We start from the raw sequence: 108,520 nt of genomic DNA on the forward strand, positions 1-108,520 counted from the left end.
GTGGGTACCAGTTATCCAAGAGGTTAACTAGTATCGTACTGTGGTTTGGGTTCCCATTTCTTGGATGCCTTTTGATGGTAATGATTTTATTCTGTGTCGATTGGCCTCTTCTATACCTACAGGAGTCACTTGCCATTTTTAAGCTTGAGGAAGTCATTTTTTAAAAATATTTTTAATTTGTGCTTCCAATTAAGATTTGAAGAAACAACTTCAATGACTGAGAAAAGATGAAAAAAAATTTTAAATGATTAATCCATGCCATCTGTCATTTTACATCCCAGAGCTGCCCATCTGGGATTAGGAGCCGGCTTTGAAAGTTCCACCCTAACTTTCCATCAGTTCCTCTCCATAGGAATAAACCTCCAAGTTCCACACTGCTCTACAACCATCAAAGATAACCCCTCCCAACCCCGCATCCCCCATTAGCATTCTGTCTAAGCTCCACCCCCACAGTTACTGGGCAACAGACAAGTGTACCTCCTCACTCTTTTGCTCTCTCTTGCCCCTTTGTCCCTTCTTTCCCAATTCCCCTCCCCCACTTCTCTCCAGGTGCTCATGGCCCGCCTCTACTCTCTCCTCTATTCCTTCTCTTCTCTTCTCTTTCTTCTCTTCTCTTCTTCTCTTCTCTTCTCCTTCTCTCTCCTCCCTCCCCTCCTCCTCCTCCTCCTTCTTTTCTCTCTCTCTCTCTCTCTCTCTCTCTCTCTCTCTCTCTCTCTCTCTCTCCTCTCTCTCTCCTTTCTCTCTTCCTCTTCCCCCCTCTCTTTTTCTTTTCCTCTCTCTCTTTTCCTCTCTTTCTTTGCCCCACTACCCTCTTAGCTCCCCTCCCCATGCCCTGAATAAACTCTATACTATACAGTCATGTGGCTGGTCCCTCAGGAGGAAGGGGTGTCTCAGCATAGGCCTGCTGAGGCAGTGCCTTTCTCTAGACCTCCACAGAACATATGCCCCCTCTCCTTATCCTTTTATAACACAACATCCCACATACACACATACCCCATATTCCTGATAAGGCATTTTGCCAGCTAAATCGCTATGCTTGGCAATGTATCAACCAATTAGAAATTCAGGATATTTTCCTGGAAAGAAAGATGTCTGTGGAAGAGCAGTTTCTATTCCAGGGCCCCTCCCTGCTTTGCAGGCTGCAGTTTGTACTGATATAAGATGCCCACTAAAGAAGGAGAGACTGCAGACCATGACTGGAAGTCTTGGGTAAGGTTACCCTGGCCAGGAAGTAACTTTTGACTGCAAGCTGTCCCCCTCTTTCATTCTCTGCTAATAAAAAGAACTTACAGGTGAAAAGGAAAGGATTTATGAGAAACTCTGTTGAAATGGGCTTCCATTCCCACCCCACCCTCCTTCCTTATGGTCCTCTGCTTTTTCACAGCCATTGAGACCAGCCCACCTGCTTTGATTCCTTGGTTAATGATACGTGTGGGCTTATTCAAGTCTCAGAATAACATCTATCTGAGAAATTCAAGAAACAATAAAAAAGAAATGTCTAAACTGATGTTGGGTCATGCTCTGGGCTGAGTCCTTCTCTGTGTCCAGAGGCAGCCATTCAGTCTTGTCTCCTGGCCCTGCCTTTGTCTTTCCTGTATAAAACACTGCCTTTAGTTACTGTCAAAGGAGAGAACAGGTAGAGAATAAGAGATCAGATTCAGACCTGTTTTAATGGCACATTGCAGGCAGACACTTGTCAAGGTCAAGGAGAGAGCTGCTATAGATCTTGACTAACTGAGGGCAGCGTGTGATGAACCCCAGGATCTTGAAGTCAGACACATCAGCTTCTGAACAACCTTGTTTGTCTGTGTCTTTCCATACCCCAGTTATTAATGATTGTGTAGCATAAGCTGAAACAGATAACTGGAATCCAGAGATTTCCTCCCCAGGAGGACCAGCGGTAGAAATTCCTCCTCTATGAAAACCTGTGTGGATCTCCTAGTTGCCTGTAACAAAGTTCTCCACAAAGAGCTTAAGCACAAAACCTTACTGCTCCAAACTTTTGGAAGGCAGAAGCCTCTGGTCATGTTTTGTCAGCCCTGTTCCCTCTGTAGGCTCTAGAAAGGGTGTTCTAGGCTCCACTCCCGGATCCTAATATGAATTTGCAAATTCCATACCTCATCCTTTACGGGACATTCTCTCAGATGTGACGGTTTGTCCCCGAGTCTTTGGCAGCCGTCTCCTGATAAGCCGATCATGTTGGACTGTCCCAGTGACCTCATTTTAACTTGGTCACCTCTGCAAAGATCCTTTCTCCCTATGGTGTCACCTGCTAAGGCACTGAGGTTGAGGCTGCAGAGAATGGTTTTTAGTTGTTTCGGTGGAGGAAGAGCAGGGTTGTTCAAACATATCTTGACACTCATTTTAGCCATAGAATTTTGGTCTGGATTCTGACAGGCAGCTCCAGGATTTTCATGAGTCTCTCGGGACTTTTAATCTCTCACCAAAAGATAAAGTACAGGGCACATGAAGCTCAGAGTGTCCCCTTCCTCTAAAATCTCTCAGTTTAAAATTGTTCTTTCTTTTCTTTTTTTTTTTTTTCTTTTTCGGAGCTGAGGACCGAACCCAGGGCCTTGCGCTTTCTAGGCAAGCGCTCTACCACTGAGCTAAATCCCCAACCCCCTAAAATTGTTCTTTTCATTCATCAAAATGCCCCAGTTTCCTGTTAGGGGTTCCCCCAATAACGGATTGTACACATGACAGACACTTGAGAGCTGAGGTGACATGACAGCCAGAGAAGTGCTTGCCTTAAAGGAATAAAGACCAGAGAGTTCAATACCCAGAGCACACATCAGAGGCAGGGTGCGCTAGTATGTGACTATGTAGTGCAGGGGCGGCAGAGACAGGCAGATTGTTGGGGCTCACTCATCAGTCAGCCTAGCTAAATGAACCCCAAAGCCAGGAAGAAACCCTCTTCCCTCCAAAAGATGGACGATTCTTGAAGAATGGCAGCTGAGATTACCCCCAGCTTCTATACATATATACACGTCACAACACACACGCACACACGCACGCACGCACGCACGCACCACGAGTGCGCACAAAAAGAAAAAGACACATAAAATAAGAAACATAGTGCTTGTCCCCAAAGTCCCAAGACGAGGATCAAGAAACTTTAAGATCGACAGCTGCCACCTAGGTTACGACGACGTTGTAAAGGCGGATAGCACCCATTAAACCTCCTTCTGTACCACCCTGCCTCTCAGTGCCTCCCTGTGCTAAATACAGCTTCCACTCCCCCATCTTGTGCTAGACTCCTCAGCCCGTTCCATCTCAGCACTGGTCCCCGAGCAGTTGCCTCCTCTCTTTAACGCACCAGGAGAGCCACTCATGCAGAACTGCAAATGTTGTCCTTGGTGATAAAATTATCCTGTGCAGGCTGGGAAAGCCATCCCACGCAGCGGGCAGCCCTCCACTGACAATGTGGCCCCCGGAAAATACCCAGCATCCCGGCTCAGAACGGTGATTAGCGCAAGTGTGTATTTTGATTCTCTCTCTGCACACAGACACTTTAACTCTGGTGAGTGGTGAGGACGGCCAGCTTTGCATTCTTCACTGCATGGCACTGTCATCTAGGAAGAAGCTTGTGGGCGGGATGGCGTGAGGGTCCCCCTGCTGGGAACATATTTCCTGATTTCTTTTTCCTTTTTTGTACCAAACTCCCTGCTCATTGTGGGAAAATGTACGACTGTAGAAATGGATAAAAAAAAGGCAGGGAGAAAAAAAATATCAGCCACAATCTTACTATAAAGAGGCAATTATGGTGACATCCTGACACCTTTTGCTTCTAGACTTTTTCTAAGCTGTTACCTAGCATAGTTTGGATCATATTGAATGTGTTATTTTGAGTTCCATTTTTATTTTGCACTTAATATGCTCACAGCATTCCTCTGAGGCTAGTCACTAATCAACTTCCTAACGGATAAAATTTGGGAGACTTATGACCTGTGAATAAAACACAGCCTTCCCTCTTGGAGTTAGTCCTTACACAGATGTGAGGCTTCCTCAGATCCAGGAGGATGGTGGGAGGTAGTTGGGGGTCTTGGGCGATATCATATTATTTCCTTCATATTTCAAATCTCCCTGTTCTTTAAAGGAAAATAGGTCAAGGAACTTCTTTATGCTCGAGTGAGAAATTTAGAAATCTGTGATCCCAGTCCAATAACAAATGTGGAAAATGTTCCCAGTAAGGGTGTTACCGATGCTTTCAGATTCTCAGCGAACCAGGGCATTGTGAGAACTGAAGATAAATGGCTCAGTACTGTCCAAGGGCCCTGCAGTCATATGGAAAAAGAGAGACCAGGGCAGGAAAGCCCACTCAGGGTAGAGACCAAAAGTGTCAACTCTGTGGCCCAGGTGCTGTCCATTGCCGATACCAGAAACTTTAGACCCTGGAGACTTTGCACTGACCTCACATACATACCCATTTTAAAGATGAGTCAACCGAGGCAGTGAGATTTTAAGTAGCGAGGCTAAGACCCTAACTTTAGGAAGGGGCTATGCTAGCCAATAAAAGCTTGAGAGGTTTTGAAACATGCCTAGGTTGCCTCTAAAGGACACCTGCTTCCCCAAGAAAGCTGTTAGTTTCATATTGGCAGGCTTCTCCAACAATAAAGAAAAATTAAAAAAACAAAAACAACTACCCTTGAGGCATGTCTAGTCTCATGGATAATGGGGTAAATCATGATTAAAGATTGAGGTACCGGGCTCCCTGTCTCATCAGCATGTTTACATGAGTTTCTGGTGAAGCCAGCTCTAGGCATTGTCTCAGTTTCCATTAATTTAAAAGGACTACCTTGTCAAAGGTCAGGGACCTCCTCCCCCACCCACCAAGGCCAACCAACGCTAAATTATCAGTCAATGTTGGCGACTCTACAAACCTGCTTTCGGCCTCAGAGTAGGTTAGGTTCCTAGGAGCTGCATGAAATGCCCATTCAGAGGCTTTGCTTCACGAACCTCCATGATGATTTCTATCCCCCTCTGTCTATGTTAGCCTGTATTCCCGCCTGCATTCTGTCACAGGCACTGACGCTGCCCAACAGTGTGTCCCCATAAAACCATGCATGAACTCCCTCAGACTTTGCCTCACCGGTCTTAACTAAAACCATTGGTCGCTTAGAAACTAATAAAAGAGCTATAGGCATGTATCTTGCCTGGACAATTCCTCCAACCAGCATCTTCCCTCAGGGCTCAATGCCGGAGAGGAACATTTTGTCTGTGAGAGAGAAGAGAGGGGCTTTGGGGTGCTGAGAAAGAACAGGGTTCAATGGGACGGTGAACATGATGCCTCTGGCAGCCATTGTAGATCCAGGGATGAACTCCTAGAGGTGCCCCCACCCATCAGGACTAGAAAGAAAGAACCTAGGAACCAAGGAAATAGCCTTCTCAACCCTCACTGCCTGTCCTTTGTTGACAGACATTCCCTCATTCACTGCCATAATCCTGACTATTGCTTCGGGGCACAGCTCAGGCATAAACATCTTTAAAAATTCCCTCAGGGATCTAAGGTCCAGCCAGGACTGAGAAACAGTTCTCTCCGGAGACCAGCAGGCAGCGAACACACCAACAGTCCCCTGAAATCTACTCCACAAGGTTGCTCTGACTCCCGAGTGATCAGATTCTGACCTTACGGGCAAAGAGCACTTTCTGGACAGAGCTCATTGGGGGAGATCTGTCTCCTGGTCTGGAGAGCCAAATGACCCTCTAGACCAGTGGTTCTCAACCTTCCTAAAGCTGCAGCCCTTTAGTACATTTCTTCATGTTAAGGTGACCGCCCCATCAATAAAATTATTTTTGCTGCTACTTCATAACTGTTTTGTTATTGTTGTGGATGATAATGTAAATATCTGTGGGTTTTTCCACATTCTTAGGTGACTCCTGTGAAAAAGGTCATTCAACTCACCCTGAAAGGGTTGTGACCCACAGGCTGAGAACTGCTGCTCCAATAGGATCTGTGTCCTCAGAGGGCCTGCATACACATATAGTAATCTAAGTAGCTAAGTAGCCAGAAGCAAGATGCCCACAGGGATTCTTAAGGCAGGAACTTCTGGGATGCTGGTTACACCTGTGGATTCTCTGATCTCAAGCCAAATGTGACCAGAATCTCTGGGATGTGATCTGGGACTCCACATCCCCACACGACTTTGAGACCTGCTGCTCAGAACTCACCGCCTGGCACCTTTTCCCCTAAGCGCTGTTACCTGTGTCTCAGAAAAAGAAAAAAAGCAACATCCCTTGTCCTGTTTCCATCTTTCCTAGTGCACACTGCATTTCCCAATTCCAATGCATAGCCAAGGACCAGGAGTTGCTCGTTCCTGCATGGATGTATCAACTTGTCCATGAACATCCAAGGCTGAGAACACTCTTCAGCTAATTTCTTTTACTTCATTTTTTCCCCCTCTGCTAGCTGGCATGGTAAACATATCTCATGAATTGTTCCAAATATTTTTTTTGTCATTGTGTAATGGAATTGACAGTTTTGTATAATAAAAGGTTAACATAATGAGCTGAAAAAGAAATGAATAAAGCTTGATTGCTCTGCTCGGAGGCAGTGTTTGCAACTGAGCACACTGTGCTTATCTTCAGGCTTGGCCCATTGTCTAATGATTGTCTTCTTGGGATGTTCAAATGGCTCTAACGGTGACAAAAATAGATATTAATAAGCTTGTATGCATGCACCCAATCATGTTCCCTGATCAAGTAGATACAAATATTCCTCTGAACACTGTAAAAAACAGCAAGCGTGTGTGAGTGTGGTTAAGGCTTTCACGTGGGGCGTGTTCGTGTCTTCTTCATACCCAGTTGTACATGCCACCTACAACTTCTTCTTTAATTACTTGGTGTTGACATGAGCACTCACAGTAATGAAATTATTTTCATTATCTTTTACAGTAAATGTCAGCAGGAAGCAGCCCCAGAAAGAGTCCCAGGTGAAGTGATCCCTGCACTGCCTCAGCCTTTAGCATCCTCTGCTTCCTTCTTTAAAATCTAATCATCTGCTATCGTATCAAGTAGTCCTCTTGTCACCCCTAAATCAGGTAGAGATTGAGACAGCTTCACCCCAACAGCCCTTTCTTTCTGCACGCCCCCCCCCCCAATGACCACAGAATTCCCTTGTGCTAGTTTTCTTGTTGAACACCTTAGGAACACAGAAAAGCCCAAGGGTCCATGAGAAGTTACACCAGCCCACTCTGGCTGTCCAAGATGATTTTGTTAAGGGCCCTGTGATGGTTAATATTAGTTATCATTTTGATGCTATCATGGATCTGAGTGACAACTCCAAGAACATATCCTCATGGGTGCTAAGCCATGGCAAGCTCCCAAGCACTCCACACCAGTCTAGATACACTCCTCTCTAGGCCTCATCTCCCTACTTCTTCAGCATAAGCAGGACTTACGTTCCATTAGAGCCCCTGCACCATAGTCACTGTACCAACAGTTCTCCAACAGTATCTAGGTCATGACCTCTTTTGGGGGTTGAATGACCCTTTTGCAGGCGTTGCATATTAGATATCCTGTGGAGCAGATACATACATTGCTATTGATAACACTAGCAAAATTACAGTTGTGAAGAAGCAATGAGGATGATTTTATGGTTGGGGGTAACCACAACATGAGCTAGCAGCATTAGGACGGTGCAGTAGGCCATTGGGCACTTGGTCATTTGCCAACTAGTCTGTGAACTACTTGCAAGGAATAGATAATATATCTTCCATATCTCAGACTCCTAGCAGGTCCATGACCTACAGTAGGTACACAATAAATCTATGTGGAATGAACTGCACTATACCAAAAGCAGAGGGGTGGTCACTTTCCCTTCAGTTAATCCATTACCATAGCTCCCCATCAGCAACTGAGCTCATTTTTCCCTGGCTAGATTCTTCTTTCTCTGTAGATAGAGCAACACATGGTAACACCAGAGGCGAATATATTGCCAGGCTCTCAATTTGCCCAGGAACTTCTTAACATATTCTGCCTTAGTTATTCTCAAAGCCAGTGAAAATGCACCCCCCCCTTTTTCATGCAAGACTTTCCTACTCTGGTCATTGTGAGGTTCTACTTACCGGCCCTGGGTCTCCACTTACACCCTTCCCATAAGTGATCTTGCTTTCCACCTGAAGAGTACGAGTTTCTGTCCTTAGTTCTCCTTCTATCCTCTGATACTAAATCTCTTACATAGAGCAGACATCAAAGTTAGAATGAGCTGGACTCCACTTTACCCACTTTGGGTTTTAGCAGTCCTATCACATGAGGATATAGGCTAAGAATTAACAAACTTGTCCCAACCCCCACAGATACGTGTTAAGGTCAGGACAGACTGACTTGAAAACTTGAGGACTTATAACTTCCTGCATCACTTCCAGACTCTACTCTGTGAACCCCAACTTCATTTGCTTAGGTGAAATAATTGTTGCAGCCCAAGATAAATGAATGGTCGACCTCACCAACTCTCGAATGGGACCACTTGATTTAGGAACTGCACTTCCTGCCACTTAGATTTATTGTGTACCTACTGTAGGCCATGGATCAGCTAGGAGTTTGAGATATGGAAGATATATTATCCATGCCTTGCAAGTAGCTCACAGACTAGTTGGGAAATGATCAAGTGCTTAATGGCCTACGTGGGAGAGCAAAGGATTGCATGGTGAGGAAAGAGAGAGGAGGCTGGAGAAAAATCCACAGAGGGTAGGATCCCCTAGCCTTTGATGTATGGGTGGACTTAAATCATGATTGACTAGTTACGGGAGTGTGATCCTGAGTACATGATTTAACCTTTAAAGTGTGTGTGTGTGTGTGTGTGTGTGTGTGTGTGTGTGTGTGTGTGTGTGTGTGGTGTGTATGCGAGTGTGTGTATACATGTGTGTAGCCTCTCTTGTAAGGTTGAGAGGATTAAACGCTATATGCCATAGGGAATACTTAATCAAGACTCCTACATAAAATACCATGAAGAAGTAATAACAGGAGTAGCAATTGCTAATATTTACTGAATTCTTGCTCCTCATAGGTAGTAAGAAGAGATGTAATGTTTGAACAATGCTTTGAAAGGTGATTCAGGGCTAGACTGGGCAGGGGAGATGTGACACATTTTCTACAGAGGGGCAATATAAAGTCACATGAACATGGACATACAAGACTTTTCTTGGGCTTGTCAAGGCCTCTCCGATGGTGGGGAATGAACCATGGATCAGGGAGCATGGGGGATGGAGGAGATGAGACTGAAGAAGTGGTCCTGGCTCTATGAGCATTTGAAGCATCCTCTGGACGTTGTAGTTCGCTTCTCTACTGTCTAGTGCCTCATCTTCCCTCCCTTGGCAAACCAGCACAAGCACTACTTATGATGTTGAAACACCCCAGGCGGGGCTGGGAGATGGTTCGGTGAGTAAGGCAGATGCCACACAGGCAGATGTACAGGTGTTAAGATTCCTCAGTTAGGATTACCCAAATAAATGCAAATATCAGATAATTACTTACCAGGATTTCTGGAGGGAGCTGGTGGGCTGGATAGCCATATTGGAACTCTAGGTTCAACTTAGAAACCCCGCCTCAATGAGTAAAGTGGAGGTTATTGGTGTAGAGCTCCAATATCAACTTCAGGATTCCACATAGATGGACACATGTATGCGTGCACCTGCAATATGAATATAGCATGTGGGTATTCCACACATACAGAGCTACATACAAAAAACTTCAAGGATAAAAAAATGGCACTTGTGCAGTGCTAGAAGGGTATGGTTTGCTTTTTAAAGAATATTTTAGCAATAGAAACTAAAATCTTGGGCTGGTGAGAGTGGCTCAGCTGGTAAAAGCACTTGCTGCCTCAGAGTGTCATGGTGGGAAAGGGGAACAAACACCTAAAGGGTTTCTCTGACCTCTAAACATGCACCGTGATATGTATACATACGCACACACATGAGTGCATGCATAACCACATACACACACAAATATAATTTTAATGAAAAATCAAAATCATTTACTGCTCATAACTCTAAAGCTAGTGCTCTCACTTTTAGGAGTTTAGCATAAGACATCTATCAACACCATTTAGGAAGATTTATGCAAGCAGATTTGTAGTAGATAAAATACAGAAGTGATTTAAATGTTCAGAAATGCAAGATGAGTTCCTGTCACCAAACATGAGTCAGGAAGCTTGAAGCATGGAAAATCCAATGCTTGAAGATGAGTTTTGGGAAATGAAGAGATAGGTTTTATGGAGGATGTTAGCAAGGAGGCGGATCTATCTCAAGTGCCACCTTGCCCATCATTAGAAACATAGGTGCATTTATATGAAGGCCAGTCGAAGGCTCACATGTAGAAATCAGCATTTCCCAGGACTGGAGTCAATGTGCCACTTACCAGAATTGAGGGCAGAACAGTCACCTTTTCAAATGACATTTTAAAATTAAAAGTAATTAAAATGTAATATATAATTATATAACTATAATATGCAATTATAATGTTATAATAAATTAAATCTTACCATATTCTCCCTTACTTTTCCTTCTCTCCTATGTAACTCTCCCTTATGCTTTCTAAAGTTTTCATCATTTTTCCTTTCAACTGTGTGGGTATATATGTATATATATATATGTATATATATGTATATTTGCACATACATGTATATACTCTATATGTACATATGTGTATACTATATATGTGCATGTGTATCTCCTTGTAATTTCTCAAGTTAACATACGCTTTTCCTTTATATATATATATGTATATATATATGATTACATAGGAATATATGTGAATACATAGGTATATATGTGTATATATACATACATGTACATATATGTGTACATATATATATAAATCACTTCTGCTACAAGGTAAGGGGAGATGATACATCCCTTAGTCATGGACTACCACAGTCTCTGACTTTTAAATTCAGCTGAAAGCAGGTACAGCCTGACTCTTTCTTTATATGTCTCCTCTCTCACAAAGCAATATTCAAGCACTGAAGTACCACTTAGTCATTAGGAGTGGTGGCTCTGAAGATTATATGACACCATGAAAACATGTTCCTGATTGAGTTTTAAGTGGGAAGGACAGGATATAACACAATACTATGATCTGAAGTTTGTTTGAAATATCAAGGAAAGGATGTATGTGAGAGACCCCAAAAAAGAATGATAATACCAAGAGAAAGTTTCAGTTGGAAGCTTTAGAGTCCTAACACACACACACACACACACACACACACACACACACACACACACACCCCACAAAAACCACCACCTCAACCTCCACCACCACCACAATAGGCATACCATTACAGGAAAGATTATGTGGAAGAAAGTTCCAGAGCCATTTGAAAGAGTGAGGCTAGAGACAATGAGTGGGTCAGAGATCTGCACCCTGGGCAAGCAAGGCTTTCTCTCATACCCCAAAGGGGACAGAGCATGCTCTGTGGAGACCCAGAAGACACTCCAGGACTCCAGAAACATGGAAGAGATCTTTACAGAGAGAAAGCCTCAAACCAGTACAACATGGTGACTACTGAGTTGACCTGTTTCAAGTGTACCTACAGCCTGGAATGTTGGAAATTTCTCAATTCTATATGGATACACCACATAGAAAGAAAGACACAAAAGAAATTAAGAGTTGTCACATTGGTTTTAAACCACTCTGGATCCTTCTGTCCCTGTCGCTTCTGCCCCTTCAGCCATTTGTACACACTCTCATTTCTCCTCCATTGAATATGCAAGTGGGTATCTTGGTTGTTGATCCTGCCCTGCAAGGTGTAGTAAGAAATGAGTGGAACAGATCTGGGCCTGACTCTGGTCTGGGAATGCTATCCATAGCAGCAAGGCAGGCAGGCTGCACACTGTCTCCTCACACTTTTCTGCACTAGCAAACATCCTTTTTAGCCTTTGTTATTTCCACCCACATGAAATTTGATAAAAGGTCTTGTTAGCTATGTGGCAAGTATTCTGTAGACCTGTTTGCTGTGCCAAATGGTGCTCTTTGTCATATTTTTACACACATAGTTTTAATCCCTTAAATCAACAATGTTGTTTTGTTAAAAAGGAAAACAGAATGGGGCTTATCGGAACCAACCAGACTAAGTGCATTTTACCTTGGGGTGCCCTGAAGGATCAGTAGGAGAAGGGGAAGTACCCAGGGAACTTCTCGGAATCCATTGTAATATATATATATATATATTTTTAAAAGCAGTGTCTCTTTGTTTTGTAGCTTTGGCTGTCCTGGAACTAGCTGTATAGACCAGGCTGGTCTCGAACTCACAGAGATCCACCTACCTCTGCCCTTCCTAGCCCTGGGATTAAAAGTGTACTTTGCTTGGGTTGGGGATTTAGCTCAGTGGTAGAGCACTTGCCTAGCAAGCGCAAGGCCCTGGGTTCGGTCCCCAGCTCCGGGGGGGGGGGGTGTACTTTGCCATGCCCTCTTTCCATAGTATTGTTTCTAAACCTGTCTTCTGGCTTCTTGGGATTCATTTGGAGAAAAGTCACCAAGTGGGCCCAGGATTTTTGCTTTCTTGCTTCCCTGCTTCGTCAAAGCACACTCCACTCTGCCCATCTGTCTGCCAGCTCTCCTGCATCTTCTACTCAACAGTGAGGCCACTCAAAGAGCCTTCCCTGTTTGGGGCCCTCACTGAAGGTGCTAATGGCCATCACAGCACTCACAAATCATGTGGCTGCCCCATGGCTGTCAGTTATGTATGGCTTTCTCATTAAAATAGTTGAAGTACCTATCCGTAGGCTGTGCTGCCACCAGGGCCCATGATGATGTCCAGGTTCTTACTGCCTTTGAGAGCCACATCTGGGTCTAAGGCCCTACTGCACCCAAGGTCTATGTTGATATCCATGGTCCATATTGCCATCAAAGACCATGTGGCGGTCTATGCAGTCACCTGAAATCACGTCCATATGTTGCTGCTTTGTTAGGATCCATATTGATGTGGGTGACTTGAGCTGTCACCTGAGGCCATGTTGATGTCTATGGTCCAGGCAACCACCTAAGGGCCTTGTCTACCCTCCCCTCCCACCTCTGCAGTGGGGGTGGGGAGCTGTGTTTGTGGTCTGTTCTGTTGCCAGAAACCGTGTGGAGGCCCACAATCCATGCTCACACTGACTGGGAAGAGCAAAAAACTGTTTGCTGTGATTTTGATGACTATAATCACACAGTTGAGAGGGAGGGACATGGAAGTCTACAGTGACAACCACTCCACCCACCTCCATTCCACCTCCAAAAAGTAGCAGCCCAGACAAGAAGCTACTGAAAAGAACTCTTAGAAAGTGTGTCAGAGATGGTGAAGTTTGAGTCTCCACAGTTAATGGCTTCTGGCAGAGGTGTGGTAGAAAAAAGACTTAGTTCTGTTTAAGGGGCAGGCCACTGAGGGTTTGACCACACTCCAGGGAGTTTATAGATAACATAGGATAGATTTTGTTTTTTGTTGTTGTTGCTGTTTTGTTTTTTTTTACTTCTTTTGGGGGGTGGAGTGAACATGGAAGGAGTGGGAAGGATTTGTGACCGGGGTACATGATGTGAAACTCCCAGAGAGTCAATAAAAGTGTTTTGTGGAAAAGGGAGCAGGGAGTCAAAGTACCAAGGTCTACAATTACGTGTCCTGAGACCAGTACAGAGGGGAGCATAGAAACCCGTGGTCTGTAAAGGCACAATAAAGGAACACAGTGGAAAAGTCCAACACAGGGTTAAAGGTTGAACATAAGGAGAAGTCAGGAGAGGGAGCTAGAAATGGTTATTCCTCTTACACTTGAGCTTAGGCATGTGGAGAGCTGGCTGGACACTGGGTCATTTCCATGGTTAAGGAGGCTTTCAGGAAAGCAGTTTTTCCTTGGGAAGTAGGGCTGACCCAGGAATCATAGCCTGGGCTAAGTACAGGGTATAGCCCCTAAGTCCAGTATGTCTCTGTTTTTCTTCAGGCTCCAAATACTAGAAAAGACTTCCCTCTGTTCCTTCTACAGGTCACTGAGAAAGTGAAGTCACACCTTAGGCAAGCCACTGCCGGAAGAGTGGTGTTGCCAATCTGAGGGAAACATAGCTTCTTCATCCAGGATCTAGGGAGATAGCCCCCAGAAGTCCAGGCTCGGCTACCACAGGAGCTGTGTGTCTGTCATACACAGATTATGACCGTGGTAGAAGGTGCTTCTAGAGCCTTCATATACAGCTGCCACCATACAGGAAGGGGGTGGCTATTGTGCCTCCCATTTGGGGGCCAACTGGCTGCAATTCACAACAGGTATGCAGTAAGAAGCTTACCACATTCTTTCTGAGCAGGAAGTCCAGTTAAGATTTTATGGTAAATGTCATCTGCTTTATAGTTCCAGAATAGAATTCACTGGAAGCACGGATCCCTGAGAGTTGGCTGCTAGGGAGCATACAGGAAAGGGGAGGGAGAATGCAGAAGGCCAAGGAGACAGACCAGCAAAGAGTCCCTTCATCTTGGCCATTCTCTGTTCTTACATTCTGACTCTCAGCAAAAGGGACTTATCGTCTGGCATCAAACACTCCATTGGGAGACATTTCCCTTTGAACTCAGTCATCCAGTGAATACTGTAGGGACAAGGACTCTTCCTTTCAGGAGTAAAAATATTTCATGAGATGAGAGACGACAAAGCCATCATCAGTAAGCCAAAAAAAAAAAAAAATCAAACAAACAAAAAATTATTTTCCTAGAGTCACTATCTTAATATAGGATCATGTGGGTGGAGCTTTCTAAAACATTTTCTCTCTACTGTTTTTTTTTCTGATATTGATGGTTTTTAACTGTTTCTGAATACATATTCAGTCAGTAAAATTATTTGGGGCGTGCACCACAAACATGCCTATTTGTGCATATTTATTTATAGTTATAGAAAGTGTGCTGTTTGTTGTGTTTATAGTGAAAATTCTAATAGAGTGTGTCCCAATAAACAGGCAAGATTTATTTCGTTGATTGGTAAACTAAGGCTTAAAGGAAGGGACGTACCTAGATCTGATAGTCAGAACTTAGAGAGGTGGTTTAAAGCTCACTGTAAGTCAAGCCATGACCAACCTTCCAGCTCACCTATTCACTACCCTGTCTGCCATGGTGGTCTGAGTTATACCTCTCAAGAGGTCACATTCTTCCTTCCATGTTCCAATCCCCTTTCTTCCCATTCCCATGTTTGCAAACAGACGTTCCTGTTCATTTCTGGTGAGCTCTACATTTGTCCTTCCTTGCCCATTTTTCCCCCATTACCTCCTATAACCCAGGCTGAACTGCAGTATTGGGGTTTTGCAACCAGGAGGCATGAGCTTCACAGGCCCCATCCATTTCCCCACACTCCATTAAGCAGAGTTGATGCAGAGTCCATTTGCGGGGCTCACCATGCCCAGGGGTTAATGTATTCTGAAATTTATTTGTAAAAAGAAAATGTGTTCTTCAGCGGAAGGAACATGAGCTGTGACTTGCTCAGAGTGACCACTGCTGGCAGGGAAGACAAGGTACTTGAGCTCCCAGGATGAGGATGAAGGAGAGCTGCTTCCCTGGTTTTGTAAAATCACCAAGTCCCAGAAACAAAGTGAAGGTGAAGCCAGGCAGATTTGTGAAACCAGTGAGAATCCAGGGAAGCAAGCAAGAAGTCAGTAGGTGTGTCAGAAGTGAGATGGGGTCAGGAGGGGATGGAGTCCAGGGGGCTGATAGTCTGGGAGATCTCCCTGTTGAAAGCCAATCACCACCCTCAGTCAAGGTTGGAAATACTGTTTAACTAAGGCGGGGCTGCAGCGACAGCTGCGCTCATATAAGGAAGTAGATGAGAGGAAGAAGCAGGCAGAACCTTGTATTTATTCCCTCCAAAGGAGCAACACTCTCCCCCCAGCCGTCCCTTCTACCTCTCTCCGGCCCTCAAGACTGCTTGGCCTGGTGCAGCTGCCTCATCGAAGTAGGCTTCCTGCAGGGACACTGCCCCAGGGTGCTACCTGCAGAGGACACAGGTGAGGCATGAGCTGCCGTCTCTCAGGCTCTGGACCTAGGGAATCCTCCCACCATCTGTGAACCTATGTGCTTCCCAGAAACCTTCCTCCTGATGCTGGTTCTGTGTGCTGAGGCAGGGCTATGATGCAGGACACAGGGGCTCTGAAAAACCAGGCCTTTCCTATGCTCCAAGTCCAAGGAGATAGATGCTTAGAAGATTGGGGGTTGGGGGAGGATATGGTCAGAATACATTGTATTAAAAAATCCATGTTCAACTTTTAGAAACTATTAGAGACAAACACGAGGTGAGTTTTGTAGAGAAGCTTATCACAATTTTGCCATGGGTCTTGGTCACTTAGTCACCTTTGCTTTCTATTCATACAGAGTTACAACCTCGAGGTCATTGTTGACCATGAGAACATTCAGATGGCAGGAATCATGACTTCTCCTCTTCCTCCTCCTTCTTTAATTTTTCTTTTGTGCCTACGCAGGTATAAATGTATCTGTGCTTGTGTGTGTGTGTGTGTGTGTGTGTGTGTGTGTGTGTGTGTGTGTGTGTGTGTGTGTGTTCTCATGCATACAGAGGCCAGAGACCAACTTTGGGTGCTACATCAGGAGCTACCTACTTTGTTTTGTGAATCAGCATCTCTGGGCTCAATGCTTCTGCTAAAACAACAGCCAGGGAGTCCCAGGGACCTGCCTGTCTCTGCCTCTTTATAGTCTTTGCTGGGATGCGTGGATGCCATCATGCCTAACTTTGTACATACGTGTCAAGGTTCAAAGTTGGTTCCTCATGCTTTTGTGGCAAGCACTGTCCTGACTGCCTAGCCCAGTAATCAGGACTTCTGTTTCCACTGATGCATAGCTCTGGCAGTGTAAGTATTCAGTATGTATTCACTAAAGGAAACCATGGAGCCCAGACACTGCTCTCTAATAATCTGGTGTAATAGCCACAAGGACAAAGTTGAGAACGATCTGAGCTCAACACAAAAGGCAGGTCACTACCACTGCCAAGCTTCACTGGGAGCCTCCAGAACCTCCTGCAGTCATAGTCACATAAGTACCTCTGAGGCTGCTGAAGTTATCCTGTCTTTGAGATGTGATGCTGTTGTCAGGGAGACACTTCCAGCTGCTTAGGTCAACCTCAAACTTCCCAGATTAGAACAAAGTCAGATTTCCCTTTATGCTTAGAATGAGGTCACAGATGACAGGTAGACCTCTGTTTACCCCTAGAGACATTGACTGTATGTTTAGTCAGCATCTCTCTTGAATTTTCCTACTGTGTACTCCGACCCCATTGCTTCCTAGGAGGAGGGGAGGCACAATAACTATACGAAGCCGTGTTTATTACTATGTGAAGTGATGGGGTACAGTAACTGCTACTTGTATAATGGGCAAGTATTATAAGTAGTGTGAGTTCATTAGTCCCGATTTGTAGACAGAGAAGGTGACTGTTAAGCTCCTACTAAATGCAAATGACAGATCTAGAGTTCTGTCACATCTTGTCTTGTGCCCTGGTGCCTTGATTGTGTTTAGTGACCCTCTTAAACAAACACCATAGAAGAGAAGGTGCTTCTGGGAAGTGCACAGTGGAACGGCCTCCTCGCTGGCACTGAGGGCAAACTTTGTGTCCTTTACTATCTCATCCGTTGGAAGTGTTCCCGTTTCCTCTTCACGTGGATGAGGTAACCTTCCTACCACCTTCCTTTCAAGATTGAAAGTTTAGGCGAGGTTGTAAGTACAAAGGACTTAGCAGTGTTCAGGTTGTGCTTATTGCTCAAGAAAACCGAGTCCTTCGGTGGTGGTATTTCTACCTTGGCCTCCCTGTTAAGTGGTTACGGACAAAAATTATGTCTTACGGTACTAACTTATCAGGAGCTACCATCCCAGGGCAGCAAGAGGGAAGGCAATAGGAAGTAACAAGAGATTGATGGGAAACAAAAGAAAGTCACTCATCTGACCTCTCTTGACGGAGAGACAAGGCCAGACAGATCACTGTGCATCCTGTCTTTCCTTGTATAAAGACAACAGAAGAAGGAACGAATATTTTGCCTCCCACAGTTTCCTTGGTCAGATGAACTCACTCTCCTGCCTACCTGGCCGTGTTATCTCATTCCCTGCCCTTCACTGAGAAACCTATATCTAATCTTTGAAGGTCGGCACCTCATCTGGGGTCTGAAGCAATTGGCAGGGGTAGAAAAGGCAACCAAAAGGCTGAGTATCTTAGTTTTTGGTTGTGTTGTTGTGAGAGACTACTCTAACCAAAGCAGCTTAAGGCGGGAAAGAAATTATTTCAGACCATAGTTCAATGTTATGGCCCTTCATTTTGAAAGAAGTCATAGCAGCAGGAACTTGAGGTCACACTTCACATTATGTCTGCAGTTGGAAGATGGGAACAACGAATACGTACAAGTGTGCTAGTACTCAGCTAACGTTTTCAACTCTCATACCTTCCAGGATCCTCTGCCTGGGGAATAGTTTCACCCACAGTAGGTGTGTCTTCTTACTTGAATTAAGATAGTCCAGAGAACCTCCCATAGACATACCCATAAACCCATCTCCCAGGAGGCTATAACCTTTGTCAACAATACAGTTTGACAACAACCATTCACACTCAGCATGGAGGCACATGTCTGAAATGAGTCTTTCAGAGTCTGAGGCTCCCCTGAGCTAGATAAGATCTGTCTTCAAACAAAACAAAATAAAAGAGAGAGAGAGAGAGAGAGAGAGAGAGAGAGAGAGAGAGAATACGATTTCAGAAAGATGGGTGCGGCTAAAAGAACCCAAGACAAATGTAAGTTTAAAAAAAAAGGACTAAATGATCATTTTAGTATTTTACTAATTATCAAATTAGGCTTCTGTTGGCATGATTTTGGCAGGTGTATTTCCTAAGAGTCACTTCTTCACCTCTGAGAGAACCACGAGGGCTTCAGATAGGCTGGTTTAGACCACGTCCTGAGTGTTTGGAAGAAGTCAGCTGATAGGCATATCAAAGCTCTGAAACTTCCCAGAGAAGGGCATACACCAAGCCACTACCAGACAGAAGATAACCTGGGGCCATAAGGAGCCCAGAGTACAGTATGGCTTCCCTGCCATGCCCATGACTCTGCCTACCCTAACTCACCCCATATATGCACACCCTTTTTGAGACATACTCTTGTGTACCTCAGGCTGGCCTTAGACTCTTGAGAGTTATATAAAGATGGTCTTGGTGCTCCTACAAATCCTGAAATTACAGAAAGGGATTACAGAAAGCACCACCCTACTAGTTTACCTAGGATTTTGTTCATGGTAAGCAAGTATCTTGGCAATGGAGCTACATGCCCGCCCCTATTTCTGCCTCTTGAATAGGGTTGCCTAAAACACAGTACATAGAGAGAAAACCAGCAATCAAATAACAATAATAAACAAGAAAGAGAGAGACCAAGACACCCAAAAGATAGATGAAACTAAAAGACCCTAAGACAAAACAGCACTTGACTTCTGAGCTGGGATTCTTCAGGATAATGGGTGGATTTATACATTTATACATGCTGCCTACAGCCCTTCTCTTATTTGGAAGGTCATGACTCAAATCTGCATACAAAGGCTATGAAAAGGCCAGAAGAAAGACCACTTCCTCTATTGAATTCCCACAGAAAACCCTGCTTTCAACCCTGGTGTCTATGGGCAAACCTGAATCTTCTGCCTTGATCCCTGAATTCTCAAGGAACTTTACTATGTTCTATTTTTTCTTTTGCATGGCTTTCTTTTTTTTGCATAAAAATTCTGTGACACAATGAGAAACCGAGAAGTAGGTGGAAAGGTCATCAACCTGCAAAGCGGAATCTCCCAGTAAACACCGGGAAAGTTCAGTGGGTCCTGGTTCCTCATCTCCACGATGAAGACAGTTCAATATGGGATGTGTGCTGGGCCCTCCAACCTCTGGAGCTGTGATACATTCAAAAGCAGTTGTGAGCCAACTCATCCAGCTCCCGCACTGACCCAGAAACAGTCTGCCTTCATTTGTTCAAATCTATATTTATTGCTTATATCCAGTCATGGGTCCAATTTTTTAAAGAGTCAGTATAGAATACAAAGTAAGTTTGTCCCCACTGCCTCACATCTGGTGGGGTCATGCATGAGAAGAATATTGTGCAATGTTACAAATGTCTGACAACCAGCTGAAGGGTGGCATTAAGGCCATGGAAATCCCCAACATTCTTGAAATACTTTTGGTGCCATCTCTTGGGGAAGTAGTTGAGAGCTTCCTGAATCAACTGATCCCTGATGTTCTGGTGGACTGCAGGGCATATGGACTATCTCAGGGCCCTGTTCTAGTACCAGTGTCGCCCTTGGGCCTGTGCATAAAACCCATTTGCCCACGTAGTGAGGTTGCTTTCCACAAATGGGCACAGGGCCCCAGGCCTCGGTTGTTCTGAAAGGTGGTATAGGCAACAGAAAAGTCCTAACAGCATCCTGTACCTCTTCTCAAGGAGAGGAGTTAATGCTTATCTATCCTCTTAGGCCTGTCCTGTCCATACCTGCCCCACATGTCCTTACCAGCAGGCTTCTAAACCATTTCTTTCCATTACTGGTTTTCCTCTGCACCCACCGTCCTTCTCACAAGTGATCTAGCTCCACTTGGAAATCTAAGGCCTGGGGAGTGTGAATGGATGGAGAAAGGCACATGGGCTGCCTTAGAGGCTTCACCACCCTTCCAAGCTTGCCTGTCTCTGCCTCCCCTCCCTCATTACCAAAGTGTGTTCTCTTTCATAGTGCTCTTTGACATACTTAATAAAGAAGTTTTGTTTTCTGAAGACTTCAGTCCTCCCATTGGTCCACACCCTATCCCTGAGTCCAGAGGTGTGACCTTACCTACTTGGAAATGTGGCTTAGAACCTGGGACCATCACTAGGTGTCCCAGATTGCTTCCAGGAAAGGAGAATGGTCCCCTTGATCAAAATTCCCCTTGGCTGTTGATACTATTCTTCCTCTTTATGTTGGAAAGGGCCAGATAGGGTCAGAGTTAGGCCCGGCTTCCAGTCCAGGGCTCTACCATACATTTGTGAGTTTAACACTGGCCTCAAATGCTCCAAATAGCCAGGCCACAAGGTGGTATGTCAGGCCAACTGAGAAGAGGCCCACACCTTCTGACTCCACTGACTTTTCTCCCCCCCCCCTCGTTGAAGCCAGAGGCAGAGATAGAGGGGTGGAGAGTAGCCTTCGAGAACTCCATCTAGGGGTGGATCACAGCAAATGCATCTGTTTTCTGGATGCATACTTGAATGCTTGCTGTGGAGATGGGGCAGTCCTGGTATTGTACAGCTTCAGTACTATAGGCTGATACAGGAAAATGCCCAGCCCAGGCTGATACAGGAGAACGCCCAGCCCAGGCAGATCCTGCCCTTCCTGCATCTTGTCCCTGTATGCCTTAGGTCTCTTCTCCATAGTCCCAGTTCCCACTGAGTGGCTGTCTCTGGCTTCCTTTCTGTCTCTGGACTCTTTCTGTCTGGATCTCTTTTTCTCCGTGTGCCCTCCCAGCCTTTGTCTGATTCTCTCATCTATTCTCTCTCTGTTTCATGTCAATAGAAGACTAAGAAGAAAGGCCAATGGGTGATCTTTTAAGAATAAGTGAATTATATAAATATGACCTTAACTTCTATTAATTTTTTTTTAAAAGAACGGGAAGGGAAGAAAGATTCTAAATCTAGTGTTGTCTGATTTGGTCTTTGAGAAGTGATGGGAGGGCTAGATCCTTCCTATGGAACTTTGTTCAAAAACAGAAGCTCATTATGACCTGGTATTTTAGCTTAGTACATGCTCAGCTCCAACTTCCTAAGTCTTCCTGATGTGCTAAAGAGGAAAATTTGAATAAGTTAAGTTTTCCTCATAGATGAAAAAAACCTATCCCCAGAAGTCTAGGAATGTGGCAAATCCTATACAGTTTCTCTGGAGTGCATCCAGCTGTAGAATCCAGAAGGAAGCCTACCTTGTTGGTAGAATAAAGCTAATAATCTGCCCAAGAGCTTTCTAGGTGTCTTTCCTAACAGAGTGACACCCATCAAAGATCCTTGGATAGAGAAAAGATACCAAGACAAACTGTCTTCCTTGTGGGTATTGGGATACAAACTTACTTAAACAGAATAACAAGGAACTCAGCCATCCTCCTCTGGAAATTTTTAGGGTCCATACCTATTCTTAGCATCGGAAATCAGACCATATATTTAAAGGGGCTAATGAAACTTAGAAAAGAAAGTCCAATTTTCTTAATCTTCCAAAGGGAGAAACTGAGTCTAGAGGAGGCAACGTTGTGTCTGAGATGAGAGAGGATACATAGATCCTTTCCATTCTCTCTGTCACTGGCGTTTCCTCACATGTTCCTATCAGTTAAGCTCTATGAATGCTCTGAGGCTGGGAGGCTGGGAGGCTGGGAGGCTGGGAGGCTGGGAGGCTCAGAGGCTGGAAACTGGGAGAATGGGAGGCCGTGAGGCTGTAAGGTTCAGAGGTTGAGAGGCTGTGAGGGGGATGGGAGGATGGGAAGATGGAAAGATGGCTGGATGGAGGCTGGGTTCGCGTGCCGGAACAGTGGGAAAAAGGAAGGTGTGACCGCATGTCTGCTGACCCACAGAAGCAATCTTCTGCACTCTGCTCTCATGCCAAGTTGTCAGTCTCCTTGGCAGCCTGCACTGAAGCTAAGCCCCATCACTGGCAGACGCTAGATAGTTCTATTCTGAGCGCTCACTTCCCTGGCACCTGCTGCAGAGCCGAGACGCTTCACTGCTTCTAAATCCGAGCCTGGTTTCTCGCATGTCCCCCACTCCCATGGCCAGTTGGTGGATTAGAGATTACCTCAGAGAATGGAAGACACTTGTGTACTCCAATCCCTTTCAGCCCTGACTCAGGGCATAGTACATAGGTTACTTGCAGGCCAGATTTCCAGCCTTGAAGCCAGGAGCTAGCACAGAAGCCCACACGTGTTGCCCAGCTCCTCAAGCTTGACTTTGAGCCTTGGTTTCCTTTTATGCAAATGGAACCCGCTACAAGCTTGACTGGATCTGTTATAAACTAACAGATAAGGTCATGGGTAGACCTGAAGGGGATTACCTTCATCACATTAATTGATGTGGAAAGTCCCATTTAAACTTCGAATGGCATTATTCCCTAACAGGGGAAGCCTACACTATATAAAATGGAGAAAGAGAACTGAGCACATGCATGTACCCCTCTATTCCCAATGACAGGTGTGATGTAACTCGCTCCAAGTCCCCTCCTGTCTTGAATCCCCACGTGATAGGCTATACCTTGAACTATGAACTAAAACAGTTCCTATCTCCCTAAAGTTGCTTTTGATAAAGTATTTACACAACAACAGGAAAAGAAACTACCAGAATCTTCCTCTTACATCTGCCTTTCTCCACCCATGGCTTTTAGGGTATGAAGGACTCGTATCTTCCTGAGGTATCTGAGGCATGAACAGAACTCAGGTCAACCCTCACCCAGAAGTTTAGCTCCATCTTCAAGGCCTGCCATCAATGTTCACTCTCACACTGGCACCAAGTCCCTCAAGCTCTCCTGAGAGAATAAATCTATGTGCCAAGGTCTCTTTCTTCCCATATCGCTCTCCCTTGCTTCTTCTCTGTCCACTTCCTGTTCCTTCCATTTTCTCTTTCTTCCTTCTTCCCCTCCTTCCCCTCTCCTGTCTTTCTCTGCCCCTAATCGCACACTCTCCTTGGCTCTATCTCACTGGTCTCTCTCTCTCTCTCTCTCTCTCTCTCTCTCTCTCTCTCTCTCTCTCTCTCTCTCTCTCTCCTCTCTCTCTCCTCTCTCTCTCCTCTCTCTCTTCCTCTTGTTCCCCTCCCTCTTTTCTCTTCCCAAAGCTCTGAGGTATGTCAAGGTGCCATATAGCTAAAAGTGGTTTGCTCCGGGTGTTTTTCCACCAGAGAGCAGTTAAGTGCCTTATTTTCTCCACTCTGGTGACTAAATTATTCTCCATGTGTTAAACAGTGTAATTAAACACACACACATGAGAGTGAGCCGGCTCCTTCCTCCACCCTTCCTTGTTCCTTGTCAGCAGAGAGAGTGTCAGCCCCAGCCTTCAAGCTCTGTTAGTTTTAATTTGAGTTGTGGAATTAGTAATGGGTTTTGCTGTAACACTGTTGTGGGAAATAGATCGCTCCTCGTGCAGGGTTTGGGCACCATTTCAAATGAGGATTTGTTAAGGGGAAAGCCGTCCTTTGTCGTGTTCTGCTACATTACATCAGATTTATTTCCATTGTTCGGAAAAACACCAACCAGGAGAGGGCTATGAGCATCACTCTTGGGCAAGCAACAATTGAACATGGCTTCCTGTTCCTTAGCTGACTTGGGAAAAAAATGCAAAGAGCTCACCCTTTGTGGCTAGAATAGTTCAAGTACTTCCTGTAAACAGCACTAGAACAGCCCAGGCACCTGTCACTGGGAGGCCTGAGGGAACTGCTTTCCAGAGCCTGCCATTGGCAGAAAATGACTGAGTGGGTTGGTGGTAGAAAAAAAAATTGGAAGCTGGAGAAACATAATTGAATGGAGAGAGCCCAGCAGGGCAAAGTTGAGAGAGAACTGCGGGAGGCAACGATTCATCTGCATCCTTCCGAAGCCATCCTCCTCTGTCTGATGAGTCCCATGAAAATTCTGTCATGTTCTTCCTTGTTCTGTGGCATTTCGCACCATTAGCAGTCTTTTCCTTGGTGCTGTCCAATAAGGCAGCCACTAGTTGCACGTCGATGGGTACGGTTAAATGCAATCTAAATGTAAATGACACGAAATGGAATCAAATTAAAAGTTAGTCACTTGCCTTATAGCAAGAGTTCAAGGGCCACATGTGACTAGTGATTCCTGTGTTGTGTGTGAAGGCGCATTAGTCAGGATTCTCTGGGGTAACAAAACCAAGAGAAAGAATATGTATTAAAATCAAGCTTATCAGAGTGTCTTATGCGATATGGCTAGAATAGTCCCACAGTAGACAATAGTCTCACAGCAGACAGAGCAAGAACCCAGTAGCTGCTCAAGTTCCAGAGATGGTCAACTCTGCTTTCCCAGAACAGAAGTGTTCTAGAAGGCCTGAGAACCAGGACGCCAGGCTTGGGAACAATGACATTTCTGTGCTCTTTGTCCTAGGGAACTCGTTAAGATACCAATCATGGTCTCTGGGCTCTTTGCCTACTTGGCTGGCCTGCTTCTAGCCTGTATGACTTGTTTATACAAGTTCAATAAAGTCACCCCCTGCTCTAGGTGGGTCTAACTGCGTGTCAAAAAGTCTGCCAGAGAGTGAAATACTTGCTTTTCTAGACAAATCTGACTCTTGATTGGACACAACAGAGACAGAAGCAATGGGCCACTTGAATGTAGCCCCCTAGTAATAAAGTTACACATCCAACATCTCAGTGGGCCAAGATCACCTTTCTATACAGAATCAGAGCCATTCCATCTAGAGCAACACATTGCCTTAGTAGGTGTTCAGACCCTAAGCATAGTTTGGCTCCATTTAACCAAGAATTTAGATATACAAATTATTCTCAAAATGAAGTCTAGCTAAGACAGAGCACATGCAGTTAACCTTCATATTTAAAAACAGCTTTGTGAGCACCTGGGTGACACTTCATCCTCTTAGTCCTCAGATCATTTAGAGCTTTGATTCTGTCAGCACTTGGGTGGAGGTTCTCCTTTATGTCCGTTATTAAACATGATGGAAATGTTGCAAAAGCTCTTCGTTAAACCTCAACACTTCTACTGAAGTAAAACTTACAGTATAGGGATTCCCAGATAGTCCAGACTCACGTATCTGCATCTCTGGGTCAGACTGTGAACTCTGAGTTCTGTTTACTGTGATGCCTCTGCCTCACTGTGCTACATTGCATGGTGCACATCTGGCAGGATGCACAGCCTGACCAAGCGAGTCTGCTGTCAGCACCTTACCTTTGTAGAGCAAGATGAGATTTTTATCAAAACAAAACAAAACAGTTTTTATAAAAAGACAGGAATGCACACACCCGCCCACATGTACACACCACACACACATGCACATATACACACATGCATACACATACCACACACACATACACACATATATACACACCTAACACATATGCACATATATGTGCACACACAGATGCTCCTCTTCCTTCATCATTATTTACTAAACGCTCAAAGTGTCCCTCGAGAGTATTTCAGGTTGCTTCTATCTGCATCAGATTTGTTAAAGATGCCACAGAACTCTAGAAATCCTTAAATCAGAAAAATAGTGGTAATTACAAATCAACTTTAAAAAAAGAAAACTCACACAGTTTCTTATATTTAATACCCACAACTGTTAACATTTGACTCAGTTTATAAAAATCCAACTGATATTTTAACACGTTTGTGTAAATTAGAAGATAGCTGTGTTCTTCAAATGACACTGAAAGAAGATAAAGCCACAAGCTGACTGAAGATACTTGCGCCACACAGACCCAATCAAAGATGCATATGCCAAGAAGATAAAGAAGTCCTACAAATCAATGAGAAGGACAAGCCAGTGGATAAATGTGCATGGGATATGAATATTCATTTCTCAAGGGACGGCGTACAAACGGAGAAGAAATATATTGAAAAATGTTCAATCTTACCACTAATCAGGGAAACAAATTAAGACCACAAGGAGTTGGTATTTGCTCACACCAGACGGATACTAATGAGAAGCTTGCCAATAGCCAGAGTCACTGAGGGGATCGCAATGGAGTCTTTTCCTGGGAAAATAATGTAGCTGACTTGGACTCCATGTATGCGTATTCTACATCTAAAACTTCCACTCCAAGAGCTCTAACCTGGAGACACTTAGCACACGTATGCCAAGTGTATTTATAGCATAACATTTCATTAAAGCACAAAGGAGAATTTCCATTGTCAATGGAGAGATGGCTGTATACACTGTAGGTTAACGTGAGGCGGGAAGGGAAGGGAAACACAGTTGCTTGTTAACTTGGGGGATTAATAAAGGAAGTGGATGGAGATTCTATATGATTTGTACAGCACCCAATTTTAAGCACTTTAGGTACGACTAACGTATAACTCTCCATATTTAAAGTACAAACATAGATGGAATCGGAAGGTGTCTATACATGTGACATCCTTACCACACTCAAGGCGAGCACCAATGTCACCCTGAAAAGTTGTAATGCATTCACTCATATCCCTCCATTTATGTGACCACTGAACGTTTTCTGTCACAATCCCATTAATTAAATGTGCTCATGCAGAGTGCGCTCTTTTGCACTGTTTTCCTTCACTCACCATGATGGTTTTGAGACATAGCTATGTTGTCACATGTTATAACAAATATCTCTTCCATTAAAGAAACCACCGTCTTTCCATTCATTCAAATATTTTTATTCTCAATACTGTTAGGTGCTGCTTGGCCAGTCCTTTTTATGTCCATTGACAGCCATCCCTTACACCCCAAGGTCCTAATTAATATTCCCCAGTACCTTCAGAACTTCAAACTTCTTAGAATATGTAATCAGGGCCAGGAGAGTTGTTGGGTCAAATTAGCTAACCACTGCTGCCAACTGATCTAAGTTCCCCACCACCCAGATACAGACTGATATGGAGGAAACCCACCCCTAGTACTACCGTGTCTGGGGATGAAATCATAAGGAAGAAGCTAATTCTGAAAGACCATGGCCTTATATAAAAAGGAATCAAGAACGCAAAACTGGTCCTCTCTTCTAGCCTCCAGATGGAATGAAGACAATAAAATCTGTTGCTGGTGGGCCCAGTCTGGGATGTTTTGTTCTGCAGCCCAAGATGACTACAGCAGTCTCCACCTCAGCAGAGAGTGTAGAAAAGGTTGGACTCGGCCTGATTCATAGCTGTTAAGGTCGGCAGAAGGGGAGGTTTCATCCCAATCCCCATGCACGCCTTCCTGAAGGCTGACTCATGGGCTTAGCCAGTTTCTACTCATTCAACCATTGACCTACCTCTCCTGTGGCATTTTCCTTGTTCCCAGGAGAGTTTCAGCAGCCAGTCAAGCTTGCCACTGAGCAGCAGGCAGAGCTCTTGTATCTTGCACTTTCTGTTTCTCAGATCAGCGTGGTCGAGCCTTCTCTTGTTTTGCTTCCTCTTAAAATGTGGGCAACTAAGGGAGAGAAGAAAGGAAAGAAACCCCAACGTGTCCTCCAAAGTGACAAGTGAGAAAATTGAGTGGTACTTTCTGGGATACATAATAGCGACAATAGTGTCAAGTTCTACAGATGAACAATCTGGAAAGGAGGAGGTGCGGTAGGTGAGAAGCATGTGTGTATGTGTGCACATGCGTGCGTGTACACAGGTGTGCCTCCGTGTGAGCTGAGTGAACCCCCTTCTCTGTCCTTTCTGTTACCCCGACTGTGGAGCCATTGGCAGTTGATACTGCCAGGAGAGGGAGAGTCAGTTTTCATAAAGGGCGTAGCCTCTGGTCAGTCAATCATGCTGCAGGAGATGGCCCTACACCCAAGTGGGTGTGGGCAGCGCGCTGGACTCAGTACAAAGGACAGAAAAGGAGCTGTGGAATCGAATGAGGAGGAGATAGAGGTGGATCTTGGAGAATATGAGAGGGGAATAGGATCAAAATAGAGTGTATGAAACGCTCAACAAAATAATAGAAATATTGTTTTAAATAAACAGGATTTAAAAAAAAAACAGATTCTTCACCAGAGTGTCCTATGTCCTCCAGCAACAGCTGTCCATCTGCCACTGTGACACAGTGAATGAGCAAACAGTGAAGAACAAATAGGAGAGATATGATCACCCTCCTACCTGCATCCTTCAGGCTCCTGAGACCCGAGCCTGCCCTTTAGCACAAGCAAGTCACTACATAACCCATTCATGCTCAATGATAATGGTCACTGTACTAATAATGCCATCCATGGACCACTTTCTTTTTACCAGTTAAGGCATTAGACATTCTATAGCACAGTGTCTTCTGCGTCCCAGAAATTATCTCCATTTTACAAATCAGGAGAGTGACTTTTAAATGTGCATGCCTGAAGTCTGGCCACCCACTACTAGTGGGCAGTGGGGGCTCTCTAGAATGAGCCAGGGACTCACCCCGCAACTTGTAAGACCTATGAATGATTCTAACAGAGAAATGAAACTAAATCCTTTAAACTTTAATTTTTACATGCAATTATGGGCTCCTTCCTTGCAATCCCATAATTGTGTTATTAAGGGTAACTACAGTGTGGTTTTCATAAGCTAAAATTAGGTCATTGCTAGACTTTCTCACATGCTCCAATTCAATGTTTGGTGGAGAGGCAGGAGGCGTAATGATGTGTTGGCTCCCTGGTTCCTGAGCACGCACACAGTTGGCAAACCCACAATTCCCTACCTCTTCATTACTGGGTGTCGCTGCCATTCTCTTGAATTGACAAGCAATTTCTATCACTGTTTTTCTGCTCTTGAATGATAGCTTGCTGTTACCTCAGCTCTGTCAGTGTTATTTAATTTGTTGTGGGCTCTCGGTATAACCTCATGGCAGATGCTGAGGCATACAGAATATTTTGGTCTTTTTTTTATTTTTCCCCAATAGCTAAATTGAAGAAACGCATATATCATAATAGGTGAAAACAGCTCAAATTGCCTATATTTTCCCCATTATTTTAACCTCAGGTTAAACTATATGGATCTGACTAGGCTTAACTATTTTTGATCTGTAACAATGCTAGTTTTACAGAGCTCTGTCTAATAATGCCAATGTAAATTATTCATATCTTATTTGGGAGAAAATTATAAGTACAATTTCCCTCGGAATGTGCTGGAACAATGACACTTAACTGGTGATATTCTGCCTGTGAATTTGTGCTATCTCGGTAATTTGCCATACCACTACCAAGTAACTGCAAGATAATTGCAAAGTTATTTTAAGTTTGCATATGTTTTTCTAGGATTCACAAGTCGTGGCTGGCAGTTCGTGTTCTTGCCTTCTAAGTGAGTTCCCCCGTGTTCTCTCATTCTCTCTCCCTGGATTTCTTTACTGGGAAGCAGTAGTGAGTGGGAAATGTGGCTATCTGAGTAGACCTTCGCCAAAGAAGCTTCACTAGCAGGACTTTAAGACTTGCTCTTCATGGCCCGCTAATAAGGTGAACTTGTGTCTGTGAATTTGAGGCTAGCTTCACAGATGGAGGATGTGAGGTCTATGTTGTGGGATTGCATCAGTTATAACCATATGGCTTCCTGGACAAGAATCCTAAACCTTTATTGACAATGTCTCAAAAAAGTTAGATGTTGACAATTTGGTGAACCCCTATTGTATACCAACTTCTTGGTTGGGTCAAATCTTAAGTAATACCATCACAAACCCTCTAAGTTTGGTACAATCCGTCTGTATAGGGAGATAAATTGGTTCCTAGACCCCAATGCTAGTTCCACATTGCAGATCCGAGATGTAACTGGTGAAAATGCAATGCCAACTTTAAAACCCATGTGGCCATTCACACCACCACCTCCTCTCTCCTCCATGTCTAGTTCATCATCTAATCTTCTAGGTTCTGCCTATAAAACAAACCTGGACTTTGTCTACCCTCAACTGTTTTCCCCACTAACACTTCACCACTGTCTCTCCTGAGGGCAAATGCAGCAGCCTCTAACCTCCTCCAGTCTGCATGAATTCTCACCTTCATCTGGCCACCTACTTGTTTAAGAATCACCATCCTACCTACAGCTTAATCAAAACACAGCTTATATGCCACCCCTGAGATACGCACACGCATGCACGCACGCATGCACATGCTTGTAGGCGATTGACAAAACTCCAAACAAACAAAACAAATGAAAAAAAACCATGTATTTTGACTTTCCCAATCTGCCTTTTCTAGCCATTTCCCTCCAATACTTAAATATTCCAGCCTCAACTAAACCCCACTAAACCTTCCAAGTTACTTCCTGTTCTCCCATGCCCCATGACCTCACAAGACAACTTCCGTGGCCTCTGTGTAGTTGCTACAAAGGGCAGCTACAACCATCTAAAAAATTCCCCACCATTTCTCCAGCAGGTAAATTCTCCTTTCAAGGCCTGTTTCAAATGTCACCACCTATGGGAATGTCCTCCCAGGCTGTCAGGAGAGTTATAGCACCTCCTCCTTATGGCCACGGGCTTTGTACACATTTTTAATTGAGTAGTGTCTGTTGAATGACAGCCGGTTGTCGAAATGTCTAATTCATCTTCCTCACTTTGTAATGAGCCCCTTGGGGATAAAGATCATGATGTATTTATCTTCGGATTGCCAACGTTCAGAAGAGTGCATGGCACAAGGTCAGTGCTCAATAAATGTTCATTAAATGGACACATGCCCTCAGAGTCTCTGATTCACATGAGAAACTAATTCAGTACACCAAGCTGAACATGAACAGGAAGTAAGGATATTAAATTTTAGTTGAGGCTTGCCCACCCAGGGGCTCTATGTCAGGGACAGCAGAAATCTTATGCTCAGATCTGATAGAACTGGGAGGCATCAGAATGTTCTGGCATTAATCATTTTCCTTTCTCTCACCAGAAAGAAAGGTCTTCAGACATTTTTCTAGAGCTAGTCATGGCACATGACACAGCGTCTCTCGAAGAAACCTCCGTGGTCAAGTTCAAGAACCAGGACTTTAGATTCTTACGGGATCGTTGCCTGAGCAGGGGTCAGCTGTTTATAGATGACACATTCCCTGCTGAGGCATCTTCCATTGGCCAGAAACTGCTCATGGGAAAGCGCCTTCCAAAATTGGAGTGGAAGCGACCACAGGTAAGGGAGCCCCATCTGGGAGCACAGTAAGCTCTGCGAGTCTGGGCGCTGTGCTCCATAGCATCTCCTTGTGAAAAGACAGTGATCCAGCCTCAAACCAAACAGGAAAGAAAAGTAAGATTCATCTGGTTTCTCTGCTGCACTCATAGGTCCAGTCCAAGAAATGGGAGGGCTCTGTGCTCAGAGGCAGAGCCTGAACCACGGTTCCTAACTCTGTTCTGATAATGACCGCAGCTAGATTAAAACATCTCAGTCCTATGACTGGGAAAATGACTTGTCATGGTTACGGAGGCTGTGCTGCTTGGTCTCTAGGGTCTCTCCACCTCCTTAATTGAGCCCATCTATCAGTCTGTCGTCCTTTATTCTCTTCAAGTGTCAGTGTCTTTATGTTCCTTTCTTCTTACCTACCAGAATTTACTCAAAAGGAATATATCATGTCAGTCATTTCTACTACAGGAGGAATTTAAATACTTGCTCTGCCTCTCTCTTTTATAATCACATTCTTAGTCTTATAAAGGCTTGGTCATCCACAAAAGGACTCAGACATCACAGACACCTGTGACATCGGGGTGGTTGTGCAGGGCGGCAATTGAATCACCTGACTCCCCCACCTCAATCAGTAGCAGATGGCCACTAACTCTACCTTGCAGCAAGGTGAGCCCTGCTGCCTTCTAGAACTATCTCAGTTTTGAAGCATGAAGCTCAGTTGGGAACATTGCAGTGGACTGAAGTTTCCTGTGGTCTCCTCAGGACTCTTATAAATGTATAGGGACTAAATTGCAAATGTTTTGGGGTGCCCGATGCTTCCTCCTCATTTCCTCCAAAGCTGCCAGCCCAGCCTAAAACAAGAAACAAGAAACCAGTACAGAGGCTTGTGAAAGCAGTTCTCAGGCACTATGTGTATGCCAAGCACTGTACTAGGCATGGTGAGTAGCACCAGAGTAGGCTGTACAGATGGTGATTTCTAATGAGGCCCCGGTAAGGATGGGACTATCTATCTTGTCCAAAACTATGCAACCAATAATTTTAGTTATGCACATGTGAAAGAGAACTCAAGACACCAAGCTCTGAAGGGAAAACTTCTTACCTTAGCTGGACAGTCATATTCTCTAGGGAAGAAAAGGACCAATGGAAACCAGGTGGGGTTTCAGTGCTAGTTCACGAAAGCTGGATGCATTCATAAGTCTTGTGTGGTTGGTCCCATCAGCCCTTTGCAGTAGGTCCTCAGTCCCCCCCTTCTTTTGTTTTTATCACCTACAGAGGTGGAAAAGTCTATTTAAGGAAACTCTGAAGGGTCATTTTCCCTCCTCTGTTGTTTTGAAAGATGAAACTCATTTAGAAAGTATTTTTGCTTCCCTCACAAAGGTGCTGAGCAGTCTATGTGAGACCTTATTTATAACACTCCTATTTAGAGAGGGCTGAGCGTGTCTAATTATCTAATTCCATCAACATCTCAACCTGGGGTGCAAGGAGAAACTGAGGCAAATAGAAATGGCTCATACCGACTCAAACCAGTAATCTATAGTAAAGGCAACTAGAGGCCATGTTCATTTTTCCCATCATGCTTCACACCCTGGGACTGACCCATATTTTAGCCATTGTTTGTTTCAGCATGTATTCCCAAATATCATATTTCTTAATGTGTTCCTTTCCATATTCAGCAATACTGGTGTTTGTGTAATAATTTCTACAGCCTTCCATATAGCTTATCTTACTCACAGCATCTATGGATTTTAATATTACAAGAAAGAAAACAGGGTTGGACAGGTGATACAGCTTCACTGAGGGGGACATGGCTAGGGAAACAGGGAGAGAAGGAGAGAAAGACCCAGGAGTGAGATCACGACTCCCAAGGCCACATGCTACACTTTTACCCACATGAACTCTCGTGCCTAATAAGGGTTTGTTAGAACCTAGGAAAATAAATAAATGCGTGAGTGTGGAGGTGACTGTCTCATGTGTACGAATGAGAAAACTTTTTTTTGACTGATTTCCCACATATGCTAGCCAAGAGAAAACCCTGGGTATATACTTCACTACTGTGGTATCACTGACTACTGTAGCACGCAGATGGGACTATGTGAAAGGCCCTGCATACAAGAGCCACAACTAACCAGGCCCAGGCCTCAGGGTAAGATAAAGACACACACAGTGTTATGGGTTTTAAACTCTTCGAACAATTTTTAAAACTACGAGGGACTGCCATCAATCTGATTCTGCCTGTAAAAGTGGAAAGAGAAGAATGACCAGTCTGAAGTTGCACAGCTAAACAATCCCACACCTAAATGCCTGACCTCAAAATACATTGTCCCCTATAAGGTGTCATTGTGACCTCATGTTATATTTTATATTCTTGCCTTTTGGGTTGCCAGCGATAGCTTATGCACCATTAGACTCTCCAACCTCATATAGTCCAACAGGAACCAACCCCTCTAGAAAGTCAGTCTCTCTGTGGCTACGCAATTTCTTTGTTCCGTTTCATAGATGAAAAACAATGGGAGTGAAAATCAGACCTGCGCCATACTACATATGACTCTCTGAAGAAGGAACTAAATGCAATGCTTAGAATCTAGCAATTGTAGGTACTTATTAGACACTAGCTGTTGGTTTTCGGATACCTCAATATTCCTAGGCTTTCATAGGCCGAGAATTTCAATTTCAACCCTCAAAAAAAATCAGCAAATGTTTCCAAAGAGAAATGTAGGTCAGAAAAAATGTTAGGGGCTAAGGGGCTGGTGGGAAGGAATGTGCAAAAGACATTTCTTCTCATTTTCTGTATCCCATTTCTGCTTTCAGTCAAGCCTCCCCTACAGCTTGCTTGATGCTTATCATGGGTCTGATCAGTTCACCCGAAACTTGTTCTGAGGCCCCATCTCCTCATTCTAGTTCATTTTAGACAATGGGGAAACTCCACATGTAGGAAGCTGCTATTATTCTTCCTGGATTATTCATCCACACGCAGTAGATTCAACAGTAGCCTCAGGAGCTGAGACCTGGCTTCAGTTTTCTGGGCCTACCACAGAAAATTGTTTCCTATCCCATAACTTTTTTCTGTCTCAGGAGCCTGAGACCTGGCTTCAGTTTTCTGGGCCTACCACAGAAAATTGTTTCCTATCCCATAACTTTTTTCTGTCTCCCTCTTTCCCATCATCTGCTGTATTTGTTACTTTCCTTGTTGATGGTCCAAAATACCTGACAGAAGCAATGTAAGGAAGGAAGGGTTTATTCTGACTTACAGTTTAGGGGTATAGTCCGCCATGGCCAGGCAGGCATGGCATCAGGAACAGAAGGTGGCTGTTTGTATTATGTCCATTGTATCCATAGTCATGAAGCAGAGATTTGAGGGGATGGAAGAAAGGAGGAGGGGAGGGGAAGGAGGGAGGGGAGGAGGAAGGAGAGAGAGAGAGAGAGAGAGAGAGAGAGAGAGAGAGAGAGAGAGAGAGAGAATGCCAATGTTCATCTCCACGTAATGGTTCCACCCACACTGGTGGTGGATCTTCCCACTTGAAGAAACTCCCTCACAGACATCCCCACAGGATGGTTTCCATGATGGCCCTATGGGATTTCCATCAGGGCAAGCAGTCATGATCAACTATCACATCCACATTTCTTCTTTTCTCTTCTCTTTCCCTCTAACAATGATCCAATAAAGTGTCTGCTGAAATGTTGTTGAAGGGAAATGGTTCTCACAGCCTGACCCGCCCTGTTTCTCTCTAAGGACTGTCCAACTTCAATCCTCACTTCAGCCTGGGCTCTGTAGCAGCCTGTGATCTTGTAGGGAGGAAACTCAAGGATTCGTCATTCTCAATGTTTCCTATAACCTGCGCTCTCAGTAAGAGATAATGCCAAGAATAAACATGGGGGTGTGTGTGTAATGCATCCCCTAAATTAAATTTGGTACTTAGAAGGCCCACTTTAAGGAGAATTTTTATTCTATGGGTGACAGTAATAAATCCACTTGTTCAGTATGTACACAGTTGAGATATTATACTAAGAGTGTGCATGAAATTTGCCATTTCATTACTCTCCCAGCCCTGTATGGTGGATGATACTATTCCCCCTAAATCAATCAGTGGTGTCCTGTAACCCTTTCTGCAATAATGAAGGTACTCATTCTGCTCCATTCACTGCTATGGGCTGTAGTCAAATGTGTCTACTGAGTACTTGAAATGTGGTCACTGTGATGTGGAGATAGAAATTTTAATATTGTAAGTCTAAATCAGTGGTTCTTAACCTTCCTAAAGCTTTTAACAACATTATAGTGACCCCCAACCATAAAATTATTTCATTGTTACTTCATAAATGTACTTTACAACTGTTACGAATTGTAATGTAATTATCTGATATGCAGGATATCTGATATACCAACCCCAAAGGGGTCACGACCCATAGGTTGAGAACCACTGGTCTACACGAATATGTACAGCTATAGCTGCCATAGTGGACAACACAAAACCGAAGATCGGAGATCTTCACATTGTCATCAACGCTGATTGAGCAAGGGATCTGGATGCCACCTTCAACCCATTCAGGGAAAAAAATAACCCAAAGAATGGGCTGCATATCTAAAGCATCTTCTCATAGGTGCTTGGAGCCCAGCTTACGGCTTCATCGTGGACCCAGCCATGGTCACCCAGAGCAATGCATTTGCTGCCCAGGAAACATCTTCGCTTAGTCAGAGTCATTTTGGGGAGGCATATTCACTCATTAGAAGTGACTCACCAAAATATATTGTTCAGAAAAGGCATAAAAAGAAGAAGAAAAGAAAAAAGGAAGATGCATATCTGAATGTGGGGTAAATTGTGAAGACGCTTTATCGTGTAACAGGTGACAGAAGGTACCAGTGTAATTATGCCAACAGCCAATTGCCATTGAGAAAAAAAAAAGAGAGAAAAGAAAAAGAAAAGAAAAACTGTAATGCCAACACATCAGAATTCTTTCGGAAAAATATAGGAAAGGAATTATATTGCCACCTGTCCAAAGAAAAGCCTAGTCCCCATCTGGAAGGGCTGAGTGACAAGATGATGAGTCTAAGTGTTGCAGACTGAACATCAAATGTTCCCAGAGGCTTATGTGCCGAATGCTTCATCTCCAGCTGGTGGCGGTATTTTGGATGATTCCAGAAATGTTAGGAAGTAGGGCTTAGAAGGAGGAAGTAGGTCATTGAGGGACATGCCTTTGACATTTATGCCTGGTCCAATGCCTTGACTCTTCTCTGCTTCCTGTTTACATCCTCCAACAACCTCCTCCAACAACCTCCTCCAACAACCATGTGACTACACCATGTTCCTACTAAGGCTATCGATAAACCAACTTCCCGAACTGGGTTCCATAATAAACCCTTCCTCTTCTGAGTTTTCCCCAGGCGTTTTAGTCACAGCTGTGTAAAGGTAACTATTTACCATCCATATCTCTTCCACGAGATCAGTACTTTGTGTGGGAAATTCATGAGAGATCTTCAAAGAAAATACTGTGAGGCAAATGCTCTTATACAGGGGGTGATACCTCTAAAGACGATGGAGAACACTTCCATGGCCGCTTCAGGTAGGGTGTTTGCCAAGACTTGCATTATATAGGTTTCTTACATTCCTAATATAGCAGAGAGTAATCCAAACCTGGCTTGGAGAGAGGGACCTACTGCCTAGACCGAAGTCATTATGATTACTTAATTCAACAGTTACTTAGTTCCATGATTATTGGTGGCTTATGTTATTATTCAGATTTTCCAAATACATGACAAAATTTATAATGTATACTTATATGTGTGCACATACCATATAGCATTGATATATGATTATATAGTCTCAATGATTTGTCAATATCCATACTGACAATATATGCTCATACATAGTGATATATCTATATTTAACCCATTTATGAATTTTCAAGGAGAAATGTGTGGTAAAGTATTGATTACAAAGTTATGAATGCTGAGCATCACCATGATATGCAGTTTGCTTCCTAGAGACAGGGGAAAGTCTTAAGTCAGGGGAGTGAGAGCCGGGAAACCCAGAGGTGTGATTCCCCATCTGACCAGGACCAAGAGAAAATCACTTTGTCATCTCAAGCTGAGAACAAATTCTTTCTCCCCTTTGTTATAGTCAGACACTTGATGGGTCGATCAGTTTGGATGTTTCCACCCACACTGGGAGGGGAGACTGAGTTACTGAGCCCACCAATTCAAATAGGAATCTCACCCACCCCTTCTCGGACAAACACACACAAGGAGGGAGAATATTTACCAGATAACTGACTCCCTGTGATCCAATTAAATTGTCATATCACATTAACTCCTGCAACTTCCTTTGGTATACCTAACGATTCTGAGCCTCAAAGATTCTGTCTATCTCACAGAATCAAATACTTCAAGCCGGGAAAGACTTTAGCTACTAGGATGTTGGGAGGGGAAGAGAGACTCATGTGGCAAACGGACCTGGCACTAAACTCCTCTGGGCCTGATTCCTTGCCCCTGACGGGCCTCACACCACAGGATTGCTTTGGATCTTGAATGCTACCTCTGACTGACCTAATGATTCACAAGTGTGGAAGGCACGGCTCCACGGCCTCAGGTCTACAAAACCGCCAGCTGATCCTGCGTCACCACCCTGTGGTAGTTTGGCACAGATCTGTCCTAGGATCTTATCACAAACCTTTCCCCCACTGCCCTGGTTTGCCAAGGCCACCTGCCAACCTGGGACTTTCCCAAGCCGAGCTTGCTCTTTCTTAGCCACAGTTACACAGGTTCTCTATGCGCTTTTCTCTGCAAAGCCAGATGTACAACCTGAGATGCCTGAGGATCATCACCATGCCCCATCCTACCTTCCCTTTCTGACTAGGGTCAAGCCTCTCAGAGCCAGCACGAGGCATGAGGCATGAGGCAGACCCTTAGGGGACAGGAATTGTAGAGACTGTGCCCACCTTTGACCCAATCAGTACCATTGTTTGCTAGGAAACTTGATGTTGGCTATTAATTTCAGTCTATTCTGTTCCTAACTACTTTTCTATATACTTTTCCTCCTCCTCCTCTCTTCCCCCTCCTCCTCCTCCTCCTCCTCTTCCTCCTCCTCCTCCTCCTCCTCCTCCTCCTCCTCCCCTTCTTCTTCTTCTTCTTCTTCTTCTTCTTCTTCTTCTTCTTCTTCTTCTTCTTCTTCTTCTTCTTCTTCTTCTTCTTCTTCTTCTTCTTCTTCTTCTTCTTCTTCTTCTTCTTGGTATTGCTTTCTGTTTGTTTTTCTCTTTGTTTTGTTTTGCTTTGCTTGTAACTTCCATTATTTTGGTAAAAGGATGTGTGTTTTTCAAATACCTTCATAATATTTAGCTAAGGGATCTAAATTTTCCTCCTTCTGGCCCTTGTAGTGCTATTTTCTGTTATTTCGAATTCCAAAATGAAACTATTCTTGCATTTTTTTCATTCCTACATACATTTCTACTTGATGATAAGCTAGTCTAAGTCTATCTGGTCTGTGATGTCAGCATGTGTGCACATGTGTATATATGTGTGCATGTGTGTTTACTCTCATGTTATATATAAGATTTCATTGGCTTCTCTTTTTTAAATTTTTTTTTACTTATTCACTTTATATCTCAGTCCATGACCGCCTCCCTGTTGCACCATCCCACAATCCTTTCCCCCCACTCCTCCACTTCCCCTCTGCTCTGGTAGCTCCTTCCCCATATTCCCTCCCCCAGCTTGATACTTCAAGTCTCTTTGAGGCTATGTACTTCCTCTCCCACTGAGGTGAGACAGGGCAGCCCAGCTATTAGAACACATCCCACAGACAGGCACCAGCTTTTAGGACAGCCCCCATTCCAGTTGTTCAGGACCCACATGAAGCTCAAGCTGCACATCTGCTACATATGAGCTGGGAGGCTTAGGTCCAGCCTGTGTATGTTCTTTGGTTGGTGGTTCAGACTCTGAGAGCCCCAAGGGTCTAGGTTAGTTGAGTCTGTTGGTCTTCCTATGTTGTTCCTTTCCCCTTTGTGACCTACAATCCATCCTCCCATTCTTAAGTAAGAATCCCCAAGCTCCATACACTATGTGGATGTAGGCATCTCTATCTGTCTAAATCAGCTGCTGGGTGGAGCCTCTCAGAGAGCAGCATGCTCCTGTCTGCAAGCATAACAGAGTATCATTAATAGTGTTAGGGATTGGTGCTTGCTCATGGGATTAATTTCAAGTTGGGCTGGTCATTGGTTGGCAATTCCCTCAGTCTCTGCTCCATCCCCTGTGACTGCATTACTTGTAGACAGGATAAACTTTGGGTTAAAAGTTCTCTCTCTCTCTCTCTCTCTCTCTCTCTCTCTCTCTCTCTCTCTCTGTGTGTGTGTGTGTGTGTGTGTGTGTGTGTGTGTGTTGGTGTCTCTTTCACTCCACTGGGGTTTGTGTCTAGATACAGGAGGTGGTCTCTTCAGGTTCCATATCCCCAATGTAATGAATCACAGCTAAGGTCACCCCCATTGATTCTTGGGCACATCCCTTGCTCCAGGCCATGTCTCATCTTAAAGATGTCCCCTACCACCTTACCCCAGAAAGCTTCAGATTTCCATTCATTTTCATGGCCTTCTAACCAACTTTCCTGTCCTTCCTCATACCTGATCCTGAACCTTGCCACTCCCTTCCCCATTCCCTCTCCCACCCAGATCTCTCCATCCACTTGGACTATTTTATTCTCCCTTCTAAGTGAGATTCAAGTTTCCTCACTTGGGCCTTCCTTCTTCTTCCTTCTTGTTTAGCTTCTTTGGGTCTATGGAGTATAACATGGTACCTGTATTTTTTTTTTTTTTTGGCTAATGTCTGCTTATAAGTGAATACATATCAAACATGTCCTTTGGGGACTGGGTTACCTCACTCAATATGACATCATCAAGTTCCATCCATTTGCCTACAAGATTTATGATGTCTTGATTTTTAATAGCTGAATAGTATTCCATTGTGTAGATGTACCACATTTTCTTGATTCATTCTTCAGTTGAGGGGCATCTAGGTTGTTTCCAGTCTCTGGCTATTACTAATAAAGCTGCTATGAACATAGTTGAGCAACTGTCTTTCTGAGATGTTGGAGCGTCTTTTGGGTGTACGCCCAGGAGCGGTATAGCTGGGTCTTGAGGTAGAACTAATCCAAGTTTTCTAAGAAAATGCCAAAACGATTTGCAGAATGGTCGTACAAGTTTGCACTCCCACCAGCAATGAAGTGTCCTCCTTGCTCCACATACTAGACAGATGTGCTTTTTCTAGAGTTTTTTATCTTAGCTATTCTGACGGGTGTAAGACAGAATCTCGGGGTCATTTTGATTTGCATTTCCCTGGTGACTGAGGACTTTGAACATTTCTTTAAGTGCTCCTTGGTCATTTGAAATTTCTCTGTTGAGAATTCTCTGTTTAGCTCTGAACCCATTTTTTTTTCTTTTCTTTTTTTTTCTTTCTTTTTTTTTTTTTATTAACTTGAGTATTTCTTATTTACATTTCGAGTGTTATTCCCTTTTTCCCGGGTTTACGGCCAACATCCCCTAACCCTCCTCCTCCCCTTCTTTATGGGTGTTCCTCCCCATCCTCTCCCCATTGCCCCTCCCCCAACAATCACGTTCATTGGGCTGAACCCCATTTTTAATTGGATTATTTGTGTTGCTGGTGTCTAACTTCTTGAGTTCTTTGTAAATTTTGGATATTAGCCCTCTGTCAGATGTAGGTTTATCTAAGATCTTTGCCCAGTCTGTGGGCTGATGATTGTCCTTTTAACAGTATCCTTTTCCTTACAGAAGCTTTGCAGTTACATGACGTCCCATTTATCAATTGTTGATCTTAGAGCCTGGGCCACTGGTGTTCTGTTCAGGAACTTGTCTCCTGTACCAATGTACATTTCCCACTTTCTCTTCTATGAGATTGAGTGTATCTGGTTTTATGTTGAGGTCCTTGATCAACATGGACTTGAGTTTTGTTCAGGGTGATAAGTATGGATCTATTTGCATTCTTCTACATGCAGACATCTGGCACCATTTGTTGAAGATGCTCTCACCTTTCCATTGTGTAGTTTTGTCTTCTTTATTAAAAAGGAAGTGCCCAGAGGTATGTGGGTCTATTTCTGAGTCTTTGATTCAATTCCATTAATCAACGAGTCTGTTTCTGTATCATTACGATGTTATATGCAATAATGATAAATACTATTGCTCTGTAGTATGGATTGAAGTCAGGGATGGTGATTCTTCCCGAAGTTCTTTTATTGTTCAGGATTGTTTTGGCTCTCCTAGATTTTTTTGTTTTACCATATGAAGCTGAGAATTGCTCTTTCAAGGTCTATAAAAATTTGTGTTGGAATTTTGATGGGGATTGCATTGAATCTGCTTTTGATAAGATGGCCATTTTCACTGTTAATCCTACCTATCCATGAGCATGAAAGATCATTCCATCTTTAATATCTTCTTTGGGGACTTGAAGTTCTTGTCATACAGATCTTTTATTTGCTTTGTTAGAATTATACCAAGATATTTTATAATATTTGTGGCTATTGTAAAGGGTGTTGTTTCCTTAATTTCGTTCTCGGCCCATTTATCATTTGTGTAAAGGAGGGCTACTGATTTTTCTGAGTTAATTTTGTATTCCACAACTTTGCTGAAAGTGATTATCAGCTGTAGGAGTTCTCCGTTAGAATTTTGGGGATCACATATGTATATTATCATACACTGCACCAATATCGATACTTTGACTTCTTCCTTTTCAATTTGTATCCCCTTGATCTCCTTTAGTTGTCTTATTGCTCTGGCTAGAACTCAAGTGCTATATTGAATAGGCAGGGAGAGAATGGACAGCCTTGTCTTGTCCCTGCTTTTAGTGGAAATGTTTTAAACGTCTCTCCATTTAGTTTGATGTTGGCTATTGGCTTACTGTATATTGCTTTGATTATGTTTAGGTAAGTGCTCTGTATCACTGATTTCTCTAATACCTAAAGGATTTTATCAAAGGCTTTTTTAACATCTAATGAGATGAACATGTGATTGTTTTTCTGTCAATTCGCTTATATGGTAGGTTATGTTGATATATTTTTGTATATTGAACTATCCCTTTGTCCCTGAGATGATCCTACTGATCTTGATGGATGGTGGTCTTTGATGTGTTCCTGGATTTGGTTTGAGGGTATTTTATTGAGTATTTTTGCACAAATGTTCATAAGAGGCATCTCAGTAGGAAGTTGAATGTTTAAATGGTTTAGATTTATTAGGGTGACTGTAGCCTCATAGAATGAGTTTCCTCTGTTTCCATTTTATTGGGTCATTTGAGTATTGGAACTAGCTCTTTTTTAAAAAGTCTGATAGAATTCTGTACCAAAACCATCTGGCCCTGGACTTTTTTTTTTTTTTTTTTTTTTTTTGGTTGGGAGATTTTTAACGACTGCCTCTATTTCCTTAGGGGCTATGGGGCTGTTTAAGTAGTTTACCTGATCTTGATTAAACTGTAGTAAGTGGAATCTATCTAGAAAATCTTCTATTTCAATAAGACTTTCCAATTTTGTGGACTACAGATTTTTGAAGTAAGACCTAATATTCTTTGAATTTTCTCAGTGTCAGTTGTTATGTCTCTCTTTTCATAACTGATTTTCTTTATCTGGGTACTGTCTTTCTGTTAATTTGCCTATCTTGGTGATTTTCTCAAAGAACCAACTCTTGGTTTTTTTGATTTGCTGTTTTGTTCTTTTTGTTTCTAACTGATTGATTTCAGCCCTGATTTTGATTATTTCCTACCTTCAATTTCTTTTTGATGTGCTTGATTCTTTTTTTCTAGAATTTTCAGGTGTACTTTTAAATTACTGATATGAGAACTTTCTAGTTTCTTTAAGGAGGCATTCAGAGCTACGAACTTTCCTCTTAGAACAACTTTCATTGTGTCCCATAAATTTGGGTATGTTGTGCTCTCATTTTCATTGAATTCTACCAAGTCTTTCATTTTTTTTTCTTTATTTCTTTCCTGACACAGATATTATTGAGTAGGAAGTTGTCCAATTTCTAAGAGTGTGTAGAATTTCCAGTGTTTCTGTCTTTATTGAAGTTCAGCTTTAATCCTTGATGGTCTGATAAGATACAAGGTGCTCTTTCAATTTTCTTGGCTCTGTCAAGGCTCACTTTGTGACTGACTATATGGTCAATTTTGGAGAAGGATCCATGAGGTGCTGAGAAGAAGGTTATTCTTTTGTGTTTGGGTGAAATATTCTACACATGTCTGTTAGGGCCATTTGATTAATAATGTGTATTAGTTCCATCATTTCTCTGTTTAGTTTTTATCTGGATGTTCTGTCAATTAGTGAGAGTGGTGTTTTGAAGTCTCCCACTATTAATGTGTGGGGTTCGATGTGTGATTTAAGCTTTAGGATTTTTTTTTTTTAACAAATGTGAGTGATTTTGTTTGGGGCATAGATGTTCAGAATTGAGATATCATCTTGGTAGATTTTTCCTTTGATGAGTATGAAGTGTCCTTCCCTGTCTCCTTTGATTAATTTTGGTTGAAAGACTATTTTATTAGATATTAGAATGGCTACTCAAGCTTGCTTCTTGGGTTCATTTGCTTGGAAAACTTTTTTCCAATCCTTTATTCTGAGGTAATGTCTCTTTTATGGCTGAGGTATGTTTCTTGTATGTGGAATGATGGATCCTGTTTTCACATCCATTCTCTCAGCCTGTGTCTTTTTATTGGGGAATTGAGTCCATTGATGTTGAGAAACATTAAATACTACTGATTGTTATTTCCTGTTATTTTGCTATTGTTGTTGTTGTTGTTGGTGGTGGTGGTGGTGGTGGTGGTGTGTGTGTGCAATTTTCTTGTTTTTGTTGGTATGGAATTACTTATTTCCTGTTTTCTTGGATATAGTCATTTTTCTTTGGTTGGAGTTTTCTAGTATTTTCTATAGGTCTGGATTTGTGGATAGATAGCTTTTAGAGTCTCTGTTGAGATGTTGGGTGTCATTCTGATAGGTATGCCTTTGTTTGCTACCTGGCCTTTTACTCTTAGTATTCTTTCTTTGCTCTATAGATTTTGTGTTTTGATTAATATGTATGAGGATTTTCTTTTCTGGTCCAGTCTAGTTGGGTTTTGATAAGCTTCTTGTATGTTTACAGGCATCCCTTTCTTTAAGCTGGAAAAGTTTTTTTAGAAAAACTATTTTCTGGGACTTGGAGGTGGGACTCTTTACCTTCTTCTATGCCTGTTATTCTTAGGTTAGGCCTTTTCACACTATCCCAGATTTCCTGGATGTTTTGTGTCAGGAATTTTTTAGATTTAACACTTTCATTGACCAACGTATCAATTTCTTCTACTGTGTCTTCTGCACCTGAGACGTCTTCCATCACCTGTGTTTTGCTGGTGATGCGTGCACCTGTCGTTCCCGTTCTCTCCCCCAGGTGTTCCAGCTTCAGGAATTTCTCAATTTGTGTTTTCATTGTCGTTTCAACTTCTACTTTCCGGTCTTGCACAGTTTTATTTACTTCCTTCACCTGTTAAATGTATTTTCCTGTATTTCTCTAAGAGATTTATTTATTTCCTCTTTAAAGACCCCTATCATCTGTATAAGATTGGATGTAAGGTCATTTTCTTGTGTTTGGATTGTGTGAGTGCGATAGCTGTGCTTTGAAGGTGTCGTGTTGCACTGGCTAATGTTGACTGAGTTCCTTCTAGGGCCTTTATCCATCTGGATGGTTTTGGTCCCTTGATGTCCTTGTTGGAGTCCATACTGGGGGCAGGGACAGGGGGTTGGTGCATGGTCCTTAGTGGCCCTGGTGTGGCAGACCTCTGACTGATACTCTTGGGCTGTATGGTTCCGGACCTGCAGTTCTGTATGGTTCATGAGCTTCAGGTCTGATGAAGGTAGACTGAGAGGTGGCAAAAGAATGGAGGTCCCCGTGTGATAGCAGGCTACTTAAGCAGCGTGGCTTGTCCCAGAGGGCTTAGAGCAGGGAAAATGGGTAGAGGAAGGGACGCTTACTTGTCTGGTTCAAGAATCTGACAGAGGTGAAGGAGAGGCAGCAAGAGAATGGAGGTCCCTCTAGGACAGCAGGCTGCCCAAGGCAGCTTGTCTTCGCCTAGAGCTTCACTGACTTTAAAAACAGACACACCAGAAGGGGGCATCAGACCTCATAACAGATGTTTGGGAGCCACCATGTGGTTGCTGGGATTTGAACTAAGAACCTCTGGGAGAGCAGGCAGTGCTCTTAACCACTGAGCCATCTCTCCAGCCCTTCACCGACTTCTTAATTGGCAGTACCGTTCTTTCTTTTTTCTTTCTTTCTAAACACTGAAACTGTAGATTACACAGGACATATTTATCCCGTGAAAGTGTGGGAGAATTCAACAGGAAAATTACATAATGGGAATACTAAGATGGTAGCCTTTGAAATCTTAAAAATATTGATCAAGATTATTGATTTGGGGGTATAATTTACTAATTTAAGCCATTTTGTCATTAATTTTTTTCAGAAAGTTATTAGTATTTTCAATTGATTAACACAAAATTTCCTGCTGGGTTTTTATATTCCCAACGCTCATTTTTATTTTTAATTTTATTCTGGTTTCTTTAGCTTATTTATCAAAGGTCAGTTCTGTGTAAAGCCACTATCCTGAGCAGAACAATTTATTTACCTTATTATTCTTGCTGTATTTCTGGCTTATTTTATAACTTACAGGTTGTTTTCCTTATCACTTCCTTCCTCCCACTTTTGTCCCTTTCTTTCTATTATCTATGAATTGACTGCTTAATTTATGTTTGATTCTGTCTTGTTTAATAATGAATGCATTCGAGGCTACGGGTTTGTCTATGAGCATAGCCATTTTAATTTCGCAGCTATCACACAGGAGAAAGAAATCAATAATTATTGAACAACACACCCTGTCAGATGCTGTGTTAAGTGTTCCACATCCTTCCTCATTTGCAGAATGGAAGGACTCATCCTGCTTTGTGAGTCTGTGGGGAGCCTGCAGGGACTAGCCTAGGGGTACCACAGCTAGTGCTCAGTGGATGAGTTATAAATGGTGGTCATCACCCTGCTTCACAGTCCAATTCTCTCAACTGTCCCTACATTTTGTCACTATGTTGGCAATTGAGCTACAGCAAAGAAGGAAGTGTTCAAGATCTCCAGGTCACCTGAGGAGAAAAGTCAGGGCGAAATTCCATATGCAATCTGTCTGCAGAAACCTTTGAGACACAACACTTTCCGGTGCAAGTCATGGGAAAGCCAATGGAGCAGCAGCAGAAGAGCAGAGCAGTGGATAAAGATAACTACAGGATGGGCCATGCTCTTGCCTCAAACCTCCATGCTCTCTACCTTCTCTTGTTATATGTGCACATGAAGGCCAGAGGCAACTTCAGCTGTCCTCCATCTTTAGCCACCATCTATCTACCTTGACTTTTACAATAAGGTCTCTCACTTTCAGCTGAAGTTTACCAAGTAGGCCAGGCTAGTTGGTGAGCTAGCTCCGGGTATTCACCTGTGTCTGCCTCCCTGGTGCTGGGATTAGGAGAAGGCTCCACCACATCTGGCTTTTTACTATATATATTTTACCTACATTTATATATTTTTATAACAAGAGTATTTTTTAATATTTGAAAGCATAATGCAATCTCATCATTCCCCCTTTCTCTTTCCTTCCTCTATCCCCTTCCATGTGCCTCCTTTTGCTTTCTCTCAAATTCAAGGCATTTTCTTTAATTATTGTACACATACATATTCCAGAAATATAAATGCAACCTAATCGATCCTATAATATTACTTATACATTATGATTTACCATTCAGTGTTGGATAAGCAGTTCTTCCCTGTAGAAGACTATTTCTCCCACTCTCAGCATTCCTTGGTTGCCTGTAGTGTTTTGGGGACCTCATGACCTGTCCTCCCTCCATGTTAACATGTCTATTGGTACCATCATTGCTCAGTTCATGTTTAGTCAGCCATATTGAGGAGACTTCATAGTTGTAGTTTCTCTGGTATTCTAGGAGATACGGTCTCACAGCAAACTTCCTCTTCTGGCTCTTATAATCTTCCCATCCCTCTTCCCCCCAGTGATCCCTGAGCCTTAGGTGTTGGGATTGTATTACAGATATATCCCTTGGAACTGGGCACCACATGATCTCTCCTGTTGTGCATTTTGATGAGTTGATGAGTTGCGGTTTTCTTCAATGATCTCCACCCATTGCAAAGAGAAGTTTCTTTGATGAGGGATGAGCACCATAGTTATCTGTGAATACAAGGACAAATATTTAGTTAGGGTTTGTGATGGTTTAGTAAAGTGGTGGTTGTAGGTTCTCCAAGGTCCATGACTTCACTAGCCCCTGGCAATTGGCTAGGTTTAAGGTATAAGACATGCTTTTCTATTGAGTAGCCTTTAACATGGGGCTGAGGACCAAACTCAGGTCATCATGCTTGCTTGAAAGGCAAGTATTTTACCACTGAGCTACATCCCGGGCTCCACCTTCTTTTCCTATTCCTGTGAGTAGGCTTTAGAACTGGATGTTTTCATTCAGATAGTAGACCTCCTTTGAGACATGTAATCCCTTTTCCTAATAGAAGTGACAAGCCATGGTCATTGAAGTGCCCCCACTCGGCAGCCAGTGTACAGAAACATGGCCCCTCAGGGCAGCTTTTGCTGCTTATGTGAATTGGAGACCTTTCTAAGTATACTCTGCCCGTGCTTATAACAGAGGCCCCATAGGACAGCCAAATCGCCTCTCCTGGCATCAGATGGGGTCAGTTCACTGTTGATGAAGCAAGGGAAAGCTGCTATGAAGATACCCTTACTTGACAAAATGCAGGCTCGTGCACCTTCGCATGTCCTTGGTCCATGTTGTCACTGGGAAGCCCTGGCAGTGCTTGAAGGACTGAAGGGCTGCACATAGTGTAGTTCTCTGTCCTTCCAGGGCTGCAAAGACCCTGCTCTCTGAGGACTTTGTGTCAGTGTGAAAGGGAACAATAGCAAAACAATTCCCAAATTATCCAAACAATAGACTAAGAGCCACACAGAGAGGTCACAGAGAAAAACTCCTGGGCTCTTTGAAGGAAGCAAATCCAAAAGGCTGATGGGCCCTGGAGTGAGAGCCATAGCTTTATGCAAGTATGACCTGAAAGTGCCTGAAGGTCCCACTGAGGACTTCTCATAACACACACATCTGCTGTGAGTCCTCCAAACTCATCCAGATGTTGTCACACATTGACACTATAGTATTCCTCTACAGTGTCCAGCAAATGTGTGTGGGCTAGCTGCCAGGGAAGGATAGAGGTTCCCCAGACTCAGTCTGTGAGTAGCTAGGGGCAGGGTGGGCAAAAGCTGATCTCTGAGGCATGCTGTTTCCCCAGTGAATCTTTCCTTGGAAAACCTGAAGTCCTGATATTTCTCAAAGTCTCATCTGATGAGTGGATATCATTCACTTTTATTTGTTTATAACCTTCTAATAAAACACAGGCTTGTTGGGAGCAGAACATCTGAGAGTACTTGATAAAAAGATCTTCAGACCTTATTTATGAGGTTCCTTTGCTGGTTTCTTTGTGTGTTTATTGCCTAACTTGTGCCCGCCCCTTTGACACCTGCTTTCCCGAGAGCCATAAAACCTGAAGAACAAAGGAAAGTTTCCTAATTCATATTTTAAGCACCTATTTAAGGATTAACCTCTATCCCTCAAGGGCAAAGTGAATGATATTGTTGATACCACACTGGTGCAGAAAAGGAGGAAAGAAACTCACAGCTTTTCGTTGTCTTTTGTAAGGATTTATCCTTCGGCCCCCCTTACTTCATTCTGGAAGGTGTAAGCAGATTTGACATCCAACAAGGAAGAGCGGGTAAGACTCCATGGCTCCCATCCTGCCTTTTGCCTTGGTTTTCAATGAGAAATCATGGTCTTAAGCCAAGTTCATAGATACCTATCCTGTATCTAGCTACCATCTATCTATACTGCCCTGTATACTGCTACTAGCCTGCAATCTGCTCATTGGGCTTTCTAACTGGAGAAAGGTGTCTGAGGGTGCCTTTGTGATTTCTGCTCTGAGCACAGGAGCTGGCATGAAAATTGATGGGGTTGGTAGTAAGGGAGAAGACTGAGAGGAGGAAAATCGAGTATTTGGAAGGGCTCACACTGATACCTGTGGAGAAGGTCAAAGCTAGTAATCCCTCCAGGGGAAATGAAGTAAACTACTGCATGGGCTAGAGAGTCCCCTGGATAGGAATAAACAGGGCAAACACTAGCTAAGGAAAATAGCAGTGTCTTCTACAATTGTATAAAGTATCATAGCTGACTATGTTCAGTGATTTTTTTTTAATGCTATGATGCCAGCCCTGGGCAATTCTAGGAAAAAGAATCAAGGAGCAAGTTGAACCCCTTAATTGGCAAAGTCTAGCTGGGGCTTCCTTGGCATTCCTCACCAGACCATGCCCTACTCCTCTCCCCTAATACCTACACCGCCAGCATAGCACCTCTTTTTTATCTTGCTTGGAACTGGCTCAGTAAATCTTATTGTCCAGTTTTCCTCCCTCGGGCCTATACTGGGCAAAAATTCAGAAGAGGTTGACTATCTTTAGCTCAAAACCCCCAAATTTTAACTGTTCCAAACTCTGAAAATCTTTTCAATACTACATGGTATCACAAAGAGAAAATTATATACCTGATCTCACATGGATGGTCACAGTCAAAACCCAGGTGTGAAAAATAAGACTTAAGGAAAATAAGTCTGAATGGAAGGAGAAATAAGAAATGAGTATGAGGAAGATGTATGTGAAACATGAAGGAATTTATATTTAGATTTGGGTCTCGTTCCCATATAATTTTTTATGTATGTGAAGATATTCCGAAATTTAAAATAATTTGACAATGTTCTGGCCTCAAAGAGATCAGATTGATATTTGTGTTGTAATCTTAGCAAGATGTGGTATCCAGGAACCATAAAATTTAAGGGGTGGGATTTCCGGGTATGACCAGTTGCCTTCTTACCGCTTTATCACCACTCAGGAGACTGCTGGTTCCTGGCAGCACTGGGTTCTCTGACCCAGAACCCACAGTGTCTGCAGAAGATCCTGATGAACCAAAGCTTTTCGTACCAGTACGCTGGGATTTTCCACTTCCGGGTATGTGCACCACAAGTATACTGTCCTAGGACGAGAAGCTCTTACAGGTCATGAATATTCTAATGGCTTGGGAGCCTGAGATAAAAGTGACATCTGCGTGTCAGTATTCCTCCTCTTCCTCCATAACATGGTTCTGCTTTTTGTTTAACGGCCCAGTCATACACAGAGAAGAGGAGAGCTGAGATGCTTGTGTGGAAATCAAAGTGGTAGAAACAGGATGTAGAAAAGTCCCTTGGGCATACTCTGTGCCCTTGTACATAACAATTAGTGAAAGAAACACTGACCTAGTACCCTAGAGGTGACAAACATTGAGCTCTTGCCTTCCATGTGCCACACCGTGGTACTCATGACAGGGTTGGGGATCAGCATCTGAGAGGATAAGTTCTGCTTCGTTATTCATTCCTCTTTGCTCAAATACCTTGGTAATCTCTGCACACTTCTCTTCCATGGGAATTTTAAAACAATTTTGTCTAATTAAACAGAAAAGCCACTGTGATGTAGAATAGAACAGCATGTAATTTATGTATTAATTTGGAAAAATTACACTTTTATTGTTTTAATTATTCCTTTCCAGAAACGAAGTATATCTTTCTATTTATTCAGAACTGATTTTTATGCCTGCCCATAAAATGTTACAGTTACGTTTTCATATTGGTGCTGTATCCTTCTTGCTAAATTTATTCTGAAATATTTTACAACTGTATAGCCAATGTGAAGTTCTTTTGGCTTTTATTCCCCACTATCCAAGTAGATATTGCTGGGAAAAGAGAGAAGCAACAACCTCTTGCATAGTAAACTCTCTGGACACCTCACCGAATTGAATCTATGATTCAATCTGGATCTTCAAGCAGTTGTTTCTCCTCTTTTCACGACCCTAGTCATCATTCTCCTCTTTTGCTTTGTCACATTCCCTGAATCAGAGTGACAAAAGTCAAACTCACACTCCTATGGATTTTAGTAAGGGGCTTTCCTGATGCTATCAGCCCCAGTTTGCTAAGAGTTTCCTTAGAATGTGTGCGCCTGTGCTGTGTGGAGTTATTTTCTGTGTTATGTTATTTTTAAACCATGTTTGAGTTACACTATCTTTGTGATGCTATTATATCCTTGGCTATTTGAAAAAGTTTTAGTAATGTTTGCTAATCAAACATTCAGCACAGCAGACCAAAAGGGAAGCATAGCAAAAAACAGGCAAATCTTTTCAAAATATGACTTCTTTAACTCTTCTATAGCTATTAATTTAGTCTATATAACATGTTTCTCTCGGAGATATTTCTTCTTTTGTGTGTGTGTAGTGTAGATAGATAGATAGATAGATAGATAGATAGATAGATAGATCCTTGCTTGTATGAGAACTAGCTTTCAGGGTACTAGAAAGCTCTATGCAAACATCCAAAGGAGGAGGACAATCAACAGTCCTGCCCGGCCATGATGCCTATGAACCAGCATGGCGCAATAACCCAAAGGGTGCAGTAGTGGCACACATACCTTGGTGGTAACCAACAACTCTCTAATTGGACTTAAACATTCTCAACACGAGGGAAAACGTACCTGGTACTGGAAACCTAGCTCACTCATCAGTGCTAGGGAAGTCAGTTGTCTTGGAGGAAAATATGTAACCACCTCTTTACTAAGTCAGCACGATCCCTAGCTATAACAATCTTAAACATTTGTCCTCACACCCACAGATATTTATTATCATTTTATTATTACTATTAATTATACTTTATCAGCAGGACTGTTTCTCAATACAATGTCTTAAAGCTGCTTCTGGGATTCTCTTGTTAATATGTTGTTGTGTGTGGGCCAACAAGACGTTTCAGCAGGTAAGAGTCAAGCAAGCTTGATGGTCTGTGTTCAAGACCCAGGACCTACAGGGTAGACGGAGAAGACTTACTGCAGCAGAGTCCTCTGACTGGATATATACGCAGGCAAATGCACCCTCTTAGGTCTTTCTTTATGCCTTCTCAATCTCACTGTCACTGATATAGGTATGCTTCGTAAGGAACATTCAACGCTTATTGCTTAGCAACCTCTTCTGCCCTCATTTCCTTTGACCATGAGGTTTTATTTACCTTCACCAGAGAGAAGTAGTCCCTTGCATCATCAAGTTACATGAGAATGCATCTGGTCTCAGTGAAGGGCTTCTTATTTGGAACTGGATTATTCTGTCATGTTGCTTTTCCTCAAAATCCCCATTGTCCCATAGACTTATAATTTCCATTGTTGTAGAAAAGTCCAGTGTTGGTGACACTGTACTATCAAACCTTAAGGCTCTAAAGGACTGTTTCTCCCTGGAGTTCAGAAATTTCTCTAGGATACGTTCAGATGTGTATGATTCTAAAGTTACTCCTGAGGGCTGGAGAGATGACTCATCAGTTGACAACACATATTGCTCTTACAGAGGACATAGTTCAGTTCCTAGCAGACACATGAATGGCTTCAACCATCCATAACTCCAGTTGCTGGGTAGTTGGTGTCATCTTCTGGACACCTGCACACACACACACACACACACACACACACACACACACACACACGCACACGCACACGCACACGCACACGCACACGCACATGCACACGCACACACACACACACACACACTTAAAATTTAAAATCGAAACTAAAAGAAATATTCTTAGGCTAGGGAGATGGCTCAATCATGGCAGTATGCACACACACAGACATACATAGACATACATACACGCATATATGCACAAATGCATACATGTATAATACACACATACTCTTCCCGGAGGGTGAATGAGACATTCAGCCTAGACCAGCCTCCTTCTTTTGCTACTTTTCACTCCATCATTGCTGTACCTCCTTTTGATTTTGTTCCTCACTTCCCAAAATCCAGCTAGACAATACTAGGTCTTCTGACAGGCTCCCTAGTGATGCGGTGCTGCCGAGAGTGATCCAAAACCTACAGTAAGAGCACTGTAGAACATCCAGAACTGAACTGAGCATAGGCTCACCATAGCACTGCCAGCACTGCTGGGCCATGCCTTGGGTTACAATAACCAGATAGTCAGCATGACATACTCTGCCCTTCTAGGTAACAAAGAAAGCCAGACAATTACCCCAAGACCTTTGTCACCCTGCCTCTGCACTTATCCTAAGTCTAGTAGCCTGTATTTAATCCCCAGGACCCACAGGGTGAAAGGAGAAAGTTGTCTCCAACAACATGTCCTCTGACCTCTGCATACATGCTGTGATACACACACACACACATGCACACGCACATGCACACGCGCACACACACACATAGTAAAAACTCCCGAGGATCAACTACAGGGCTGACCTCTGTCGGTCTCTTCCTATTACTATGATAGAGTCTACTTCTAGAAAACACAGTGCCCATGTACCTCAGACGCTTTGGCCGGAAAAATTCTTATTTCCCTGTCAGACACATGGCACTGGAAAAATGTCACCTGCATGCTTTCTGAAGGGTTTAAGCACTATCCATATGTCTGTCTTCTAGAAAACACAAGCCATGGCTACATTTCTGACCACTAGTCAGCTTACTTTTTGGTCTGTATTGAATATTATGTATACACATTATCAATACTTATCTTGAATACACATACTCACACGCTTACCTTGCAACAGTCATCCTCTCTGGTGTTCTCCTTGCATAGAGAAAGCATGTTTGATCGGCCCTGCTAGTGAGAGAAGAATGAGATGATATTGACTGACATCTAAGACAAAGTGGCCATAATAGCCCCCTTGTCCCTAAGACAAAGTGGCCATAATAGCCCCCTTGTCCCAAGGCACCTTGTTTGCCATGACACCATTCTGGGTCCTAAACAAAACAGCCATAAAATGTCATAAATCACAGTCCCTCGGAACCACACTGTCTCTCAGTCTTAGCCTTCTAGGTAATTCTTCTATCTTATCGTCATTAGACAGATGGGAAGTGACTAAAGGTAAAGTGAGTACCTTGCCTTGTGATGGTTATAAGATAATAAGAGGCGAAACCAAGTTCCAGGCACAGTTCTACCAACTGGACATTATCCACTCCATCTATACGCAACTAGTCCAAAGTTGAATGAATGGCCTTCTTGTCTACCCTTTGGGAACCGCACTTAACTCTCCTTGATGGCCTTCAATAGCATCCTTATTTCCCAAACTTTACTGCCAACACAGCTTGCTGGTTGCTTCAGGAGGAACATTCATCCAGTTGTGCCCCAGCCAGCTGCAGTGCCCTGGCTTGTTAATGACCATGAAAACACCTTTTCCTTGTTTCCGCTGACACCTCAGTCTCTGTCTCCATCCGTGATCTGATAGCGTGTGGTCAGGTGTGTGCGACAACCCTGAGACATCCACCTTTGGAAAGGGTGATGAGCGCTCACATCCGCTCCACTTTAGCAAGCCTCCCTGGGAGACACATACCTTCATCCAATTCATCTCTGAGCTGCAAGTCCTCATGCTCCACCCAGCTCGATGGAAACCAACAAAGACACTTAGAATGCTGGCTTGGTAATGAATGTTCCTCATTTGCTGACGTCCCCGGGTGAACCATTTAGAGTTGAATACTAAAGATGAGAGCAGTCTGCTTTGGAGAGGAACATCTGGCTCGTTTGTACTCTAAGCAGTAAGAGCGCCAGGCAGTTTCACTTCTCTCATATAATAGCAAGGCCAGCGTGACATGAGGACAGAAGGGCCAGAGTTAGGCTGTCACTGTTCAGTCCTCCTGAGCCAGCCACATAGCTCTGCCTCCAGGCCTTCGCCCGTTCTGTCTTCATTATTTGAGGTGCATTTGCAATATGTCTGCCATGCTTCCTTCTTGGAGCCCTGAGCTCCGGGTCAGCTGTCCTGCCTTGTCAGAGCCCTGTATCTGCCACTCCTCTTGTTATTTAACATATGTTCCCCCTGCTGCCCTGTATGTGCAAGAAAGATCAGGAGTCTCCCGGGTCTGTTTGAAGCTCACAAAGGATATGTCAAAACCAGGCTACAGTTAATCGCAAACCCTAAGTACATCCCACACACCCTTCCTCCCTGCCTCAATTTCCCTGAGCTATTCCCACCTTTTTTCTTGATTTTTGCCTTGTTCGCGTTTTCCTTTTGTCATTGGCGATGACACGCACATCCTCTTTGGGCTGGGATTTTGCTCCAGACAGAGTTTGTACTTGAGAGATGGAAGTTGTGGTCCAACAATGTTTTGGCTTAGGTCAGAAAGGTGCAGAAACTCCCTCTTGGCCTGGCAGTACTAAGGCATATTCCTGAGCCCCTGTGTCTGAGGGGAGAAGGCATCCCAGTGGAAGGGCATGCTGAGACCGGAGCTCAGGAGCCTCACACATATCCTTGTCTTTCCTCCAGTTCTGGCAGTGTGGTCAGTGGGTGGAAGTAGTCATCGATGACCGCTTGCCTGTCGTAGGCAACAACTTCTGCTTTGTGCATCCTCGCAGAGGCAACCAAGAATTCTGGCCCTGCCTGATGGAGAAAGCCTATGCCAAGTAAGTGTGGGCAAGCCTCACAGATGTTTCCTGCCAGCTGGCCCCGCAGCTTATGAATTCCTTCTGGATGCAAGCAATGCCCCGGGTGTGGTAACCCACACCTTTGATCTCAGCATTAGGAAGCTGAGGCAGGCAGATCTTTGAAGCCAGCAGATCGTTGAACCACCTGGGTATCTACATAGTGATACCCAGGGCAGCCGACTACATAGTGAAACCTTGCATCAAAACAAATGAACGAACAATGTGCATTTGAGCATCTGAGCTTTGGTTACCAAGGGAAACAATCTAATAAGTAATTGCCAAAGCAAGATTTGGTCCTGGGACTGTGAGGAGAGACCCACAGACACATAGTGCGGTTTGGAATAGGCAGCTCTAAGTTCCTGTAACATGGATGATAGGCAGATATAAGAATCCAGATGAAATATGGCATCTGAAGGAGAATGATTCCAGGATCCTCCCATGGGGATTAGAAACCATGATGCTCACGATCCTTCTATAAAATGGAATAGTATTTACATATAAAGTATACACATCCTATATGCCAAAATCATCTACATATATTATATATAGTATCTACATGACATAAGTCCTATGCAAAAAGTTGTGACACTGTATTGTTTAGGAAATGATGACAAGGGATGTTTATACATGCTCAGCACTGATGAAATTGGTTTCCAACATTTTCAATCCATGCTTGGCTTAATAGTGGGTACAAAGGCTTCCAGAGTCAAAGGACTGACTATAATCCTGCTTGTAGTCTGACTGGGGGATAGATAGGGAAGTGATCCTGACTCCCTGGCCAACAGAGAGAGAGAAGCAGAGGCTGCTGGAAGAGTGACTGATGTTTGAATGAGGGTAGAAGGATGGATAGGACTCTACAGCAAGGGAAGAGTTATGTGTAGGGCGAGTGAGAAGGAGACAGACAAAAGCTTTGGAGAAATACTTCAAACTGTGGTCCAAGAACTGAGGGTCGTGTGTGGCTGCTATGAGATCACATTGGGTGGGGGATGGTAGATGAACAGGACTTATTCCTTCTTATGATCCACACAGGATGTTCGGGGACAAGCTCAGAATTTGCGTGAACCCCAGATCACATGTTTTCCTTGGGCTTCAAGAGTTGTTTATTCAGCAGATGCCCGCTGAACATTTTGCCATATGCCAGGCACCGTGTTTGGCACTGCTTCCAACACTTGAGCACTCTGGCTCAAGTGATTATGTATAATGATATTCATGCGCACATCTATACAGAGCAAGGTGCTGTTCTAAAGACTCTTCTTGTGGCCAAGAGAGATTCAGCCTTTCTACAACAAAAAGAAAATGCAAATTTTAAGATAAGACAGCATCCCTCTATGCTCTTAGACTGAAAAAGCCAAAGCAAGGCCAAATGACTGACCTATGTGGGCATCTAAGAAACACACAGGGTGTGCCCTAAGGAAATGTTCTGAAGGCCACTTGACTACTCTTAGATTACTCCAGGCATATGTCGCATCCAGCAAGAGCACTCTCAGAGGGGATCTAAGAGGACAGGCTTGTGAAGTTCCCAATGGCACTGCGGGCATGGTGTGAAGTATTTATGCCAGGAGATGTTGGTACCGTGACGTAGATGTGCTATACGACAGCCTCACAGCAGTCAGAAGCCACAGGTGCAATCTATGCCCAGGCTGATCCTCAGAGGGTGAGCTCTGAGCAAAATGGGCAAGAGGCACTGAGTAGTAAAATACAACGCCATTTATGAGCATGAAAATTATATCCACTGCAGTATGCATTTTATATGAACAGAGAAGAAGCAAACATTACAGAGTTAGCATTCTGAAATGGTTGTGAGTAGAGGGGCAAGAAAGAAGGAGCAGGGGTGGGGACAGAGACAGAGACAGAAAAAAAATGAATAAAGGGAGGAAGGAAGGAAGGAAGGAAGGGAGGAAGGAAGGAAGGAAGGAAAGAAGGACGGAGCCCAGCAGTCTGCCTGATTCCCAGTCTCATCTTTGCCCCTTCCACTAACTTCACCTTCCTCAAAATACTTTGCTTCTTGCACCTCATGGAAGAGCTTGGCCTCATGGCTTCTCTGTCTGTCTGTCTATCTCTATCTGTCTCTCTGTGTGTCTCTGTCTCTGTCTCTGTTTTTTCTCTCTCTCTCTCTCTCTCTCTCTCTCTCTCTCTCTCTCTCTGACTCTGGCTCTCTGGCTCTGGCTTCAGTCTTCTCTTTTGACACTATCTCCTGTTCCTTTAAAGATTTCAGTTGCAGAGGCAATATTGGGTCCCCATTGGCTTTCTCAACCTTGTCCAGGGCTCAGTGGGCACAGAGCCCTGTGAACAGGAGCTATGGACAAGACTTTCCCCAGGATGGCATGGGCACAAACATAGAAAGCAACACTTCACAGAAGGACAGAGGGGAGTATGTAAGCAGACACATAGAGAACAACACTTCACAGAGGGAGGCAGGGAATCATAGAATCATAGCTCGCAGATGAAAGACACCAGGCAACCCACATACTTGATGAGAAAAGGAACAGAAGAAAAGGGTTGTAGGGTTGAAAGGGCCCACATTCACCCAAGAAGAAACTGAGCCTCCAAGCCATCCTGAGACCATAGATACAAGCAGTTGAATCCCTTGATCCCTTAGTCACATGCCTGGTACTCCATGTAACAGGGCTGCAGCCTGACTGGGTTCACAATCTAGATGAAGATGTTCCTCCGGACCGCTTTATGTGTATTCTGTCTTTCTTTCTTTTAAAGGCAATTTGTGAAAAACTAAAGTTGCTTCTCTCTTCTATTGTTGAAAGGAGTTGTGCATTCGTATTGGAAAAAGAAGGCCAGATAATAGCCAGGGCTGTTGAACCAGAGCAGGCGTTCTGAGAGGTTAATTCACTGCTAAGCTACTTACACAAACAATGCCATTATCTTTCCAGGATAGATCCCACTCTTATCACTTGTGGGCCTCATTTCTCCCCCTATATACAAAGAGGTAGCCTGGTGCTTCACTGGGAGAATTAGAAGGCTCGAAGACGGAAGTGATGACTTTGACCCCATTTTGTTAAATGGCCGACCTAAAGCAATCATTCAGCTTGAAAGGAAATGGAAGACTAGGCCCAAATCTCACATTCTACCGCCTAAAGAAATCTAGATGGGGATAAAACGTTTCAAACTATTAAAGCTATTTAACAGCTTTGCCCCCACACCCACCAACCCAAGGAAGAGAGTTACAGAACACACAAGTGAAGGCTGGCATTGCAGAGCCAGAGAGCTAGTAGAGGCCTCTGTGAATATTGAGTCCTCCCTCCTGTGAAGGAATAAGCAAACTAAGGCTCAGTGAGGGTACATTGCTTGCCCAAAGTCACACAGTGGTCCAGAGCAAGCTGAGCCAACACCTACCTCTGAAGTTACTTTCTTTCTGCCAGTTCTTGCTGTTATCAGTGCCACAGGAGGAGATTGGGCTTCTGATTTGGTGTCTGACACAGGGACCCCCACACAAACGTGGAGAGCACAGCTGTCTCTGTAAGAGGCCACTCGGCCTCTGAGGTCATAGAAACAGCCCAGTGAACACGTGGACTCCCAACTCCTACTTAACACTATGCTGGGGAGTCTGGAAGTAAATTAATCAGATCATCCAGTGTCAGGCAGAGCAATCTATGTTTGGAGATTAAGGAGATTGGGACAAGGTCTGTCAGGCTTCATATCAGACATTGCACTGTCTGTGGGTAAAAATTTCAGCAACTCAGTCTCCTGTAGGGCTGAGGCTTAGACACCTAGATTCTTCTTTCAAAGCGTGAAGAGGGTCCTTTCCCCAAGATGATGTGAAGTGAGGGATAGGACAAGGCTCACTCAGAATTCCTCAAGTTCAGGTGACAAAGAAAAGTGACAGCTGTGTGGTGAGCACCTCTCACTCTTTCTCTCTCCATCTCTCTCTCTGTTTCTCTTTCTCTGTCTCCCTTTGTATCTATCTCTCTGTCTCTCTTTGCCTCTCTGTTTCTCTCTTTCTCTATTTCTCACTTCATCTGTCCTCTGTGTTTCTTTCTCTGTCTCTCTCTTCATCTGTCTCTCTCATTTTGTCTCTCTGTTTCTCTCTGTGTTTCTCCTTCTCTTTCTCTCTCTCTCTCAATTCCTCCCTCCCTCCCTCCCTTTCTCCCTCCCTCCCTCCCTTTCTCCCTCCCTCCCTCCTATTCCCTGTCAGCTCAGAAGGCTCCATAAGCTTGCATTTGTGAAAAAGTTCCTTGTCAAAATACCCTTCTACTGCTACTGGGACAGGCTTTGCCATCATGGAAGACAAACACTGAGAGAAGGATCCGAAAGACATGAGGAGGGGTGCTGACTGTGGCAGAATAGACTGGGGGCCCTTCCATTGCATGTGGTAACAGCAGAATAATGTAGGGAACAGATCTCATATAAAGCCCAGAGCCAACAAGATGGGGTACCTCAGTGAAGAGGGGTCAAAACCCCCAGGTGCTTCTGTGGAGCAACCACCTTGTGGATTCTGCTTAGAGCTGGAAGGGATCACAGTTAGGATGGATTGTGCAGTAAAGTACTAACAGATTCTGGAATGGTCCTTGTGAAATTTGCTGTCCTCAATAAAGACATGTGACATTAACAGCCAAGTCCTCAGACCTAGGTGGGCATAGCCCTGATTAAAGGGAACCTGTGCCATTGGCTGAGCAAACACTTCAGAGATAAAGACTTTCAAGCCAATCAGAGCCTAGGGTCACAGGGAGGTGAGGGAGGGATAAGATCAGAACTTATTTTAAACAATGTGGGTAAGTGTCACATGAGTGTCCCTGTAGATTTGCTCTTTTGGTCTGTAGATTCTTAGGTTTCCTTAGTAAGTTTTCTAAGCCACCCTTGGCATGTGTGCTTGGGACACAGTGGCCACATGACCCATATTTGCTGATATGGTTTTGCTGGCACTTTATGTAGTTTGAGGAAGAGAGTGGCCAGTGGCTGAGGTAGAAAGAGGATGAGAGAGGAGCGTCTCGGGTGCCAGTGCGACCCAGTTCACCCTACCATATCAGGTAGCAAGTCCAACAACAAAATAGGAAGGGTCATCTCCAATTCAAATACCTTGTTATAGACAGGAGGGAGAATGGCCCCAGGTCTGGACTCTAATTTTATTTTATAGTAGTCGAGGAAAAGAAACATGGGTAGGATCATCACTCATGACAGTCTTGGCATCTGCTTGCCAATGGGAGACAGTTGCACGGGGATCTGGCAGGGACAGAGGGAGGCTCCTACATTTGGGAGACTGTCCACAGACTTGCCAAGACTGTAGTTCAGGAACCTACAATTCACCACTGAGAGTCTGACACTCTGGCCCCAGCTTTAGTAATTGTTCCAGTGCCTTTTCTCCCAGTGACCACAGACTTCTTCCAGCCCCACTGTCCATCCTTCTAGATCCATCCATCCATCCACAGGCTCCAGAAGCCTCTCCAATTTGATATTTCCTCCTACAAATACCCTTGACATTCTCTTTACCTGTGTGAACCTCAACTCAGAGTCAAGGACACCTAGGCTGGGATTGGTTTGTCTCCTCCCATGTTATTTATCTGTTCTTGTAGCAAGTAGATACCTTAGGAGGTCATTGACGTGTGATCATTGACAATCCCTTCTAAAGAGATTATGTCCTGATGCCAAGTGCCGATGTAGAGGACGGAACAGATCTGGAGCAGGGAGGAGAAGACAAAGACCGTTGTGCCTCACGATGCTGGCCACAGCCAGAGATCCTTCTCTATGCTGCCCATATTTGCTTATGCTGCTTGACTCAGTGAGGCATATGTAAATGTCTTGCTCCTCCAATAAGCAAAGGGAGCCTGAGAAAAAAACCGATTCCTTCCAGGTTTTGATGGAACCTTGATAGTGTGTGATGGAGTCGTGAAACAGGCTCAGAACTGCTAAGCCAAGTCCTGCCATCACAAGCTAGGGAATGATGATCAGGCTTCAATTGGTGAGGTTTAAAGTAAAAGCAGGAAGAAAGCACGGCTGAGGAAATGAACCTAGGTATTTCTGAGGCACAAACACAGAGGCAGAAGGCCAAAGGCTGTGGGAGTGGGAGAGGTATCTAGAGTAGAGATCTAAGGGTATGTGTGCCCAGACTTATCTCTTCCTGTGCTGACTTCACTAATGCCTTTCTCCCTCCTAATTTCCATGAAGAGGAGGGGTGTTATAAAAGCAAGAGCTCTGAATCAGTTTTCCCAGAGTGAGAACAAAGGCTGCTCATTGCTAGGTTGAACTTGGGTTTGTTAATTGTGAGTTCTTTGATGGTGAGAATCAGGTCGGTAGATGGAGAAGTCCTTCAAATAGGGAACATGCACAGGGTGGATGCACAAGCTCTTGCTCCAGGAGTAACCTGACCTCCCCCTCCCCAGGCTGCTAGGCTCGTATTCCCAATTACACTATGGCTACCTTCCTGATGCGCTGGTGGACCTCACAGGAGGAGTGGTCACCAGGATCAACCTGCACTCCTCTCCCTCTGACCTACTGATGGTAGTGAAGACCGCAGTCCAGACCGGCTCAATGGTGGCCTGTGCCACCCCAAAGTGGGTGAGTAGATGGGGGCTTCCTTGGTACCCAGCAGTTTTCTCTTCACCTAGAAGTGTCCATCTGTATCTTCTCTCTGAGGCAGGGATCCCAAATTCATATCCTAGACAAGGAAATGAGCTCAGAGAAACTAAGCGAAGTTTCAGAGTCACACAGCTACAGTGCACAATCTGAATGCAGCTGACCACCAAATCCTTGCGTATTGCTCCCTTCTGACCAGGAGCAGCATGTGACCCAGAGTGACCAGAAGGATGGCCAGGTGTTAGAGAAAGCAACCATAGCAACCGTAGTGGCTCCACTGAATTTTCTTTATATTTATAAAGAGCCCCGATTCTCATCAGTCATAGAAGTAGCGGGTCTCATAGGTTACATAACATCCAAATTATTTGAGTCTGTTCTAAAACAGCTGGCTCCCTGTCCAAATGATTCTTCCTGTGCTCTTAAACACTGGCCAAGTCACACCATTCCTTGCAGAGGGGTGTTGTTGGGTCTAGGAGACCCTACTGACATGGGTTTTGCTATGTCTTGCTCATGACAAATGATCAATGGAGCAATTAGTACATATCCTCAGAGCCCCGTGAGTTTCATAGTCAGTGGGGTGGGTAGCTCCTGGCCATGAAATATTGAGACCTCTTACCCAATAGCCTCCAGTTGTAACTCATAGTAACACACACACACACATACACACACACACACACACACACGCACCTTTCCTACTGGGTGGTGGCTCACTCATTCAGTTGTGCTACTGTCTGAATGTCTCCAAAGAACTCTGTCTGTTCTTCCTTTCTGCAGCTGACAGAAGAGTCCGAGGTTATGGAGAATGGGCTGGTGAGCCAGCATGCATACACAGTGACTGGAGCTGAGAAGGTAACCATGCCGGCCTAGTATCTGTCCTCTGAGTTCCTCTACACAGGAGCCAGAATCAGATGCCTGCAGCAAGCCCAGTAGCTGACAAGAGTATTTCTTGCTCTCACCCTATAGCTTCCACTACCAGCAGTCTCAATTCCTTCTCCAATGTTATGGTGCCTAGGGTCCTTCTTCCTCTATGTCTTTGCTTTCTATGAAGTGAGCATAGAGTGGGATCTACACCATAGGGAGTTAGGATCAATCAATAGAGAGGTTGACTGTCTTGAAACTCATTTCATTTGTGACATATAAACCAAACTGATAGAAGACAGATCCTCTAAGCTTAAACAAGACGGCATTTATTTCTCTCTTGGGTAAGCAGGTTATTCTGGGTCAGTGGGTGTCTTAGTCACTGTTCCATTGCTGTGAAGAGACATTATGACCAAGGCAACTCTAGAAAAGAAAGTGTTTAACTGGGGCTTGCTTGGTTTTAGAAGGTTATAACATGATCATCATGATGAGAATCAGACGGGCACAGCGCTAGAACAGTAACTGAGAGCTTTTCTTACTGATCCGTGTGTGGTATGTGTGTGTGTGTGTGTGTGTGTGTGTGTGTGTGTGTGTGTGTGTGTGTGTGTGTGTGTGTGTGAGAGAGAGACAGACAGACAGACAGACAGACAGACAGAGAGACAGAGAGAGAGGGAGAAACAGAGAGAGAGAGGGAGAGAGAGAGAGAGAGAGACGGAGAATGAAACTGATGTAGGTTTTTGAACCCTTAAACCTATCTCCAGTGACACACCTCCTCCAGCAAGGCCACACCTCCTAATCCTTCTCAAATGGTCCCACTAATTAGGGTCCAGTTATTCAAATATATGAGCCTATGGGTAACCTAACACCCAGAGTAGCAGATTCTACCTGTGAGTTCAAGACACATTCTGTACCCTTGTCTTGTAGCTTGGAAAGAAAAAGAGGTCAGGAGCCATTCTTTGTTCTCTATAGTGGACAATAAGACATCCACTCCCTACGCGCACATGCACACATGTGTGCACGTGTGTGCACGTATGAATGTGCTCGCACACACACCTCATTGGCTTACATTTAATCTCCCAGCCATACAGTGACTTGAAGGAGGCTCGAAGGAGTCCGGCTGCTTCTCTCTGCTCAGATGGTTTTTGGCTCCATTGGGGGAGAAGGGCAGTCTATTGGAGAACTGACTGCAAATGAACGAAAATGTGTGTGGTTTCTGGATAAAGTATGATCCATCTAGAAAACACTACCAGCGTCCAGCTTCCCCCATTCTAAAATGAGGAAGCTGAGAGCTGACGGGAGAAACATCTTTCTGAAGGTCACAAAGATGGCGACATGTGAGACAGCTGCCTGGCACTTGGCTTCCCCAGTTGGCATCTGCAGTCATCAAACACCTGTGTAGTGGCATTTCCTCATCTACCCAAAGGTTTTCCACAGCATTCCCTGATACTTCATTCCTTACTACTCTTGAGATCAAACATGGCTTGTGTGCCCTAAGAGACAAGAGTTCTAAACTCCAAGGCAGATACCTCAGCGGTGCCTATGAACTAGAGAATGCAGAATGTCAAGTGTTCTTTGTGGCCATCTCAAATTGTCCTACCTATTCTCTGCCAATCTATCTCTCCCATCCATCAAAATAAAACCAGTTGCCCTAATGTTTCATGCCCTAGTTCACAGTATGGAACTCCTCTGTCCCCTACCTGCCTCCAAACAGGTAAACCAGCACCAATATACTGAAGACAGTGGGCGTGTAATAAATGCTTGTCTAATGGATGAATGCAATTGCCTGCATGAAGGAACGCATTTGCCCTTGGCCTGAGAAGATGATATTGCTATTCTTCTATCACAGAATACATGAGAGAGTTCTAGAAGGCATTTCCCTGAGCAAGCTCATGGAGGCTGCAGACTCCAGTCCTTAGAACTGTGCATCAGACTCTCTCCTCTATCCTCCCAACCACCTCTGTGAACTGTCAGTGTTGACAGTCAATACTAGCATCACACTGGACACGCGTGGACATCCTATTTCCTCTAGCCCCGCTATCCTAGATGTGGACAAGTCTTAGGTTTGCAAATAAAGTTTATCTCATGTGGCAACTGTGATCACTCAGCCATGCCATCTGGGTTTCTATGTTGACAAGACTTTGATATTCGATTACAGAATTGGAGAAAGAGAGCTGTGATCAGTGATTGGTATGTGTGTTGGGATGAGAGTGCCCTGAACAGAGCACCTGACCTGGGATGACGGATGACCAGGACCACTTGGCCTCTAGGCTCCTGCTCTGCCTTTCTGAGCACATCTCACATCACCTTCAGGAGACGTGGTGTGCAAACGAATACATGTGGAGGGTGCATCTCAGCGTCTCTGCCTCCTGCAGATGCAGTGAACATTAGCAGTTTAAAGGCTCTGACAATGCCTGCACTGGTGCTGCCTGGTTTTAATCAACCATTAAAATGAAACCACTTTTTTTTTCTGGCATAGAACTATTAATAGTCAATGGAACTAGTCTTCATTAGAGAAAATACATCTAAGGAGCTGCTGTTTAGAATAGATAGCCTGGGCTACCTCTTGTCCCGCGACATCTTTGCTGAAAAGGCTGACTAAGGTCAGGAGGATGGTCAAACCAGGGGAGGCATGAGCCAGGCCATTTTTATCCCTACCAGTGAGTGGCCTTAGCTCTGAACATGACCTCAACACCCCCAGCCACAGCCAAGTTAGCCATCAATTGGGCAACAGCATAAAGGACACCCAGGCTCAGGGATTTGACTTTGTTAGAGACTCCCTTCCCGTCGGGAGCAAAGAGGCTATAACTCAGAGCCACAAGTGCTAAGATTAAACCAGCCTGTAAATGTAGTGTGCTTTTTAATCTGCTCGTCCTCCCTCAGGCAGGGCCCAGACAGGAAGATAAATGAAATTGGCATTTTTTATTATGCACCTAGCTCTGCTGGCAACTCCCTTGGGCCAAGGGGTGAGTGTTTATCTGCATGCCTCATTTAGCCCTGCTCTAAGCCCTCTGAATCATAGGCTCCGTCTCCTCCCTATGCCCAACTGAGCCCCTGACTCCACCGGGCACCAAATGGGGCCCGTCGAGCTCTGCAGCCCACCAGGTGACCGTTTCTCATGCCCCTGCTTGGTGGGTATCAGCAGATGCTGACAGCTGAGGATAGGCTTGGGGTAGGTCAGAGAGGATGGGAGCCTAGGTGTGTACCAGGAGCCTCTGCTATCTGGAGGAACTGCAAACCTTCCGGTGCATCCTGGTGAGAGATGGGGCAGACCTGGGAAGAGACACAAAAGACCTTTTCCAAGCGAAGGCCCAGGTTATGTGCCATGCTGCGTCTCCAGAGCTGTACCTGTCAATGGTCACATGGGCCTAAGCATGATGACTCCAGGGTTATATCCAAGGCTGAGGACACAGCCACATGTCTTTATCCATATCTAATTCCAAAATGTACAGCCTAGGCCTAAGGGACTGACTAGGATGGGAATTCTCCCTTTGCCTGATGCTTGCCTACTGGTAGTCTCACAAAAGTTGCTTCACCTCTATACTTCTGTTTCTTCCTCTGCAAGGCTTAGACTGTAAAAGTACCCACCCCAGAGAACTGAGAGAAAGTTGGCTGGGACATCTGCACAGTTTCTCCTTGCCCAGTAATAGGCCGTTCATTTTCTCGGCAGCCTCTACCATGGAGTCGGAGGGCAGCTCCCTCCTTCCGTGGGCCTTCCATCTCCTTAGACAGTATTAGCATGGATCAATAGCCCAGATACAACTCAATCATGTTTTGGTTCCCATCTCCAGGCTGAGAGCCCCTGGCTCCCAGAAGTGTGAGCTAATTAATGGTTTGTTGTTCTTTGTTCGGATGTTCCCAGAGCCCCACCCTTTAACTAGAAGTGATACCCTGCAGTAAGGACGAAGAAGAAGGGAGGTCTAGGTTATTAGAGGCCACCTTCTCAAAGAATTGAGTGTCTGGTCAGGGGTAAGATGTGGAATGAAAAGGCTAGCCTTGGCTATCTTAGCTCCAAAGATGCCTCTGTCTTCTTCACATAAGACTCTCACTCACAAGACCGTACTACAGTCCCAGGTGGAAAGCTGGCGGGGATGCACACTGGGCAGGTGGGATAGCGACGCCTTCTGTGTGACAGACTGGAGAAGCAGGGGACCTACAGCCCCTCCCCTAGAGCCAAATTCAGCATCCCATGCTAGGCATCTGCAGTTAAATCTGAATTCACCCAGTTCCGGAAGACAGCACCCAACGTAACGGAGCTACCCCTGCACCTTCTGGGGTCCGAGCAAAACAAGGGTCCTTTCCATCTCCTGCCTCCCCTTCTCATTCCCTTTCTCATTCCAACTCTATGCAGGCAGCAAGGGAGACATTGATTTTTTTTCTTTCTTTCATTTTTCTCCTGGCTGCAGCCAAATGAGGTCAGAAGTTAAATTAGTCCTGGGAGGTAAAAGCAGCCGCATTCATACTTCAGCTCTCTGCCCACTTTTGCCTGAGAGCCGTGACTATTGCTTTTCCTGTTCCTCCTTCCTTACAGATTCAGTACCGGAGGGGCTGGGAAGAAATCATCCGCCTTTGGAACCCCTGGGGCAACACAGAATGGAGAGGCCGCTGGGGAGATGGGTATGAGTGCTGGGAACATGGGCAGGTGGAGATTCTCACTGAGAAGGTGGGCAGGGTCTGGCTAGCCCACTGCGATCCTCACTCCAGGGCTGGCCAGTTCATCACTAGTTATAGCTGTGGGCACCCTTATCCACCCAGAATATCATTTTTAGGCATCTATTAGACACCTATCATATATGTGTCACAAAATGTACACTGGATGAGGTGTGTGCTCTGCTGTGTATACAAATGGTAAAACCCTGTGTCTGTCTTCCAAAAATCTTTGAGAACTCATGCACCCAAGATTAGCAAAGAGGGTGAGAGGCAGGATGGGAGCCAAGCTTCCCCTTGGGAAGAGACAGCTGGAGAATAAAAGCATCCTTCCTGGAAGGGATTCCTGGGGCTCAGATCTGATGATGCCACAGATCAGCTCAGAGTTGGCTTCATGCCAGGTAGAGCTCAGATGCTCACCCTGACCCTTGATATGGGCTCAGTGTACCTATACTGCAATGCTCCTTGCTTGTGGTGGGAGCTGCTGACTAGCTAGGTCTTCAACACCCCTATGAGTATCCACTCAGCAACTTCCCCCAGGTTTTGGACTGGTCGTTCTCAGCTGCCATAGCCTGACCTCTGGTGCCCTACTGCCTGCTGTGAACAATTAAACGTATTGCCATAGCTTCCGCTTATGAGGAGAACATTCAATATTTGTCTTTGTGCCTCCCATGTCCCTCTTATCTCCTCTTCCTCCCATGGCAGTCCCCAGTGCCATGGCGACCGAGAGGGACATTCAATAGAAGGACAGAGGCAGCAATGCTTGATTGGCTTCCCTTGGTGACCAGTGAGACTGGGCCTGTCACATTCTGCTCCAGATCTGTGCACCCCTCTAAAAAGCATCCCAGCCCAGCGGCTGCAGCCTCCCTACCAGCGGGGGTAGGAGCAGGATCAGAAAGGAAATGCAGTGTGTCAGACAAACAGAACAGGACCCAACAAGTAGTGAAAATCAATATGGTGTGTGCACTGAGGTCCGGAAGGCACAGGCGACAGCCAGTGTTGCTGGACCAGCTGCCAGCATCCCAGCAGGACTCCCTGGGCCAAGCTGAGGCAAGACCCCTTGATTCGGTGTGGGCTCTGGGGCTGTGTGTGCCTGGCCATATAAGCTCTCAGGAAATAGTGTGAGATGAAGGGATGTGTGGAGGAGGATGAGAGAGAGAGAGAAAGAGAGAGAGAGAGAGAGAGGAATAGAGGGGGAGAGGGAAAGGGAGGGGAAAGGAAGAGAAACCTGTAGAATAAGCCCAGCTGGAAGCACTAAGAAACTCCCTGAAGAACGGGAGGAGGAACAGGAACGTGGGAGAGCAGTCATGCACCAAGCTAGCCTGACATCACCCTCATGCCTGTCCCTTCTCCTCCTCTCTCACCTTCTTCTTAACGTTGTCTTTTTCTTCTTCCTTCCACACAGGGCTCATGTTTGCCGGGCAAGCTCTTACCCACTTCACTATAGCCCCCTTCAGTATCTGTGTGGAACTGGGTCTTGTTTTATTGCTCAGATTAGGTTTCACTCACTCTGTAGCCCAAGCTGTCCTTGAACTTGCCATTCTTCCACCTCAGCCTCTGAAGGAGCTAAGCTAACACACCTGGGCACCCAAACCTGGATTATCCTTTATGGGTCTTAAAGTAAATCTGAGTAACCTTTAGCTGTCCCCAGTTCTCCGTGCCCAGCACCCCAAGCTGCTGACTGTGGGCCCAAAGGATATTTTGATTGGCTGACAGGAGTAGCACAAGTCAGACCATTGACAGCAAGTTCCCTGGGGTGAGCAGAGGTAATAAACTCAAAATGGTTAATATTTCCCTTGGGTCTTCCACGACCAGTGAAGGCCACAAGGGACCTCAGAGCTCAGAAAAGGAAAAGGTCTTGCGTGTGGGCATATTCAGGGGAAGCATGGCAGATGGCAATGAACTTGGGGTGTCCCTGTGGCAAAGACACAGGATGTGCTTCAAAAGAGACACTAGGTAGGACACCCCTCCCCCAGCCAGGAAACAGCTGGGCTGCAGCAAAGAAACAGGGTGGGGAGAGTGGTCCTGGAGCTTAGACTTTCACCTGACAGGAATGAGCATGAATGGAACCTCGAAGCAGGAGTGTTCGAGCAGAGCAGTGTCCAGCCTGCGTGCAAAGGGTCAGCCCCTCTCACCAGAACCAGGCTAGAAGGAAGCGGAGGGGACCGCATAATCACCCTTTCCGTGCAGGTGGTCGATTTCTTCCCTACTCCGTAGGAATGGAGACGGATGGCAAGAGCCCGATGGTCTAATCTCAGCCATAATTGAAATTTCAGTCGCACACACTTAAAGGCAAACTTGCATGAATCAATAGCGTATTGATTTACACTACATTTATTTTCCCTTACACACTGCAGAAAATGTAATTATCGCTTAATTATAAAATTGCCATTTTACAATAACACATCTGACTGCCTCAGCCAGCAGCCGGAAGCCTGGGTGGTGGTCTCTTCCTTGCTGTCCTGACACAGAGGTGACCCGAGCTCTTGATATAGGGCTCCTCTGTGGGAGAGATCTCATTAAACTTTTGTGCCTCTGGGGCCTACAGCCTGTGGAGCTTGCTGCGGCTTTGAAGCTCAAGCTGAGTGAAGAACATCTGTTGCCTTTTGCCTAGAAGGGTCTCACATCACACCCCAGACCTTGCTTCTAGAACACATCATTCAACAATATAGTTTAGTTAACTAAGCAAAAGAGAAAAACAAAATCATTGCATGGAGTAGATGCCGTGGTGAGTGTTAGATACCTGGGATGGTTACACAGAAGGCAAGGCCACTGCTCTCTGGGCACCTAGAGACTAAAGTGACAAATAAGAAGCAATGTAGCTACATAGGTCGTTGGCACTGCGGGACCCCAAAGGAAGAGCCTCAGTGTGAAACAGGTGAGCTTTAGCCAAGCTTCTCATACAGGGTACCCTTTAGGTAAGAGAAGGGAAGGGTAGGAGGTGGCAGGTCAACATTGAGAGGTGTCTCCCTGACACAGGAGTAACATAGTGAAAGCAAAGTGGTATATGTGTGGGCGTGAGGGTGACCCTCTTTAAGGAAATGAAGCTATTCAAGAGATTGCTGGAACAGGCTGCGGTTTCCTTGAGGAGTTTGACCTTCCCTGAAGGAGTGATTGAATGACACCAACAGGTCGTAAGCAGGGAGGTGACAGGATCAAGCACCTGCTTTGGAGGGCTCGTCTTGGGGGTAGTGTGGAGGATAGGGAAGAAAGTGGAAAGAGCTGTGCTCAGGGAGACCAACTGCTGTCCACGAGGGAAGGAAGAGCAGGCTGGACTGTGGTAACAGAGGGAGGAGAGAGGGGACTAGGAGGTAGAGTCAGTAAATGAATGATGTTTGATACTGTCGAGGTAGACACAACAAAAAGCTCTTGTGTTCAAGATCGGTGATAGGAGAGGGAAGAAGATGATGATGGTTGAAGACAGAAGATGGTTTTTATCAATGTATATCAATTATACCAATTATGGCACCTTTATACATGTCTAACATGTATTATGATCGTTCTCCCACTTCATCAACCCTCACGACCTCCCGCCCCTTTCCCATTGTTCATGTATGGGATCAGCCGAGGCACCCGCCAACAGACAAGCTGGTAAACAAAGTATGACCTATATACATAATGGAGCATTGCCTGAACATAAAGAAGAGCCAAACCATGCTATTAAGCAGGGAAATGGACGGAACTGGAGGATATCATTCATGACGATAGTCTACAGATCCTGGAGGCTAGATATCAGAGTTTTCTCTCACACAAAACATGTAGACTATAAACCAAAGCGGCAGGTGATTTGAGGTCACTGTGGCCTCTGGCAGGAGTGTGGGAGAGCTCACTCTTGGTCTTTCTATCCATTCCTAGGTCCCAGGAGTGGTGGGAAATCCATGACTCACGGAAAAGCCAGCTGTACGAGAATAAGGATGACGGCGAGTTTTGGTATTTACCCCTCTTTAAGGATGTTTGGAGTACTTATTTCCCAAGCCCTCCAACCCACCTGCTGTTCGCTTAAACATTTATGAGGACCGAAATTAATGTTGCAAAGACCCACATAGAGGGAACCTATACTCTTTACCAAGTCACAAAAGCTTTGAATGGCAGGCATTATGTCCCCTCTTCTTGATGTGAAGGTTATCTTGGAGATGAGATACTGGGTTATCCTGGACATTTTGATGGGAAAGTGTAGTTGATAAGAAGTTTTAATTTGGAGGTATGATTGTCACGCCTGTCTTCCATCATCTGGGGACTCAGCAGCTCCAGTTTGCTTTGATAACACGCTCCAAAAGCATAACCAAAAGTGAATCTACCAGCCTGACCTTGGGCAGGATAGCAGTGTCCGTAGCTAGAAGCTATGCATTATTCTATGTCTTGAAAGCACATGCCATGCCTTATGTGCACATCCGAGAGAAGATGGGCATGTCTTGGAGGGTCCTCTGTTTTGCTTAGTGATGTATTGCAGGGAAAGTTAGCATATGTATATAAAAAAGAAGAGAAACCCTTAGGACAGATCTGTAGAATAAGTATGGCAGGGACCTCAGCCACTCCCTGAAGAACAGGGGAGAGAAAGAAAAGAACTTGAGAATGCATGGCTATGGCAGCATACGCAGGACCAGCAAAGGTTCAAACCAGACAAAATTCCAGCACTGAGAAGAGGATGTGGACACAAAGTCCCACCCTCAACCAAGAAGCTGTTTTTTCCAATGGAGTGTCGCTGGGTATATCAACCATATGCCAGGGCAGGCCCCATGCCAAAAAGTAGTAGGCCACCATAAAATAAGCTCCTCTTGGGGGTGTACTTTTTGTTTTGTTTTTGTTCGTTTGTTTGTTTTTTAGATATCTGCTTCGATTTTCCCTTCTTGTTGTATTCATCTTTTGTGTGAGAAAGAGAAAGGATATAATGTTGGATGGATAGGTGGGTGGGAGGAACTGGAGGAGGAATGAGAACATGGTCAAATATACTGTATGAAAACAAATTTAAATAATTTAAAAAAGAAGACATTTATCATGAGTGAGATAAGGAAAGAAAGCCTGGCTCTGAGTCGCTCAGGATCAGAGACATGTGTCAATTAGAAGGGCAAATCTTCCTCTATATCTCTATTTTAATCCTAGCATAAGGCCAGGTTTTCACTGTGGCATCCCTGTGTTCCCTTAAAGACCTCAGCCATGAATTTGCAATGAGCAAAGGCAGGATTGCTAACAGCTGAAAGGACCAAGAGCAGAGAAAAAATGGCTTTTTGTCCCAGTGACCCTAAAAGGACTTGGATTAATGGGTTTGGAAAGTGGTTTTGCCAGGTGACACACAATGCCCAGACTTGTCTCTATCACTGTCCTCTCTAACACTGGAGGAAAGTCTCAGGGCAGAAAGGCATGACACTGAATGTGCCACAGATAGACTGGTGAAGAGATGGGATGCTGGAACTGAGGACACGGCCAGAGGTGACTTGGACTGTGTGTCTATTTTCCACAGGATGTCCTGTCGAGATTTCCATGAGAACTTCTCGTGCCTGTACATATGTAGCCAGTTCCCGATCACTATGGATCCTGGAGTCACACCCAATGAGAGCTGGCGACAAATGAGGTTTAAGAACCAAGTGATCTCAGGAAACACAGCAGGTGGTCATTCTGCCAGACCTGTAGCTGTCAGCCCTAGCTCTATCCCAAATTTTCTCTGACTCTTGTGTCTGATTAGATCTGGCCCAATGAGAAAGCAAAGGAGTTAGCCTCAAGAGGCAGCTACCCTTGCAGTACGTGATGGCCTGATGGCCCGTAATGGGGGTAGGCGGGGCAATCATCGCTGCTGGCATCCTACATCCTGCCAATCAGCTTCACCCAAATCCCAGGTGAAGAGCTGGCTCTCGGCTCCCCAGTAGACATCCAAGACAGGAGGAAAGACTGTGGAGAGCAACCAGACATGGGGTGAATAATCCTTTCCTGCTCATGAGGGCGCACTGGTAGGGACCTTCATCATAACCCTTCACTGTCCGTCCTGTTCCCTGTTTGTGGGCACTGGTGACTGAAGCGGCTTCCTGTGGGGTACAGTTTAAGAGAGCTAGCACATTCTCCATAAAACTGGCTGTAAACTTATGTGTGTGAGAGAAAGTATATTCACACCTGCCTGTCCAGAAAGATTCCCTTCAATAACCCCAGACCCTAAGGTGTGCTTCCTTTTGTTCTCCGGGCTCTCGCGATCACTCTGCTACTCAGAGAGCCTTGTCACCCAGGGGCTCACGAGCAGACTAAATGAAAATGCTGAGTCAACTCTTATTCAGCTCCCCAAGCAGTGCCTGCCTGACTACACCACAAAAGCCCCTTTCCTTGGACGTAATGAGAATCAGTGAACTAGCCCAACTTACACGGCAAGGCCATTTATAGGAATACCGAGGAAGAGAAGGAAGGGAATAATCAATTGAGTGCCTGCTCTTTGCTGCTAAGTACATTTTAATCATCATCTTCTTCGGTACTCATGGAAAGGCCATGACCATGATAGTCTTCTACATCTCACCACTCACCTCTCAGAGCTCATCTGTTGTGACCCATGCCTTTTGAAGAATATCTACGTATCTATAGCCTAGCTTTCCTGCACCGCTCCAGGCACCTGAGTCTGATAGTTTCCATGTGCGCTCTCCTCTTGCACTCGCTGGGATCAGTGTGCTCGGGTATAAGAGCAGTGTATATGACCAGCCTACCACCTCCTTCCCCCTGTATTCACTGGCACCTGGTGATTGATGCCGCTCAAGGCTCTAGTGTTTATTGCCAGTACAATAAGTCCATGCACACTACGAGACTCTGTAAGTTTACTAAAGAGCCCTTAGGGCTGCCTATGGTGATGGGCTCTTATAATCCCAGTGCTGATGGAGGTGGAGACAGACAGATTCCAGGGGCTCACTAGCCAGCCTGCCTAGCCTGCTCGCAAGCCATAGGCCAGTGAGACTCCCTATCTCACAAAACAATGCAACACAATACAAAACAACACAACACAAAACAACACAACACAATACAAAACAACACAATTCAAAACAACACAATACAAAACAACACCTTGGGCAGAACATGAGGAATAAAAACTTGACGTTTGCCTCTGGCTTCCACAAACATGTGTACACACACCTGGATACCTCTCCATACACACACATATGGTCACACACACGCACACAGGAATGGGGCTGAACATACGGGAGACATTTTTACTTCACTAGGCATAACACTACCTCCTCTGTTTTTAAGAGGAAGAGACTGAGGGTTCAAATATAAAGCACTTGGTTCATAACTTCTAACAATCGTTGTGGTGGCCTGGGTCTTAGCTCTCCAAACAGAATTTAAACCCAACCCCATAAGCAGTGTCCAGGGAGCCCCAGGGGTGTTGTGAGCCCCAGTAATGACTCTTTCCTTTCCAGGAGGAGATGGAAGAGATGTACAGTACCTCTTTGATGTTCAAGAGCCCATGGATGGTAACAATGTCATTGTGGCTTTCACAGTCATGCCACAAAGCCTGAAGACAGAAGAGTGGCCATTTCCACTACAGTTCCAGGTGTTCAAGGTAAGCAATGTGCTTTGGGTCTTGTTCTTTGTAGATACTGTGTACACTTTGGGCTAGGTAGGGACACTGGCCAAGCTTGAAGATTTAGTAATAAAAGCCCAAAGGCATTCATATGTCCAGCTCTCATGTTTGAAGAATCATTTAAACTAAAGGAGAATCAGACTTGACCTTTTAAAAACGTTTTATTCTTAGTTATGGCTGTATCTGTGTGTAGGTGTGTGCACATGTGCACGCGTGGGTGCAGGTGCTCGTGGAGTCTACAGGATGCTTGGATCCCTCTGGAGCTAGAGTCACAGGCATTTGAGAGCCACACTGTGCAGGTGCTAGGAACAGAACTCTGCAAGAGCAGCATTTGTTCTCAACCCTGAGTCATCCCTCCAGCCTCTCGACCATATTTTGAATGGCAGATGTCCCTTACCTCTGTCACTTTATGGTATAGCTTTCCAGTATGCCTCAGAATCTAATGCCTGGATCTCAAGACGCGTTCAAGTCTAAGAGCTGCTTCTATAATTATGCAGGTTCTTAGACCAGCTCCATAACCCCTAAATCAGAGAATCTTACCTGCAGAGTCTAACGGTCTGCGTTTTAACAAGTTCCTCAGAGACTGCCTACTTGGGTTGCTTTTGAAGATCATTGGTTAAATTTTGAAGAGCTTAAGACACACACACACACACAAACAAATACAAACCCACACGAACACACACATGTGTCCATGCATGCGCACCCATTTAAATTCAATCAGTGAATTTTTTTTCCTCTTATGTCTAGGGACTAGACTCTAGACCAAAGCCCAGACATATATGTCAGTGGTTGACATATAAGACCCACTTGGCTGCTCATCCAAAACCAGGTTTTCCCTTCAGCCCAGATTCTTCTCCTCTACTAACTGTCAACAAGTTTTCTCACTTCCCCTACCCCAACAATAGCACATACACATACCATGAAACAGTTAACTAAGAAACTCTTTTTTAAAAAAAATTTAAAGAGAAAAGTTACAAAGAATTTTTAATGGCTCTGCTATCTCTTCTCCTAAGAAATTCAAAGCATCCCAGAGGTAGAGGGAGTGATTCTCACGTTATCCATCCTATAGCCTTGTTGTACAAATAAGACTGTGACTCCATGAGGTATAAGTAGTTCCCTCTTCTCACATTAGAGTTGAAGAAACTGGTACACGGGTATGTGAAATGGAATGTCAGAATTAATGGTGAAGCTGAGACTGGGCATCAGATGCCCTTGAAGCCTGCAGTCACACAGCTCAAAAGCCTACTGATACACTAGGCTAGGGATGGGCTTAGCATTCTAGAATAACTTCCATTGCTCACTGAGACAAAGCAAATTTCAAAGACATTGGTCTCAGCCCATTTGTGGCCAGACAAGTTCCCTGCCTCCTCTACTCATGGGCACTGTCCTGCTTACAGCTGTGTCACTTGCTAGTGAGGAGGCTTCATAGATTGTGGCACTACAGAGTCACAAGCATGTTCTCATTTAGTGTCTCAAGACTATGCTTATCCCCACTTTTAAAGCTATGAAATCCAAAGCTCAGAGGAAAAGGAAATATCTTCCCAACTGCTAGAGTTGATGGTTAGAGTTTGATCTCAGCACCTGTAGGCCCAAGCCCAGGGCCCTCAACAAGGCTGGCATTTCTCTTTCTCATCACACCCAGAGCAACAGGAGTATCAGGGATTCAGGCTCTGAAATGAGAGCCCATTGGGTTCTACTCTTTTGGTATAGTTCACTCTTACTTAACCACTTCTTTTACTGAATTCTTCAAGAGTCAAAGCTCCAACAGAACAGTGTTGGGATTTAACACAATACTTTCACGTTGTCTCAGGCCTGCCCAGACTATCGAAAAACATCTTCTAACAATGGCAATAATAGACAGTTGTCATTTGAATCACCACCCAGCACCCGCCTCCACTTTGGTAGGAGGAAACATGAAAGCTTCTACTGCAGTAGCCAAGGAAGCCAAATATCCCATCTTCAGCCCTTGAATGCTGAAGGAAACGATTTGTGACCTGGGTGTTTCCACTTGAGTGTACCTTTTACCTTCATTCCAGCCATGTCAAAAACACACACACACACACACACACACACACACACACACACACACACACACACACACAGAGAGAGAGAGAGAGAGAGAGAGAAGGAGAAGGAGGGAGAGAGAGGGGGAGGAGGGAGGAGGGAGGGGAGAGAGAGAGAGAGAGAGTCACACCCATACTAGAATAGTATTAAACAAAAGAGGTAGGAATAATTATGCATTATTTACAGCAAATCTTTGATCCCAGAAGTAGCCATATAGGCCCCTCTGTAGGGTCAGGTCAAGCTGTGGAGCAATCTTGTACAGTTCCCACCTACCTTTTGAGCTTCATTTTCTAGATGACCCCACCCACAACCGATGGACAAACATGCTTATGGTTCAGGAACTACAGTGAGGTTGTAATCAACTCTATTTTTTCTCCAAGCTTCCTTCTCTCCTTTCTACAGAGATGAATTATTTCTCTGCTGCCCCTCAGACCAGAGGCTTCCTCAGACTTACACACAATGGTCCTTTCAGGATCCTGATTGAGTTAAATGCCAATGCTCAGTCTAGATCTCATCTTAAGATTCTTGGAGAACTGAAAAGATCGCTCAGTAGTTAAGAGTGCTTGCTGCTCTTGTAGAGGACCTAGGTTGGGTTTCTAGTACCCATATAGAAGCTCGCAACTGTCTATACCCCCAGTTCCAGGGTTTTCAATGCTTTCTTCTTTCTTGGGCACTGGGCATGCACTTGGTGCATACCTGTATGTGCTGACAAACACTCATAAACAAAATTTCAATCTTTTTCAAAAAGATGCTTCGGTTGGTTTTGTATTCCAGCCAGAAACAAACAGTGAATTCGCCCGCATCCTGGCTTATGGAACTCCCTAGGGCTAAGCAATTATAGTGCTGATGTAGCTGAAATGAGGGTCCAAGCTTAGTGGGAGCCTAGGATTTCCCAGCAGCTATGGTCACACTGTTCTGTTACATCAACCAGATACCAGTGCTCTGCGAACAGGCAGGAAAAAGCTAGGACAGATAAAAGGGACAAGAGGACATGCTATTCAGTCCTCTTTCCCTACAGGTGTCCCCACAGGCCAGGGTTTGACACCTCACTCCCAGTATCCACGACTAAAATGTCTTATCACACCCATCAAGTGGTTGGTCTGCTTGGGTAGGACCTCAGCTCACAAAAGAAAGGAATCAGAACCCAGCCAATGGGGAATGTCTGTGCTTGGTTGGAAGTAGGGCGTCGTTGCAAAAGAAGCAGTGCAGCTTGTCCTGTTCCCCGCCCTGGTCCTGCCTAACCTCCATTTCCACACACATGAAATAGTTCATTTAGAGGGCCATAAAGATGAAACTGTGTCCTTCTACCAGATGGAAAGAGAGGAACACAGCTGTTTGCCCACTCATATGTGCACAAGGGGAGTGAGTATCCATAGAACAAACTCTTATCACGTTTACAGTTGTCTAAGGAGACCAGAGATGTTGTCTTATCATTGGCACTCTCCATATTAAGACATTTGTACCTGACTTTGGGAAATCTGCCATAGACTGAGACTGTGTCTTCTCTCTGTTCTTGCCATGTCCTCCCATTTCCTCATATGTCACCATTATAGCTATAAACAATAACCACATCTTTCTAAGACACAAAGGGGACACTGCCCCGTCACAGATAATCTTCCTCCTTCAGTTTTCTCCTCTTTGCTGCTCCCTATAAGAGTATAGCTTTCCTTTTCTACAATTCTGCTCAATAAATGAAGAATGTATCCCACTCCTATAACACGCCCTGTGTGCCAGACAGGCTGACCACACAAGAAGTAGCATGGGTCCTGAGCTTGGATGGGAGACCCAGTTGTCTTTCTTTCTGTTGTGTCTGCTTCCTGATGCCTCTTTCTCTCTCTTCCACAGGTCGATTCCCAGGTATGGCTCACTGCTGTCCTCACTGACTTCCCTCACCTCTGATGCTGCCCCTTGGTAAACCGATATACTTTTCCACATACCCAGGTCCACAAGTCCATCCTTGCTGCATCTTGAATCATCAGTCAGCTTAGCGTCTCCAAACAGGTCAACAAACTAGGATTCAGCATGGATGGTTTGGCATCTTGGTATATGGCTAGACCTCACAGAATTTTCTCTTTGACATCCAAGAGAGTCCACAGCTGTAAAAGCACCCTAACGCATTAGATCCTCATAGAGAAGCTTGGTCCAACTGGTTGCTGTATATTTAAGATGAGGGCAGTAGTAAGGGGTATCTAGGAATGACCTTCAGATGTTTGACTTAATCCCTAAATCTACCATAAGCCAATGCTTACAGGCTTCATATAGCTTCAAGGCATACCCTTACCTCTGCTCATAAGCAAATAGATATCTTTTTTTAATCCAATAACCTGACCTGACCTGATCAAGTAGTGATTGGAAAGAAAATGTTGAAGCCTATAAGGAAAAACGGAAAGGGACAATGAAGTTCAGAGGGCCTGACCTCACAGGCACAGACCTGGCCTTGCCATGGCTATGAACTCTGCAGTAACTTTCCTCTCTATTGCCAAGAGGAAAATACAATGTGTGGACAAGGAACAAGATGGTGCCATCACCATCACCATCACCAGCAGATAGTAACAGTGCCCCACCCCAAAGCAGTTACAAGGCCCCAAGAAGTAGGCAGTGTCTAGCAACTCCAAGAGCAGAGGGACTCAAAAATCCAGACAGAAAGTTGGCAGCAAAGAGGTAGGTCCCTTAGTTATGGCCTAGGCAAAAAGCTGGGGCTTAGAATCTGTCTGGGTCCCTCATAGCCCCACCATAAGAAGAAAACTTAGAAGGGCTCTGAGGGAAGCTCTCAAATGAATGGAATGGCTCAGATCCAGTTCTCTGAGCTGGAGAACACAGCACAGCAGGGACCCAAGACAGAAAAGGGCACAAACTTTGCTACTAGAATAACCACCAGCTCTGTAGCTGCGCGACCCTGGATCTGCATGATGCCGCCCCTCTGAGTACTGGACCAAGGTCTCCTTCCACTTCTTGGTCACACTGCTCACTGCCACTGAGCAAGTCCACTCTGAGCAGAGCTTATAAAGAAAGGTGATGGGGGTTGGAGAACAGCTGGTAAGTAGGGCTATAGAACCTAGCTTGTAGGAAGAAGGCTGTTCACATCCCCCTGCACACATTTATACTTAGTGCCAGAGGGCATAGCAGCTCTTTTGGAAGAGAACCGGCCCCATCATCCATTACTTCTGTCAAAAGGACCTAAGCACACCAGGTCCCCAAGCCCACAGGGGCTGCTCTTGAAAGGAGTAAAACTGCTTTGGGGGGTTCCACCTACCCTCTGCTGTACACCCAGAACAGTGGCCTATCCCCTGCCTAAGACTAGCTGCTATCTCCTGATAGAAGCTTCCCCATTGCCCTTGTTCTTCCCCCAAGGCAGAGCCCATCAATAACCATTTCATGCTGCATAAGCATTCTAAATGGAATCACCATGCTCACACATAGTAGGAAAATTTGTTTAGTAAGGGTTTTTATTATATAATATGTATGTGACATCTGGTAATAGGAATTGCGTTATATTTATTGTTTTATCTGTAAGAAAATTTGAAATAAAAGGGAAATGATTGAGACCCATTATTTTCCAATGAGAAGGAATCCCGGGGCTCTTGCTGGGGAGATGGGAGCAAGGGAGAGAAGAAAATTCAACCCTGCAGTTGTATGGCAGCCTATGATTAAAGTTTTAGAGGAGACGTAGCTTTGGGGACGCCAGAAGAAATTCAACACTGGAACAATGTCACCAGTTCCCGTGTCTTGTTTGCGCATAAATAAGAGAGAAAACCAGAACCCCAGGATGCTATTAGATTAGTGAGATTAAATTACCTGTCAAATTTTCGTGCATCCACTGTAGTGTCTGGGATCTGCCGAGTTCAGCCTTCTGACATTGCAACATGATTTTGTCATCTACAAATGTAATGGGTCACACCCATAGCCGGGACTCGTGTGACCACAGACAACAGATGGGACACACCTGGTAGATAAGATACCATTCTTTGGGGTAAGCGGTATTTTAATTTTGAATCTGAGTCAGCACCATCTCCTTTTCCAGGGCTTATAAGGCTGTTCCAGTGAGCAGAGAAGGCTCTAGAAAGGAATCACCTGTCCTAGCCGCTAGGTCTTATGTATAGGAGAGGCTTTCTCACAATAATCTTATTTCTTCTAGTTCCAGAAGTTCCAGAAAAGACTGCCACCTGCATTTTTCTCCCAATTCAGAGATGCTGCCCAGGGAATAGACTATGTAACCAAACGCAACTTCACAAAGTCCTTCCACCTGAGTCCTGGGACCTATGTAGTAGTTGCCTCAGCACACGGGAAAGAAGTGGAGTTCCTGCTCCGAATATTCCTCAAAATGCCACGCAAGGACAGGTATAGAAGCACTAGGGTCCTGAGTGTTTTAGTCTACTTCAGTGTGTCTTTATGAGCAGTGGTTTGTTAGACCATGGTGTGCCAGGGACACAGGATGAGACTTGCTCTTGAGATGCTAACAACAATAGGGAATGAGAAAGTCCGTGAACCAGTAACGTGACCTCAACAGCGATGTAAAACCATACAAAAGGACAGACTGGAGGGACTGCTTCTGGCCACAAAGACTAGGAAAGGCTTCTCAGAGTAAACAGCGCTTGAGCTGGTCCTTGAAGGTAAACAGAAGTTAATAACTTCAAGGAGAAGACCATACTCATGGGCAGAAAGAGCCCAAGAAGAAGCAGGGACATAGTGGAGCCTTGGGTTTGTTGAATACGTGCTGTCAGTCATGTGCACAGGAAAATCATACCATGTGTTATGTTCACTTGTTTGCAATATGGCCAGAATTCAGGGTAGACCAGGAAGATGGACTGACCGGAAAACAAGCCTTGATTCTAGACGGCCTTGAATGTTGTCATGGAACAGATTGGGGTCAACAGGTCCTGTCCCCCTGAGCCTGAAGCAAGTGTCTTAGAGGTCATATAGTCATAGTCATAGAGGTCTTCACAGCAATGTGTAAGGGCCATCACTGCCAATTCAAGATGGACCATGAGTCAAAGGTCATCTGCACCCTGGCAGTAAAGTCACCACCTGTGTGCATCTCAGTATGAGCAAGTCAATGGTGAGAAGCTTAGACCATGCCCACCCCAAATGAACATATGATTATCGTGTGTCTGCTGACGTGGCTGCCTTCTTCTCATCCTTGCAGAAGATAATAGGTGTCATTGAGTGCCCTCCACAGGTAGACTTCTGGGAATACAGTGCAGGTCATTTTTGTCACACTGTTTCCCTGGTTTTCTAGGAATCCAAACAGCAGTTTCAACCTCAAAGCCCTCAAGGTAGGTGTGCAGGTCTTGCTTGCTGTCTTTGCTACCTACATTGCATCCCCCAAGAGCTTCTTTCTCCTTCCTGGTCTTGTTATGACCAGGGAAAATAGAGACAACCTGATAGGTTATTTATAGCTCTAAGAGGTGGGGCAGAAGAGAAGTCCAATCCTCCGAGACCAGACTGGACCCAAGTATCTTCCTTCTAATAAACTTTCGTTTTCAAACCCCCTTAAATTCGATTTCCTTTACCTCGCCCCTGCGACTACCAGGTGACTCTACTGTCTTAGATTCAGGCAGGCTGATTGCTTCCTTCAGTCAGTCCAACTCTTACTAAAGCAAGGTTGTACCGGATGAGTGACCTCTTTCCCAGAAATTTAATGTAACTCTTTTCCTTTTGATGCAGGGAAGTCTTTCAGAAAACGAATCCCCAAAAAGCAGTTTCCACAGATATATGGATCAGGTATGCTATCTAGCACCCAGGGACCTCACCATGGCAGGGGGGAAAGTGCAGGGACAGAGACATCTCTAGTCACTTATCAGAATGCACAGGGCAAAAGGGACTTGATCATATTCGATGCGTCCTATCCCTGGACCGTCCCCAGATGTTCTGGTTGCCAAGCTCTGGAGACAAGTGATGTCCCAATGTGGGTGGAATCCCATTGGAACATAGAGCTGAACAAGGCGAAGATAATTATGAGCTGTGTGTAAGGGATATAGTGTGGCTTCAGCCTTTAGACAAGCAGTTGGCAGAAATCTTTCTTTCTCTGGCTCTGCCATTCCCCCACCCCAAACCTGGCACTGTTCCTCCCTGGAGCTGGCCAGCTTCAGAAAGCCCCAACAGCTCTCCTCCTGCCAAGCCACCTATGTGCACATGGGGCTTTCCTAATGGTTTAATAAACTGTTATAAAGAACTCCTTGACTCCTCAGGATAAAAGAGCTGCCAATGGTTCCGTGGGATGGGCCTTTTACCATTAATAACAGTGTCGGTGTGGGAAGCAGCAGAAAATGATATAGATGATTCTGTGTACCGTGGGCCAAGCAAAGACTGAGGGAGGAAGGATGCCAGCCGCCCCTGCCTCTGTACTCAGAGGGCTAATAGCATGGTGGTATCTCTGAGGTAGATTGGACCCACACACCAAAAGGAGAGAGGATAAATGGAGAGTATGGCTGGAATGAGGGGTGAATCTTGGAAAGAGCAGCCCTTCAGCACTTGTCCAGGATTCAGGCCAGCTCTCACTGGAATGAGGCTGACCCAGAGGACCACTGTCCCTGTCTGTGAGTTCCCAAAGGCAGAGAGACAACTTCATATGCATTCCTTGTCCCCAACCACCGATCACTGTCCTTGGCCCAGAGGAGGTGCTCAGTCATTTCTGTCAGATTGAATTAAGACAGATTAGCTCCCCTGGAGCAGATGCCTGAGCTTAGGTTAGCTGTTCTGAGGTGGCCATCAAGACCTGATTAGGATGCCTGAGACCAGGCTTCTTCAGGGCAGGTGGTATATTTTCGCACAGGGCCATGCACCTGTACTTCTAAAATAAAAATATAATCTGTCGTATGATAGGATAGCACAGACTCCCTAATCAGAACTTTTCTAAACAACAGCCAAATGTTTGGCACCCTCTAGAGTGACTGTTAGCTGGTATTGCACATCGGACAGAATTAGAATAAGACAGATGGGGCGTTGTGCCTAGGTCACCTCATGGCAGGCATCCTTGAGCAAGGCACCCCTGGCACCATCTTGTACAACCTACACACCATGCTCAGAGGTTGTGACTCCTAAGAAATTTTTAAGCAAAGCATTTCTCATGTACTCGCTGTATCCTCCCTCCTGGTCCCTCACATTGGTTTTAACTAGCTTTATTAATACGGTATTTACCCATTGATACTAGTCGCTTTTATTAGTCATGGAAGTGGTGAGGGCATAAACAGGCCTGGCTGTCAGAAAGGAATCGTGTGTTTGGGCTCCCAGGTTAGACAGAGCAGATCTAACCACCATCCTTTATGAATTCAATTGGCAAACAGTTTCCAAACTCCTAGGGCATTTCCCCCAAGTACCCCCACCTGCGAAGCTTTGATGCAATTCTGGGGGAACTTGTCTGAGCAACCACATTGTCATGCTTGCCGTTAGTTCTGTAAATGCTTCTGACATGCATGTAAATGCTATGCATGACAGAGTGTAGAGTCCAGGTCCACATGTGCCCTAGATGTAACATGGAGAAGGCAATAGATGTGGGCCAGGGTCAGTTCAGTTGGCTCGTGGATAATCCCATGAAAGTGAATCCTCCTTAGCGTATTAACTACTGTAAGGGGTCAAGATTCTTTGGAAGAAAAACTCGGTTGATGGTGGGCACATAAAGCCAACTTCCCTGATCTTCCCAAATTACGAGGTTAGAAGAATGGCCCAGCATCAGACACAGGCAGCTCAGAGTCTATGCTTCTCTCTATGGGGCCTTGCAAGAACAGGATATGAGGCTGCTCTTTGCTTTGGGGGAAAGGTGGTGTTGTCAATGTTAGGAGAAGAAGGGACAGTGTGTGGGGTCTATGAGAGCTGGTATCTATGATGGGCTATTCTCAGAAGGCCCCAGGAAGCACTTTCTGAGACATGGACTAAAAGCCTAACTGCCTGAAGCTGTCATCAAAGGTACTACCCACCAGGCTGCCCAGTGCCTGTCTACAGGGAAAGGCCAAGGCCATGACCTCACCCCGAGAGCAGGCCTAGAAAATGTCCTCTTAACACACGACTGTAGTTGCTTTCAGTTTTTAATCTAAGGGAAGCTATAATACCTTCCTTTTTTCCTTAGTACCCAAAAGACTAAGTATTATACTATATGATAGAAGCTTCTAGTAGCTCCTGTTGTCACACACATACATATACAAAGTCATCACACATCTCATGATCTTTCTAAAAGTAGCAAATACACTGGTCATCCTGATACCATCCTCCTAGGAGGTCCCATAGTGCCAGTCATGATAAGGGGAGGAAGAAACACCTGTCTTGTCCAATAATAAGTGGAGGGAGGCAGTGTGAGGGAGCCCAGACAGGAGCCTAGTGTCAGGACCAACCATCGTGATGGATACTCAAAGGAGGAATTACAAACATGACCAGAACCCAGGGCAGGCCCAGGACAAAGAGCAGGCAGATGTGCTATGGAAAGGAAGGGCTCAGAAGTCAGAGAGCTGCCACAAAATTGGAGGGATTTTTTTTCCTTGGCTCCTGATTTCCATCTCACAACCCATTTTCCTCCTGCACTTTGGACCAGGGGCTAGACATTGATGCCAGCCAACTTCAGAGCCTTCTCAACCAGGAGTACCTAATAGGTATGTCCTCTTAGAAGCCTGCTGTCTCGCCCCTTATCTTCATGTTGCCATCCTCAATGACACTTCAGTCTTCTCCTTCTTCAGGGCCCCCAGGGGACACTTTCTCCTTGGACCAATGCCAAAGCATCATGGCACTGATGGATGTATCCTTTGTAATCACCCGCTCCTGCAGCCCTAGGAATCCCCCAACCCCTGTGGGCTTCCCTGGGATTGGAATTATATACCAGTTCACTCCAGAATCGTGCTTATCATTGTAGCCATAGTATTAGTCACCACTCACTGGGAATCATAATGAAGTGTATTTGCAATGCTTACAACAGTCCTGCAACTGCTGTTATCCCATTGAACCACGGAAGACCCAGGGGCAGCAGAGGTGAAGTATTTTCACCCAGCTTACACAGCTAGTTGGGGGCTATGCATGGGTTTGAAATAGAAGTCTAAGCCTCCAAGTTCCACATTCTAACCTCAACCTATGCTACCTTCTCCAGTCGGAGCGATTTTCCCTTCACCCTTTCCTTCAACACTGAGGTAATCTTCACTGCTGGGATTCCTTATTCAAAAGACTCTCTTAATTTTAAAAGCTAACCACAGAGAACTCACAAGCCTTCTTGGTCTGCAGTGCACAGTAGTGGAACCCCTTTTAGCTCACACGGCGTTTTTGTACCTCTAAGCAACGGTCTTGAGACAATTCAGTGGCTAGCCTAGTTTCATGGACATAAGGAACAGGACCAAAAATCAAACTTTCATTGCTTTTGCTCTCATATCAACACCCTCTCTCTCCTAGGAGCCTCCTTCTTCTATCTGACCTCTCTCCCTCCGGGCAGGAGAAACACTGGCCACATAGGAGGGATCCCAAGCCTGGCAGCTCCTTCTCGGGCTGTAGCTGTCTCCAGAGAGAGACAGATCACCCCTCTTTCACACGGTTAACAAGGCTCGATTGTGAATTCGAAGCCAGCCATTGTAGAACAAGAAGGCTTCTTGATGGAATCATAAATCAGCCCTGTCTCAGCTGGCTGTGGTCTGGAGTCACTTGAAGACACAGAAGAATCCAAATGGCCCTTGCAGCCATGTGGCCGGGGCACCCAACTGAGGAGGAGGAGAAAGAGGTAGAAAAGACCTGTGCCTTATACTGGGGGACTGAAAATAGAGCCTCCCCTGGGGTCCAGTGCTACAGTGCTGTGGTAGCTCTCAGAGTTCAATTATTTTTCCCTGAATTAGTTGCCAGTCAAAAAGGGGGGCAGGGGAAGCATTTATACACAGGAAACATTCCAGCGACACAGGGCCCAGGGATGGCACATTTACTTATCCACACTATTTCTGGATTTTCAAGGCTCCTGCATATTCCTCCTTCCCTTCCCCTGCCAGGGAGCCCAGCCAACTGGTGGTTGAGGGGGCGCTCTCTCTTCTGCTGGATATAACTGAAATTGATGCCTTGTTCTCAGAGATCTTTCCTTCTAACCATACATTTTGTTTTTGGAAAACAATTCCAAACCAGGTCACCTTCAGATAGAGTGGGAGCCAGCTGGCAAGGGGCCAGCATGGCACTGGGTTACTAGCTGAAGGCTGAAGCCGCTCTGGCTTCATTAGCAGGACAAACAGCTCCCCTTCCCATTGCCCCCTGGACTGCTTTGCTCTTAACTTGTCCTCCAGCTGAAAGTGAATGGGCGGCTGGATCGGGAGGAGTTTGCAAGACTACAGAATCGCCTGATCCGCTGCCAGGTATGGTCACATTCACTATGACATGACTAACACTCTTATTTAACCCGGGTGAGCAAATGGTTATTGGGTGTCCCACACCAGGGTATGAAAGGATGGGAAACATCACCCTGTCCTCAAAGTCACCTCATATCTTGTTTTGGGAGACAAACAGACAACCGAGACCTGAAGTGCCAGAGTGGCAGGATGAAGAATGTTCTATGAGGCTGGGGAAAGAAGTTATCTTGGACAGTGTCTAGAACTGCCATGATATATATTGAAACACCCATTAGTCAGAACCCATCTCTTTCTACATCAATGCTTCTGTGGAAGGATCTACCGAAACAAACACAGTTGGCCTACGGCCTGGGTATGGCCTCTATTGTCCTCAGGACAAAGTCTGAATGCTTCAAAGCAGCACACAGACCTCCTTAGTTAAGTCTCTATTTTTAAGTCCAGAAGAGGCCATTTTTACTCATCCTGCTTCCTCTGAAACCCAACTTTAAGATGACTTGCTGTTTCCTACAAATGCCAAGCCTTTGTTCCTCTGCACCCCCTTCCTCTCCCATCCCCATGCTCTAAGCCTGGCCAATGCTCATCCATCCTAAGAATGTAGGCATCTTCAGACATGCCTTCCCTGCCAAGCCTTTCTTGCCAGTCCCTACGACCTGAGTCCTCACCTTCTAGTGAACACCTGCAGGGCAAGCCACATTGTGTGCCTTGGTATTTTGCACTTAAGAAGAACTTTTTCTTATTTTAAAAGTGATGTGTATTGATAATAGAAAACATAGGTGGGAAAAATAAACCTAAAAAAGAAAACATTAGCTTGCCAAAGGAAAGTATTAAGACCCAGTTAATACAAAATAAAAGTATAATCGGGCCAGGCATGATGGCACACATCTGTAATCCCAGCAGTTAGGACGCTGAGGCAGGAAGATTATGAGTTTAAAGCCAGCTTTGGCTAGAGGAAACCCTATGTCAAATAAATAAATGAGTGCATAAATAAATAGCATAATCAGTCATATACACGTATACAAACTGCTTTAAAAAATAAAGAGCACCAATATGTCATATAACTAATCATGTCACCATCTCTGAACATTTTGAAAGGCCAAATCAGTAGTCCTATGTGGCTATGCCAAGATCCTTGACAGGGCCAGGGCAGGGGGCGGGAGGAATTTGAGTTCTTCTCAGACAATAGAATGTTTGACAGGAACTTCCTACCATTACATTGCTGGGTCCTCCAGGGCAAGCTCTTCCCCATGTTCATCTTGCCCACCAGAGACCTCCACAGTGTGTTTAATATAGCAGCATTCGGAATCGCCCAATAATGACGTAGCTAGTCAGCTACTAAATGAACAAGGTTGTGTAATAGAAACCACTTGGTGTCTACCTTCAACCCTACCAGAAACCAAATAAGGCCAAGAGAAGGCTCTCAAGCCATCATCCTACAGCCACTGGCCTACTCCCACCCCCACTGCCAACCCCACCCCACAGTTGGCCTTGCCTTGCATATCTGGGATTTGCTATTTTGACGTGGAAGAGCCCCTGTGAGCCAGCAGCATATAGATGGCAGTCGGGCACTCTCTGCTCAGTCCTGGGCAGCTGCCCATTTAATCCAAGACCAGGTCTGCACCTGCCAGAGGGTTAATTTCCCCATCTAGGAAGTGTGCTGCAGGTCAGGGTTACAATGAGCATTATGTAGAGAGAAAAAGTCTCCAGAAAATGTAAGAGTCAGTACAACAGTGGGTGCTGCTGCTATAGTCACTACCTCTTGCACCCATGCTTGGGCCAGGACACAGTTCTAACCTGCTTCTGGCCTTTTCTATGTAGCACTCGCTAATGCACAAGCGAGGGGATTTGTATGTGAGCATGCACACTTAGGAATCAGTGAATGATAAGCACACAGGTATTAGTAACTGATCTGCACTTTATAGATGTTTGCTCATTGGCTTCTTATAACAAGCCTAGGAGGTGGGCACCATAACTAGCCCTGTACCGCAGATGAGGAAACTGAGGCCTAAAAAGATGTGGTAACTTGGCGAAGGTCAGTTACAGAGCTGGTCATTGGTTGAGCTGGAACTTAAACCACAGCATTAGGAAGGTTGGAAAGCGCTGCTATAGAGAGAACTTGTGCTTCTCCAAAGACAGCTGAATGTCCCTTGTGTCTAAGGGGAGAAGAAATGGAAACTAGTTGGGGGAGGGGAACTTTAGGCCCAGTTGTGAGCAAACTGATGGACTTAAGGAGTGTGGCCATTCCTGCTTGCCCCTTCCCTGCTCTACCTCTCTGTAAATTGGTTGGCTTCTCGAACACTTCAGTAAAACCTCCTCTAGAGGTGAGGAATAGACTTACAGGACCTCTCCCATCCACATCCTCCATCCTCACAGCCTTCTTGCTTCTTTTCCCCCCTCAGCATGTTTTCCAGAACATCCAGAGGAGCCAAGGGGTTCTCCGCAGCTCGGACTTATGGGAGGTCATAGAGAGTACAGGTAACTTGGGCCCATGAGCCTGGATGATAGAGGGCTATGGGACATTGTGAGGCCCGTATTTCCAGCATGACATAAGCAAGGCAGGCATGGTGAGACTGGGGAGCTGGGAGAAAGAGAGCTCTAGCTCATGTGACCTCCCTTAGCTACATCGACCATGATGGGCTTCCAGCAGCAGTCTCAGATCTGAGCTCCCTACCGACAGACTGAGCAGTCCTGTACCCATACATGTCTTCAGCCACCTTTTCTCTCCAACCCAGCTCTGACTAATGGGGAAAGAGGGGGAGGGGAAGCGACATGGGGTGGGGATGTACAAGTCTGATAACTTACAAGGAATGGGGCTCATCTTCCAAAAGCTTCCAGCTCATTGTCTGGGTTTTCAGAGTTAAATACCCACAAAGCAGGATGGGGATCTTATTTCTCTCTCTCTTCACCGAAGTTTCAAGGCTAGATTAAACCAAATGGCATGTGTTGGGTTCAAGTAAGCACAAGCTTTCTGTCCTGGGATAATAACGATACCTTAGGGTGCTAAGTGCTTCATGGTTGACCAAGAACTGTTCACTTCATCTTCTTTCATTGTCTCCACTTGGCTGAGAACTGGGAAGGGCAGGAATCATTACCTCCACTTACCTGTGGGGAAGACATCACAAAAAGGTTACGAACGAGATGGCCACCTTCCTTAATAAGCCATAGAATCATGTTCCCCCAGGTTAACTCTGGAGATAGTGCCTCTGTAATTCTTCTTCCCATGCCCCTGGCATAGAAAGTGGTAGAAATACAAGACACTGTTCTCCGTTTGAGCATAGATCCTCTCCTTAATTTTGATTGTCATCAGCTGTGCCCCAGCATCACGGGTCCACAGTGTAGCAGAAGGCTGAGATGTTCAGAGCTGAGATGCCCTCAGGTGCCCCGTGTGGCTTGCTAGAACTAGGAAGCTGCCCCCACATTTCTGATTCAGGAGGTCTGGGGCGACTGAAGAAGGCACATTTCCAGCAAGTTCTAAGACTTGCTGCCAGATAGCATCTGTGGCTGACACATGAGGCCACACTTGGAGAACCACTTAAAGATGACATTGTCAAAGGAGCCTAATGACCACAGAACAAAACAAAGGAGTGAAATAGAGACCACTTCCAATTCAGCTCAGAAGCAGGGCAGGTGGCTATGGGGAACACTCAAGCCCGATCTGAAGGCATTTGCCTCCTATTTTATCAGCTTTACTACAAAAATCAAATGTGCCTCTAGCTACATGAGGCCCATGGGCCACCAAGCTCATCCCTGCCTAGGTGGATCAGCTTTCAAGTGTCTGCCTGCTCACCGGAGCAACAACTGCTGGCCATTCTTCTCTTGTCACCTGTGTGGTTGGTGCCTCCCTGGAGCTTATAACTAAAGATTCAAACGACAAGGTCAAAGAAAGAGGGCAAGATGCCTATCATCTTCCCAGCTGAGGCAAAGTTCTGAGTTGTGATCTCCCTTCTGTGCCCCAGCCTTCCCTGGGATGAGCACATTAGAACTGAATCTCCCTCTTTCACGGAGACCATGCCTGCCAACATTAGAAGCACCTATATATGGGACTTGCAGAGAGTCATGACATTTAGATGGAAGATACTTTAATACAAACACCAGCAAAGAAAAACCTGGCAGAGTCAGGACTGAACTAAAGCCCTTAGGTGTCCTGGCACCTCTATACTACATGAGGATTATCTAATTATTGGGAAAGACAATGTGTTTTCAGAGGAGTAGTCAGTGTTTTGAGTCTCTTGAGTTGTTTGCTAGCCGAGCTGCAGGCGTGTGATGTGAGGGCATAGCAGCCAAGACTTAAAAGGAGAGACCCTGAGTGAGGTGGGCCTGGCTGACATGCTTGACTTGAGTGGGGATAAGAGAGACAGCTAATGGGCAGCCTTTGCTGGTTTCTTGAGACTCACAAGGCAGAGGACCACCCCATCTTCAGTCTCCTCTCAACTCACCAACTCACCTTCCCATTCCAGACTTCCTTTCAGGAGTCCTCCTCAGCAAGGAGCTGCTGAGTCGCATGACACTCAGGTACAGCGATAGCTCTGGCCGGCTCAGCTTCCCCAGTCTTGTCTGCTTCCTGATACGGTTGGAAACCATGTCAAGTAAGTGGCCCTGGGGACATTCTGTAGACATTCAGCACTGATGCCCTAGAACCTGAGTGAAGAAACCAGGCTGGTGTCCTGCCTGAGACTCCCGTGATATAAGAGGGCCAAGGCAGTGAGACTTTAAGTAGTGTATGGCAAAGAATAGGGCAGAGGGTGAGGCCAGCAAAAGCCTTACATAGACTGCTGTGAGATTCAGGTATGAAAGAAACCAGTCGACCAAGAAGACTGGAAACCTCCCCAACCAAAGACAACATATAATATATAGTACATGCTCAGAAAGAAAAAAAAACCCATAGTATTATGCAAATTATGATGTAATTGGTGTTATAGAAACAACATAGAAAGGTGTACTATCTTCCTAGCACCAGGCCATTGAGCGTCTAACCTTCCTCCAAGTTCTGGCCTACTTTCTCCCTTGAAAGTTGTCTTACTTTACTGTAACTATGATCAAATACTCTGACCTAGGCAACTTAAGGGAAAAGAGGTTTATTCTGCCTAAATAGTTTACAGTCAGGGAAGTCAAGGTAGCCAGACTTTGAAACCACTGGTTATGTCCCATCTCTAACTGGGAAGAAAGCAATAAATCCATGCTTCCATTCTGCTCCCTTTCTCTACTTAACACAGTCGCAGGATCCCAGCTAGGGAATGGTGCCGCCCATGGTGCTCTTCCCACTTCAATGAATACAATCAAGATTCTTCTCCATAGGCATGCTCAGAGGTCATTTCTTCTGGTGACTCTAGACTCTGTCAAGTTGACAATTGACTCTGCCCACCATCACAGGTGTATATGCTTTCTTAATAAATTCTCCCTGCCTCTGCTCTAATCCACATGTCTGTCCAGTACCAGACTCTGATAACCACCAATGACAGTACTGTTAACTGTGTCCCTGTCTTTCTAGAAAGGAAGCACTCCTTTCTGTCCCTATATCCAAACTCTTTTCACCTCCTTACCCTACTCAGGAACAAGGTAAATGTAAATCACCCTCTCCAAGTTATGTTTAGAACCAAATCTACTCTTTAGTTATGCAGTAGAGGATTTCACTCTGCACTGAAAGAATTTTATACAAGTGAATACACGTGGGCCGAAGGTCTTTCTTCAAGCTATAAAAACCCAAAGTTGGAGGCCAGAGGTTTCCACACATTTAAGCAGAATAGCTTTTTTTCTTTTCAATAAAATTTTATGTCAGGCCCCAAGCCACGGAGCAGCTCAAAACAGCTGTTGGGAATGAGGGAAAGATAGAGTGGGGTGCAGAAACACCCCTGAATCCTATCTCACTAGCCATGGGACACATCTGAAAAGCCCAAGGCTCCTAGCGAAGATGGAGAGAATACAGCCCTGAGAAGTGAAATAGAAACTGAGCTCTGAAATAGATTAGGGAGATCCTAACTGTGCCCATTAAAAAAAAATCCCATATCCCACCCCGCCACACACACACACACACACACACACACACACACACACACACACACACACACACAGCAAAGAAAATGGAAGCGAGGTGTGTGGTGTGCTGTCTGGAATGGGAGAGATGAAGACAACCATATTTGTCTTGGGAGAGCCCTGAGCTGCCCCCACAAGAAACAGAGGGAACAGAGAGGAGACGAGAGGAAAGGCACATTCTGGGAACAGAGAGGCTGATGACAGCTAAGCCAGTCTAAACCTTTCTTTATCTACCCTAGAGGCATTCCGCAACCTCTCCAAGGATGGCAAAGGCATCTACCTGACAGAAATGGAGGTGAGGCACCTTCCCCCTCCTGGGACCAGGCACAGTCCCAGCAGGCAACATTCTCCTGATCCAGTTCCAAGGGGCATTTTTCTCCCTGGGGTATTGAATAGTCCATCAAAGGCCAGCCAGGCTGGGGAGGGGAGGCTGCCTCCAATTACTGCCTTTATATATTGCAGGCTGCCAGGCTGCTTTAGGATCTTGGCAGAGAGATTTTATTTTTTTCCAATAGCTTAATAAAGCAGAGGATTATGTGGGAGTCATAAATCCAAAAGGGAAGTAAAGAACAATCCGCCAAGCTCACTGTACATTAAGCCTGAATTTTAGAGCCACCTAACCAGCCAGCTGGTCAACTCGTCTACACCTCTCTCTGCTGGGCTATTTAGAAAATGATAGGTCCCTTCCAATTGCTCAGCTGGCAGAGTGGACGATTGTAGAGGAGTTGCCTAGAAAGTAGGGGGAAGATGTGTTGTGACGGAACGCTGGGGGGGGGGTGGAATTAGCTGGAAAGGGGTGTTGATACTGAACTGAGATCGTCTGAGATGGTGTATGTCTGCCCTGTTCCGTATTTAAGAATTGGTTCCATGGGGCTGGGGCTCAGTCAGGAAGAAACTAAGTACATAAGCTTGAGGACCTGAAAATCCATAGCACACACACACAAACCCAGACATGGTGGTACAGGCCTCTAATCCCTGAGCCCCAGAAAGGTGGGGAACAGGAGGATTCTGCGACTTGATGGCCAACTAGCCTAGCCCAATGGGTAAACTCTAAGCTCAATGGAGTCTCTTTCTCAAAAAGTAAGGAAGACACCTGGTGTCAACATCTGTCCCCCAACTCACATATTGTACATACACATGCATCTGCACATATGAAGACTCACACACCAGAGAGAAAGGAGGGGGAAGAGAGAATGTTTGTTCTAATGATGTTTCTTTCTCAGTGGATGAACCTGGTCATGTACAGCTAAAGTGTGAAATGCAGCAGAGCCCTCTGGACCAGGTAAGACACAACAGCATTAGCGTCCTTTGTCCTTCCTGTGAACATTTCCCCACTTTCTGTAAGAATGGCATTAGACTCCCTGGAAACAGCTGCTCAGAGACTTCAGAAAGTGTATCTTTAGGAGCCAAGACCTCATTGATCCTTGCTCCCGAGTTTCAAGGCCAAATGCTGAGATTTCGTCCAGACACGTTCGTGAAGAGAGCAGTCTGAGAGTTGTGAATGAGAAATTTACAACATTTAATTAATGTTCCGGGTGATGACTCACTCCAGACAGACTAGAAATGGTGAGAATAGGATATGATGGAACAACATGAGCTGTTGACCTTGGGGGAAAAGGAGAGCCAGCCACCGCAGCTCTACCACTGCGTCGCCGGCTTTGGGCAGTGGTAGAAACGGGTAATTATCAGCACCTATGCTTCCGGCCTGTGCTCAGCAACACACACATTGCCATTCCCTCTTTGACCTTTATGGAACACACCAGAGTTACAGAACGTCTACTGTCTACACCAGAACGTCTACTGTCACAGTGCCCAGTCCTGCTATAGCAGAAATTCTGGCTGAGTGTTCTAGAATCTGAGGAGCTTGTGAGTTTGTGCCCCTGCTGTCTGGGAATCTTCACGTGCTATGTATCCCTTACGTTAAAAACAAGCATACAGTGCCCTGGAAATTTCTATCCATGTGTTCATAGAAATTCTACTCCCTGGACCTCTGCAGAAAATAGACAGACAGACAGATAGACAGACAGACAGGCTAGACATGCCAGAACCTGAGATCCTTGAAGACATTTCCTTTGACTGACCCAAAGTCTCTGTTCTTCAGTTATCACTGTTGGTTCTCCATGCGACAATCCTGTGATAAATACCCTCTCTGTTAGTTACTTGTTCCTATGACAAAATGCCTGACAGCAGTGATTTTCAGAAGGGAAGATTCATTTCTGCTCATAGTTGAAAAAAAAAAGGACACAGTAGGTAGAGGCAGGAGAAGTGTGGTGGCAGGGTAGCTGGTGCTTTGCATCCATAGTGAGGAAGCAGGGAAAGAGGAGCACTCATAGTCACCTGGCTTTCTTCTTCCCCCGCCCTTTTTCTGGGATGGTATCCCCCAACACACCCAGAACACGTCTTACCACCTCTTTCAGTACTCTCTCTCGGACACACCCAAAAGTGCACCCCACTAATCCCATAGGTGTGTCTTACTCCAATCAAGTCGACCATCAGAATTCACCACCACACCCTCTAAAATTCTGTTACTTCTGTAAATAGTACTTGATAATCTATGAATCATGTTGAAACTAGGAGAAGGGTACTCTGCATAAAGATGTAAGATGTAATATTTAAGCATCAATACTTCCTGATGAACATTTGATGGTTGCTAGTGATTGCAAATCGACAAGAGTCATTTTTACTCAACTATATTGAATTTCCCTTTCACTCCTTAAAGGAGGATCATTTCCAATTTTATTGTGCCTAGCACAATCTATATATGTTTAATGTAAAGAATGATTCTTTAGTTTTCCCTTGAAGCTAATTTGGCTGACAGGGTCTACACTTTTGAAACTTTAAGGTCACTGGATTGTCTCTCTTTACTGGCTTTTTTTTTTTCAGTCTCCTGTTCGGAAGGCTGAAGGAGGAAATATAAGTCGCATAGGTATTTCATATGTATTTATCTCTCTCGTTAAGGCTGATCATTACCTCAACAGTGTTCCCTCTTCCTTGCTTTGTCACGCTTTGACATCATAACGTTGTACGTGTCCCTTCACACATGGCTCAGGAGTTGCACTGAGGAAGTAGGGACAGGAAGATGAAGGAATTCTGCTTGAAAATGTACAACCCCTCCTGCTTTGGTAATATCCCTCCTTCTCTCAATGCTACACAGCATTTCCCTCTGGGGGTGTCCTGTATCCACTTTTGCAGGGGCCCGATTGAATGAACTCCCTCCTCTACCTTCTGAATGCTAACGCCTCCCTCGGCTTCTCTATGCCTCATTCACGTACGTGTATCTTTTGAATTTCTCCCAGCTCACAATCCCTTCCAGCTACTGCTGCCTCTCTCCTCTCTTCCCATTATAGCCAAATCTCATGTAGGAATTAACTATCTCCACGTCCTCACTTCCTACCCTCTCTCCAAACCACTTCAATTTGGATTTCTTAGAAATCATCTGTCTCCCTGAATTTCGCATTGGCTTTTGATCTTATTGTTCTGTATCCATTCACATCCTTCAAATCAATTTCCTGTATCCAGAGTTACGCTCTTAAAAATTCAAACCCATTTACTGCATTCCAGGTTTAAAACCCTTCAACATCTCCCCCTCTTCCTGTCCAAGGCAAGTCTAGAGTCCTTAACATCAGTCCCTGGGGCCTGGACCATCTGCCTCTGCCCATCCATCCGACAACTCCTTGTTCCTTCATCTACCCCCACCATACCTGGGTAATTTATTACCATCTGCGCCATTATTCCTAGCCTTGGCTCTCAGACATTGCTGTCTGATCTATCCTGGGTTCTAGTAGCCCAACACTTGCCCTTCCTTGCTGTAGCCCAACTGGCAGCTTGCGTAAAGTTTCTCACATACCCTTTCCCCCAGTTATAAAACTCATCACGTAGATTGCTTGTTGCCAATTTCTTTCTCTCATCATTAGTGAGGTCTGTTAAAATGCAATTCACACTGGGCAGTTTATGCACTTAAAGTATGGCGTCCAAGCTGGGCATGGGGGTGCACATCTAGAGAACTTAGAGCACAGGAAGCAGAGGCAAGATGATCACAATTTCCAATCCAGCCTAGGCTACATTGTGAGTTCCAGGGCAGCTACATGAGGACACACACACACACACACACACACACACACAAACACAATCATGTTGTATTTGTGGTTTTAGTATAACTGTAGGCCTGCACTTATCCCATTCCTTTTGTTGTAGGTTATCCCAATTATATAATTTTAGAGCATTCTCGTCTGTATATAAAGAAACCTCCCACTCCCCCGGCAGTCACTCCCCAGCCGCATCTTCAGTCTTAGGCAAGTGCTAATCTACTTTCCCGCTCAGCAGATTTGCCTGTACTGGGTGTTGCGTTGTGTGAGGAGAGGAATCCAGGAATGGCCCTTATTCTTTCACTAAGCAAAATGTTTTCAGGGCTCACCCACGTTAATTCTTTATTCCATTTTAATTCCAAGAATATTTCATTGATGCTACACACCATATTTGATCCAACAACCAGTAGATGTTGAATTATCTCTGCTTCATGGCTAGCGTTAATATTCATACCGTGAGTGTTTGTGGGTGAGCGTTGAGATGGACGTATGTTTTCACTTCACTTGGTTACACAGCTAGGGGTGTTACACACTTCACTTGGTCACACAGCCTGGTGGGTCACGTGGTAACTCTGAGTGACATTTTGAGGTGCTGCTTGCCTTTCGTAACTTCCTACCAATAATGAATGGGAGTTTGAACAGCACTTGGTGATCTTTGCCTCTGAGGGTTTGAACTGGTACCTCACTGTGGGTTTGATTGGCACTTCCTGGATATCAAATGATGCTGAATCTCTTTTCCATTGGTTATGGGCTACTTGTATGTTTTCTTTAGAGAATTCTATTCAAATCCCTTCTGCATTTTGAAACTGAGTTATGTATATTTTAGTATCTTCTTGTTACTGAGCTCTAAGAGTTGTTTTCATATTTTAATTACTAACCTTTATCGTGTTATTTGCCAATTTTTCTCCTGTTCTTTAGCTTGTCTTCTCAATTTTTTACAGAAAATTTATTTATTTTTCAATTAAAATGGTTTTCATATATTTTATCACATTTTCCCCTCCCCCAACTCTTCCCAGATCTTCCCCTCACCCCCTGCTTTGCGTTTCTTGTGAGGATTTTATTTTGTTTTTATCTTTTTGATTTTGGTGGTATCATTTGAAAGTTCATGGGCTTCTAAGTCCGATGAGGTCTGCGATGTCTATTTTTCTTTATCTATACTTTGGATGGGTCACTGTCCAGCCTTGGGTCACAGATGTTTACTTCTGCTTCTCAAGGAACACGTTGTTAATGGCAATTTAGCTTTTGTCCTTTAGACTTTAGAACTATTGTGAGGGTTTCTTTGTTCGGTTAGCTTTTTTTGCCTGTGCAAAGCAGGAGTCTAGTTTTATTCCTTCACATGTGGACATGTCTGCTCTTCTCTGCACCCATTTAAAGATATAAATTGTATCTGAAAGTAGTTTTATTTTCTATTTTCCAAATTGTATCCACTTATCACTTTGGGTTTTTGTCTTGGTTTGGTTTGGTTTGGTTTGGTTTGGGGTTTGGGGTTTTTACCCTTCTTCAGTGACCCTGGATAGGGTTCTACTATAGTTCTGAACCAATATTTAAAAAGCAAACAAAGAAACAGACAGACAGACAGACAGACAGACAGACAGACATTCTTATGTTCCTGATCTTGGCAAAGATGACTAGTCTTTCACTAATCCATATGATGTTAAATTTGAAGGTTTCTCTTTTTAGGGGGCAGGAGTGCAGTGCTTTTAGTGTTACAACAATACTGATTACCATTGTCCCAATTTTACAATTGAGAAAGTTGTTCAGCTTGCAAGGCTGGCTAAGAGTGAGGTTGAGGTTTAAAAACTAGGTCTGTGACTTTCGTATTTTTCTATGGTGCTTTTCCAGCTGTGATTCACAGTGGTTGATTATACTGTGTTCCTGTCTACTCTTCAGAAGCATTGCATGCAAATTTCACTCAGAAATGAGTATGTCCAAGACCGTGCACACTTTCGTGAATGATGGGTGTTTTCTTCTCTTTTTATTGTTTGAGAATTTCATACATGCATATAATGTATTTTGATCAAATCTATCTCCCATTGCCTCTCCTATAATTCCCCCCCCAGGCCTCCCCAAAAGTCTGCTTAGTGCTGTCAATGTGTGTTTAGGTGTAGGACCATCTACCGGAACCTGAATGGCCTCCCGGGGAGCATGTCTCTGAAGAAAACAGACTCTGTCTCGATCTCCCAGCAGTCTGAGAGAGTCTCTCTCTCACCACTTGCCAATAGCTTCTTAACTAGAGGTGGTACTTTGTGATGACTCCATGTTGGGATTTGTCTGCCTTGACCTTGCCCAGGTCTTGGGCATACCATCACACCTGCTCTGGGTTCACATGCACAGCTGCCCTGTCGTGTCTAGAAACTGGTATTTCAGAAAAGCGCTCTGCCCGCTCTGTGTTTTACATTCTTTCTGCCCTCTTGTCTGAGATAATCCCCGTGCCTTGGAGGGAGGGTCTGTGATACGGATGCCCCATTTAACCTTGAGTTTTTAATTAATACCATCCATCAGGTTAAGGAACCTCCTCTCTGCTTGTAGGTGCCTAATACTCTTTTAGCTGCTTGCTTAATGACTCCATCTCCTGCTAGATGCTAAGACTGGATCTGTCTTATTTGTTTCCACCTTAGCACAGAGTAAAACGTTGGCATTCAGTAACCATTTCCCAGGTGGCAGAAGAAATTGTGCATTCGTTCGTAAATTTTATTTTAATTAAAACATAATTACATCACTTCCCTACCTCTTTTTCCTCCCTCTAATCTCTCTCTTGTCCCACTCAAATGTACGGCTTCTTCTTTTATTATAATTACATATATGTGTGCATACATAAATGCATAAATAGATAACCGCAACTTACTGAGTGTTGAGTGTTGCTTGTGAGTGTATGATTCCAGGTATAACCAATCAGGGGGCTCATCTATGAAGGAGAATAATTCTCCCTTTCTCAGCAGTCATTAGTTGTCCTGTGTCTAGATGTAGGACCCTGTAAAGTTTCCCCTTCCGTGCTAGCATGTCAATCAGTATTGTCACTGTTCTGGTCTTGAGTCCGCCATATTGTTTCTGGTATAATCAAAGGATGTGTCACTGTCACATTTGCTCCATGAGCTTCTTCCCCAGAGAAAGGAGTGAGGGAGCCATTGTTGAGCCAGTCTATTTCTGGGTCACATTCTGTAAACTATTCAAGAAGCCTTTCGTGTACCCTAGACTAGCTGAGAAGCTCGGCTTGTACTACCATTGTCAGATGTTAGAATTGTGTTTTCCTCTATTTCTGCCTCATCTTCCACCCCCAACCCCTGCTCACCTCTGACTTAGCTCAGCGTGTGAGTAACCTCAGCCAGGCTGGTCAACTCTTCTACCCTATCCTCCAACCTGTTTGCTTGGAAGAAGGCATGTACTTCCACGGCCACGTTGCAGGCGATGGTTTTGTTCAAAGATCAAGTTAGAAGGTGCTGGGAGTGTACTGGGACGGGTGAAACAAGGTGATCTTAACTGACTTCAGAGTACACTGTGGATCGCATCTTGTCGAAAGCTTGTTCAGCTAACGCCATCTGCATCCACGCTGGCTTGCTGACAATACGGCAGTTGACTGCCTTCTAACAAAGGTGCATCTCTATGAATTTCAGGCCAGACTAGTCTTGAAGTGACCTGTCCGGCCAGGACAGCAAGGACTACACAGAGAACCCCATCTTGAAAAACAAAGAACAAAAAAATAACGTAAAAGAGTCGAGAGTCTGGATTTGCAGTTGGAAACATGAAGGTTTCTAGATCCCAGTAGAAACTACCAGAGAACCCCATCTTGAAAAAAAACAAAAAAAAAAAAACAAAGAACTAAAAAAAGAAGATTGGAGTCCAGTTTTTCTGAGCTGGCTTTGAAGAGAAACATACTCAATTAGGAAAGTAAATGCACACTCTAACAGCGTGATCAGAGGGTAGGGGTGGGAATCCGGATGCATGGGACCCACCAGTGGAAAAGCACAGCTATCAAAGCTAGACACTGTGCAGAGAGCGACCATTCTTAGGGTAGCAGAAGGGTGAGCTGAAGGAAGGGGAATCAATACAGTTCCTTGGGTGGCTTCATCGTGCGGAAAGCTTTGAAATTCTGCTGGAGACTTTTGTAAGAATTATTAAGATAATGACAGATAATGCAGACAAAAAATGAGGTAATTAGTAACTCCTGAAAGAACAAAAAAAGTTACAGAAGAAAGGAAATGCAATTCAAGAGTGTTTCCTCACTCCGCAGTGCACAGTACATATATAATTGTAATAAAGTAGAAATTAAATATTGATTTAACAAAAAGTGTGATATAAATATATTAGAAGGATGAGGAGAGAGACGATAGAGACATAAAAGTGGGCAAGGAACACCCAGCCCCGTCGTCCATCACAGAAATCGATGGGCATTTAAAATTGGCAAGTGAGAGAGCTGCTGTCTAAGGCTGCCATTTAGAAATGTGGGTTGAAGCTTCCCAAGCAAGCCTGAAAAGGACAGGGAACAGGAAGGATGTAGCGATCTGCCCCTTTCCCTTCACGGCTTGTAGTAACAATTGGGCTTTCAAATTGTGTGTGTGCTAGATTGAATTCTTACTAGAAAATAAATATAACAGGCAGGGGAAACCCTAAACGAAAAACACTTAAGCCTTGGAAGAAGAGGAGAGTAAATGGAAGGAAAGCCAGGGTCCCTAACCACCATGGGACCTAACCACCATGGGCAAGGACATGTTATAGTTGCAGGAGAGATAGCTATGCAGGGCTGCCACTTAATTTGAGCCACGTGCACTTGAGAAAAGCCACTCTTCTACAGAAGTCCATGGCCAGCAGACTGGAGCGGGCAGAGGACAGAGGGCAGAGGGCAGAGGGCAGAGGGCTCCATCTGGTTTGCCCAAAACAGGGGCCAACTCCATGATGCTGTTCACACTCCTGCAGACAGGCCCAGAGCCAGGTGAGCTGTAGTTTGGATCCCAGCTGCAGGCAGAGGGGAGCAAATGAGGCAGTGTCTTTTGTAGATTTTGAAGATAAGACCATCCCCATCTCCTGGGAGAGCCTGGGAGGGGACCAGTCACTCTCAGGGTGGAAATTTCCCGGGGTCATTATTGCGTCCACATAGTTGTAATGGGGCTGGGCCTCCATGGTCACTTGAAGAAAGGAACAAACTTTGCTTTCCCTGGGTCCTTTGCTTATGAAATTCTGTGTCTTTCGCTAGGACAAGCTCCTGGTGGTCACCTGAGGAAACAGCTTTCTCCGTGGAGTTGTACCAACCCAATGGCAGGTCTGCAGCTAAACCTGGTATTTGAAATGGAGTCAAAAGCACCTGTGAAGAGGCTAAGTGGAGGTCTTAGCTGAGGCAGGCTCTGGGAAACCCAAGGTCATAGGTCACCAGAGCACTTTCTGACGTCAGTAGGCACTTGCAGGAAAACAAAACAGGAAGTGTCCACTCCCACTCCTGAGAGGAAGCAGGAAGAAACTGACATTCCATCCCCTCTCACACGATCAATCACTGGATCCATTTATTGTGAAAAAAAAAAACAAAAACAAAAAAAACCAGTCTGATCCAGTTTATGCACCCCCAGGATTGGTCTAATCAGTGTCATTTGCCAAAAATTCACATGCTTGTGTATCTGCACCCAAGTTGTTTCACAGATAAATGGCAAAATAAAATTTATTTCTAAAAAAAAAAAAAATTCTTGGTGTGAAAGAAGAATCTTCCATCTGGTTTTTAAAGTACTACGGGGGGAGGGGATTCTAGCCAGCAAAGTAGTCACCTTCCTCCTCTCTGTTCATCGCCTGGTCCTTGGGTATCTCAAAATGGTCGTTTTGAATCATGGTCATTTCAGAAGCTCACCAAGCCAGACCCTGCTCTGGAGGCTGTGCGGTGTAAGAGCTCAACTCAGGAAGCCTCTCCCAAGAAGGGATTGTACTGGTTGGTTTCCTCATCTGTGTGATGGAATACTAGATACAACCACTTCAGGGAAGAAACGTTTATTCTGACTTATGATATAATGGGATTTTAGTCCACTGTGGCGGGAAAGGGAGACCATATGACACGGGCTCCTCACATCATAGTGGGCTAAGAAGCAGAAACAGTAAGACCAGAACCAGATCCCAGGCAATACAGCCCCCAAAACTCACGTCTAGAGGCCTATACTTATCAGCTAGGTCCCCAGCTCCTAAAGATTCCACGACCTCCCTAAACAGCGCCACCTGCTGGAGAACAGATATTCATTCAATACCAGAGCTTAAGGGAGACAATTCGGATTTAAAGGACAGGAACAGAAAATGTCTGTGTGGAAAGGACAGGAAGGGGAAAAGCTTCCGAGCGTGATTTTGTGAGAAACCCCCACTAGAAAAAGGCAGGAATGCTCTGTCACACACACACACACACACACACACACACACACACACACACTCAGGCAAGAGCAAGGTCACCATTTGGAAGTGACCACATCCAGTACTCAGACAACAAGCAGAGCCAACTAACTCACATATTACAGAGAGTTGCTCTGGGTCACTTCACATACCCTTCGTGGAATTTAGACTAAAATAGCTAATGGGCTGGATTGCTCTGTTACAGACAATCTTCTGCGTGCAAAAATATTGGGCCCCAGGTCAATACAAGCTCTGCTACAAGGGCAAACCCGGAAGACTGAATCAGCCATCTCTGAAGGGCTCAGAGGTGACCTTCCTTCTGAATATCTATGTAGAAACTCTGGCACACCTGCACCCTTGGCTGCCTCGGTCACGTGTTACCCTGACCCCCTTCTGGGTTGGCCTGGGTTTGAAGAACCAAGAAAGAACAGTTCATTTCATGGTTATAGGGTCAACAGCCAGCAGCCCTGGGGCTGACCAGGCTTCCTTTTTATTTACTAGACTGATGTCCACAGCCATTCAGGCCAGGATCTTCCCTTAGAGGCGCCACTCCGGGTCAGCCATTAATTTTTCTCTTTAGAGTATCGGCACATAAAGGGAGAGGTGACTTGCTTGGTCAGTGGATCGAAATGCTGACTCACAGAGCCACACAGAGGACTCGGGGGGAGGTGTGGGGGCTACAGTGGCCATAACGTGACACATAGACTCTGACATCCTGTCTGGAGGTGGGGACCCAGTGCAGGACAGAAGTGTTCCCATGCTGTACCTCCTCTGGGCTTTTTGCACTCCTTAGCAAAGGTCCAGAAAGGCTCCCAAAGCAAGGGCAGTATGACGCACGACAGACTTCAGATGCTCACAGCCCTGCCAACTGCTCACAGCTCGCTAATGATAGAGCCTCTGTGGTTGCCTTCTGTGAGAACTACCTTCATTCCGTGAACCTGGAGAAACTGAGAACCAAGTGGATCTTCGTTTCTATTTTAGGGGGAAGCAAAGCCGAAGGAGTCCACCCCCGAACCACTGCATATGTATTTACAGCTGCTTCCTGGGACTCAGCTTCCTCTTCTGCCTCCCAAACACCACGCAAGCACCTATCGATGACGATCTGCAATTGTATCTGGAATTCTCTCTCTGCAAAAATCATTCTCAGGCTCCCAGCCCCTACCAGATAGGAAAGACTAGAGAGAGGGGTGTAAAAGGAGCCTGGTGCCAAGAGATAGTCACCTTCTCGGATGGGAAAAGAAGATGGAGAGAAAGAGGGGAAGATGGGGGATGGAAAGACCTGGGAAGCAGACTTCAGGAAAAAAAATGGCGGGCGGAAGCAAGCATGGCAGAGAGCAATATAAGCAAAGCCAGGAGAGATGCATAGCTGATAGAAAGAAATGTGGACCTCCTCATCACTTGCCAGAGTTAAGTAACTCTCACAACCTCCGAGGCCGAGGATCCCACATTGTACTGTGAACAAAACCCACCTGGAACAACTTGTCTTAGAAACCAAACAGAACAAAAATCTTCAGAGATTCGGACCGGGCAAATTCAAACCTAAGCCTGGGAATCTGAATTTTTAAAGCTTCCCGGAAACGGACGTGGTCCTTGACATCAGGAATGTTCTTCAACTCCACTGAATGGGGCGTCTCTCTGGGCTGTGACAGCCAGAAGGTGCAGAAATGTCTGGTGAATTCCAGCATAAGGCTTGCTCTGTCCGAGGCTCCGCCCCCGCCCCACCCCCACCCTCAATACCCTGGCCACCTCCCGGGAGCTCCTAGGCCCCTTCCTACCACCTCTGCTTGCTTTCCCTCTTCCTTCTGGCTAGAGAACTAATGTCCTGGTTGATTTTCTTGCCCTAAACAAGCTAATTAAGCAATAATCCTAACAGAATCCATCACTCTGACAAGGTTGTTGATTAATGGTCCCCCAGCCAAGCCCAAAGTGCTTGATATCCCAGCAGAATGGTCAATAACCAGTGTGGCAGTGGCGTGCGGCTGCGGCAGTGTGGGTCTGGCCACATCTGAAGACGACGAATGCTGAATGGGTAATGGGGCCCAGTTTTGCAGCCTGGTAGAAGGCAGAGGAGGAAAGAAAGGCTGGCTCTGAAGAGCACGCAGCAGTTCCCATCCTTTTGACACTGTGGCACGCAGATGCAGATGCATTTGGACACATTGGTTGTTCTTCCATGGGCTACATAAGGGACATAAATGAAACTCTGTACCCTTCGATCTGAAACCACAAAATGTCTTCCGAGAACAACTCGGACTAACTCTGGACCGGAGAAGGACCGCTTACATACAAGGTTGGTGAATACATGAATGCTTCTTCGGTTTAGCAGCTGTGTTGACTCCATAGCTGCTGGGGTATAGGATGCGACAAAAGAGACAATACTGCCTTTAGGAAGTAGATTTCAGTTCAGGCTGATATACCTAGCCATTTTTTGCGATTATTGCAAACACACTGATTCCCTAAGAAGACATAACTTTCTTCAGTGTTTGGAGAATGGGCCTGGATTAAGTGGAATGTGGTGAAATACTGCCCCCTGGTGGTCACAGTTGCCACTTCAACTCTTGTACTTTCTGAGGTTCCTGCACCAGCAAGGGTCCAGTGGCCTGTGAGGACCCCAGCCTGAGTATCATCCAAGTTGCCCCAGCAAAATATACAACCCTAGGTACCTCCCAACGTTCTGTCCACTGGCATCTCTCAGGGTGGTCCCAGAGAGGGGCTGCAGTCTGGGTGGTTCTTGTATGCACAGAGCCATCATCCACCTAGGCCCTAGTCTTCTCCTTCTCCGTCAACCGACCATAGGCCACGCCCCATAAGGCTGTAGGTGCATGCTTTAGAGCAGAAAGCATTGTAACAGGAGAAAATACGCGCGTTTGGACGACTTTGTGTAACTTGTTTACACTCTCAGGACCTGCGTGGGCCTGATCACGAATGTAAATATTATTTGCATTTGATAATGGATTGTCTGTGGAACTGCCTCCCACTCCCCGCCCCCACCCCCAATCTCTGAATCCTCTGCATTTTTTTTCCAGAAAGAATGGATGGTCTTGGTAAAGCACTCTTGACTGAAAAGAGGAAAATCGCTTGCTCCCGAGTTATGCTGCCCCTGACACACACACACACACACACACACACACACACACGGGGTCTGTCACATGCCACGGTGTCATAGGTCTAGTTTCCAGCTCTGTGCAGCTAAAAAGAACATAGCATACACTGGTTGCTCTGTGGATGGTAAGAGCAGAGTTGATGGAGCAAAGCGAACGAGGAACATGGTAGCTTCCACAGCCTTAAGCTGGAACAGCCCGGCCTAAGGCTCAGGTCTGTTCTGTCTGGATTCCGCTTTATGTCCTAGGGAAAAGGCTTTCTCTGTCCAGGCCTCTTCTCCAAAAATTAAGACTCTGACTCGAGGACCGCTAAGGGAGCAAGTTCTTAACAGTCTAAGCAGCAACCATCACAGAGAAGCCACAGCTAATCGCCATGAAAAAAGACCAACTGGTACAACCGCCCGAGCGGGACTCACTGCCCAGGGCAGTAAGCCGGAAAGTGCTCTCTCCCCACAGTATGGGAGCAGATGCGACTCTACATTGGATGTTTATAAGCATGAAAATGAACAAACCCTTCCACCTACCCAGAGTTAGCCATCAGCCAAGAGTTCTCTGGACAGATGCTGGCGAGACAGTGACACCTAATGGTGATCTCTACTAATTACCGTCCAGCACCACCGCTCACCCTGCGGCCAAAGAGCCTGCCAGAAGTCCAGTCCCAGCTGAGGCTAAACCAAGAGCATTAACTCACAATGTGAGCGCTAGGGGCTAACGTGGGCTCCTTAAAGTCATGCCTCAGTCTGGCCTTAATTAGTTTCTTCAATTAATTTGTCCTGGCCCCCGAACCCTTCCCTT

At 45.0% G+C, this 108,520-nt stretch overlaps 1 protein-coding gene across 1 annotated transcript; it reads left to right on the forward strand.

The window, feature by feature from the left end:
* The first annotated feature begins 31,418 nt into the window (after positions 1–31,418).
* Capn13 (calpain 13) lies at positions 31,419–103,942 on the forward strand. Its single transcript, XM_032908939.1, has 22 exons — positions 31,419–31,674; positions 49,404–49,476; positions 50,640–50,755; positions 56,078–56,214; positions 62,565–62,739; positions 63,532–63,606; positions 68,144–68,229; positions 72,115–72,189; positions 73,718–73,863; positions 75,645–75,787; positions 79,718–79,729; positions 82,008–82,210; positions 83,109–83,145; positions 83,537–83,593; positions 86,394–86,451; positions 86,536–86,594; positions 88,102–88,170; positions 90,561–90,636; positions 92,619–92,747; positions 94,431–94,486; positions 95,415–95,473; positions 103,465–103,942. Exons 1-21 carry the CDS (start codon positions 31,477–31,479, stop codon positions 95,439–95,441), a joined length of 2,007 nt encoding a protein of 668 aa, XP_032764830.1. The 5' UTR covers positions 31,419–31,476; the 3' UTR covers positions 95,442–95,473; positions 103,465–103,942.
* The last annotated feature ends 4,578 nt before the right edge of the window (positions 103,943–108,520 follow it).

Source organism: Rattus rattus, chromosome 7, assembly GCF_011064425.1.
Source record: "Rattus rattus isolate New Zealand chromosome 7, Rrattus_CSIRO_v1, whole genome shotgun sequence".
In the NCBI taxonomy this organism is placed as follows: domain Eukaryota; kingdom Metazoa; phylum Chordata; class Mammalia; order Rodentia; family Muridae; genus Rattus; species Rattus rattus.

Coding starts and splice junctions, on each gene's coding strand:
- Capn13 (XM_032908939.1), top strand. CDS start 31,477: ATGGCACATGACACAGCGTCTCTCGAAGAAACCTCCGTGGTCAAGTTC. Junction 63,607..68,143: donor CAGTGACTGGAGCTGAGAAG/GTAACCATGCCG, acceptor CCTTCCTTACAG/ATTCAGTACCGGAGGGGCTG. Junction 82,211..83,108: donor AAAATGCCACGCAAGGACAG/GTATAGAAGCAC, acceptor CTGGTTTTCTAG/GAATCCAAACAGCAGTTTCA.